Source organism: Lytechinus variegatus, chromosome 12 (genome assembly GCF_018143015.1).
Source record: "Lytechinus variegatus isolate NC3 chromosome 12, Lvar_3.0, whole genome shotgun sequence".
NCBI classification, from domain to species: Eukaryota; Metazoa; Echinodermata; class Echinoidea; order Temnopleuroida; family Toxopneustidae; genus Lytechinus; species Lytechinus variegatus.
The window spans coordinates 30,096,715-30,240,893 of record NC_054751.1 but is presented as its reverse complement, the minus strand read 5'-3'; the positions used below and the strand labels follow the sequence as shown (position 1 = coordinate 30,240,893).

General features: G+C 36.3%; 1 protein-coding gene across 1 annotated transcript; it reads left to right on the top strand.

The window, feature by feature from the left end:
• Positions 1–47,450: 47,450 nt before the first annotated feature.
• Positions 47,451–140,278, top strand: LOC121425489 (high-affinity choline transporter 1-like). The gene is made up of 11 exons (XM_041621558.1): positions 47,451–47,682; positions 71,178–71,249; positions 89,378–89,512; positions 97,202–97,465; positions 124,777–124,890; positions 127,576–127,731; positions 129,045–129,193; positions 130,878–131,003; positions 131,457–131,610; positions 132,107–132,324; positions 133,538–140,278. The coding sequence occupies exons 4-11, from the start codon at positions 97,300–97,302 to the stop codon at positions 134,201–134,203; spliced, it is 1,749 nt and encodes a 582-aa protein (XP_041477492.1). The 5' UTR covers positions 47,451–47,682; positions 71,178–71,249; positions 89,378–89,512; positions 97,202–97,299; the 3' UTR covers positions 134,204–140,278.
• Positions 140,279–144,179: the final 3,901 nt, after the last annotated feature.

Genomic DNA, 144,179 nt, shown 5'->3' with positions numbered 1-144,179 from the left:
TTTGGATAAAATTTATCCCTCAACATACTTAGTTCACTCTGTAAAGCAGAAAAAAGAATTAAAGTAGAATATTGAATGGAAATACAGAGCGATGGAATGAACGACTTACGGCATATATGGGAAGAAATATATAGAGAAGAAGATATTTCTGGAGTGGTACGATTTAATGAGAGGGGCCAAGAACAACGTTAAACACGCTATTTCAATTTTTATGAAAGTGTAATGACGATCTTTATAATCATGATAACTGTATTTATAAGTAAAGAAGATGGGGGCGAATCGTGGTCTAGTGGTCCTGACTCTCGCCTTTCAAACAGAGGGTCGTGGGTTCGAATCCTAACCATGATGTGTTATCCTTTAGCAAGAAAGTGCTGCACTCGGCCCAGGTGAGGTGAATGGGTATCCCCGCAATTAAGATTACACTGTTAAAAAACCCGTGATTTTACAGAGAAATAAAAGAAGATTTTGCAGAAAGCAATTACAGAATCAGTCTGTAAATTCATAAAACATTATTTTTTCCTGCAATTTAACAGAACAGGTCTGTTTAAAAAGGTGAAAAGACTGTTTTATTCAAGGAAATTTGTAAGATGCCATACACCAAATACCAATTTCTTGTAAGATTACGCAATCTGTTAAGATTACAGGTGTTCTCGAGACTCTGCTGCAGGAACTTCTTTTATTTTAAGGATAAATTTTCTAACAGTGTAGTTCCTTAAATACACTGAGCGCTGGTGATGGTAGTTCGAGCGAAATCTGGGAAATAATAGCAGTACTTTGTATCCTCAGTAAAAAGGGCACTATACAAATCCAGCTATTATCAAAACCTAAAACTGAGACCACCCCCCCCCCCCCCTTGCACATGCGCCCCCACTATTTGGCATGCCGCGAGCTACGCCACTGTTCGCATGTCGGTGAGTGCGGCTCACCCCATTCAGTTTGATGGTCGTTGATGTCAGGAACCAGTTGTAACAGAGGCATCAGATGGATAATGACAGCCGCTCCGAGCTCACCAGGCTTGTGTCCATGGCCGCTATCTGAAGACAACTATCAGCTGCACCGTCAAGACATACCCTACCCCCCCCCCCCTTCTTCTCTTTCCTTCTTTCTCTCTACCCCACCCTCTCCTTCTCTCTCACACTCTCCCAACCCTTTCTCTCATATTTCAAGGGTCTTCTCTCCCCCCCCCCCATCTCCCATATCTTCATTCAAACTTTCTCCCTTTGCCTTTCATGAGTTCATTCTATCTGGTTCTCTCTCCCCCTCCAGTCCCCTTTTTCTCAGTCTCTCAGCCCCCCCCCCCCCTCTCCCGCTCTCTCTCTTCTTTCTATGTTTCTCTCTCAATTTTTCATTTTTAAAATCATGATAATAGAGTTCAACACTAGTTCTACAAAGATGATTTTATACCTTCCTTCACACATATTTTATATTTTCATCATTAAATGAATTGGAAGACATTTGACTGATTTTAAGAAGACATGTAATTTCCCCCGCTCTTTCTCACATTTCCCATTAGGAAAAACATAAAACGTCATTATTTCGATTATACGTTACATCAAAGTGATTTTTTTTAATCCATGTTACTCCTAAAGTAAGAAATTGGACCTGTGCATAATCGATAAGTTTTCAAAATGATTAGAAATCTATTTTAGTCAAAAGAAAAGAGCTTCTTTATCCTAATCCCTTGAAAATAATATTTTTATAAACATGTATTTATTGTCGTTTTCAATAGTTATGGGGGTTATTGACATACTGTCCTTTGTTCATCTCCGCCTTTAACACTTAGCACATATACAAAGGTGAGATAATACTTATATCACCATCGCCATTGACATGTCCAAAAGGAAATGAATGAATAGAGAGACAACTTTCTCTCTCTTACCCCAATCTCACCGACCCCACCCCCTTCCCTCCTTCCCCCTCTTCGCTTTCCACGATATCAATTCCCGTTTGAGTCATGTTGCCAAATATAAAACCTGCCAGGAGCAGAGACCATAAACCTCCATCTCTGCGAGTTAATCTCCCCCGAGTTGTCTGGCGTAGCAGCTGGTCAAGTCATCGCTCTGGTGCCGGTGAACGCTGGTAGGTGAGACGCCGTGTCTGGAAGAGAGCAAATTGTGGCTCGTTATTTTCCCGTTTTTCCTATTTTAAGCGTCTCGCTCCTGCCATCATCGTTCGGAGAGGATGGGAGATGATGGGGTGGCGTGTTTGGGACGGGAGGGGGGGGGGTGGTGGAGGGGGCAGGCATTACAATTTTTCTTTTAAATTGAGGGGATGCAGCCCGTCTTTTCTTGTTTTTTAGAAAAATAGTATAACCCACATGAAATCTTTGAGAATGCTTCGTTGAGGTAGAGTTACTTATCACTTCCCGCTTTTTTACAAGTTATTCAAATTCACGTAGGCCTATTTTAAAAATGTCTGCAAAAAGGGGGGGGGGGGCTCGATTCCCAGAACCGGTTTAATTGGAGATGCTCATCAAATTCAGAAAACAGATTTCCCAGACAACGAAAACAATGTAGGCCTATACCAGTCCATATTATTACAATGTGAAGAAAAATACATATTGAAAAAAACATTAGTGTATGTAGGTTTCCCGGTACACTATGTATCTTTCTTGGGCATGTGTTGGTCCTGAAAAGCAAAACATTGCTTGAGTATGATGATCAAAGCAGTGTAAATGATATATGCATAATAGAAAACCTCTTAAATTGTTTATGCATATTTATACTGTCTATATTATTGTCGTAAACCCAAACTGGAGGATACAAGCTTTATGTATATTGGTTGAAAATATACTATTATTGACCGAGGAGAAGACTGGTAGTTTGTATCAACCTACTATCAGTTTATCATCATAAACAGATTCAGTCATAGTAATACATCGACAGTAAAAATACACATTACTACAAAAAGCATCAGTGTGATTTGTACGTCAGTCAAGTATCTAGGTCATCGCCCATATTTCGATCCACGATTCCCCGTAAGTTTAAAAGAATCATAATTTTACCGAGGAAAGCTGGCTTTATCTCTCTCCTCCATCTCATGAAGTAAAAATCAAAATTATAGAATGGATTCTGCCTTTCCGGTGTAATTTGCCTCCCAGTTGTGAGTGTGAGGGTATAGTTCACAAGCCCCAAATCTGGTATAGACGCCCGTCTTATCTGCACGCAAATAATTGGATTATCGCTCCAATAAGACACCCATTGATGGCAGGTGAACATAAATTTAATAATCAATATCACATTTAGGGCAGAAATACCTGATAAGACATCGGAGATTACCAGAAATAATACCAACAATCATTACTCATTTTCATCCCATGCCATATCGCTCACCACATCGGGATATCTTCTCTTTTAGCAGAACAAAGCCGCGATAATTTGCGGGATTCATTTCATGTCTGCGCCCTTCTCTCTATTTTCCCCTATTGTTATTAGCAGAAATCAAAACGACAAACAAAGGTAACCACCATAAAAAGAGCGACATCGACTTTTTGCACAATAGGTGCAACAATGGCGCAAAAACGAGGCCAAAAATTAGTACCATTCAATTACTTTCCGAGTGAATGATCTCCGACTCCGCCGCGGCGCCGAAGCAATGAGTCAATTTATCACAGCGAGGCATCGCACTCATCTGACAAATGACACTAGGCAATATCATGCTCGGTAATTTTACATTGTCATCGCGCACTCGGGCGAAATGTGTTAAATATAGTTTTGATCGTCGGCAACAATAGGCACTAATTTTAAAGCAAATAACTCTACAAGAATATGTCCACACGTTTTTTTTTACCAAAAAAGCCGATGTTTGTTCATTCTCAAAGCCACTTATATCGTAAACACGCATTTCACAGTCAATACTTCTGTGAATATTGATCAGATCGTGTGAAGGTTATGGAAGTATATAAAGCGAATCGACAAACAAATTACTGACTTTGTGATGATAAAGATAATTTCAACACTGGGTACTCAAGGAAAAATCAATAATAATCCCTCAACCTTGCGTCTTTACATATTATTATCCTTTATGAATATTATGTTCGGTATTAAATGAAGAAATCTGCATGACCTGTTTTATACAGTCGTTCCACACGTTTTAAGATCTCGCTAATTGTAATAAATATCTGTATCATTTCAAACAAATATTTCAAGAACGTACATTTCTGAAACGTACATCCCGAGAACGACGTTTTGATAACAGGCTAGAGATTTTCAGTATATTATTATCCTTTATGAATATTATGCTCGGTATGAAATGAAGAAATCTGCATGAACTGTTTTATTCAGTCGTTCCACACGTTTTAAGATCTCGCCATGACATTGTACTCTATGTAATTGTAGTAAATATCTGTATCATTTTCTGAAACGTACCTCCCCGAGAACGCGTTTCGACATCAAGATAGAGATTTTCCAAGGTTAACACCGCTCAATTATTTTCAAATTTACTTAAGACTTATCTTTATTTATAAGATACAATCGCCATGACCCTCTAGGCCCAATCAGCACTCTTTCAAGATTTATAAAAAAAAATGTTTACTACACCATTGATCAAACGCTTCAGATTTTAGTCGTTTGTCACAGCTGAAATATTTTACCATTAACGATCTACTCCATTGCCATCACTTTCTTAATCTCTTAATCTGAACAGTTAATCTGAGTTACACTTCATTATAAATTTTACATAAACTTCACTTAAATACAAATGTCGGGACCCTAATTATTTCAAGAGATAGAAGTTTGACATCTTTTTTTCTGGCTTGTCACAGTAGAAGTGTTTTACAAGAAGCCATGTCCATTACCATCACCCCTCTCCCATCACCCCTCTCTTCCTCCAACCCCCAAAAGATACCTTGTATAAAACCATGACTAGGGCAATATGCTTATGCCTTACGACTGTTCGCGATCCGATTTTGGAACAAATCGCATTTTGCTCATTTTCTGAAGACGTGAATATTATTTTATTTGAGGTTTAAATTAATTGAAAGAATATTATGATAACCATTTTGAAAGACTGCAAACCCTTATTTTGGAGTAAAGGCCAAATTAGTTTCAAAATGTAGCCAAACGTACGACTGCTATAACGTCTTTATGACTAGATATTAAATTAGCTTCTTTTTAAGCAGGATGATAGTACACTGTAAACAAATGAAGTGCTAAGCTCGTAGTGCAGTCACTATACAAGCACCGTAAGTGCTAAATTAGCACATCATTTTTGACAGTGCATAGTCACAGATTTGAACATAGGTATTCATACGATGATTTTGAACATAACACAGTAAGATATTCCAAGTCTCAATATTAGTATCGAATTCGACTACATTTTATTCTGAAATCGGGTCGCAGACCAGTCGTAAGGCGTGCGGACGCCTTTACACACGTCATAATCGTAATGCATAACGGAGTGTTATCTACCTTAGATGATGACATAGTAAACTGAATTATTATTTCTTGAATATTGTCTTGCCTTTCTGCGTGTCTTTCCCTTTCTTAATTTCGCATCTCCATCTCCTATCTGTTGTTGTTTTTTCTGTTTATCTTCTCTTCTCTCCTCCCTTTCACTATTCCCCGCACTCTGTCTGTACCCCCTATCTCTCTCTATTTTTTACAAACGCACTCGCGCACACGCATATACAACCTCATGTATCATAAATGTGAGAAAAAACATCGGCAACCCACTTAATTGAATATGTTGTGAAAGAAATGAATACATAATAATAATAATAGACAGTTCTTGCATAGCGCATAATACATTATGAATAAGGTCTCTATGCGCTTCCAAAGGACTTGGGTATTATTAGCCCTAGCAGCCTTCCAGCGCTCAGTGCATTTCAAGGAATAAATTTCTGCCAGGTACCCATTTACCTCACCTGGGTTGAGTGCATATATATATATATTTTTTTTTTATATAATATGTGTTTCCTCACCCCTAATATATTCCCCTCTACCCCTATTTCTGTTCCTCTCCCTTATAAAGATAATTGGTTTAACAATTTCAATCTATAATTCGAATGCTTTCGAAACTTAAATCTTATCTTTTATATATAAAGATTGGTCCTGGATTATATTTATGTGTGTTTGTTTCCATTTTCTGATAGATATCGTCAGATATCTGCATGAATTATTCTTTTGCGTAAATGGTGCAAATTGTAAAAAAAAACATATTGATCTTATGAGAAATATTTGTATAGCTTTAACAAACCAAAGATTTCATCAAATATTTGGCGAAAATCGAGATAGAATCATTTTACTCTTTTATTTATTTAATTGTAGAATTCCTTTCTTTAATTACCTATTCTTCTACACCCACGCACACTTTTTCAATACCCTTTATCTAAAAATGATAATAATACCAAAATCCGAAGCGGACCGAATGGAGGTGTTCACATGTGTGACTATTTTGGGCAAAAAAGAAGAAACCGAATTGAAAATAGGCATCAGACACAAGATTATTTACTTTTGTTGTGGAATAGAATACTGACTTGTTTTGCTATTTTCACCAATTTCATATTTCACCAATATTTTTAAGTTTCGTTGAAAGCACAATCATACCTGCTTCTTTGCCAGCGTGCCAGTGCGTCTTAGCTAAACTTCTCGATTCGGATCTCGACTTGCATTGATTGATTGATTTTATTCATCAAGAATATCACAGGTAATATGAGATGAAATAGATTTAAAGAATACCTTGATAGGATAACCCATTACCAAATCTGGTGATATCGATAGTATAAAAACATTTATAAATTGTAACAACAAAACGTATAAACTACAACAAGTATGACAACATGGTAAAAAAGACATCCGTCAATCAAATAATTTGCAAAAATCTGAAGCAAACAAATATATACCTTATATTAAACAAGATTATATTTTAACATACCCTACATTATTCACAATACTAGAAAATGTGTTCTTTTACTGGTAGACTCCAGTCTTAGGTGCTTCTTTAATGCACTCTTAAAGTGAGGAAAAAAATTTAACACCTTTAAGTTGACGAGGAATAACATTCCAAAATTGGATGCCATTGAAATAAAAAGTGTTCCCTGTATGACCTTCAAGTTGTTGGTAATACAAAATCAAAATTACTATTTCTAGTATCGTACCTATGGATATTTGGTTCACTGGTGGAATCTGAAATTTGGAGACAAATGTGAACGACCCCTGTGCAAAAATCAATTATTACAGATGGCACTCTAAATCACACACCTTGACATTCAGTGCAAATATATTTTCACGGTTGACTACGTCACTAATCGACTGGTTTGTAAGCCATTAAGATCCTAACCATTGTCTCGAGTCAATGAGCAGGAGATGGAAGCTATAGGCAGGCGAAACGTGAGAAATTTCGCGCTGTATCTGAGGACCTTTTTGGACCATTGCATATATACTAGTAGGGGGAATTTACACAATATCAACCTGATGGGATTTGGTTATTTTTTTGTAATGTTTATAATGATGACAATAATAAAAGTGGAGAATATATATTTCGAAGACATTTTTATGCATTATGTGTACTATGTTGTTACTACAGGAATGGAATTAACATCATTAAGCCTTAGTAATGAGTAATGTAATCATTATGATTTGCAGACATAATTATTGCGAAATCATAATAAAAATCAATAGAGTTCGTGATGAAGCAGTATAGAGTAGCATAAATCTATTTGCAAGCGATATTAAATTTTCATTTAATTACCATTAATCATGCATGCCCCTATGATTTGAATTAGAGCTATTTTATGAATATAAAGATAATTAGATACAAGAAATTAATATCATCTTGGACATGCATCACATGTAAGATGTAAGGCCTTCGTTGCAGGGGAAATAATTGTTTCAATTTGAACATAATTAATGGCATTCATTTGATGGTGGCCCAGCATGCGTGCGTAATACCAACATTCATCATGAATGTTTACCTTTTGTAATGATTGACAATGCATGTGTAATTTGTACTTTGGGGAAATGGGAAAATGACCTTGAGTATTTTAATACTAAAGAGCCGTTTCTTAAATATTTATATCCTTTTGTTTTCACGATTGCAATGATAAATGAAACTGTTCTACAACGAATATACCCATAGTTGATAGAGAAAATTAAGCAACAATTAAAAAATATATATACAGCAAAGGTAAAGTATGCTCCATAATTAAATCTGCGAAAATAAAATGCGCACTAATGTGTGTGTGTGTGTATGTATATATATATATATATATATATATATTTATATATATATGTATGTATATGTATGTATTATATATATGTGTGTACATATATATGTGTGTGTGTGTGTGTGTGCGTGCGCGAGGGTGTGGGTGGATGTGTGAGGGTGTGGGTGGAATGAGGTGCTAATTTGGCTCTTGGGGAGCGTGTATGGTGGCTGCGCTTCGGGGTGCTGATCCTGTCTAGTTCAAATTTGAACGAGACGGATCAGCGCTCCGAGGTGCGGTCGCTGTGCGCGCTCTTTGGGAGCTGGATTGGCACTTCATTTTTTTTTTTTTTGGAGTGTGTGAATGCGAGTGTGCAATGGTATGTTTGCTGCCTGGGAGGGGGGTCTTCTGTGTGTGTGAGGGCGTGTGTGTTTTTTTTTGGGGGTGGTATATTGTGTGGTAGGGAGTGTGGGGTGCGTGGGTGAGTGAAACATATATATGTAATCTTCCTCTTGAAGGCTTGTAGAGTTTCTTATTTGATTTGACATAATTTTGATATTAACATGATATTGAGGTAATTTTTTTTTCTCTCTTAAAAGTTTCATATTGTTATAGAAGAGAAATTTGGCGGTTTGATTTCATTTGTAATCATTTTAAAAATATTTGTAATCTAATTGATATTGATATATTTATTTGTTTGATTGTCAATTGATTGTATACATGCAAATATTCTTTATTTATATGAATTGTGATTGTCAACTTATTGTTTTGAAAGAGGAAGAAAATAAAATATTATTTATAAAAAAAAAAATGTGTGTGTGGGTGTGTGTGTGTGTCACCAACTGATTGCATGGGCAGATGGCTGGCATGTTTAAACTTTGCTGTTTAATTACCCTCTGAGTTAACAGATTTGGATATCAATTTGACTATTGTTCGTAAAATCACTTTAATAACAGATATTCTAGATAAGTTCTATCAGTTGATTGTTACGTCAAACCATAAAATACCTATAAAAAAATAGGGGGTACATCAACTGCGGTATCAAAATGTATCATCTGCTTTGTGGGAGGTGATGGCCTGTGGAATTCGGGTAATTGGGTAACGGATTCCTCATTGGGAAAGATAATAATCACCATAATGACGATGATTGTATTGTCATCTTATCAATGACATCAGAGTGTTGGGCCATGAAATTAAAATTGATTTTTTTTTTCTAAAGTCATGATAAGAATTCAAATGAAATTGACATTAATTATTGTTATTTGTGTTATTCTGTTTTGTAAGCTAAACATTAAACATAAATATTAATTGAAAAGGAGCTTGAGAAACAAGAATATAAACCAAAACTATGACGATGGCAACAATAATAATGCACATCATAAATACATGAATATACTTCGTTCTTTTTTAGACGTTATAGCGAAAGAAATTTAATACGGAATTATTTTTCAATAAAAATTTTAATAAAAAGGTGCGATGGAATCCTGATCGAATCAAACTATTAGACAACTAACTTGTCTGTTATTATCAGCATATTCCTAGTTTCCAGCGCAAATGATTTTCTTACCATCATTGTCATTTAATGGCCAAATTAAGTCCTGTATAAATGATGCCAATTTTCATTGCACTTTTCTTCCATTATTCTGTCCCCTTTCTCATCATTATAATTCATTGTTATGGGTTGCCATGGGCGTTTAAGTAGCGTCTACAAAAAGATGCTATTACTATTGCATTTTGAAGTCGAAATTTACCTATTCAAATTCCTTAATTGACTGCAGTTGCTTCTAACCGGTTTTAACTTGGATTACAATATCCCAAGGGTATATTTATTCATTTCTTAGCATAAAAACAGAACTTTTCTTCACTTAGAAATTATTATAACTATTACAACGACAAAAATACAAATCCATCATTTCACAGAGTGGTATGACTTATTCCTGGATACTAATTTGCTCAAGTACGGTACTTGAGCAAATTTGTACCAAATACGGTAACCTCGTTTGGTACAATTTCCAACAAAAAAAATCTGACAACTTATATAGGCCTAAGTTGTCATGTTGCACCCATTACGCACTGATGTGTGCGTCAGTGTGTGTGGGGGGGGGGTTAAGTGTGTGTGGGTGCGTGTGTTATACCCACCACTCATACAAATGAATAAATAGATGAATAATAATTTCCGTTTCCACATTTTCATTGTGCTATTTCTATACGGCTTTTCTTTAAAATGGCAATCTGGTAATTCGTATCCAATTTATTTTACTTTGTAATATGTTTTAATTGGAAATGAAATAACGAATTCGATTCAAATTTTAATTTAATTCAATAGATAGATAAGTGCAGATAAATAAATACACAAATATGCAATGAATGAATATGTAAACTTTAATTTACCACAGTTGACAGTGAAGTATGACACTAGTCTTCATTACTTTTTAAGGGCAACCATATTCGCACACACCGCACGTTTCGATTCTTGAATGCAGACACCCAAACAGTTTTGTAATTTTACTATTGGGGACTCGCTTATCATTAATCGCAAAAATGTTAATCTACATTTTCGGTCTCATACACTAAAAAAAAAATTAATCCACCTACCGGGCTCATTTTCGGACATAGGTGCGGCAAGTTGGCTAACCGGGGACTCCTCCTATCGCCTATACACACTTAACTTGAGTTAAACTATCTAAACGGGGACTTTTCACAAATTACATGAATTATGAGTTTCCCGTACGAAACGGTTTGCAATGAGAAGATGAATTGATGGGCATGGTTTGCTGGACCCGGAACATCCCCGGTTGACGGGTAAAGTGTAAGAAAATGTCCCCAGAAATAGGTCAAACTCTCCTACAATACACACACGTGCGCGCTAAGCTTCATTCTCATACACACACAATATAAACCCTCAACGTCTATCTTGCACACACGCACAAACACACCCACATTAACCTTCACTCTCTCTCTCTCTCTTCTACACACATATGCGCACCCACTCACTCCCCCCCCACACACACACACACCCTCCTACACAACACACTCACCCACCCACCATCCCCCGATCCATTCCTCCGTGTATATATACGGTCGATATAACCTTGGTGCCGGTAATCAAAGGCTGGTGCCCAATTACGGTATGTGTCTCAATCCAATGAACTCGTGATAATACTCTGGAGTGCTTCAATAGTCTTCCAGGCTGGTTTCTATTCAAGTCAGAGCTCCGGTAAATTAGCACCCTAATAAATCTCTCGTAATAGCTGCCCCTCCTGACATTTTCTTTTGTGTCGACTGATAATCATCTGTTGTTACTCTTATTGAGTTTGTGCATGCTCATCTTCAAGTTCTGTTGTTTCCCGAATCCTAGCCTAATAGATCTGTCGATCGCTCTCTTTCTCTCGTGTCCTTTCCAGGCAGGTTGAGAAACCTAGAAGAGGAAACAGATAAATTATTCGACCAAAATCAACCATCCCGAACGATCCTTTCAAGGGGCAGTTATATGAGGGATTCGGTTAACAAAAGCCGGCACGGCACCACGGCGCCGAATATTGGCATCGCTCCGTTTACCTTGCGGACTGCTCAAACGAATTGAAGCCAGGGACGCACTGAGCAATAGATCAACCAATGTCTCTGCAAATTACCTTTATTGATTTCTTTTTCTTCAAAAAAGCCTGGTAGAAAAAAATCTAACATTTCTTTAATCATGATTGATTCAAGAATTAATTAATATATTCATGTAGTTTGTATCATGTGGTAATCCTGTAGAATTATATTTCTCCCTCGTCAATCACAATATGTCTCAAATAACTGACTGGCAAGAACGGAAGCTTTAACGGTAAGACACTTAACATTAGAGGTTAGAAACCAGAGGACTTATGACTTTAATAGTCATCTTTAAGGTACTTGATACTGAAAAATGAAAGATAAACTCCTGTCGTGGTCAATATCGTCAAAGAAATTCTCACAGAATTCAACAAAAATGAGAATCGAACGTTCATATGTAATCTTATTTTGAAAAATAAAAAGTAAATTGACATTTTGTTGTTAAAGGGCTTCTTTTAAAATAAATAGAAATTTCATATATAATGATACGGATATAAATTTGAATTATTATTAGTTCCAAGCAACCATTAGCCACCTGCTAACATGTGCAAAGTTGTGTTGGCTATGTGCAGCGTACTGTACTAATTTTGTTTTCAGCAAAAACAAAAATCAATTTTTTTCACATTTTTCGTTCAAAAATTACTGACTTGAATATTTTTCTGTGATGACATGTTAACTATTAACTTTCATTAAAATACTTTCTGTCTGAATCATTACTCGCACGACGCATTCAGGAACACACTTAATCTAGTGAAAATGACTGTCAAATGACAAAGAACAGTTAGGAGGTATTTGTAGAAAATTATTATTATTATTATTATTATAAAGTCTTATTTATCCAGGGTAGCCTCATCAGTGACGTGCACTGTTCTCCCAGAGGGCAAACGGGATAACCAGGTGCCCAATTGATGAACCAGAACGACAGATTCGTCCTAAGTTTTGGACTTGACGGAAAGATATGTCGTTTGCCCATCAGAGTCCAGGACGAATCTGTTGTTTTGATTCACCAATTTTCGACAAAGACTTGTTGGTTGTTTCTTGTCATGAAGGGCATTTGTCAATAGATTTTCTGTGTTCTTGAATCCGTTGTGCGTCGTTGAGCGAAAACTCCCTACTCACTGCGACGACAACGGCGACAGCTTAGTGTTCATGCCTTTCAGAGGTAATATCTCTAGTCTAGAAGATGGAGATGGAGCTCCGTGTCCCACTGGTCTAAGCCCAAGTAAGTAAAGTCATGAGAGTCTAGGGTTCGAAATCCGGATAGCACCTCCATGCTCATGATGGTGAGTAATGCTTTTTTATTTCCATCGCTCTCTCAGACCTTTCGGATGGTGCCTTAAAAGGTCGATCCCAGACGCAAATGGCCATAAGAGCTTGACATACATCTCGAAGACACCAAACACGAACAATACAAACATAAAAACGCATTATATTTCAATACGTTACCATGGTTACCACTGAGATTGGAGTTCTGCACTTTGGTCCTGTATATATTTTGAACCCTTGAGAAAAAGAGTTACCAATAAGTTTCTTTGCGCAAAAAAAAATATTTATAAAAACCTAAAGGCTCCAAAGTGGATGTTTAAAGGCAATTTAGAACCACATAGGGACAAGAGTAGAACCCTCTGAGAACCGTCACTACTCTTTATCAGTGTTAAACGCTTATAACTTTCTTGCACCTGATCGGGTGGGGGAAGTGTACGTCAGAGTCATGAAACTGTATAAATTCGTACAAATGTGGTTTATTCCATACATGGACTATCCCCCGATAGCAAAAGTGATAAACGAAAAGGCTTATTATGACTGTAGAGAAAAGCGCCCACATTGTTTTTTTTTCCATTTATAACGGTATATGGATTATAAGAATAACAGGCAATCAGCAAGGAGTAGGCGGATATGCATTTAGGCCTACTGAAAACCGTTCAGGTGGGGCGGGAACTAAGGAAAAGTTAAAACCCTCTCGAAAGAAAATTCCTAGCTAATTGAAAGAATGTCGTGCATTTTGGCTGATGTAGCATCCAGTCCTATATAAGCTTTTGAAAATGTTACTAATGGAAAATGGTCAGAAAAATTGCAGGTAGTTGGCGAAAAGGCAGCTGATGTGATTTGACGTAAAGATGATTTATCCACTGAAGCACATTAAAAGCCAAACCCAGTGAACAATATCTGAAAAAGGGGGAGGCGGCGCCAATCGGGCGAGTCACCGAGCTCTGAAATTGTGAAACTCCTACTTAGTCTCGAAATCTTTCTTCCTTTCTGTCTCAGAAGGTAATCGCACAATGGCACCGATGCTAAAACTAATAAATGCTGTCTTTAGAACATTGTATGAAAGAATCTTTGTGATAGATTACTGTAGTCCAACTAAAGGTACTTAGTTTTTGAAGCAAATGAAGAGGAAAATATACCTCTGACCATCGATATTTGTTCTGCCTAATTAAACACAAAGGATCCGTTCCATAGTGTCACAGTCTCTGCCCTTCCCATTAACGGTAAAAAAAGGGCCATCGTTGACTCTGATTAATTGCTTAAACAAGACATTTTTCAGAAAGTTGGAGGTGCTCGCGTTCTTTGACCAGGTATTAAATACATTTGCCACTCTCCACCGAGGTGTAGTGCATAGGTACCCAGTAGCAAGAAATTCCTGCAATGATCGAGCGCCCGATAAGAGTAGCCGTACTGAAGCCAAGGTAATAACATGCAGCGCTTAGAAACATTGTATTAAGGGCTATACAAATGTTGCATATTATCTAATTATTGTCGTTATTATCATCATCATCAACATCATCATCATCATTGTTCTTCTTCTTCTTTTTCTTCTCCTCCGTTTTCTTATCATTATCACCATCATCATTTTTATTATTACCATTATTATTATTATGACTGCTATAATTATTATTATTATTATTTCCATTGTCCACAACTTGATGTTCTGTTGGTATATTAAACAGCAACTGGACTTCTTCCAGAAATCTAGGGTTATTGTTCTATATTCTATCAAATGGGTCCTCTTCTCATTGTTGACTTCTCTTACTAACTCAAGACCTTCCGTAGGATATGAGCTGTTCCAAGCAAGCTAGTCTTCTGTGTCGTTTCAAAGGACACATCGACTCCTAGAACAACCAGAAAGATTTTGTGTCTTGTTGTTACTGTTCCTAGGGCTCCGATGACTATTGGTACCACCTTCGTCTTCACCTTCCATATCTTTCTCAGGTCCCATGCCAGATCGTTATACTTCTGTATCTTTTCCTCCTCTTTACGCCAAGCTCTGCAGTCTCCAAGAATCGCAATATCTATGATGAGACATTCTTTATTTGATATTATTATTATTATTATTAATTATTATTATTATTATTATAAGTTGTTCATATTCCCATAAGGGCATTTGTAATTACCTAAGTACAATTATTGACTATTAACTAACCATTTTCCCATAATTATTAGCTTCAATGGGTGATTAAGTCACTGCTAATCTATAATCAATAACAGTTTCCTAATATATACATATAAAGTATATTTTATTGGATAGATTGATGACATCATGACGGCAGACTAATCTAAAGTGTTTGAAGGAGAAAAGTGCATGCAACTCTGTCGCATCTGTAAGCAAGATTTAAGGAACTATTTGAAGTAAGTCTCAAAGAATAGGATTAAGATGGTCGAATGAACAATGCATTGATTCATCAGTCATACATACTGACATGCTAATCGAGTTAAATTACTTTTCTTCTTCAAAGGAAAAACAAATCTGGTAGAGTAAAGGTAGCTTGGTCTTGAGTCCCTCAAAGACGAAGTGACACGATAAGTTTCCTCCACACATGATCTAAACTAAGTTTCACTTGCGGTTTTATGACAATGAGTTATCTTGTAGTTTCAGCCGATATGTGAAGTGAAAACAGGCGTTGGTTAAATTTGAATGACTTTGCACTGTCTTAACATATCTTTAAGTAACTTGGGTTTTTTGCATATCAGCTGTCAACCTTAAGGTCTCAAACATATAATTTAGTTCAACTTAAAGTTATTAAACATTTTTAAGTTAAGTTGTTTAACTTTACACTTCTCCAACATAGTTTTATTTGAACTTTTAGTTATTAAAGTTTATTTTTCTTACTGTAGACGGGCATATAGCTTTCAATTAACTCTTAGTTAATCCAGTTAAATTGTTATACGTGTACTTTACTTGTTCTTAAACATAAGTTTTAAGCTAACTTGAGTTATAAAATTAAACTGCAAGCGAATGTTATATTTTTTAGTTTGCGACAATAGTGGGTATGTAAGGTTTAGAGATGGTGCAAATGTATTCCGAGAACAAGTACACCCACACACACACACACACACACACACACACACACATATATATATATATATATATATATATATATATATATATATATATATATATATATATATATATATATATATGTGTGTGTGTGTGTGTATATATATATATATTTATTTATATATATGTATGGGTGTGTGTGTGTGTGTGTATGTGTATATTGTCACAGTGTCACAGGGGCTTGCTTCCCAAAGAAGCATGGCAAGCCCCTCCGTTCTATATAATTTACTTATCAGCTAAATAATAGTAATATAATGATAATAGTAATGATGATGATGACGCTGGTGATGGTAATAACATTCATTCATTCGTTCATTCATTAATGTATTTCCCACAAATCAATCAAAATAAAAAAAAAACATATAACTCATTCCGAAATATATTGATTTAGCCCAATTACAACCTTCAAACAGCCATAGTTCCAACGTATCCATCACATATCGCTATTTTTTCCGGGGTTTTTAAGTAATTATCGTGCTTTCTAACACATTTTTAATCTTAATTCGGATATCTTTTTTTATGCTCTCAATTTTACCCTACGTATTCAAATTTTTAACCCTGTTTACCCGCATAACGCATGAATCCTTCTGTCAAAATAAATGCCTAAAAATATTTGCGTCATGACCATTCGTATTTATAAGTGCAATCATTATTGGTAAACAGATAGCAAACTTCTTTCTTTCTTGCATATCGTAGCAAGTTATCCGTGTGGTTGCAGTTTCTAATTATTCAATCAATTAATCAATATTCATGAAGTTAACTCCGAATTTCTATAAATGGGAACTTTCTAAAACGATTTCGGAGGAGAGTACGAGTGTGTGGATTTAACCTACCATCATTTACAGCATTTAAAAGAAAATTGCATTTTTTTCTTTTAATTTATCACTGCCACCAACATTCCATTTTCAACCATCTTCTTGTCTTCCTTTATTTAAATTTCTTGCTCTTCCTATTATTTTCTAGTTATCTATCCATGCTTTTACTCTCTCTCTCTCTCCCTCAATCTCCCTTCTCCTCTCTCGCTCTCTTTTCCTCCCTCCATGTTTTCTCTTTCTTTCTCTCTACTCCTCTCTCTTTCTTTATTCCTTTATTATTCTCCTCAATTCGATAGGCAATGTTATACTTTTTTTTAATACTGTACCTCCTTCACTTAACTTCGGATACCAAACAATATAGAAGAAGGTGTCCCTTGGGGGCGACAATACGTCCGGCTTAAGAAAAGTTGTTCAGGCCCTCAGACCAATTATCATCAGCGGTTGATGATGGGATTCCTCAGCCGTGTCAGAGGGGATCGAAAGCACCCCTTTGAGGGTCTGACAATGGAAGAAGAGTAATTTGAAATCGATCCCCTTTCATCCAAGGCTGGCGTTTCAAAAGGCGTATTTGTCCGGCTTTTGAGAGGGGCTGGGACAGGCCTATTACCGCTATTAAGGGAAGGGCTTAAAGAATGGTCACAAACGCGAGGCAAGGGTTTAAAACGAACAGGAAAAAATCGTAATAAAAAGGAGAGATTTATAAACATTGTAGGTAAAAGCATCTGAATTCTTGGATCGAGTTAGTATGACCTTCAGATGATAAAAAGTTTGATTCACCTATATTCCCACTTGATTTTTTTACATTAATTTATTGAAGGACTATCCTCCCTGTCCGAAAGAACTTAGATCGAGTTAGTATGACCTTCAGATGTTAAAAGCTTTTTATTCACTCATTTTCCCACTTGACAATTCGATGATATTTTTACATTTATTGAAGGACTATCCGCCCTCTCCGAAAGTGCTTATACATTTACATTCACATCATCTTCGCATAGAATATTAAAAAAGGATTGATAAATGAAGTGTTTTTTTAACTACATCATGGTTTTAAGGTCAAATCCACCCTAAAATATGTGGATTTGAATCAATAGAGTAAACTTAAGCAAGCCTAACGCTAAAACTTTCACTAAAATCGGATGTAAAATAAGAAAGTTATGCCATTTTAAAGTTTTGCTTATTGTTCACAAAAAAAGTTATAAGCGCAACTCATTGATGTGCAAATGGGAGATTCAATGATGTCCCTCACTATTTCTTTTGTTTTTTATTGTTTGACTTCGTTACAAAGTAGACAAAGAGGACTAACTTGACTGAACCAAAAATGTTAAAATCATGGTAATTCCCCATGTTCAGCATGTTCAGGGAGGAATAAAACTATGTTTCACACGACAATGAGGAAAAATGTGAATATTTCATATTTCATTTAATAAATTACAAAAGAAATAGTGAGTGAGTGACGTCATCAGTCCCCTCATTTGCATACGAACCAGGATGTGCATATAACTATTTCATAAAATGAAACAAAACTTTAACATGTCATAACTTCGTGATTTTACATCCGATTTTGATGAAATTTGCAGCGTTATGCTAGTTAAATTTTTCTCTTTTTTATTCCAACAAACTCTTTGTTGGGTGGACCTGTCTTTTAAAGGGTTTATTTTTATTTTCAAAAAATGATACAATTGCTTTCTTATCCAAGGATTTAAACACTCTTTATAATAATCGAGCATATGATGATTACAATATTGAACCACATTGCATTGCATCATAAAAAGATGATGTTGTTTTCATTTATTGTTTTATATCTTCGATTTCTGTTTAATGGTTAAGTTAAAGTGAATAGGTGAAAATTATAATAATTCATATTCTGTTAAACAATAGTACGCGCAACGTGGGTAATAAATAGATAGAGGGGCGATGATGTCACACATATTCTATGTAAATTTATTTATATTTTATAAATATTGATTAGATTTTGGGTTTTTACGGACAATATGGAGGATGTTCTGTTGATTAGATTCTCACAAAAGACAATGGCAATTCCACCTACTTACAGAGGAAAAACAAAATGTTTTGCATAATGATAAGGAAAGAATTTAATTTCAATTCAATTCAATTTATTTTTCATTCTTCAACATGATACAAATAATTACAAGATAAATTAAATCGATTTGAATAAAAGCATTAACAAAAATCAAAATTGAATAAACATATACATATTCATTAAGTGATTCAAATATGAATTATCATGGAAAATTTTATACATTTAAAAAAAATCATTAATTTGATTCATCATTTTTATATCGACTGTATTTTACATGCAACTGTCGTATGCTCTTACGTGAAATTTGCCGAAAATCTAAGATGTCATATTTTTTGTTTACATTCGATTTTAATTGTATTTTCATTGTTATGCTCGTTTGATTCTCTTTATTTATTCAAATCGACATTTTGTTCCGGTCAGTTGATCAAGCAGTCGTCAAATTACGAACCCTTGTACGATTGATATACTGTAGTAATCATTTCTCAATCACTAATGTCATTTTAATCGCAGGATTGATATTACTATGCAATAGTTGATTAACATTATAATAGAATCCAAAGCAAATTTATATAAGTGCAATATACACGAATGTATTCGCGTATAATATTTGGAACTGATTTCCATGAAACATTTAAATAGAGACAGTTAATACTTTGGGGAAAAGAATTATGCCAATTGCATTTTGCCACTGCATATAATTGTACATGAGGTATTTTGTAATGTCATGCTAGCTTCAAGAAAATCTTTTTGAAACCATCACAGACATGGGAATCATTGATCATGTTACCCATTACCGCCCCCCCCCCCCGAAAAAAAAAATAAAACTGTGAGGTCGACAGTACAGTAGAGGAAATTTAGAAAACAGTCGCGCTTTCGATTCGTGGGAAGGGAGCTGGAGTATGTAAGAATGATTAATGATGAGGTAAGAAGTTAAACTACCTTTTGAGAAAAAAACATAACGTTTCAATATTAAAATAGCAAGGAACACTAGATTTAAATCTGACAGCGTCAAGTTTCAAATAATAGAGCGTGGGGATCCGGCAGAAGACGCAAAGAACTCAATCTCAAATCACAATCGTTCCACTTATATCATCAATCACAATTAATGTGTCTATTGAGGTTGTTTTGAAAACATTAGACCTGCATTAATTTGATCTATTCATGCGAGGTAGACGAGTTTTGAGGGCCTATTACGCGGGTCTATTCATTCACATATCCCCCAACAATCCCGCTCTTTTATTGGGACATTGACAAATCATTACCACCGACTAGACGCAAATTAACATTTATCACGTTTAATGTTTTGGAGGCACCATCGTGAACAAGGGCCTTTTCTCTTTCCAAAACAACGGTTGGACAGAAGGACAGAGGGGAAGAAAATGGCCGAGTAATTGGGCTTTTCAAAAGCACCTGTCTTTCGGCCGGTCCGACCACTATAAATTAGTGTGGGATAAAACCGTGGTAAGCGCGCCACGGATAGACATTGGAGGTCAGCGAAATAATACGTCGCGATACCGTGGCGCCTCTTAGCCGTGAGCTTATCACGTGATTAAGTGACTGATCACGTGGGTTGTCGAGGGCGTACTCTTCGAAGTTGGTAATTCTTCACTACTTCAGCTTTTGTTAACTTTCAAATATCATGAAGCTATGTCAAGTGTTAGATAGTTTTTCTTTCGCCTTTTTAAAGCTTTTATTCAGATACTATCACATTTTTCATACATGCAAACATAATAAATCAAATACATGTATACAAATTAAAGTGAAGTACTCGTATTCAGCAATATAACAAATGAAATAATATACATTTTGACATAAATTTTTCGAACAAATATTATTATAACCCGTAATACCAATAACAAAAACCACATAATTTCACATGTATTTACTGTATAAAAATTTCTTTTTGTATGATGAAAAATCAAAAGTAAAGACATTTTGAGTGAAGAAGTTATCCCATAACAATAAACTTTTGTAAGACAATACAAAAAAAGTCAGTTGATTCTTAGAAAGTATATAATATTCTAAATAAAGATTTTATACATAAAACACTCACTCACGCACACACTCATCATTTCATCCACCCATTCCTTCACCCATCACACATGCACTTTCATGCTCAAAAGTCCACTCTTCCAGAATACCTTTATTTAGACACACACCCACTCAAGCTTATACTCTCTCTCACACCCGCTCACTCATTCACTTACATAAATGGCTCATATTCCCCTTCACCCACTAACTCACACAATCGCACACACTCAATCATCCGCACAAGCAGACACTCACGCGCTCCCTCAGGCCTATTAGCCTCCTCTCCATACATGCAAACTCACTCGCTTCTTCGCCCAAGCTATCCCACAATCACACACTCTCCCATTTAGTAACTCATACACGATGACACACACACACACACACACCCACATTATCCACCAACATGTGAACGCACATGCTCCGGCCCCCACCCACTGTCTCGCACAATCACACACTCACTCAAAAAATCGCATACACACACACACTACTCTTCATCGACAACCTATCCATCTATAGGCCAAGACATATGCTCCCACGCCCAACCTCTCCCAAACAGTCATTCACACACACACACACATCCAAACCACACGCTACATCGACAACCTAACCACTATCATGCTAACTCGCATACTCCCTCGCTCACACAATCATCTACTGCCTCATACACTCACCCACAATCACACGCCCACACACCCACTCACTCATCTGCTTCATTATTTTGCTCTTTTCTGTCACTTCTTCCAAACTAAAATGGACTAAATAGCACATAAGTACGTCGATTGAAAAAGGTTCACTGAAGTAGATTAAAATGGATTACTTATTTAACCCCCAAATTGTTGTTCTACGAACTCAAAACATACACAAAATGATCATTAGAAGTAAAATGACATAACTCCTGAAATACACTCTTAATATACATTTTTAACAATAATCAAAGCTAAAGAAGGATGTATCTTTTTAATGTATACCCAACATGACCCCCATTGATAACAACAAACTTTTAACATTTTTATGAGAGAGCTATTTCGAAACCCTCTCTGCCATGTCTTTGTTGTAATTATGCAAGTAAAATATTTCATCTTTTTACTTAAAAAAAGAGAAAAACGTTTGTTTGTATACTTTAGTATTTAGGTGAAAGTCATACATCCTTTCCTTAAATGATAATAATGAAAGGAAAATAATGGTACTGATAATAATAATACAATAATAACAATATAAGAAGAAGCAAATAAATAAATAGATTCAATAATGATATTGAAGGAGGAAATCGATAGAATAGTGATTTATGGTAACCATGATACAGGCTGCAAAATCTAATCTCAATGAATCGGTTCATTTTTGAAGAATTTAATCAAACTTTTTATTTTTCGTTTAATGTTAGTGTCTTGCCTTCGTTGTTTAAATATTTCACAACCATAATGAGACATTCGTGGAATAATCATGACGTAACAATTGGACTTCAAAAAACATAAATCACACCAATAGACTGCTGAGCCATTACATAGTATTTCATTAACTAGCATTAGTTCCATTAGCATTACATAATCCAGTAAAATTCAATTTTCATGGGACTCTTTTCAGTAATTTTGTTTCGAACTTTTGTTGACCTGTTTCTTTGATTTTTCTGTTTTCACACAAGCTATCTTGTTCCAAAGGTTTCATTCTCCTTTAACTTTTTTCATATTGTATATAATGTTTTAATCTTCTCTCAAAACAACAACCTCTAGAAAAACAGTCTGTGTTTCGCCCTTTTTGTCTTAGAAGTAGTAATAGTAGTAGTGGTAGGGGAAGTGGAAAGGGCAGAAGAAGAAGAAGAGAAGAAGAAACAGAGGAGGGGAAGGAGAGAAGAAGAAGAAGAAGAAAAGAAGAAAAGAAAAAAAGAAAGAAAGAAAGAAATAATGAAAGAAAGAAAGAAAGAAGTAGAATAATGATAAGAAGAAGAAAGTAGAAGAGAAAACAAAGAATTGAAAGAAGAAAGGAAGATAGACACAAAGGTGGAAAAGAAAGGGTAGAGAAAAATAAAATAATCACTTTGTAATCGTCATCGCCGTGTTCATTTTATAAAATGTACTTTAACATGTTTAAATTATAATCCAGTTATACCTTTTTTCTGCTCTATCAAGCTTTGCATGCCTAGGTACGTGATAAAATTTCAGCGCTTTTCCAATTAAGTTTGCAGCTTTCTTTTAATTTCCCAAGTGATAACTCTTCCTATTTACTGAAAGGTTTCTAAAATATCAAACCACTTGATGAAAAATCCATCAAAAGACTTAATTCACGGATAAATCTATTACCACATTTGTCGAACTTCAGAGATAACAATTATCGATTTAACGAACAGTTCACAGATTATGTTAGTCCTATGGGAATCGTTGATGTGAGCCATTTGTGTTTACAAAAAAAAAACAAGAAAAAGGGATTGAAATATGGTTTCTTTTAAACCTTCAGGGAATTATACGATTAAAGAGGCGAATTATCAAATTAAATCATGGCTTCTTAATTGTGAACGTTTGTGTAGCAAATCATATATCATTTATATTTTGGAAGTAATGTAATTTGATTTTCCCCCAATTAGCACACCAGAGATGCAGTTCAATATATACCAAAGTAACAAATTGGTATTCATACAAAATTAGTGGTTTGTATTTTTTACAACAGCAGTTTTCGAGTTGATGATTACCTTCGAAAAAAAATCTTGTGTTCTTGTGTTTATAACAATGTCTAATAGTTAAATGAATTCATATAGGATGGGGTAAATGGGGAAAATCCATGAAATTTATAAAAACACTTTTGTTGAATCTCACCTCATCTTCTCTCTCTCTCTCTCTCTCTCTCTCTCTCTCTCTCTCCCTCTCTCTGCCCCCCCCCCCCTCTCTCTTATATATTATATATGTAAATATACATACATTTCTCTCTTCCTATCTCTCTATCTGTGTCTCTCTTTTTATATATCTTTCTGTCTCAATCATAAACCCTTTCAAACATATTCGCAGATATTTTTGAACATTCAAAACATTTCGGGAACCGATCAAAATAATATATATTTGGATATTTTGCCACTTTTATTGAAAAAAAAATCACAACCATGGAAAGCGTTTAAAACTTCAGGATATGATTTTATAGTGTGTAACTGTGTTCTCTAATCACTGAATTTGTAACATAAGTGCTCAACGTCAAAGTGGCATTTGTTAAGATTTAAAAAATCATTAGCAGATATAATTTTCGCTAAGATTAATGAATCTAATGGAAAATGTATTTATGTGATATTGAAATGTTAGCTGATACGCGAGTGATATTCACATTATGGACCCATTAGTGAAACTTAAGGAATGCATTGGATATTCATTTCAGTTCATTTCGTTAAATTTTCCGACGCCAACGAAAACAAAACACTTCGCCCTCTGGTCTATTGAAATTTAACAGAAAATAAATGGAAAAGAACAACTAAAATAAAGCTATAAAAGTTGTAATTTCTTTTAAGAAACTTTCAGAAAATTGTTTGAAAAGGGGGCGATCTGAAAAAGGCGCCCGCTATGACCCAATCTTTGACAATGATGATGAAGTAATAGATCTGTCTTCTTTAAGCCTGTAATAGACCGATGTTTTCGATAAGTTATTCTTTTAAGACATAAATCCATCGACGTAAAGAAAAAGGAGAGTCTCTCTTTTGAAAGTAGTCCCTAGCATATAAGGCTTCCCTAATTCCCATACAATAAGTCTCGGCGTGGTTAAATGAGTCGGAAACGATTAGACTCAAAGAAACCGCTTTCTAAAGAGACAAAAGACACTGTGATCAAACTTTAATACGTTATCGAGTAGGGGACCGGCCAATCCATTTGGGGAATAAAACCAAATAATTGATTTGGGAAGCATTGATAGAATTGTCTTGAGCTCGAGTTTTTATTTAGACATTTAGTGTCTACTTGTTACATCCTTGATTCGGGTTTCTTCCTAGCAATCTTCTTATTCATTGCGCTAGGGATCGTATAAGCTGAAGAAAATAATGGTTCATCTTATAATTTCTCCGGCCTCATTTTTGCGATTAAGATTATTAATGGGACTTTTTAGAAACTGTCGCGAAATGAATTGATGATTGAAAAAAAGTGCATCTTTTATCATTATCATCACACCGAAAAACGACCTAAGTTATACAATTCTTTTTTATGGGGGGGCGGTGTTCCTCTCGTTTAACTAAAATTGAATAAGTACTTGTTCACTTTTTTTGAAAAATGATTTTATATATTTGGAAATTACTCCCTTCTCATGCAGGAATTTATACACTCCCAAAAAAGTTTACCCAATAATGGGTAAAATGGGAACATGCATGCTTGTTGGGTAAAAAGATCCCACATATTTTGTAAATTTTACGCAATGTTGCGTTGTAATTTACCCTTAAAACATGCATTTCGCCGAATATGGGGTTGAAAAAAATAGGCAGCAAACATGCAAGTTCCCCTTCAACCCAGTATTTTTTACACAGTGTTTTTAGAGTTTAGAAGATGATGATAATGACAATGATGATGATGATGACGACGACGACGATGATGACAGGAAAAAGAAGACAACAAGAGGAAAAAGAAGAAATCAAGGGATAACAAGGTATTTGAAAAAGTATGCATCACCATTAAAATTCGACATTTTAAGAAACATCTGATTAAAATAATTCGAACATATATAAAAAAAAAAAATAATAAAAAATGGTGAATCAACCTTGCGGTGATAAAAAGGGGGGGTTAAGGGGTCCCCGGGGCAGATTCAGAAATGACCCCCCCCCCAAAAAAAAAAAAAAAATAAATAAATAATGATTTCGATAAAATAAAATCGAAATATATAGCTTTATCATTTTGCGGTTATGTCTGGCGCCGTGAAAGTATTCAGAATATGCGTAGTGGCTGAATAAATATTAAATCTCCCAGGGTATAATTATGTGAATTTCTAGCAAGACAAAGAATATTAATTATTTTTCATTCCACATGTATAAATCAGCAAAGCCATTCATGATTCTTAGAGGCTTCTCTTGAAACGAGTTCCTTTAAATCACTATTTAATAATTGCCTCTTCCTATCGCATTCATTAAACGTGATTGTTGTATGCGCTTAGGGAATAGGAAATTGCCAATACGTTTCATCTATGTTCATCTAAGTGTAAACCATTTGCCCATTAAGCGTTCTTTTCATTTTTATGTTTTTCCTCTTCTGTAAATTCTGATCCCGAAACCGTACAAGATGACGGAGCCTAATCCCAGATTATCGAGAAATTAATGTTCGTCTCCGAAACCTTCGAAACTCCCTAATCACGCTCATGTAACGAATCAGAACTTAATGCAACTTTGTTGTCTCCTGTCGTGGGATTAAATGACGACCTAAAAAGAAATTGAAGGTTAAAATGTTGATGGATTTAGTTAGATTAGGAGATAGTGCGTGGTATCATATATCAAACCAAACACATTAACTCTCGGAGTTTACAAAAAATTGAAATCAGATTATCACATGACGTTTATAACCATATCAAGCGGCAGACATGGACAGTTTTCGGGCCTTTTTCGTGCCATTTCTTTCATTCTACGGTCCCCTCTCCCCCTTTCTCCCTCACTCCCTCTTCTCTACTCTCTCTCTTTCTTTCATATTTTGTATTTGAATAAGGTGAAAAAAAAATAAAAGGTTTGTGTTGACTAGAATTAGGTTTTTGTTTAATCGCTAAGTTTTTGGGGTGATATAGGCCTATATGCTACATAATGGCAGTTTTCAAACTGGAATGAGATTTCGTGGCGTTTAAAAAGCAATTATTTATCAACCATATACTACATTTACTTAATCAGTAATATATAAAGGAATCGGTCCACTTTGGGATATCATTTTGGGATACTTAAACGCTGGTGTTGTCAAAATGATCAGTATAAACATTTTAAAAAAGAAAAGTACCTATTATTGAACACTGCGGGACTCCATATCGGCTGAAAAGGCGAAGGTTGAAAAGTTGATGGGTTTAGTTAGATTAGGAGAAAGCACATGGTGCCTTTGTAACAAACTAAAAACATTAACTCTTTCAGTCAAAAAAAATATCACAGATAATCAAACAGCAGAATGGACAGTTTTTGGATCCTTTACGACCCATTATTATATCTTTCTGGGGTTCTCCGACCCCCCCCCCCCTCACTCCCCCTCTCTCCCTCCCCCCCCTCTCTCTCTCTCTCTCAAATTATAAATGATGCTCTTCCTTCATTCCAATGTTGAAGATGTTCTCTCTGAAAATGATTTAATGTATCGTTTATGATTGCTCTCTAAATGGTATTTAACATTTTTTGCCCTTGTGCACTCGATTACATACCAATGAATTTATGGACCATTATTTGGATGTACAAGTGTAAGTGTAAGGTTTGTGTTACTTATAATTGAGTTTTGGTTCATCGTCACGTTCTTTGTGATACTACATAATGGTAGTTTTCCAAATGAAGTGACATTCCATAGCAATAAAAAGCAACTTTTATCATCAATTCACTTAATTTACTTCATCAGTATCATTATTCATATTTGGAGATTATTGAGGGGCATTAAAATGCTGGTGTTGTCCGCCCCTTGAAAAGCTCACAAAATGATAATGATTTAACTTTTAAAAAGAAAAGTACCTAGTATTGAACACTGCGGAACTCCGTATCCGATCTCTGATGAAGATGATATCAATCGACCTTCGATATTTGCAATCTTGTTGTATCATCGCCTTTCTAATTTCTTTTTTTTACTAAATGGCATGGGTTTATTCGGACGAGTAAATATTCAGTTATCATTCATATTTTTAAGTACCCCTTTCCCGATTCAATAAAAGCATACATTCTTGAAAACCAGGCGACGTTCAAGAACCATTTTTATCAGGAGGACGGGAAGTGGTATACATTTATACCAACAGTCAGGTGAGACACATATTGTACCTCATGGGACTATGCTTAATTGTACTCTGCTTTCTGATCCAGACCATTCCGATTTATATATCGCCTGATATTACGATCGAGCGTAGCAAGCGAGGGAAAATAAGCGTTCATGGGGCGGTTTCATTAACTGTTCGTAAATCAAGCATGACTTTACGAACGACTGGTGATTCTTTCTTGAAGTAGTAAATGGCATCCCCCCGTATGATCATTGGTGTAAATATAAGGAAGTATAAAGTTCGTAACTTTCGAGCAGCTTTATGACCCCCCCCCCCCCCCGATCATCAGATCACGGTAGACATAGTACACTCTTAAAATGTTGGGTAACATTCTGTCCACATACCAATTGGTTAAAAACAAATCATCCAACTCTGGTAGTTTTAAACTAAAGCACACAATTGATGTGTGCTTGTCAGCTTGTGTCCTCAATCAATACTGTGTAGTTTTCACCCAAAGCACATATTATTGGTTTAAAATTACCCAGCATTTGATAAAGTTTTAACCAATTGTTTGTGGTTAGAATGTTGCCCAACATCTTTAAGAGTGTAGAGAGTTAATCTTATATCATAAAAATACATTATTATGACTAGTGTTATCGGGATGTACCGTAATAGACAGGCTTTGAAAGGGGTGCAGAATGTATAAGATACGGGAGGGCATAAATATGCAAAAAATGGAATAGGAATATAAAACGAAGCTTTATTATTATAGGTGAACAGGACATACATTAGAAGGTAAACTTTCACCATTGGAGTCGAAAATGGACATTGCAGAATTTGGAGGGAAAATCTGTGGTATCAGGGGCCCGTTCCACGAAGACTTTCAGTTATCTTTTTATGGTAAATGATAATTGTCATGGAAACCTTGATTGATTGGTGCTTGTTTTGGCTGCTGTGCCTGGTTACCATGGCTGCTACCATAATTGCAGTGTGAGAACAGTTGTAAGTTTGTGAAACAGGTACCAGATTTTCGTCGGGGTTCTTCGATAGTAAGAGAGAGACCCGAGTCACTCTTCAGGTTTTCAAAGACAATTTAGGTGTAGACATGGGCGGAAATCTGTCCCAAAACGTAGGGGGGCTGGAAACAAGCAAAAAAAGTTATCACCCCAAATATAAGGTCATTTCAACCTAAAATTGACTGGCAAAAAGGGGGGGAGGTTTTCACCTAAAATGTCAGGTTAATTAGTCCAAAATAATGTATTTTTTCGATTGTGAATGATGTATTTTCACCATCATAAAAGACCAAAAGTAGTAGGGGGACATTTGATATTGCTTCCCCCCTATTATTTTTGGTTATCCCTGGGGGACACGCTCCCCTGTCCCCCTGGGATTTCCGCCTATGGGGGTAGATAAAGGTATACCGTAAGATCATGAACAGGTTAAAAAGTTTCCTAACTGCATTTGGGCCTACAATTCACATCAAAACACCGGTATTGATTTAACATTTTTTTCAATTTCAATTTATAAGTAAAGAGGTCGAAATCATTACAATGAACCTATATAGACAATATAAATTGAGGCAGGTACAATATAAGATATTTTTCTATAAGTAAAACAAAACAGAGTATCATATATCAGCAAAATATCATAAACATTATAAAACAAAGTTCTGAGAAAATAGAGGGATCCACTAAAAAGCAGTGATTGTATTGTGTGGACCCCTCTAAGTAACAAATAATCAAACCGATATTGGTTTAGCACTATTTGGTGTTGATGAAATGTCAATCTGGTGTTAGCCCAAACGCCGAACCGGTGTTATTTCAACACCTCTATGGTGTGGACCGATATGGATACCAGGCTGGTGTTAAATTAACACCGGCGTTTTTGCAATTTTCTAGTGTATTATAAATGCACAGCGTGGATAAATCTCATGCTGAGGGAAAATACGCCATTGCTATGTGATTCGAACCCACGACCCTCTGTTTGAAAGGCAATATCAAGTATGTGCTAAAATGAAAGGTCATATTGTTTTGAGACAAATTGTATTTAGAAAACAAAATTTCGAACAAATTGTATGCAGAGGTGTCGCTGGTATAAGGTTTGTAAAATAAAAGTGTCAATGTGATCTATTTTCCATTTACGGTGATTTAAAAAGAAGCGATGCAGCACAAAATCATAATGTCCTTGAGGGGCACCACGTTATTGTAAGAAGGAACATTACATTTTTACTTTAAAAGAAACTAAAGATCGTTAATTGTTTCGATTTTAATCCATTTATTATTTGCAGACGGCATAAGCCGTTTTGTATCGATTGCAGTATCGGTTTGGCCAACCAATCATTAACTATCATGTCAAATTATATCGGATGTGCGAGCGGGAAACAGAAATATCCTCCCCTTTACATCGTAATGTGAAAAAAAAAACGATTCCTTCTTTACCTGAAATCAATAAACATCAATTATTCACGCGTAAACGTCGCCGGTAATTATCAAATCTTTCCATCGTGAAATTGTTTAGGCAGATGATCCTTTCACGAGATTAAGCGATGATAATTAAAGAGCCAATATAAGACACCCCATTCAGATAAATGACGCCCCCGGGATTTGCGGACATTCAAACCGATCGTTGTCATAATCGTGATAATCGCTATGGATATGCATAATGCTTTGTAAGAGAGGGGTGATCATTGTATGGCTTTTAGGAAGTCAAAAGAAGGATTAGAAACATCGCTTGAGTCGTGAAAAAAAATAAATGCTGATATGATAAGAGTATTAAGTGACCATCCTTTGATCATGTGCCGTAAATTGTTTGCCTTCTTTTATTCAAACCATCACTTTCTTGACAATTCAACAACAATAATCAAAACAGACCGGGGTCATCTTTATACAAGGATGGTGCGCCCTCTACGGTATAAAATTTTGATATTCGTTGTCGAAAGTTGAAACCGTGACCCTCTATTGTTTTTAAGGAGGGGGGTTACTGCAGTCAATTTTACTGAAAATTTTGTTAAATAAACACTACTAATACACATATGTCAGGTCGTATCACAAAAGAGAAACTTATGGTGCTATCTAAACTAATTTCGTATCTGACAAAAATCTAGCCTTGAAAAATAAATAGAGGCATAGATTATATTGAAAAGATAAATAAGATTATTTGAAAGGGCGGTCATCGTATGGCCTTATCAAAATATCAATCGTGAAATTCGTCTTTTTTTAAAAGCGGTGCATATCATTTTTTCTCGTAAATTTATCGGTTTACATTATGACGATTCAAAAGATTACCAAATGAAATGTCATCTAAAGTATCGCTTTATTTCGTCGTGCCATATCCATTGATCACCAAGAGTCCCTTTCGCTTTAAAGTACACACTAATTTTTAAAGCGTTGGGCCATGCGGATAATAAAATGGGGGCGCTGGATAAAGGGAGTGAAAATGACAAAGAAATGAAAAATGATAATTCAGCTTTCCACAATCAACAGTCGACAAAGATGTGTGGTTAGGGAACTTCGCTTGGGGCGTTCGAATTCACTCAATCTACGCCTTCGATTTCTTGTTACAATTGTTGCAAATTTCTTATCGGGAATATAATCGGGATCCTAAGGTAAGGATTAGTAATACTCCTAAAGGACTTTTTTCTGGTTTATTAGATGACCTTGAAATATTTATTACAGCTCGAGGTATATCTTTTTTGTTGTCAATTCTTTTCACACAAAGTCATTGGCATCGTGATTTGATTTTACTGCCCCTCGCCTATAGAAAAGAACCCCCATTGGTAATTCATCATTCGAATAATTTCGATTGAAGTCTAGTTATTATTTCGATTGAATTGTCGTATAGGAATCTTTTCATTAGTCAGTTCTTTCTTGTACTCACTTACAAATGATTTGAGGGGAACTGGCAATTTGATTTAAAAGCATTTCTCACAATGGAACAAATCGAGTCAATTTTACAATAAGTCGCTTTGTAGGTTTAATGGGGGGAAAAGAACGTTGACATAGTCGCTCGACATTATACAGAGTTCATTTTGATAGTTAAGAATATTTCAATGAGGACAGTCACAAATTATTGGTCTGTTATTGGTTTGAGATGATACAGTATACCGGTCCAGAAGAAAATTGGACGAATCTTGGTGATTAGGTTTATTACACTATATGAAATGAGGTGAATCTGTAAATATATCATTATAATATAATTTAGCTATTTGGTATTATTGATTATTTGACATTAAGTGGTCGGTAAGAGATAAGATAGGAAATGAACCAAAGTTTGGGGAGGATGGGGGTCTGATAAATCATTCATCAAACAATAGCTAGTGGATCCAAGAGGAGGGGGGGCAAAGCCGGCCCGTCCCCCTCCCCTTGGAGAGGCACAATTATTTTTTTAATGTAAAAATGCCGTTAAAACAGAAGTGTGCCCCCCCCCCCTTCCCCTGCTGAAAGTAAAAACCGTCTTTGGAGGGAGGGTGGGGGGCTTGTCTATTTTTTGTGGACGAAATGTCCTTTTTTGTGTTCAAAACCCTTTTTTTTGCTTGGCAATTTTTTCCTTAGAAAAATGTGCCTCCCTTATAGAAAATCCTGCATCCACCTCTGATTTTTACCAATTTATTGAAATTCATTGATTTATGCATATTGTATATTATATATATATATATACACTCTAAAAAATGAAGTGCTAATTCAGCTCTTAAAGAGCGTGTATAGTAACTGCGCTTCGGAGTGCTGATTTGTCTAGTTCAAATTTGAACGAGAAAAATCAGCACTCCGAAGTGCAGTCACTATACACGCTCTTTAAGAGCTGAAATAGCACTTCATTTTTAGAGTGTATATATATAGGGGAAGGCGGGGTAAGTTGAGCATAGGGGCAAGTTGAGCCACCAGCCCCAGGCCAATAATGAATGAGTCAGACATTGTGGTGGTGTCATGTATTGATGACCCATAGCATAACCCCTAACCCCACCACATTGTTTCCAACTTTGAAACAAAAAGTAGTTTTTTGGAGGGAAAAATATGAATTTCAGCCAAAAAAGTAAAAAAAGAGTGTGAAATAGATAAGTGCTTTATAAACACACACGTCTTTAAATATAATAAAGACATGATAACAACATTATTAGTCCAGGTATGGATCTTCATTCTTGTTATAGTCTTTTATATGATGGATGCATAATAAATGTGTGGATACAAAATTATCGCACTAAGTTCGGACTGGGGTAAGTTGAGCCAAACAGCATGGGGCAAGTTGAGCCATGGTAATTCCTATGGTAATATATCTTAAAAAACAAACAAACCATAAAATTCGATTGAAAAGCAGGCTGAAAGGAGCAAATTTACATGACTGCTCTTTTCCTTTTACAGGATGTTAGTATTTATAGAGAATTAGCCAGTGAAAAGACTTTAAACAAAAAATTGACATGCTGGTTCTCCCCCATACAGTTTGTACATAGTTTTTGTGGCTCAACTTACCCCAGAAGGTGGCTCAAACTTACCCCATATATGGGGCAAGTTGAGCCATTTGACATCGTTTTTTCAGAGGTCACGATGACTTTCAGTGTGGGGATAGAAAGTTATATATAGGTGGAAAATATTTCAGAAGAATTAAATTTCAAGGCAAGGTACTTATTTCGACAAGATTATTAATCATATCAATTCTAACATGCAAAAAGCAAAAACTGTCACAACTTACCCCGCCTTCCCCTATATATATATATATGTATTTATATATATGTATATATATATATATATATATATATATATATATATATATATATATATATATATATATATATATATAGTTATATAATATATATATATATATTTCAATTATACCGCTTGATCTCAATCTTTGCTCAGATATATTTGTGTGAAGAAGTGACGAGTCAAAAAGTATGACTATTTATTTATTGTACAAAAATGGACATTCTTCTTGTTAACATGTCGCGCAAATACATAATAAAGACATCTAATTTTGGAACATGACAATAAATATACTATTACGTACATAATAAAAAAATGACTTTAGTAAATGTACATTCTTTATTACTTTGTCTGGTGTGAATCAAAGAACCGCCCGTTTCGGAGTGAATTTTGGTTCAAATTTACAGTGTAGCCTTAAAAGAATTAAGTGTGAGTAGTTCACTTTATTTAATACTCGCTAACTATTCAGTGATGGTAGGATTATGTCGTGTGTTAATGGATAATTCCGAAATCGGGGGGGTTCTTGCATGGTTTCATGGTTTTAAAATAAACCCCCAAAAAACGCGAGGGTAAAAGCAAGTTACATCAACAAATAATATGAAAAATACAATCAGAGCGTAATTTGACTTCTTCTTTTCTTTTTTTTTTGCTTTTTCTAAGAGAGAAGAAAAAAATGTGAAAAGGCAAACAAAATACACTGTAAAAACGCTGTTTAAAATTTCAAGCAGATTAATTAATCCCATCACTCTAGCATAAATTGTTTAAAGTTTGAAACAAAATATTTTTTTAAACAAGATGTTGAAAAAGTTTAACAAATTAAAAAAAGTCTAAACAACTGTGTTAAAGTTTAGACAACTTGTCAGGGTGCCGGGTTAAACAGCGTGATACTTTTTTTACTGTGTAAAGTGAGGATTTATACCGGATATGTAAATTTGAGGGAAATTTTATGCAGATGGTAGCAATGAAAAATCTGATGTTATGAACTTAAAATGTATAAAATATTCGTAAAAACTTTGACCCCCCCCCCCCACACACACACACACACGAAAAGGGGACTTAAACCAATTGCCATCTTACGAGTAAGCAACCCGGTAAGAAAGCTAAAGTTTGATTGCTTGTTTTCATTACAGATGCGATTTCTCTTCATCAAAATAAAAACATTTTGTTTATATATAATGGCAGCTTTTGTATACTCGATGACAACCAGTTGGTATTGTCATTGTCGGGGATTCAAGCATTTATTTAGCTTTTCCGAACATTTATATTCATGTCAATTTCCCTAGTTACACGCGGGCCTGATCGATCCCGTGCACCGGAGACTAATCATGCTAACATGTCGCAAAAAATAATAATACGGTACGGCGCCGTTATCACAATCTACCAGCAACGCTCATAACTCACATGGCCCGCTCCCCCAGCGGACTGGAGGGAGAGAGTGCTGCGCTGCACGCCGCAAGACATTCATAATCGAGAGCCGGCGACTTGACAAGAAACTGGAAAGAACTATCAACATTTTCTCGTTTGGTGAACTTTGGTTTCACGATATTATCAGAATATATAGCAATATGACATGTTAAATGTGTACAGTTGCCCCCCCCCCGGGCGGATCCAGGATTTTCTAAAGGGGGGGGGCAGATTTTCCCGGTGAAAATTTGACAAGAAAAAAAGTCGTCCCTTTCAAAAGGGGGCACACTTATAATCGGAATTTTAAATTACAAAATTTGTTTTTTGGCTCTCAAAAGGGGGGGGGGCGGGTCGGTTGTGCCCCTCCACCCCCCCCCCCCTCATTCCCCCGAAATTCTCCACTCTAAAAATGGAATGTTAAATCAACATTTGAAAGGTTGGAGGAGTGACAACCTTTTCCAAATGTTACATCCAACTGTGTATAAAGCTAAATCCAACATTTTAAGTGTTGGGTAGAACCATTTAAAGTGGTAAATGCAACATTTAGAAAATGTTGTCACTCCTCCAACCTTTCAAATGTTGATTTAATATTCCATTTTTTAGAATGTCATTTCCCAAACCATAAAAAAACGTTAATCAAAGTAAAAGTTTTGGTTAATATTTATTCGACTAAGAAAAATAATGGTCAATGGTCAGATATAATTATATTCATCATCAAATTTGTAATTTTGAGCAATGTTGGCCAATATTGACTAAATCTCTCAATGTTTGTAGATTTTTTTTCTAATTAAAGCTAAACGAATGATGACCAGATCCTGTCATTTACATTTCTTAATTGCAACGCGCGAACCCAGCAAGACCAGCTTGGTCGCTTCGCCCACTCGCACACTTAGAAATGATAGATCAGATAAAAAATGTGTGGCTGAATCATAATTATATCTGGCCAAAGAGTAGTCTAACCGAACCAAATCCTTGATTTAAGTCTACAAAATTGTGTTTGCTTTGAGCACCGTTTATAATATTTGTGATTTTCTAATATGCTGCTGCTATTTTTTTTTGGTTGATTTTATTGTTGAGCCAAATTTTCAAGTTTCCAGTTTTAAGACTTAGTAACTATTAGTAGTATATCTCGTATTTAATGAAGTAAAAAGACCCGAAATATACCTTATTTTGTATATAAAACTTGCAGTTTTATGATAATATTGTTTTTGTATGAATTTATGTCGAAAATAAACTTTTATGAAATTGGAAAATATTAAATGTTCATAAGAATGACTGACTGAATGAATGGATGGATGGATGGATGGATGAATGAATAAATGAAAACGTAGGTTTAGCTCTATGGGTTTACCCATGGACCTACTACAGCAAGTCCATGCATGGTTTACCGGATATCATAAATATGTAATGACCTCTTTATGGAGGGATCTACCTAGTAATCAATACTTAAATAGTATGGGTCTATCAAATAATATTCCGTCTTGAAAAAATGCATCTATTTGAAAACAAGAACTTTGTTTTCGTTTCTTACCTCTCTAATCTCCCTTAATCTTTCTGAATTTGATTATAGATGTTGGATATTGTGAAGTGCCCCCCCCCCCATCAAAGTTATCACATTTAAAGTAATAAAATCATACCATCAAGTCTATTGTCTTAGCGATTATCTCCTATCACTGTATGTATTTCTTTTAAAAGAAATTTGAAAACATATTTATTTTTGTTGTAGTGTAACTGTAATATTGGAGAGCAATTTGTACTAAGCGCATAGAGCAATTTCCATTGATTATGCGCTATATAAGAACCAATTTATTATTATTATTATTATTATGTATACGTTGATATTATTTAAACTTCATTCTTCTTCTTTTTTTCAATGTACACTGTAAAAACTGCGGTGTTAAAACTGACATCAATTGGTGTTAATAGAGGACCACACCCTGAGGTGTTTAAATTACATCCTAGAGATTAAACATAACACCAAAGAGTGTAAATGTAACAGCAAAATGTGTTGTAATAACACCTATAGGTGTAAAACTAACACCACCAAGTTAACACCGGTGTAAAATAACTGGTGTGTTCCTCTATGTACACCGGTTAACACCACAGTTTTGATGTGTATGATCATTTGCCTTGAACCTGTGTAGGCATACTTGACATTGGCCTCGGTGAGTTTTAATTTACCGACTGATAATGTTGGATGATGCGAATTTGTATAAAATACTTCAATTATAACAAAGAATAATAAAATATTAAAAACATCTTAATGATGCAGTTACTTTGATATTTTGTAAATATTCCCAATTCTCCCCCTTCAGAAGTAGGCCCGATTGCTGCTTTTTTTTATCGATGTTTCTTATTCGAAATCATATAATGATCACATCTGTTATGGTATAAAACTTGCGACAGTTGTTTGTTACTTGCTTCAAGCTTTTAAGCCGATAACATTTAGGAATATTTTATCCATTTGAATTTCTTTCGTTTATTGAGATCTCGGGGCGTTATATGATTTGGAAATTATTTCTTTATAGAAAAAACCCTATCACAAATATCATTACATTAAGTTGAATTAAGAATTAGGGTTAACCGTTTTGAAGCATCGATGATAGTAATTTTATTTCACAACGACTGGAAATGAACTAGATAACCCTCAAACGACACACGGATATATGTCAATTACGCATTTGTAGTTAACAAAACCATTTCCCAAATCGAATTAACGCATTCTTAAAAAGAAGTCAATTTGCTGGTTATCCCCGGGGCCATGCAACAGACTGCAGTGATTAATAGATATCAATTCAAGAATGGGATGGGATACCGAGCTTGCTTTTATCCCCAGTAATCATTTAATTTTGAGGACCAGAAAATCAGTCTTTTGCTCCTTTTCTTCCCCCTTTTCATTTATTGCATATATCCCGCGGGTAACTGGTTTTTCGACAACGGGCGATCATTAGCCGCGGCGATGAATCAGAAATCATGCCTATTCATGTCAGTTGAAAGTCGAGTTCAATTCCCAAACAGACGTGCACCATTCCAAAGGAAAACGATTCCATCCATGATGAACTGTTTTGTTCCCTAACAAAACATAATCTAGTAATATATTGGTCTTCAAGGCAATAATTTACTCATTCACTCCAACTCCGGCTCCACCCCCCCCCCCCCCCCTCCCTTTCATCCTCCATGTCCCCTTAATCGTCAGCATCCATATCTCTCCACCCAAACTCTCCCCTATACTAACTTGCTACTTTACATAAGCAGTGGTAATGATATTGATGATCATCATTTAGTATAGTAGTAGTAGTCGTTGTTGTAGATGTAGTAGATGTAGTAGTAGTAGTAGTAGTAGTAGTAGTAGTAGTAGTAGTAGTAGTAGTAGTAGTAGTAGTAGTAGTAGTAGTAGTAGTAGTAGTAGTAGTAGTAGTAGTAGTAGTAGTAGTAGTAGTAGCAGCAGCAGCAGCAGTAGTGGTAGTTGTCGTTGTCGTAGTAGTAGTAGTAGTAGTAGGAGGAGGAGGAGGAGGGGCAGTAGCAGTAGTGTGTTGTTTTAATATTAACAATAATACTTGTAAATGATAATAGTATTGTATAATCATGGATGGTATAATTATGATGATGATGACGATGATGACGATGATGATGGTGATGATGGTGATGATTATGATGATGATGATGATGATGAGTATGATGATGAGTATGATGATGATGATGGTGGTGGTGGTGGTGATGATGATGACATAATAACGAGGACGATAATAATATGAGTAATAAAGACGTTTTATTTACCCAGGGTAGCCACTTCAATTATGAAACTGCATAACAGCGGGCCATGCAGGCATAACGATGATGATGATGATGATGATGATGATGATGAAGAAGATGATGATGACGATGATGACGATGATGATGATGATGATGATGGTGGCGGTGGTGATGGTGGTTATGACGATGATGATAATAATGATCCTAATCATATAAATATCAATACCAAAAAAGCATTTATCATGCGTAATGAAATTAGTGCCTTATAAAACACGAATAGTTAAAAGTTGCAAAACCGCGGCCGTACTTCTTCATTTAAAGTATTTTACTTTTTTAAAATAATAATTAATAATCCCCTGAACACACAAAGCAAATTTAAACTTCTATACGGTTAAGATACCAATTTGTGGATAAGGTGGCTTTTATTGATACTAAAAACCACTAGTCTTTTCATCTGATAACGAATCTAGCAATAAATTATCGAGTTTGGAATAGATATCCAATTAGTTTCAAGGCGGTCTCCTTTTAGTAATAAAAAGGATTATCTTCAGGCAATATTGATTTGGGGGTATTCTTGTTAGATGGCACTCCCTATTCATGGCGAACTGACAAGAATGATGACCTATCTGGATGACAAAAGGAAATAAAAATTATTATCGGATTCAATCTCAGATAGTATCAAAATCAATATTGCTCTTTTCGGTAATAATGACACTGAAACTTTTGTGCTTGATGTTCTCTCTCTCTCTTTTACCCCGGCTTACAGCTATACGTATTTATGATCGACTTAAATATGAATAAAGCTAGTTATTTTTATGCTAACGTACGGATCTTCTGAACTCCTCGTTCATGTCAATAGGTTTTCGTTTTAAAATAAGTGATTTTTCAATGATTATCTAGTAAAAAAAAAAACCTGTAGTTGTCATAATATGCACTTTCTTATGTACTTTGTAAAGATCTATTTTATATTCCGTATATTCAATTCAATTTATTTCGACACTTTTTGTAAAAAAATAAGACTTTTTAAAACAAAACTAAAGAAAAGAAATGTTTATCTCAACAGACTGCAAATTACCCTCTTTTCGAGTGATTCTTTCCTCTCACAATAAATTCGTTTGTCATGATAACTCCAAGACCTTTTTGTTGTATGATCTAAGTTTATGCTCGTACTATTATCTACTGAAATCTCACTTATGCATGACTCAATCAACCAACTGTTTCTCATTTATATGTGATTTTTATAAGTGTATATACAATCTTCAAAATTAAATAGTATTCAATGTAAACATTGCACAATTAGTCTTCGGACTACAGCATTGTATTCTGTTTTATATCCAATAAATTGAATTGAATTGAATTGAATTTAAAAAAAATAATGTACAGGAGAGAAGATGAAAATTTTATATCTACTTTCACTCGAAATCCAACAACTTCTGAAATTGTTCTTTTGGGCCAAGCAACAGTAATAAAAAAAACACACACCAAGAAAAATTGTCACTATTCAAAATGTATGTGTCACAACAATCATCTAAAACTTTTGTTTTCTCCTCGTAAAACAATCAATCGCTTTTCATTGCTAGACCCATTCAAAATAAATCTGTTTATTTTTATTTGATTTGATTTATTGCTCTATTCTGCATACCTTCATATAATTTGTACAAAACAGTTTTTAAGCATTTTCAGCATTTTGCTCTGTGAATTTTACTCTGTTTATTTAAATATAAATATTTTCAGCCCGGACCATCCCTTTAAGAGGAAACTCACCGGGGGGGGCTTATAAGGAAGGCAGTGTATTATGTATTTGGAGAGGAATTTGTATTAGCATGGATCTATGAAGAAATGGACATTCATCGCTTAGAAAATAAATTCACTAACAGGTGACTGTTATTGTCATCTGAATATTCTCTTCATACTTGTTCACTTTGGTCCTATGATCGTTACCGTGAGAAGGGCCTGAAGCAGTTCATGTTTGGAACTTTTGCGCAGTTGATAACCACTTAAATCCTGGAAATTCGATGTGCAGTTCTTGTTTACCTTTTATTATCTTAGTTCCATGTGTTTTTTATTTGGGAAAATGTCTGAACATTTTAATAAAGAGGCAAATGTGTCATTGATTAGTAACCGTTTAAAATTCCCTTTCCCAAGTTTCTTCATAATATTCCAGATATACGTGGCACATAACGTGTATAGTTCAATGTTATTAAGGTCCTTAAGTGCGTCTGGAAGTGTCCGGATCGAATGATATCGTATTTTATATTATAGAAATCGTCTGCTTCTTACTTTGCTGCTCCAAATATGAAGCATGTTGATTGAAATGCACATGCATGCTGAAACAAGGTGTCAGCCAACAAAACTAAGACCGGGGATCAGATACGTATAATAATAATAATAATAATAATAATAATAATAATAGCGGCATATTTAACCAGGGTAGCCACTTCAGTTCTGAAAACTGTTCTCCCAGCGGGCCCTGCTATTATTACCCCGGCTTTAGCACGGCTACCTTGATCGGGCGCACGAGCATTCGTATTGGTATATGCATTCGTATACGTATTGGTAGTCATGGTAATTGATATTGTCACAACACCTGTATGTTCTTATTAAGATGCACATTATTGGTAACGGTGACTACCATTGGATCAAAGAAATACCCGCGTTAATCATCCTTCTCGTCATCATGTTTTGATCAACTCACATCTTAGCAGGTGGGGGCGCTATCAGACTTTTTTTTCCAAAGCCATTTTCAGTTATGAATCAAACTCAATTTTGAAGGACCCCGTTGGCAATGAAAAATGTATTAACTTAAATCTTTAAAGAAATCCTGGTTTTCGAAATTAGTATGTTAGCACCAATAGGTTCATAATGGGATGAGATGAGGAAGTTATTGTAAAAATAGTTGGTGATCGGACTGAAGATCCGACTGGGTCTGGAAAAGACCAGCTTATTTAATGGGTTTCTTTCCTTCTTCTCTTCTCTTTTCCTAGCCCTTCTTATCTTTGTATTGTATTTTGTGTATTGTATACATTTATATTCCACAGGCGTATCCCGCCACAAGCATGTGCTTCTAGGGACCTACGCCTTCATCTGTACACATAAGTTGTTCATTTATATTCTCTATGGATATTGATTTCATGTGAATTCTTGTCAACAAAAATGAAGAAATTTTGTAAAATGGAGGAAAATGAATGTTCATTTGAAATGAAAAATGAAAAAAAAATGTCAATGACAGATTAAGGAGTGTGTGTGTGAGGGGGGGGGGGGTCGTCGATTTTGACACCCTTCTCAAATAAAAATATGGTGCATTTATTCGGTAAATGTATGAACATAAAAAAAGAGGTGTGTGGAGGACGGCACTGCCCCTATTTGTGAGTTTTGAAAATATCACATTTTTAAGCTTGAAAATGTTAAAAATATCAGAGTTAATACCGGTCTGAAATTTTCATTTGAAATGTTTCTCTTTCACTAATCACAGCTAGGGGAATACAAAACTCATTAGTTGTGATATCCAAAGCAAGTAGGCCTACAAGAATTTATTCTATCCAGAATGATTTGAATGATATTATTATTTATTCTAAAGATTGACCATCTCATATTATTTGAAATGATCCAATAAACTAGTTACAATTATTATTATCAACGTGGGCACAAAAGGCAGATTCTCTTGTTTCATGTCGTAGATGGCGTTTTACCCATAACCGTATCCACCCGCTTGGATTCCTGCGTGGTTTTGAAGCTAAAACGTCAAGTCCACCCCCGAAAAGGGTTGATTAATTTTGGATAAATAGAGAAAATTAAACTAGCATAACGCTGAAACTTTCATCAAAATCGGACGTAAAATAATAAAGTTGTGACATTTTTAAAGATTCACTTATATTGCACAAAACAGTCATTTGCACAACTCAGTGACATACAAATGAGACAGACGATGGTGGCCCTCACTCACTATTTCCTTTGTTTTTTTTATTTTTTGAATTATACAATATTTCATTTAAAAAAAAAGATTTGAAAATAATGACCAACTTGACTGAACCATACAGTATTGAACAATGCTAATCCCACATGTTCAGGAAGGAATTAATCATTGTTTCACTTAAATGAGGAGAAAATTATAATATTTTATGTAATAAAATACAAAAGAAATAATGAGTGGATGACATCATCAGTCTCCTCATTTTCATGCCGACCAGAATGTGCATATAACTGTTCTGTGAAATTAAGCGAAACTTTTAATCTAATCATAACTTTCTTATTTTACATCCGATTTGATGAAATTTTCAGTATTATGCTTGCTAGATTTTTCTCTTTTTATTCAAATCGACTTTTTGTTGGGATGGACTTGTCCTTTAATCATTGTATTTATGGTTGGCGGCGGGGGAGGGGGCGGGGGCACAGGGCCCGGGGGGGGGGCTGTACTCGCGTGTGTATCACATACGGGGATGTGCCGCTCCAGTGGGTCGTTTTTTGCACAAAAAAGTCCTTAGACATGGGTCTTGCTATTGCAAGAAATTCTCAGCCATGGCTCCTATTTTTCAACTGAAGAATCCTTAGACATGGGTCCGTTTCTGAAGAAAAAAATACTTATAAGAATCCCCAGGAAAAGCCCCGGAAATGTCTATGTTAGTCCCGGTCGAGAGTTCGAGTAGCCGGGACCCCTGGACGAGTATAGATTCTACCTGTAGTATTTCCACATCTAAGCACGATAGCAATGGGCACCGGGGTATATCACTCTATGCATACCTGATACACTCGGCCGACCGAAAATACTTAGACATGGGTCTGTATTTTTAGAAAAATCCTTAAACATGGGTAGCTGTTCATGGTCAAATGACCCTTAGAAATGGGCAAGAGTTTCAAGCCCCGAGCCTCACATCCCCGTCCAATCGTAATCCAAGTACCCCCCCCTCCCTCCCCCGGGCACAGGGGCTGTGGGACTACCACTATGAGTTCTGAACTAGTGACAAAGACAGGACAATGAGGATAAGAAAGGAAATAAAGGGGGAAAAATAAGGAATAAACTATTATTTTTAATAGGGGGCGTAGACCGTGTAGCTCTATACACACTAAAATTTAAATGTTAAATCAGCAATTTAACAGGTCTCACTGACGAGTGAAAAACAACCTTCTCCAAAATTGATGTTCAATCCAACCTTCCATAAAGATAAATTCAACAACTTAAGTGTTGGATTGAACTGTTTGAAGTGGTAACTGCAATTTTGGGAAACGTCACTCCTCCAGCCTTTCATTAACTCTAACCTTTCAGTTTTTAGTGTGTATATATATCGCATTTATATAATCCTGTATTGCATTTTCGAGGTAATTATTCTCTTTCCTCACATCAAACCTCTTTAACGTGTTCAATATGAAGGGCAAGTCCACTAGAACAGAAAGATGATTTGAATAAAAGGAGAAAATAATACAATCTTAACAACTATACAAAAATATAATCGAAATCAGATCATTTTGAATAAGAAAGTTATGACCTTACAGTTTCACAAAAACAGGAATACACAAAAGTCATATCGGAGATCTGTAAATGGGAGGACCGTTGACATCACTCACTCACTATTATTTTTCTCCCGGTACAGCAAAATTGTGATAAAGTGAAAAGTTTCTTTATTCCTCAAGTATTAAAAAAAAAGAAAATGAAAGTTTGTGTAAATTCTCACAATATTTTTAAAAAATCGTGAGTGCCTGACATTGCCAACTCTCTCATTTGCAAATCACCGCGTTGTGAGTATATGCCTAATTATTTTGTGAAAAATAAGCGAAATTTTAATGTCATAACTTTCTTATTTCACATCTAAAACATGATGGTAAAATTTTCAGGTAATGCTTTCTCTCTTATTTGTTTTATTCAAGAACAAAATATTGGGAAGGACGTGCCCGTTGTTGTTCATGCATCATCATCATATTGGTTCGCTCACTCACAATATTACAAAATATGGGATCGAATACAAAACTCTGCCCCCCCCCCCCCCCCCCCTCCTCATAACAGAACATTTACCTACCCCCTGTAATTCATTTTCGAGACAATTACATGGGGACGCTTGAAGGACTTGCAATATAAATAACAGGTCTATAGATGGCGCTAGACCGCAATACCTCCAGAGCCATTCACAACCTCAGTAACTCGACAAGTGCCATTATTTGCCATTTGTCATTATTTGCAATTTGCCGGCTTCAATACTTCAAAAAATATTTTTCTTCAAACTAGTTTGTTTGCATTTCTCGATCTTTGATTGTGTATTACCCTCACATTATCATTTGTGAAGTATACCTGTTTATGAATGCAAGCTTTAAAAACCCCGTCTCATTTTAGGCCTGGGGTCCGTTTTGTGTTTGAGTATTGCTAGACGTGTATATTTACGTCTGGACCGACCTTTAACGTCGCCATCTGAAAGACGTGACCAGGGCTCGAACCTCTGCATCAATGTGTAATTTCCCCACAGCTTGGATTATATTCAGGCGCACGCCACAATGCCCAGTTGTGGTCAATGAGAACACGAAGATTAGTGATAAATCGCTAGGAACAGTTCTGAAGTCTACTGAGCGATGTGATGACAAATGTGATAGGTCATTTTATTTAGCGATTAATCGCTAACTTTTGTCATGTTTGTGTTACTGGCCCCAGGACAGAGAAAAAGAAAGAAAGAAAGAAAGAAAAATCATCAGCACACGCTTTTCGGTCGCATTATCATCATACTGACTTGTTCTTAAAGATGCTTTGAAAGTGCTGATGTAAATTTGAAAACAAAAGTTTCCAGTACAAAATGATGGAGATGAAATTGGTCCCGAAAATTGTGAAGAGCAGAAAGAAAAAAAAATGACCTCCATTTTGTAGTGAAAACCTTTTTCACTACGAAATGGAGGTCAAATTTGTTCGAGAAGGGGGCCACTTGCACCCCCAAAACTCCACGTAGGAAAAATGCCCTTTTTCCAAATGGAAAATGCCCTTTATGAAATGTGCCCTTTTCAACAATGATATATATCAATAATTTTTCAAAATGAAATGCCCTTTTTGAAGTAAAACATGATACATTTTAGGTCAGAAAGTCACAAAGTTTTAGGTTCGCGCTTCGTGCTCGCAATAATCAATTCACTTGCTCTTTGTTCTTCTGCTGTAATTCTCTGTGTTCTGTCACCTCTGTGTCCGTTCTCGGTCCTCACACTAAGCATTTGCCTTTTTGGATCTCTTCATTTTCTTATATCTTTATGATGTTTATGATCATTTTGCTTATATAAAATATTTTGTTTTACTGTCTTGAAAAAGAAATAATATAGGCCTATTGTACCAACCTCAATTTATATTCGCAAATGTCAATGTAATTATATTTGACCACTTTACTTTATTTTGTTAAAGGCGAAATAAAACAAATTGAAATTATTGATTAGTAAGGTACTCCTGTTACAAAAATGCTTAGAATGTCCAGTTTTCAGATGGAATATAATATATTTTTGGCTCCCGTTTCGCACTGGCATCAAGTATCGTTACGCTCTCTTGCGGAAAAAAATAAAGCCTTAATATCTGTGAGAAATAAATTCCAAAAGGCTCTGCTCAACTTAAAGGCCAAGTCCACCTCAGAAAATGTTGGTTTGAATAAATCGGATGTAAAATAAAGGTATGAAATTTTAAAGTTTTCGCTTATTTTTCACAAAATAACTAAGTGACATGCAAAATCAGAGAGATGATAATGTCCCTCGCTCACTACTTATTTTGTTTTTTATTGTTTGAATTAATATTTCATCAATACTAAATTGGTTCATTATTGCGGATTGAAATAATCGCTAGAATATTAATCTCTAGTGATTAATATTTCATTGTTACAGACTTGACAATAAGGACCAACTTAATTGAACCATAATATTACACAATGGTAATTCCACATTTTCAGTGAGAAATAAAGCTTTGTTTCATATGATAAAATACGGAAGAAATAGTGAGTGATGCCATCAGTTCCCTCATTAGCATGCCGACCGAGATATGCATCATAACTGTCTTGTGAAATTTAGAAACGTCACAACTTTCTTATTTTACATCCGATTTTTATGATGTTTCTTTCCGTGTTATACTTGTTGGATTTTTCTCTTTTTATTCAAATCAACATTGTTGGGGTGGACTTGTCCTTTAATTACTAATAATACAAAACACACAAGTACTTCACGCAGATGATAATCTCATGATGAAAATATCCGTTTGCACCAAAATACCTTTATGGCTTTGCTCCCGCCCCCCCCCAAAAAAAAAAAACCCCACGAAAATACGTTCCGCCGCCCCTGCGGTTTTCATTGTCATGCATGTCTGTGATTGGAATTATTTATAATGTAACTTCTTAGAAATATTCCAGTGGATTGAATATTTCTATGTATATGTCTATATTCTAGATCATATACTGTGTGAAGAAATATGATTTCTTGGTCTTTGAATTAAAAAAAAAATGTGTCAGTATTAAAGTTTCAGTATTATTTTACTCTTCAGAGAGAGAGAGCGCGTGAGAAAGTTGACATTGTTGGTCCCGCCCATTCCCCGCCCCTTTTTGCCTACTTGCCTTGTTACAAGTCGTAATCTATCTAAAATTTGAAGACATATATTTGCTGGAATGATTCCAATGGATTCTAGATTTAGTTTATACGCAAAACAGTATTCCATGAATGGGACTTATATGTGGCTCCTTTTGTTAGCTTGTGGTGACTCAGTGGTCAATAAAATTTGCAATTCAACACAAATGATTTCTTTGTTTTGTTCTCTTGCGCGGCTGCCAGGCTTGAGCGCACACGTGTTTACAAATCGGGCGATATGGTGAATGCAACGTGTATACTGTTTGAATTCTCCATCGTGTAATGCCGGATGATATTTCGACTTGCAGACTAGACTCTCGACACACAGCTAGCTGAATTGTCCTGCCGTTTCGTGATCTCTAGTACCGCATAAAATTCTTCTGACGCAGACGATCTTATAACGAGAGAGAAAAAGGACTACAATACTTGATTGGATTCAACTCCTGAATCGAATGGTGAGTTGCTTGCCTTGACTCATTTTCAGAAAATTCAGGCCAGGGGAAATTCAGCCAGTGTCCAGGAGGCAGGAATCACTAACCCAGGGAGCCCAGGGCAGGGGCCTAGCCCTAGGCTAGGGCACTTGTTCACTGCTACCACCCTGCCTGTGGGGAATCTACAGGTAGGACTATGGTATGCCAATGTTGTCCAGAGCACACACTTTGAACAGTCATTAAGATATCACTTTTGTGACCAAAATTACTAATTTCCGTACAGTTGCAATTTATTTTTCATTAGTTACTTGGGAATAATTTTTGTATTCACCAGAGCGCTCAAGGGTAGCCTGGGGCGTTTTGGGGAGTGAAAGTTATATACTGTACGTATGGAGTCACTCCCCACTAACGCCTGGGTTTCCTCCCTATACTTCCCCACATACGGGTACAAAACCAGAAACTTTCGCCCCCGAGAATTCTACTTTCCCTCTAAAAGATCTAGCCCTAAAACATGTACATGGGGTCCAACTTCATTTCCAACATTTCAGCGATATTGATTTCATTTTTAAAGAAGAATTCATTAAAAAAACGAGAGATTTGTTTTGAAAAGATGGAAAGAGCTTACTTCCGTGTTTACGTCGCCATCTTGATTTCTTTGTCTTCCGCTTGGCGACAGCACGCAAATCCAGCGATTTGCGTGCTGTAGCCAAGCGGAAGACAAAGAAATCAAGATGGCGACGTAAACACGGAAGTAAGCTCTTTCCATCTTTTCAAAACAAATCTCTCGTTTTTTTAATGAATTCTTCTTTAAAAATGAAATCAATATCGCTGAAATGTTGGAAATGAAGTTGGACCCCATGTACATGTTTTAGGGCTAGATCTTTTAGAGGGAAAGTAGAATTCTCGGGGGCGAAAGTTTCTGGTTTTGTACCCGTATGTGGGGAAGTATAGGGAGGAAACCCAGGCGTTAGTGGGGAGTGACTCCATACGTACAGTATATAACTTTCACTCCCCAAAACGCCCCAGGCTACTCAAGGGCACATGAGAGTAATTCAACCGCACGCAAAGCATGCCGGACAGGCGTAAGTAAAGATCACATGACTTTATTGATTAAATTAATTCATTAAAAATAGATAAAATGTTTGTATATCAAAAGAAAAACGATAGACATAATGCTATGTTCATACTCTTTCATAATCAAGGCGTTTGGGAAGGCTAGACTGCATTTTTGTATTTCATTTTAATCATTATTACCCACAATGCAGTTCTGTTTTTTCTGGCGATGAACTGGCCGAAATTATGGTTAGTCTTATTTCAGGCCATTTAACTTTTGATTGAGCTGATCAAGTACCTGATTAACATATCAAGTCTTAATGTACTGTTAATTGTGACTAATGTCAGTGAATTAAAGCAAAATCTATCGAGGGATTGATTTTTAATGATTTTTTGATGAGCTATGATATAACACGTGAGTGAATGGGGGTCTGTAATACTCATGTGTGCCCTCAAAAACTTGAATTTTTGGCATATTTTTGTGTACTCCCTCTATTGGTGGAAAGTAATATGGCAAGAAAATTTTCATTTTTTTATCTCTATTTTTAATTAAGAAAAAAATGATTTAAAGTACCAAATTTAAATAAGAGCCAAGTTGTATGAATAATAGGTGTAATGGAAGCTGTCAGTGTAAACACATCAAGCATTTGCCCCAAACAAAAAGAGAAAATTAGCCAAACATTGCCACCCTTATTTTGCCACACATGGAGATATAACTGAGAACAAGGTTATATTATAACCTTGTTCATTGAATTAGTGGGCTAGGGGCTTACCGACCGTGTATTTGACCATACTCACGGGACTAGCATGATTTATGGTCTAAATATTTCTCCAAATGAATTGTGAAAATGTGGATGAAGGTCTATTAACGAGTGGCAGTTTCCTGACATCTGGGCACAAACTGGAACCTCAAAAAAAACGAAAAGTTCTCTCCTACCCCAGCATGCCCAGTCAATTCATTACAATTCATAACAAAAATTGCTGATCGAGAAATGAAAAAAAAATTATTTGAAGTGTTTTTCTGAAAAAGTACTTCTTTAAAGTTTTCAAAACTGCTTGTCATGTCACGATTTAAAGACAAAAAGTTAAAATTAACTGTTTAAAGTTATGTCATGTCACTCACAATGTCGTGTCACTCACGCAATGCCGTGTCACTCACGCAATGTCGTGTCACTCACGGTCTCATATTGTGTATAAAAAAGGATGTGGAGTAATTTCTAAAGAATTTTACGCGATAAATTCAGGGATGGAGTCAAAATGTTGTTCCCGACACCATTTAGGCCTAGGCCCACTTGTTCACTTCTCCCACCCTGCCTGTGGTGAATCTACAGGTAGGACTATGGTATGCCAATGTTGTACAGAGCACACACTTCAAAAAATCATTAAAATATCACTTTTGTGACCAAAATTACTAATTTTCATACAGTTGCAATTCATTTTTCATTAGTAACTTGGGAATAATTTTTGTATTCACCAGAGCGCTCAAAAACTTGAATTTTTGGCATATTTTTGTGTACGCCCTCTATTGGTGGAAAGTAATATGGCAAGAAAATTTTCATTTTTTTATCTCTATTTTTAATTAAGAAAAAAATGATTTAAAGAATCAAATTGAAACAAAAGCCAAGTAGTATGAATAATAGGTGTAATGAAAACTGTCAGTGTAAAAAATCAAGCATTTGCCCCAAAGAAAAAGAGAAAATAAGCCAAACATTGCCACCCTTATTTTGCCACACATGGAGATATAACTGAGAACAAGGTTATATTATAACCTTGTTCATTGAATGAGTGCCTAGGCCCTATGTGAGGCTAATATTTTTTTCCATTTTCCCAACTTCACCCCTATCAATGGAAATATTAAATTTGACGTTGAGTTCATCTATTTTCTTTCCTCTCCATGGTTTCCTCAGTTTAAAAAATCCTAACAACTTTCCATTTTTGTGAAGACTCAGATCCTAATTCATATTTTAATGATGTACTGAGATAACAGAATATAATAACATAACACAAAATTATGAATATATCAAGAGAAAAACCACTATTACAGGGCATAAAGATTGGTGATGGTTGAAGTTAGTCAGTATGACTTGAACATTCTCTGTCTCCATTTACAGAAATGAGCAGAATGTTCACCTATCTTTTTCGGAATATTCTTTCTTTGTCTTACTAATTATAAAGGTAGCAAGGTCAGGGATCTTATTTTGAAATTTGCAGAAACATAAAATATTCTAATGGTAGAAAATGTATGAAGAGATCTCCGTGAACACCAAATATTCTTTAAAAATCAGAAAAAATCTTTCCCTTGTGATTAATTAATTTAAAATTAACCTTTTTTGCCATAAAAGCTTGTATTAAAGGACATGAAATAAACAAATTTTTGGCAAGAACATCTCAGATGAGATTTAAGACATTTTGGATATTGCTTGAAGTAGCTACATGCCTGGTTCAAATTCATTCTTTGTTCGGCCACTATTCATACCACTAGTGATGAACTACATGTAGGGTTTGCACAGCAAACTATAGTGAGCGGGTCGATGTGGGTTCAGAGCAGATTTGCATGATTACACACAACAAATTGATAGAGTAAATTTTGTCAAGGCCCAAGTAGGTCCCAACAAGTCCCAACCAAAACCGAATTTGCATTTGAGCAACTTTGGTGAGTTGCCGTGTTTTCATGTAGATCAATTTTTCGGGGGGGGGGGGGTTAACCTGGTTAGAACTGAGCTGGACCTCTTGGTGGAAAAAAGTTGGATATGCATACTCATTCTTGTGAGATTTGCCTAATTAATAAAACTGGTCAATAAAAGCCATTTTCAGAACAATGTTAGATATTAAGACTCTTTGGAATAATCAGATCTTGTCTTTCCGTTAGTGCCTACAATCATATTGATTATTATGGCATATGAACGTCAATATTGACTTTACCTGAATTTTGCCGGGACCAGCAGGTGCAATACATTGGGTGAACACCCTACTCTTTGATGAATAGTGTATCGGTTTTAACGTGTATAGGTTTGTGACTCTCCTATTCACGGGACCAACATTTGCGTCCTTTCCGATGGACGGGTGTTTTCCAACTGCATTCACACCTGCACTGAATACAGTGGTGAGGCACGCTAACACACAACATTATAGTATCAGATTTTTTTGTTAGACGCGTTTCAGCATGAGCAGGACTCGAACCCCTCACGTTGAGATCTACAATCTCATCCGAAACATGTGCTCTAACCGACTGAGCTACGCTGCCTCCTTGAGCACAGTCATTAGATCCATGGATTAAGTCTTACAAATAATGGCCATCTTAATGGAGTGGAGGATGGAAAGCCTCTGTCAAAACTTTTCACCTTTTAATAAAACTGCCCAATTTCAGGAATCAAGCCAGGGAAAGAGTTACATGAGGGTTTGGGCTATTTTGTCTAGTGGTTGTGACTCTTGATCTGAGGGACGTGGGTTCGATTCCCAGCCACAGCATATTTTCCTTCAGCAAGAAATATGTCCACATTGAGCTGCGCTCAACCCAGGTGAGGTGAATGGGTTCCTACATATACCTGGTACGAAGAAATTCCTCGAATGCTTGAGCACCTATATACATGTAGGCACCGCAGCTAAACCCGGGGTAATAATAGCAGCACTTTGTATCCTCAGGCAAAGAGCGCTACATGTATGTAAATCAAGCTACACTGTATTTAGAGATGTAGCCACATATTAACAGAAGTATTAATCATATTTTCTAATTATATCTTGTTTCTGTCTTGAAAAGTGAAGGAGGGGATGATTGTACATGCCACCCCCTCTCTCCATAAAGTGTGTGTGTGTGGGGGGGTATGTACCCCATCCCGCCTGGGGCTTCTGCCTGTGTTAACAGACCCAGTACTCCCTTTTTAGTATTCCAGCCAGTCGCCATTGAGGCACACACAATTATTGGACAAGCAATAATGACCGTAACATCCTACCCATTTAACACCTGGGTGGAGAGTGGCAAAGTGTGGAGTGATGCCTTGCCCAAGGACGCTAGGCCACTGTGAATATTTTCGCACATACGACCCTCTGATTACAAGACGAGAGTCAGAACCACTAAACCACTTCTCTCCCATATCGCATAGATTGAAAAAAAATACATGTAAGCCTGAAACCTTAACAATAAAATGTGCAGTAATTCTCATTTGTATGATGTCTCGGTAATCAGAAAATATGTAGGTTTATGATTTGAAAAGAAAGTGATAGATTGTCATACATGTTGTATGCTTTAACCAAGATATTTTGGAAACGCTTGTGAAAAATTGCATGGACCAAAGCTGGTTCCATGGCACGTGCTCCAGGGACAATTTGCTCCGATGTAAACTCTGCACGGTAAGCCAAACTTGAGACCTGACCTCCAAAAACTAAAAAAAAGCTTAATATTTACATTTTTCTGGACCAAACACTCTATTACAATCTTAGCTCTAACCCTTTGGCAGTATGCCCTTCAGGATATTAAGACAGGAGCAAATGTCACAAGAGAAAATGTCGCAGGAGCATATGTCATGTCATCACCAAAGCTAATAGATGCACACTTTGTTTTAAGGGTGTAAAAGCAAAACTTTGTTGGTGTTATTGTTAAATGCAGAGTTACTTGTACATTTATTTTTAACCGGGTGCGTACATGTATCTCCCTGTCTAGACTATCCTACATGTACTTCATGCATATGCACACTCGGACTGAATCTGTTTAAGAAATTCTGCTAATCAGAGTGAGCTAAACAAATATTCTGTGGAGATTTGTGTCAGGACTTTACAAAAATCCAATATTAGGCGGTTTCAGACCGCCTCGAAGTTCGCCAGTTCCAGGTATTCTCTGATCGGGAAATTTACCCCGATCAGAAAATACCAGGTATTTTGGTAATGTGAAAGCAAACTACGCGTAATTTCCCCGAAAGAAAATACCCGCTAAATAGTAGGTACTTGGCGAAATTACGAGAACTTTCGTGGGGATTTTTCCAAGGTCGCAGGTATTTTGGCGATGTGAAAGCAAATTACGGGAACTTTTATCCAAGCGTGTCGTTGGGCGCGGCGGCGTGGGTGGCTGCTGGGCTAGTGATTTTGAATCTCCCGCCTTGCCTGCTTATCAGACCACACTGCGCATGCTCGTAGCTTCGGGAACTTATCCCGAAGAATGTGTTTCGGGGCGGTGTGAATGCAGGAATAATTAACGGGTATTTTTTAGCTTTAAAAAGTTCTCGTAATTTAACGGGGATTCTTGTGATCGAGGCGGTTTGAAACCACCTATTGTTGACATTTCTTGTGCTTCATCGACCACTATTGAGAAGCACTGAACCAAATTAAAAAACCTTTTCAATGGATGATAATAAATTCTCAGTTTTCTGACCTCTGTTTTTTGTGTATAAATTTCTGTTTGAACTATCATACCTTTCTTTGTATTTCATAAGAAATAAGGTTCATGAATACAGTACTGAGTAGCTCGGCTGGTGCATAATATACTGTAGGTTTGTTGATGGGCGTTGCTTCCTCTTTATGTATTTATGATGTCATGAAATTACAGTCTGAAGTTTGTGCGTAAGTATATCTTTGTATCTGCAGTTCTGTGTACCGTTCCAATGTTTGGGTTGGTGCTTTTAGGTTTTCATTCTCAAACGTTATCAGATTAACTTCATTGTGACAACAACCAAGTTCGGTTGTTTTTGTGGATTAAACTGAACTGGAGGTTGTAAGGATACGTGGTTGTGTTTATACTGAGTTTGGTGAGTACTAAGCGATTCAAACTTGTTGTTTTCAGGTTGTAACAGGGTGTAATTTTACTCTCCTGAATTCGGTTTAGCATTTCTGATACAGTCCTATCAAAAACAAATTGCTGCACAAAAGAAAATTTTGTGGAAAACAGTCATGAAAAAATGTGGAGCAAATTGCAATGTGATACCAGGAAAGGGTAATTTTAATACAAAATGTACAAAAGAAAGAAGTTTAGAAACTTGTGACACTGTTTATGTATTCAATTGAAGAGTCTTTCATAAGGTTCTTCAAAAAATATTTTTTTACAAGGGCAGTTTGAATAATGTAGGGCTAATAGCAGAAACATTGCATTTGATAATGAGTTATTAAAGAGATGAAACTGTTTCTGATACATGTTTGACTAATTTGACTTTTTCTGGTTAGTGGTATTATGTACAGAGCTTGTCAATCCGGATATGAGATGAATAAAGTCCTTTTTCCTTGGCTCAGCTATGCAAATGAAGAATTGATGACATCTCTCACTCAATATTTCTCTGTATTATATTATATGAAATATGGAATAATTTGATTTTCTTGTCATTGTATTATGAAATGAAGTTTTTTTTCCTCCCTGAAGACATGGAATTCCATTATTTTAACATGTTATGCTTAAGGCAAGGAGGTCCTAATCGCCAAATTCGTAAAAATTGAAATATACATGAAAAATTCAAACAATAAAAAACAAGAGAAATAGTGAGTGAGTGACATCATCGACTCTCTCATTTGGATGTAACTGACTCGTTGATATAACTATTTTGTTAATAAGCGAAACTTTGAAATGTCATAACTTATTTTACATCTGATTTTGATGAAATTTTCAGCATTGTGCTTGTCTGATTTTTCTCTATTGATTAAAATCAACATTTTTCTGAGGTGGACTTGACCTTTAAAAACACCTAACAATTTACAGTATATTTTTATTGTTATTAAGTACTTTGAAAGTCATTTTCAGACTGTCGATCAGCTCGATAATTTTCAAGATCAACTTCTTTACAAATCAAATATGTGTATACAGTAGTTGGAAGAAGACTAATAATGATTCAAGGAAGATTAAACAAACATTTCCTGATTATTTAGATATCAAGACGAACATTATATTTGCTTTCCAGTACCTTGGCAGATATCAGATAGGTATTTTGACCTTTGTTGATGTGAAAATATGGAGATAAAACTGTATTTTTATCTAGAGGTCAGAAAAAAAATGATGGAAAGATGAGAGAGAATTGATAGATTGGTAAAAGAGAAGTCTTGGGAGGGCTAGTCGTAAAGGAAGAGGGGCAAATGGGTTGGAAGGAAGGGGCAGATGAGAGAGAGAGATAAAGGGGTAGGAAAAGTGATTTGAATTAATTTAGGCAGAGAACACATTATTGCATAATTTTTATAATTACATGTATCGTATTTGAAGAGCTCACTTGCAAAAGGGGTTAGGTCCATTTTCATCAAATTTAATATTTAGGTCTCAATGTATAGATTTTCAGTATCTCTATAAGATGATACGATAAGAGTTGAAATTCCTATTAAAAAGTGAACTAAAGTGGCAAAGAAAAACCACTTTTATCAAAAGGGGTTAGGTCCACACAACATTTTTTTGGAAAGGAATATCATAAAATAAAATAGAATATCATAAATTATATAGAAAAAAATTAATGACAGATTTCTTTTAGACCCAATTTGATGTTCACATAATAAGGTAGTACATCATGACAGTTTAGTTTCTCATAAGAATATTGCATTTAGTGAGAATAAAAAACATGTTTTTTCTCGGAATGGTCCAAAGTGGACCTAACCCCTTTGGCAACTAAACTCTTTATTTATAATTATTATTATTATTATTATTATTATTATTATTATTATCATTATTGTTGTTGTTGTTGTTGTTGTTGTTGTTGTTATTATTATCATCATAATTATTATTATTATTTATTATTATTATTATTATTTTTATTAGTTATTATTGTTATCATCATCATCATTATTAAGACATGCAAATTACAATTGATTGTAGAACATACAATATTTCATCTATTTGGACCGATTGTTTTTCATACACATAATTGTTGGAAACCTACACTCTATGATATTGACAATCGAAAGATATGTTAATGCTAAATATAACATATGATCACTATCTGGTGACATCCTGTTTCCTCAAACCACTGATATTTCATTTGAATGTGATTTTGAGACAAGGTTACACTTATACATATCTCCATTCAGACCAGAGTATATTAAACTAAACATTTATATTAACACCCAAAAACAAAATAAGAATGATGAGGTTTAGAGATATTAAAATGCCAGTTGTGGTCGCAAAATGGCTTTTTAAAGAATCTAACATAATGACCGCCCAATTTTCTTGTTTGTATGAAAAAAAATATGTGCCAAAGGATTCTGAAAGAAATTGTGTAATTGCTGAGAAATAAGCAAAATAAATGCGGATTCGGTCTTTTCCTTTGAACAGTTCTTTATTCCAGCAATAATAATACACTGTCCCACGTATGCCTATCTGTGTTGGCGATCTTCAGTGTGATAGATTTTCAGCTTGGATTTTATGATTTCACAAAGTTCTGTTTATGTAACTGACATGTACCAGTTTTAGATCCATGATGATTCAGTAATACTTAACTTTGGTTTAACAGACTTTCTCACAAAATCAAGTGTTTTACTGCAACTACTTTCATTTAGCTTTAAACATTAAATGATTAATCAAATTGGAGGTGTGAAGTAACTCAATAATCTGAAGTGGTTTCACTTTGTTTCATTATTTTTTATATTCATACAGTTTGCCCCACCTGTAGAGAAATTCTGAAATTCTGTTTTACAGGGGGAGGGGGGGTATTCTCTATAAAATTAAACAAATATTCATCACAATCCACAAATAAGATGGTATTTTCAGATGTTAAGACTCAGGAAAATTAATTATCATAGCAAACTATCATTAATTTGACAATGCTAATTACTAATCTAGAAAAAAAAATCATATGGGTGCATAATCCTCTATTCAAAGTACAAACCTGATAATAACTATTAAGGATTAATGTTGGGTATGAGTGCAGCAAATTTGTTTAGAATCTGGTTTGGGCTCTTACTGACAGGGACAAACTTGTACCCCTTTCATAAACCCAATTAAAATGAATTAGGCGGCTAATAGCAGCATAATTTGGTCGTAAAATTGGAGGAGGACAAGAGTTATCCGCATTACTCTGATGCTGCTATTATCCGCATAATAGCGGCATCGGGATAAGATTTTGAGTTTATGAACGCATTTCCAAATAATGCGGATAATTGCCATGGTGCGGTCACAAGGTCACCCTTTTCCAACACAACCGCATCGGAGAGGGCGTGTCCAGTTGTCATGGCAATTATCCGCCCTTTTCAGGATGGGCGCTCGTAAAAATAATGTGGCTTATTTTCGGAGTTTATGAATGCAATTTTTATTGAATTATCCGCATTACTCTTAGGCGGCTAATTGGAGGATAAGTTTATGAAAAGGGTATTACGTGGTGGCTTTGGTGAATCAGCCCCTGAAATGCTCAAATGAGCCATGGAAACTAAAAAATGGAGCCCTGGAATCCTAGGGGGGGAGTCAAATATTTTGCTGTACACATGCGTGATCAAAATATGCATTTAAGTTTTTGGGCCACGCGTGCACTCGTTAATAAGGGTATCAAAAACACTGTTTTTTTATAAAAAAGGGGTGGTTTTGAAAGACTGGTCAATGGTCAGTAACAGGGGCAAACGTATATATACATGTAGGGTACCGTATGTTTTTTTCCATTTTTTTTAAGACTAGCCAAACGTGTTTAGGATATTTTTTCCCGCCCAAGCTTCTTCCGCAGAGTCATATTCTGGCGACAACTTGTTATGGGGACCAAATGTGTTATTTTGCACACAGAGAAAAACTCGTTTAGGGGATGTTTGGAAATAATTTGGCCTGGAATATCCCCATTCATTGCAATTTTAAAGCTTTATCCATTGTTGCAGATGAAGGGAGTAAGTTGTGAATAGTAGCCCTCAAAAAAAAAGGATTGCTTGGTCTCATTAAGGCTGTTCTCACTAAATTCCTAAAACTAGTTTACTGGAAACTAGTTTAACGCGTAGTGAGAACGGTCAAAGCGGTCTTGGAAGCGATCTTCCAAACCAGTTTGGAAAACCACCTCGCGATGTAGTTTTCAAGATCGCTTTGCCTCGTTAAACTGGTTTTAGCGTAAGTGAGGACACAACCGTTCTTCGGGAAGCGATCCTCGCACATTTTGAGCGCGCTACTCCACAGGACAGGTGTAGAATGCCTATGGTGCAGTTTCAAATTTCGCGCGAAACGTATCGCCCCACTGAGAGCGTCTCCATAGCAACAAGAGCGCTTTACGTGAAGTGATTTTGAAAACCACTTTCGTGTGATCAAGTGAGAACGCTAGCAAAGCGATCTTCCAAAGTGGTTTCCTGAATGGGTTTCCAGTTAACTAGTTTTAGAAAGCGTAATGAGAACAGCCTCATTGACCACTGCTCTATGTTTATCACCTGAGCAAAGTTGCACTATCAGTCATGGCCGATTAACAATATCGCATGAATTTTGACTATCTTGTCACTCAGCAAAAAAATAACAAGTTCCTCCAGGGATCATCGAAAAATTGTGATTATCATATGTTATGTTATAATGATAACAATAGTGATGTCTTATTGAGAAGACACACACCATCCAGAGATGCGCTAGCGCAGAAACGGTTTCTTTGGATTTACATACATGTAAATGCAAATAAACTACAATACAGCGTGCTACATAACTCTTTAGATGCACTTGCTCGGTTGGGCAATTAAATTTTTAAATAGTTGGAATATACTTGCCCAAAAATCTATTTCACTTGCCCGAAAAAATCCTTGAAAAAAAACTTCTTACCTTTTTTTCTCTCTTTTTACATGAACTGATGTACTTTGTTCTTGCATTTCTTTTTACAAAGTGATTTTATCTTGCCCGCCATGACCTAATTTATGGTCGGTATATCATATCGACCCTTATTTTGGTAATTCTACTGTGAGAATTTTGCTTGCCCAATTCGGGCAAGTAGTTTTGGTCTTTACTTCAAAACACTTGCCTGACTATAACTTTTACTTGCCCTGGGCAAGTGCTTATGTAGCACCCTGACTACATGTACAAATACAGTATATGTAAATGAAGTCAACAAAGAGATATTAATTTATTACGAGTACAGGACACACTACATTACAGTACAATAAACATGTTATCCTTTGGAAAACATTCTTTAATTGCTATCTGCCAACAAATACCTCAATGGAAGCAACCGCATTTTGTGATAAAACTTTAGTCATAAACCTCGTAGTCTATATTTGACAATACTAAATTGTACTAAATACAAAAGAATTATGATTACTGTTAATGTACTGCAGGTATTTCCTCATCAAAGGAGATAACAAAAAGATATTAATTTACTACAAGTACACGAGACACTACATTACAGTACAGTAAACATGTTATCCTATGGAAAACATTCTTTAATTGCTATCTGCCAACAAATACCTCGATGAAAGCAAGGTTCCGCATTTTGTGAAAAAAAAATTAGTCATAGACCTCGTAGTCTGGATTTGACAATACTGCTTTTAGAAATAGTAAAACACAAAAGAATTATGATTACTGTACATGTACATGCAGGTATTTCCTCATCCATCGAGGCATGAGGCATTTTGAATGATCATACAAATGAATTGATAACACAGATAAAAATTGGTAATAGATAATTCTGTAATCTTTCAGGTTTAAAAATATATTTATTCATGTTAGTGCAAAGGCCACTGATACCTGTTTGGGTTGATGAAGGCATTTTTTAGGGGGGGGGGGAGTGGGCAACGTAAACAAGCACTTGACTGAGGATATCAAGAGGACATCAAATTAATCCAAACACTATTATTGGATTCCCTTTTTAATCCACTTACTATCATCTCTTGAGCCGAAGAGGAAAGGTGGAGCGGAAATCATTTCCCCTGTTGCCTCCAATACAGGAAAACACATAAGGCTTCGATTGGTCCGAGGGTTTGATGATTAGAAAAAGATTGACCCACGAACTGGTCCAGAATGTTGACACGTGTGAAGAAGTTTCCTTTGATAAATAGATCTTTTTCCTCTTTTGTGACGAATATAGGTATTGTCAACTAGATTTATGATTTCAAGGTCAAATGTTGAGCTGTATATTGGCAGAGTGTTTACAAAATCTGCCCATTTTTCATAAAATTTATTGACTGTGTATAGTGTACATGTTTACTGACTTCTGACACCAAGACACTTTTTACATGATTTGCAAATATTTGTTTAGTGTTTTACCATATGTGAGGCCATAAATGGAGAATGAACGCATCAGAACGACATCTCTAAGCACTTTACAGATTACCCCGGTCATCTGATCCTTGCATGCCCACATGCAATGTATGCACCTTCTCCACACCCTGGGGAGCATTCCAACAAGAGTTCCAAGACTCAATTGCTAGGCATACTAGATAGGCTTTCTTATCCTTCAGGGTACCCATTTAACACCTGGGTGGAGAGTGGCGAATTGTGGATTGACGCCTTGCCAAAGGATGCTAGGCTGTGGTGGGATTCGAACACACGACCCTCTGGTTGCAAGGCGTGGGTCAGAACTGCCACACCATGGCGCTTCCACCGTTCTTTCGGTAGACGGGCACACACATGTAAAAACTACCATCTTATTGTCTTTTTCTTGTGTAGTCAGCTGCCCCCTTCCATCCTTCCTCACTTTCAAACCATTCTATGGACCCAGAAGGGAACCGTCACCCGTACTGATAGTGTCTATTGCCAAGGATCACCAACTATTACCGTGTTTACACATTGACTCGGCTCGGGTGTTGAATCCGCGAGCCGGGTTGAACACTGCGAAGAAGGGATCAGAGATCGCGTTTATACGTACATATAAAAAGGCGAGTTCAACACGGCTCGCGGATCTCGAACGGAAGAAGAATTATGACGTCGCAAATTAAACGCGGGAAATTCACCGCCGAAATCGAATCTTGTCCGTGCGAACAACAACAATGCCAAAAGTGAAAGCGCGCGCAGTGACCTGGTCAAGAGAGTTTGACACGGCTTTCTGTTTACACACAAAAAAATTGCCGAGTCTGACTCGGCTCGCGGGTTGAAACCTACGATTTTGGCGGATCAAAAAAGCAGTGTTCGACACGGCTCGCGGATCACACTGATCGCGTTTACACAGCATAAAATTGCCGTGTTGAGCACGGCTCGCGTGTCGAACCCCCGAGCCGTGTCACTGTGTAAACACGGTATCAGATTCTTTTAACCCTTTGAATCCTAAATTATTAGGGGCGATGGTGACATTGACCCCGAATTATTTGCACATATTGACCACATTCACAAATTCCCATGATATGAGACCCAACGGCATCTTCCCCCCGCTAGTACCCGGACCGAGCCGACTGGAGTTGTTTACCTTCCCGTAGACCTAGTCTACAAACAGAAATATCAACTTTAGTGTCTGTTTTGGGCTCAAAATCACTGTTTTTACCAAGTCAGATATATCAGTTGCTTCCCCATAGTAAGCATGTGACTCGCCGCGTATTACACAGTGTGTTACCGCACATACGACACGAGCAACTACAAAAAAGTGGCATATTTTGGCCATTTTTTATGCCGAAGCCTTCCGAAACCATTGCCACCCTTGACTGAAATTATCGACTAAATATTCCTATACGTTTTGCTACGTACACGTACTAGAGAGATGACGTCATTGTAAAAGATCACCTGACATTTGAAGTCACATGGCTGTAGGCCATACCGGCCTATCGGGTATTTGCGCGTTCACTGGTAGGCCGTTATTCCGGCCTATCGGGTTCAAAGGGTTAAAGAAAAAAGAAAGTAGTTGCAGCAAACAATTATTTCATGAGAAAGTCTTTTAAATCAAGGTTAATTGTCACCACATTATCATCATGTATATCTAGATCTGATACATTAATTAATGTAAACTTATCTTTGTGAAATCATGAAATTTTAGCTCAAAACCGATAAGTCTGATGATCAATAGCACAGAAAAGCATATATGTGGGACAGTGTATTAATATACAGTGTAGCTTGGAAAAATGGAATTTGATGGAATTCCTTGCTTATTTAGCTCATTTCTCAGCAATTCACTTGTTCTTACAAGCCCCTACCATAATCTTTCACTAGTTTGTCCTGCAAAAAGCATTGCTCGCCCTGCAGTCATGTTCACAGGGAAAATCATTAAAAAAACTAATAATCATTTATCCAGTCATAATTTTTTTTTAAATAGCAGGATTTTTTTTTTTTGTCGTGAAATCTGTTTCTCCAGCATTCAACCTAATAACTTTTGTGACACGTATCATATGTTTGGATTTTTGAAATTATTTATCGTTTACTATTAGTGATTATCAGCTAGACTCGTTCGTCTACCACTAAAAATTTGGGCATGCATCACTGTTCTGTAATCCATCCATGTCCTTTTCTAATTTTATATTCAATTTATAGGTTGAACTTAATCTTCTCAACCACTTTGGAAAAACAAACTTGTTAACATAATTTGTTGAATTGTTGCATTTGATAACAAACATGCATCACACCAGATAGACTCTTTTCACCTTGGACGGCAATCGTGATCTTTCCTGTCGCCTGCAATATCCTCCTTTTTGATTACCAGAACAACGTGACTGGTATCACAGATCTAAGTTAGCTAGTCTCAGACAAATCAGATGTATAGTGTACCTGATTTAATTGTTTGCAATTAAAGAGAACTCAATCTTGGTGACATCACCAAAATCCTATAAGAACATCAATCTGCCTGCACCAATTTGAATGATAATGAGTGAGATTTGTATTAAAGGACTGCCTACCGAAGTGCAAATGTATTTATGTTCTTGCAGACCAATACATAGCATAGACGTACATGCATGCCAAATTGCACTTATACTGCACTTGTACAATAATGCTAAAAAAATGTTAGTGAACCTCACCAAAAATGAACATATTTGAAGTGTTCAAGATCTGCCATTTTGAAGTCAGTTGATGAAATATTACATTCAATAAAGTTTATTTCCCTGGGCTCGCCAAACATTTTAGTGTTATTGTTCAACGCCTACTTAGCTTGTTGTACGCGAGCAAATGGGAGGCTGAATGTCAAACATTCATACCGTACCGTTACACAAAAGACGTACCATCCAAAATGTAACGTTGCACGGCTTTAGGAGATGACGTCACAATACAATTTAATAAATTGCGCTCAGTAAAAATGAAGGTGCAATACGCGTATAAGCCTGCTGGCTAAATGCGCAATGCTGCCCAAGGTTATGTGCGCTTGTGGGATTTTCCTTTTTGCTCCCTTTTCATAGATTACTGCAGGGAAAAACTTTTTTTTTCATATTTTTGCTAAATTTCCGAGGCGTTGTATAACACAAATAGTGAATATTCTTATTCGTGCCATGGTGTGAGATTTCGCATTCAGTGAAAGAAAGAAACGCTCTGTTCAACTCCGCTAAAGCCTCATTGAATAGAGCATCTTTCTTTCACCTCATGCGAAATCTCGCACCATCGCACTCATGCCTTTGTATATTGTCTTCATTCAACACTCAGCATGAAGGAGTGCATTTAGTGGTAGGGTTCAATAAATAGCACCTCTACATGATTATGTTTATAAGTCTCATATTTTTCAAATCATGCAAACATCTACCAAATCAAATGTGAAAATTAAATATTTTACTGTACAATTTATGTCAAAGTCAAATATTTTACAATTGATGATAGTGTTCCAGTGAGGCATGTGCCTTGTTACAAATCCAAAAGTTTAAATTCTTTTTACCTTTTTAATCTTTAATGGATTTTCCTCAAACCTTCACCACTATTTTTCATTATTTTTTTCTGCTTTTTTACATTAAACTTTTCTTCAGGGTGAACTTCCCCTTTAAAGGTCTAGTCCACCCCAGAAATATGTTGAATTTGAATAAAAACAGACAAATCAAACAAGTATAAAGTTGAAAGTTTCATCAAAATCGGATGTAAAAGAAGAAAGTTCTGACAGTTTTATGTTTTGCTTATTTATCACTAAACAATTATATGCACAACCCACTGACATGCAAATTTATGAGAGAGTCGATGATGTCCCTTACTATGTCTTATTTTTTTAATCATATCACTTTTACAGATGAGACAGTAAGGACCAACGAGACTGAACCATGAAATGTTGGAACAATGGTAATTCGACATGTGTAGGGAGAAATAAAACTTTGTTTCATATTACAAAGAAGAAACAATCAGAATGTTTCATAAAATATAAGAAAATACAAAAGAAATAGTGAGTGGTTGACATCATAAGTCCCCTGCTGTTGCATATCAACCAGGATGTGCATATAACTGTTATGTAAACTTAACTCTTCATGCGTTCACTTGTAAACTCCCTGTGTGTTGCATTATTTTAGCGTGATCCCCTCTACGCAGTATAATACACTCTGTTATTTAGAGTGCCGTAACTTTTTATCTGATCATTTTGAAAGAAAATGTTGTGTAGCAAACTTGTAGAGTGTTTCCTGGGCTTTCTTATCGTATATAAATTTATTGGATAAATTATGGAAAAATGTATAGTAATTTACATTTTCTAAATGCTTTCTCCTAATACTTCCAACAAAATTCGTGCCATGAGTCACAGACTCCTAACAATAAACCTGGCCATGGTATTGTTTGTGAGAAGGGTTTTTATTGATTTTCTCCTCTCCTTTTTCAATGAACTTCCTGGCTGTGATCAGGATGTATTGATTTTTGGGGAAAACTCAACGATTCTGTAATTTGTAAACTGCGATAATCCGTCGAACGCTAAACTAATGTCGCACGCGCGATTGATCGATCGCTACACATGTACGGTATACACAAACGCCAGGCTATACATTGTAGCTAGTCACGCTCCGGGGCATGCAATTGTTCCAAAACAATGGGACAGGGGACGTCTATGGGAAATGTGTGGTTGTGCAAAAATGCGAACGAAACACGCTTACGGATGTGCAATAATGCGAACGTAACGCATGAAGAGTTAAGCGAAACTTAAAAACGCCATAACTTTCTTATTTACATCCAATTTTGATGACATTTTCAGTGTTTTGCTTGTTGGATTTTTCTCTTTTTATTCAAATCAAATTTTTGTTGGGGTGGACCTGTCCTTTAAGTAAAGGAGATACACAACCTTTGGGAGCATTATTAAGATGGCAATGAAACCAAAATGACTTCCCTTGGTTGATAAATGAGGGTGTTAATCAAAGTTTAGTTTGTGTCAATGCCCTCCTTTCACCTTAGATATACCCCCTGTTCAGACTGTCCCCCATCACCCAGGACATCCCCCAGAAAATCGACAGTCTGGATGATCGGGAGGATTGCCCCTCTTCTGGTTCTATCCCCATGGTTTTTCTAACAGGCCATTCAGACTACCCGGGGGGAAGGGGGAGAGAAATCTTATCTATTTACGACTGACCGTCCATATATCCCCCGGTGTCCGGGAGATTGGCACCAGGGGATGAGTGGGCTAGGTCATCGGCATGGTTACGTAAGGTGCGCCCGCACATAATAATGCGGGAAATGCAATTACTTGCAGCTAGCCGAGCACTAGCACGGTACTGAGCAGAAGCAGTTCTCTTGACAACACATTTCGCGCATGCGCACTTATGATTAAAACAGGTGCGCTATCTCGGATTACGAGCCAAGGTTGCCCTTCCTTCGAAAAACCCGGGGGATAGAATCGGGAGATGGGGGACAATCCTCCAGACTGACGATTTTCCGGGGGATGTCCCGGGTGACAGGGGACAGTCTGAACAGGGGGTTATAGCTTGGTCACATTTGCTATACGGCGAGTCGAAAACAGCCGTTTTAAATTTTTTGTATACCAGTTACATATAGGTGGTATGAATAAAAATGAATAAAACGGCTGTTATCGACTCTCCGTACGGCCGCCATAGATCAAATGTGACCAAGGTATTATTGTCCCATATTTCATTTTGTGAAATCTGGTCACCCTGTTTCTTTTTTCAAATCATATCACTTTCAAACTGAAGTGCACCATGTACATACCACTTCATTGGCAATCAAAATAAAAAATGAATAAAACGGCTGTTATTGACTCGCCTTACGGCTGCCATAGATCAAATGTGACCAAGGTATTATTGTCCCATATTTCATTTTGTGAAACATGTTGGTATGTACATGTACATGGAGGACTCTAATACAATGCTGTGAAAATAATGAAAACATTAGATTCTGTGTATAGATGTAGTAACTTTGCATATTACCTTCTCTTGCTTACAAACCTCTACATATATTGAATACTGTACGACAATTGCAATTCTGGTAGCCTTGGCATCACTCAATACCAGTTTGCATAATTTGACAGTAGCAATTTTAGTCCTCTTTATTGATCTATTTTATGAAATATTCAGTGAGATCAATACCAGGCCAGTAGTCACCTCTGTTTGCCCATGTTATTAGTATTCATTTATTGAGGGATCAGGCTTAAAGTCTTTGGCATTGACTGTTTTGAGCCCTTATCGAGTCAATTTTATTACTTCAGACTGTTAATTGGATTTCACATGTATGTTAAATTAACTCTTTGTTGGAAAATGTGATTAATCTGTGATGCATTACTAATGTGGAATGATACATTCAAGTCTCTGGTATTGACTACTTTGTTTGAGCCCTCGTTGAGCCAGTTTTACCTCATATTGTTAATTGGGTTTATTCTTTGCTGGAAAATGTGATTATTCTCTGATGCATCTGGGCAATTCCATGAAATATGGACGTCTGACCCCCTATATGTGGGACCTCCATGTAATTTTCTGTCTCTGATTTCTTGTTCTTTGACTTTTGACGGTTTGCAATGTCCTCAAATGGCCATGACTTGATCAGTTTATGAAGTGAAGTAATACCCTTTTCTTTAACCTATCCTCCAATTAGCCGCCTAAGAGTAATGCGGATAATTCAATAAAAATTGCGTTCATAAACTCCGAAAATAAGCCGCATTATTTTTACGAGCGCCCGTCCTGAAAAAGGCGGATAATCGCCATGACAACTGGACACGCCCCCTCCGATGCGGTTGTGTTGGAAAAGGGTGACCTTGTGACCGCACCATGGCAATTATCCGCATTATTTGGATATGCGTTCATAAACTCAAAATCTTATCCCGATGCCGCTATTATGCGGATAATAGCAGCATCAGAGTAATGCGGATAACTCTTGTCCTCCTCCAATTTTACGACCAAATTATGCTGCTATTAGCCGCCTAATTCATAGTATTTGGGTTTATGAAAGGGGTATAAGACTTAAGTAAATGGGGATCAGATGTACAAAAAGGTTGATCATTTTATGGAATTGCTCATTTATCATTTGGATTTGGAATGATACTTTCAGAAGGCAAATTAGCTGTAAGATTCACATATCATGGGGTTGCACCTTTGTATGCTGATTCAAGCTCTTGTAGGCAGTACATGTGTGTCAGTACTTATTGTAATGTTTAAAACGGTGTTTTAAACGTGGAGCATTTCGTGGAGCGTTGTGGCCCAGTGGATTAGTCTCCGGACTTTGAAACAGAGGGTCGTGGGTTCGAATCCCAGCCATGGCGCAATTTCCTTCAGCAAGAAATGTATCCACATTGTGCTGCACTCGACCCAGGTGAGATGAATGGGTACCCGGTAGAATTTTTCCTTGAACGCTTTAGCGCCTATTAATATGGTGGCTCAGCTACAGCCGGGGTAATAATATCAAGTATCAAAGCGCAGTTGAGTATATAATGCACATAGTAACTGCACTATAAATGGACATACAGCGTATTATTATTTATTACCAGTTCATTTCATCAAGAAAATACCATGGTAGGCCTACACATGTATGTCTGACTTATTGGTTAAGATTGGTACATGTAGAATTGTATTTGTACTTTACCATGTACAAGCATCCCTCCAGCCCCCCCCCAAAAAAAAAAAGAGTAAAAAAAAACATTAATTAGTTCAATGGCTAATATTCCAGATTCAGACTTTACAATTTGTCCTTCATCTAATTCTTTTTATCGGTCTGCATTTTTAATTCTCACTTTGTTACAAATAGTTTATTACTTAATTTTGATGAATTTATACCCCCCAAAATAAGGAAAACCTGGTGCCAATTCACTCAATTGCTACATATATATTGCTCCAGATTTTTAGCCTTACAGTTTGTTCTTTATGTTTTTGCATGTTCGCTATCTCAGTGTTAATTATTATTCCCTTGCTACACATTGTTAAAATACATAATTCTCATTAATACAAGTTGCTTGATGGAGTTATCAAGATTAGTGAGAAGAATGTATTCTTTTCATTACCATGTCACTAACAAAGCACCAATAATATTAGCATTTTGGCCTAGCTGGAAGCGATTATCAGGTATTAGAATTAGACCTTGTCATTGGTGATTAGCTTACTCATCAAACATCGTTAATTCATTCAGGGGCATGTTTCACAATCATAACAAATGCACAGTTTCTAAAGCAAGTGAACTATCAGCCAATCAGATCAAAGTATTTCAGTAGCTGTGAACTGTTCTTTCAAAGCTGTTGTTATAACCAGTTTTGTGAAATCAACCCCACAAGATTTCTAGGAATACAAACTGTAGCTCTACAAGCAGTCCCAAATACTATTCAAACTCGTAAAGGAGAGATTAGTTTTGAGGATTGCCAGTATTTGTGTGATCATTGAAGAACAAATGAAAGCCTATATGTACACTTTACTCAGTGATTCAAACTCACAATTCTTTCCTGGAATCTACTGATGAATTACTCATTTAACTCATTGCCTACTGGAACCGGGTGATACATGTACAAAGCCTGTATGGGAATCATAGAATTAAGCCGTATACATTCGTAATTCCGAAGCTTCGTTATTCGGAAGGTTCGGATATTCCGAAGGTTCGTTAATCCAAAATCGAAACGAGGTTCGTTGTTCCGAAGGTTCATTAATCTGAAAACGAAATAAGGTTCGTTGTTCCGAAAGTTCGTTTATCCGAAAACGAAGTGAGGTTCGTTGTTCACTTCGTTTTCGGAAAACGAACCTTCGGAGTTAGGAACCTCTTTTTGTTTTCGGATTAACGAACCTTCGGAATTACGAACCTCATTTTGTTTTCGGACTAATGAACCTTCGGAATTACGATTCTCATTTCCTTTTCGGAACGAACCTTCGGAATTACGCCACAAGTGTTCGGATTATCGAACCCTTTTTTCGTTTTCGGATTAACGAACATCGAGGTATAGGCAATTTACGTGTTTCGGAATTACGAACCCTCGGAATAAAGAACCTTTGGAATTAGGAAGTGTAACCAAATTAAGTAGTCAACAGGTTAATCTTATAGTATATACAATTATACATGTAGTAGTAAATAACAGTTCAATTTCTTTAAGCTTAGCTCTCAGGGTGTCTATGTACGCTAAATTTGGAATATTAATAAACATGTCTGTCAGATTTCAAGTGTAAACAGATTAATCATTGCATTTCATATTTCATGAAATGTTCCAAATTTGATATCATACCTATAGAGATTGTCACACTTTGCAATTGAAATATTAAAGGTTTTTGTTCCATTTTCTGCTTGGTAAATGTATATTTGCATTGAAAAACAATGTGAACTTGATATCTTGTGACCTTTTCTTGTGGAGAGACGGTGGTCGTTCCCGCACCGTTGCCTTCCATAATGAAGGAAGAAAAGTGAAGACAGATGTATCTAGTTACATAGCTGAACAGTCAGCGTACCCTTTAATCAATTTTCATATAGATTGAGCCGGGTGCAGGCATTGCCCATCATGAGCAGCGACGCCCAATAAAGCTTACGTTCCGAAAGAGTGCACTGCCTACATACTCTCACTCTGATGATAGCTCGTTTGGGAACACACAGAATCCTGCTGATGATTTGTGGGGATGCAGAGGGCTCATGTAAGCTCATGAAAGAGGTGTGCTGGCTCGTCCATCGTCGTTGCATCGCGCTTGGGTAGGTGGGTATGAAATTCCTCGGAGGTCGTCTGCCACATCGCGGGGAGTCGTGTGTATTTAGAGCAGCCAGGAGAGGCTACTCTAGCGGTTTTGACGGCCATCCCAGAAAATTAACGGGTTGCATGATCATGCCGGGGAAGAGGTGGTTATTTGCTACATTTGATTCGTTAGGGGGTAGGTGTGAATGAATCCGGCTTGGGAGAAGACGGATCAAGCGGGTAATTCGTTTAAGGAATCGACGGCTTGGTTTAATCCAGCCTCGCCGCCCAATCAGGTATGATGATACGATGCGTTGAGGAGGGGGGGGGGGGGGGAGCTGAAAAGAAAACACCCTCGACAGACATATCATGCACGATGACACTTTAAAGTGAGCTGCAAAACGGGAGCTAGCCAAAGGCAGCAAAATCAATTACTGGGACAAAGCGGAGAGGAAGTGACGTCAAGAAATGAATATTGACGTAGAGCTGCCGGGCTGATAGTGGGATTGTATTCAGGTGGCTGGTTGAGGAGGCCATTCTGAGTCTCGCTGGCGCGCTGATTGGAAGTCGTTTTATTCTCAGGGTGGTGCCAAGTTGTGAAACAATTGGGACTGCTCTTTTTGCTACTTCTGCAGTGTGTGATTTGGTTAATACTAAATATTTTTCTTCCTGCTTTTGTGATTTTTTTTGCCACAACAGGTTTTGGAAAGGAGTTGGAATTTAACGAGAAGTTACAGGACTGCTGCATCGGATAATAGAATCTTAAATTGGGTGAGCATATACAATTAATCAAATTCTTTCGAGATTAGAATCATCAATTGAATTTGCATCTAGAAAAGAAATAATGTACTGAAAATGCTTCAATATCTACTGAAGATGAGCTGTGTAATACATGTGTAAACAGTATTTCAGAGCTGAAAAATTTAAGAAAAAAAAATGAGGGAAATTTGTTTGTAAATGTAATAAATAGTAGTTGTAATATAAATAGAATCTCATTCTATCTGGAGGTGTTGCTCTCTGTTTCTGCATGCATCGCTCTGCCTGTCTGATTGGATCTACAGTTGTAAATTAAACATGTGTGGGTCTGATTAAATATGAACTTGGAATCATCACATCTCGTAATAGTTTTGTCCTTTCTGTCAAATTATGACTCCCAGCGAAGGTTCAGTAGGGTATGAATACTGGCATCGCGCTGGCTGTGGCCAACCCTTTACATGAATGACGTTGTAGTATAAATTCAGTGAAGGATAAAGCAAATCATTCATCCCATTAAAATCTTAATCTATATTCAGCACCCAGAGAAAATAGGTTTTTAATATGAATATCATTTTTGTTATAAATGGTCAGTGGTTACCTTAATATTTAGCCAGGTTGGTTGTCTTTTTCTTGATAAGATAGGTAAAAGGTGTATGAATTCCCATAAACTACTACATGTACAAGTATGTAAGTATGTTAAACATGGCTTACAACTAGATCTATCAAGGACTTTGAAAGAAGCCAACTATATTAATTTAAGGAAAGAGATTTGTTCCAAAATAAACCCCAGTTTCACTGGAAATGAAAATGGCATTTGTTCTGTTGAACCTGACCCCAAAGCAGCACATTTGACTATGTTGGTGTAACTTGCCCATCTGAGTTAGCTGACCACCTCCCTTTTGCCCCCCCCCCCCCCCAAGAAAAAAAGAAGTAGATATTGATGCCCCAGATTCACGGTGAAAGCCGTTGGTAATTAATTGGTCTAATTAGGGAGTATCATGCAAGTACATTGTATATTGATTAAAATTAACACAACAAAAGGTACTTGGAAATTTACTGACGGGCTGTATAAAAAATGGAATTGCAGATTGATCGTTTCATAATGGCAAGTAATATAATGGATTTCATGCCAGGCTTTGGAGGGATTTGACTCTTTATTGGTAAATTTGTCAAATGAATCCCCTAGACTGCTGCCTCGTTCTAAACTAAAGCATTGGATTCATTAGATTGATCCAGATTAATTTGAGTTGTGTGTATAATCTCCTGTCTGTGGCTGTAGCTTTGTTCACACGACATGAATGAAAGTTAGTGTTTGGCCCAGTTGTATCTCAAGGTTTACTTGTGTTGTAGTGCCAAGTCAATGGACTTAAATTTATTAAAATGTTCAAACTTCATTCTGTCTTCATTGGCCGACATTTACTGGTAAACTTGAAATCATGAACCGTGATTGAAACTTCTGCTAAGGTTCTACCAGTCGTGTGAACATTGCTTGTCCAATTTGATGTTCTGTGATGTCACAGGCATACATCATAGAAATCTCTGGGATTAGCTGGATTTCTTGAGAAGATGTTGACTCATTGAAAAGAAATTGAATCATTTGTTTCAACCATCTAAGACATGAAAATGTTTCAATATTCTTATGAGTTGCCTCTTGACTCTGCTTTTCTGTTTAGATCAACCATGGATTTTAATACCTCCATGGATAAACATGTATGAAAAGTTGATTAATATTCCAGTCATTTCATGTAGATTATATTGTGTAATCTCATTTGATGCTCCTCATTAAAAAATACTTAGGCAGTGAGACAGGCCGTTCTTTTCATCCTGAGAAAGCCATTAGTCCCACATCTTATTATTCATGTCTGGTACATACTTTACACACATATACGCTTTGGTTTACAATGTGTCTGCCTTCTACATATCGCAGCCACTATCTTAATTATTGTTGAATATTTTGTTGTCATCTTCATTATTATCTTCATTTTCATTGCCATCATCATCATCATTATTCATCATCCTCCTTCGTCGTCTGCCTCATCATCAGTCATAATCATAATCAGCATCATCATCATCCATACCATCATCATTGTCACTGTAGTCATCATTGTCATCATCATCATCATTACCAATCACCATCACCATTATCATCATCGACATCATCAGCAGCATCTTCATCAGCATCAGTATCATCATCATCACCATCATTCTCCTTCCCCCTCATCATTGATCATCATCTTTATCGTCATCATTGCCATCATCATTTATCATTGTTGATCATCCTCTCTATATGTAAAATAATATGAATAGACCCAATGGACATTGGATATAAGTAAAGAAATAAATTATTAAGAACATTCGTTTGGACTGGAGGTAATGATTTTTAAAGGGATTTTGGGAGAAAAAAACATGCCCCCAAATTATGAACTATTTATACCACTTAAAGTCTGAGTGTAAGCTCTGTGGTAATGTGTTATCGAAGGGGAAAAGACAATGATCAAATTTCAATTTCCTGACAACTGTCAATAGCTTGCAGAGATCTATATTACACTGCTCTGTTTGAAAAAAAAATCATTGTTTTCTACTCCAGTTTCTTTTTTAACACCTGAAGTATTTAAATGTTTGTCAAACAATTGAACTTTGGGATAAAGCAAACACATTTAGCACTTTGTTTCAACTTAACAGTGAAGAATAAATATGTGCAGGTTATTGGTGTGTGCTCTTTTGTAATTAGTGATTTTTCTTATCATGTCTGAAGTGATTAAAGAGTCTTTAAGAGATGATGAAATATGATATTGATGAATTGTTCACAGATCTATTGCATAGTACATCTAGGGGTTTTTAAAAATACTTGAATCAAAAGCAGTTTTAGAAAAGTGCGTCCATTGACCAATCTGTAATACAGGAATGTGGGAAGTATGTTTGACCAGGGAATTCTTGGTGCTCTGGTTTGACCAACAAAAATGTTTCTAATCCCTGTTTTAATGATAGCTGGATTTATATTAGCGCTTTTTGCCTAAGGATATAAAGCGCTGCTACTATTACCCCAGCTTTAGCTCGAGCTACCATCACTGGCGCTCAGTGCATGCAGGGAATTAATCCTGCCGGGTACCCATTTACCTCACCTGGGTCGAGCGCAGCTCAGTGTGGATAAATACATCACACACAAATTTCATCTTACAGGAATCATGTCATTATGTAATATTTTTGGTTCTGTAAATTGGACTGTTGCAAGATATACCACCTATACCTCTCCACTTCAAGAAGTATTATCTGTATGGATATGGTTCTGTTTATAAAGCTTGTCACACAAAATCATAGTAAAATATAAAGGGATTCCTTTTTATCCTCTACATGGGGTCATTGAGGGATGCTCCAGGCTGAAGATATTCATATATCACTAAAATTAACAGAGCAAAATGCTGAAAATTTGATCAAATTGGATAACAAATAACAAAGTTATTGAATTTCAAAGATTTGCATTATTGCGGTGAAACAGTTCTAGGCATGTCTTCATGAATATTCATTAGGTGGGCTGATGATGTCTCTTGTTCTTTTGTATTTTATCATATGAAATTAGGTTTATTCAAAATTTTCTTACCAAGAACTAAAACAAATGAATTCATGACTGATTCAATAGCTTCGTTATTTGTTATCCCGCGATTTTGTTTGAAATTTTTAGCATTTTGCTCTCTGTGAATATTCATTTAGCATTATTATTTTTTGCTGCAACGTATTTCATAATAATGGAGACACATTTAGGAAAAATGAAACAATTATGATTGCATGTAATAACATAAGAAAAAGGAAAGTGTTGATGTGACATCAGCCAACCTAATGGAATATTCATGAAGACATGCCTAGAACTGTTTACCGGAATAATGCAAACCTTTAAAATTCAATTGCTTCATTATTTGTTATCCGATTTTGATGAAATTTTTAGCATTTTACTCTGTGAATATTTATTTAGTTATAAATATTTTCAGCCTGGAGCATCCCTTTAATATAATCAGGGATGCCCAAGTCCTTGATATGAATAATGATGAACCTTTGTATTCTTGTTTTAGCTGCTCTGCTGATGGGAGGAGCTTTGTAAAGTACACCAACATGTACTTGCCAAGGATGGATTGGCAGTTATTTTCCTTGTTTATGCCAAAATTACTGTCAGTTTCATAGAAAATGATGTCATTCTAAAGTTTTACTCATGTCAAAGGGAGTCATTGTACTGATTTCCACCAAAGTCTCCTATTATTTATCTCTTAAAAAATAAGAAAAATAAAAAAGACATGTAATGACTGCTAAGCCTTTTGAGTATGTAGCAACTTAACTGCTTTATATAAAAGTGACATCCCTTTGAATGTAACATGCATCCAGAAACAGTTGAAACTCTTCTGTAAGAAGGAATCGAAAGAGGGTCTCCTGTGAATGATCAGAAATGAAAGGACAAACTGTCTAATATTGAATGTTCTCTCTTCACTTTAATGAAGGAGATTTTGTGTTATCACTTGCATTAAAATGAATGTACGTCAGCACGAGAGTCTGAAGGATATTACGGGACCCGACTAGAGTCCTTCTGACACTTTAAGCAGATGATTCACCCTGTATCGTACAGAATAGCCATACACTCTGTTGTCCTGCCACTTTTCTAATTAATTGATTTCATTAGAACCCTGTCGTATTGATTGAGCCCGACTCATTCTCTGTATTTTTAGCCTGCCACGGCCTGTTAAATCAATTGGACTGTTCTGCATATCGCAAGTTCGTTATCTATTCCACATCCATGCTGCGTAGAAGAAGTGTATCGAGATCAAAGACCCAGTTCTTACTTTTGTTATGCTACACGATCCAGAGCATGCTGCTTCTTGCTTTATAGTGCCTCTGGATCATAGACCCTGTTCTTACTGCTTTTATGGTACGATCTAGAGTGTGCTGCCTCTTGCGAAGGAGGAGTGCATCTGGATCGTAGGCCCTGTTCTTACTGCTTTTATGGTACAATCTAGAGCGCACTGCTTCTTGTGTAGGAGTGTACAGTGTATCTAGATCTTCAGAACTTTTCTTTATACTTATTTTGTATGGTAAGATCCAGAGCATACTGCCTCTTGCATAAAGGAGTTTATCCTGATCATAGACCCTGTTCTTACTGGTTTTCATAGTATGATCCAGAGTGCACTATCTCTTGCTAGGAAGGAGTGTAATTTGCTCATAGACCTTGTCCTTACTGCTTTTATGGTACTATCTAGAGCGTGTTGCCTCTTGACTGAAATACTTCACATGCATATAAAATTACTAGTGGGCTAAATCATACCATATATGACATGTAGTGTTGATAATCAATTTATAAACATTCTGTGAATTGACAATACAATATGTAATACTGTCTTAAACCATCTGGGGCCCGTTGCAGAAAGAGTTGCAATCGATCGCAACTCTAAAAGTCATGCGCAACTTGATTTTCAACCAATCAACAGCGCGCATTTTGGAATTACGATTGATTTTTTGACTTGCGTTTAAACGCAACTCTTTCTGCAACGGGCCCCTGGTCTTGATTCACTTCAGAATAGAACAAAAGGAAATGTAAAGGGTATGAAAAAAATATGATTAATGAACTTTTAAGTAAATTGCCTGGTTTCCATATTTTTTCCACGAATGTAAATGGAATATCTATAGGGCACTTTTTTCATTCCACCTACCACATAAACATCATAATGTAAAACATTTCATAAATTGTATTTGATGGCGTGTGGACCACCCTGCTCCAATAGCTAACAGGTATATATACATGTATATATGTAAGTCACAAAAAGTCAAGTATGCTGAATGCATAATGATTGAACACAGTCTAGCAAACAAAATGTCTGGCAATTTATGCCAGGCCGAGTGACAAAAAAATCCTCATTAGCTATTGGGTAAAGAATGCAAAAGGTTATGTGGGACAATATCATTTGGGCATTATGCGTGATCCATTTACCGCTGGGTTTTCATTCCCGCCGATGCATGAAAGTGATGCGTGGTGGCAGGTATTCTTCTGCTGCATGCCGCTTTGACCTGGTCTGTTGAGCTATCATGGTATAGTGAGTAAAGTGTAAATAATGTCCTATGAATTTGATGGGCAATTTATAGTGGATAGGTATGTATTTGAAGAGTAGTTTACCATCTAACATAGATAGTAAATTCTTAATGTGAAAATTTTCTTTGTCCATTTTTTGTTGAAATTCAAGTTATTATTTAGAATAAGTCTTTTGTAGACCTGTACATAATTCCACAGAAATCGTTAGTAAAAAAATCAATGGCATTGGACTTGACCACTTTTTAAAGGAGATAAAAGAATCAAGCATCTATTCTTGTAATCATCATCATCATCATCACCACCCCCACCACCACCATCATCATCATAATGATCATCATCATTGTTATCATCACCATCACCACCATCATCATCACCATTATCATCATCATTATCATCATTGTTGTCATCACCGCCATCGTCATTATCATCATCGTAATCACCATCACCACCATCATCATCACTATCATCATCATCACCATTACCACCATCATCACCACCATCATCATTCAATGAATCATGATGGTGATGATGGTGATAGTGATTATCATCATCGTCGTCATCGTCATGATAATCCTCACATACTACCACCACCACCAGCACTACCTGCTTCTCATTTGCAACATCATCATCAGATTGCAGATCTATCATATTTTCATGTAAAAATAAAACTAAAACTAGGGAGAATTCACTTCCACACTCTCCAGCAGTAACTGGTTCTTTTTGTGTGTTTCAGCCATTTTTTGTGAATCAGAATTTAAAAAAAAATTGCATTTGAGCTTATCAAATTCACTCGATTACACCCTGAGCATAAAGAGCTTATTATGCTTTATCACGTGCTTCATCCTTTCTTGGACCTACATGTACCCCTTCTCCATACAAATTTATCAAAGCAGGCTTTGCAGGCAAGACTTGTCGATCCGATGTCAAACGCTTACATGACCACTCCAGTGCGATCAATGCCATTATCTTCACAGATGCTTGGCTGATCAATACGACGGCTGTCCGCCAGAAGGATGTAAGAGCTAACGGCTGTCAGTGGCAGTTAAGACCTTCTTGCTGGTGGCAGTTGCAGCATGGCATGGGAGCCTGTCAATATAGATGATAGGAAGATGTAGGGGTTTTGCAATAGGGATGGAAAAGGAGAAGGAAGGAAGGAAGACACACACAGAAAGAAAGAAAGAAAGAAAGAAATGAATGGTTTGGCCATGTAACTAGACACAATAGCCCTACTTAACTTAAAATAAAGTTACATTGATTAAACTATCTTGCATGTCCACTCTAACATTAACAAAATACAGTCCCATACAATTGCATAGGGATTAATGGTGTTAAAGGGATGATAGGAGAAAGAGATGAAAAATGAGGAGAAGAAATACGAGAAAGATAGACAAGGATTGGTTATTACAATGCCCTATTTATTTTAGTATAGTCATAGTTAGGGCACCTTGTATGTATGCTCAATAACAAAATGCATTAATCTTGGCTTGCCGTGGGGAGATGCGCATGTTCATGTAGAATATAAATGCAAATTTACAACAGATATTTTTTTAAAAAGTGATAGCGAAGATTTGATTTACAATGAAATTCTTTTGTGGTCATTTTCGACCATTCAACAATTACAATTATACTAACGAGTATTTTATTATTCATGTTGCGAGAACACAAAGAGTGCACCCAATAAATGCTGGCCAAGATAATGGACCGATCGAGTTGAGTACTTGGCATTCATAAAGGTACAGCAAGTCAGCAAATCTGATTTTAGAGGGAACAGTCAACTATATGACTTATAAATGCACCATGTGATGTACATGTACTAAAATATGAAATATTACAAAAGTATATTTTAATTTAACTTAATATCGCACAGAGGTAGATCCAGAATTATCCAAAGGGGGGGGGGCAAATTTTCCCGCTGAAATTCGACAGGCAATTAAAAAAAGTTTTCACCTAAAATTGAAGGAAATTTTTTCTGCGGAATATTTGACAAGCAAAAAAATTGTTACTTTCAAAGGGGGGGCATACTCGAGTAAAAAAGGTATATTTACATTACAAATTGATAATGGCTCTCAAGGGGGGGGGGGGCACGGGCTGCCTGTGTGCCCCCTCCCCCTGGTATCACTGATATCACACATGGCATAGTTTTTATTTCCCTTAAATTGCCAACAGTCAGATATCTTGCAATATACATGCATAAAATGCCACAGCCCTATTGATTTATCAGCTAAATTTGGGGGGGGGGCAAGTAGACATTTAATTGAAATAGGGACTCTTGTATCTAGGCTTTCATGTAGTCCTTGTGTTAATCAAACTTGAAAGAGCAATATGATTCTATATGTGAAATGTCAGAAGTGATTTATAATTTATCCCTGTATGGACAGTGTCTGCTGCATCTATTCAACCCACAAACTTGATCATTTAAATCATATCAAATTGCCTGGCCCAGGTCTCACCCTATGTTGAACATTTACCAGTAATATACAGCTTTGTGCCAAATTACATCTATGAAGATTCTAACATCAGAAACCTCATTTTAAAACGAAATAAAACACTTTGTTTATAGTGAAGTCTTCCTTTTTCTTTTTTTGTTTTGTTTACTGAAGTCTTCCTTTTTTTCATTTTAAATGCTATATGTTGCAATGGAACATTCAAAGATAGAACACAGATGTTGTAGACATTAGTGGGCTGATAGAAATTAACCCCCCCTCCCCCCGTAAAAAAAAAGCGAGGGGGCGAAAAAAAAGGTTCAAGCTCAAGTTACAGAAGCGATTTGTCTGTCTGACATAACCAAGAACAAATATGTGCTCTGATAGAGGAAAAAGGAGAGAATATTGATTGTAGAAATTAATTTGATGAAATTGAAAAGGAAAAGGGGGAAGAAAATGCAAACGCAGTAACCGTTGCCTGTCGTCGTGTTTGAGCCGAGATATCATTCATATTTAGCACTGAAGTAAAATGAAGTGACATCTGACAATGATTGTGGACATCAGTACAGAAAATATGCTGAGAAAATGCAAATGCCATTTGCCTTCTTGTTCAAACCATGGGGGTAGCCACGTTCAAACCAATGCCATTGAGGCACTGGTATAAATGTGAGCATTTCATGTAATATTCATTGGCACAAATCACTTTGCACCTGGTAAGAGAATAAGAATAATTTGGTGTTCAATAGCTAACCTTTTTCATCGCAGGCCAAGTGTTTGTGTTGGTGGTAAAGATCATGAATTTATTATCAGAAATGCAAGGGTAAAATGGTTCAATCGAGTGGTTATTTGTAGAATGTGAAGTTTAAACATAGAATCATTACAGAAAAGGCTGTTTGAAATAGTAAAGAAAAGGAAAGCAGTGTAGGAAAAATGTTGGATAGACTAGGTATTTCAGTCGGTTGTGTTATTGATAGAACAATAAAATTCATCCAGTACAATCACCAAAACAATAGATTACTTGTCTTTTAAAACCCATATCAATTAATGAATTCGAATGAATCAATTCGTTATTTCCATAAAAATGGAAAATTAAACAAGAATTGATGTCTGTATCAATGTAGCATTTTAAAGAAACAAGTTTTTGAGACCACTTCTTTTAAAAAGACAGTACTTCTTTTCTACTTTATTTTTACTGCCAAATTGAATATGATACTACCCTAATAACTTTTCACCCGTAAGACAGACTATTGGTTTTCGGTAGGTAGTTTCAATAGGTGTGAAAGATAAACATTATGATTACATTTTATTAGCTCAATGTACTTGATTGTTTTCATCAATAACAGGCTATCCAACGTTGGTGTTTCATTACACATTATACCCTTCCTTATTTGATTTTCAGTGGGTTAACGATCGTTCTAAGGAAACAATTCTCACCCTGGCGTAATAATTGCGCTATGTATAGAGTTATGTCTGTAATTATGTTTCTGTGGGGTGTTGGTTGTCTATTTGTGTTACCTGACCGCATGCTCTTGCACCTTGCGAGTATCTTCGGGTGCACCTGTGCTTTTCCCATCCTCCATCAATTATCTTCTTTCATTCACCCTCATCATTATGAGTGTACATATATACTTGCCTCAGACTTCACCCATCTCTCTCTGCCTGTCTTTATCTCTACCTTATTTCTTCTTTCCTCTCCCTATTAGTGTATCTTTCTGTCTGTATGTCTCAGGCAAAAAAAATCCAGAGGTTACTTTTTCTCAACCTGCTGCAATAACGTGCTAAATTGTAGTGAAGAGAGATTTTGTGGGGGTTTTTTTGTAAAAAATTTGTTGGCCCTTTTGAGCATTTCAGGGGCAAAATTTCCCTTGGCCCCCATGTAATTTCCCCCCTAATCTGTCTATCTTTCCTATCTCCATCCCTCCACGCTATCCCACTCTGTCCAAACATCCTTAAAGTTAAAGGCCTAGTCCACCCCAGGAAAATGCTGATTTTAATCAATAGAGAAAAATCAAACTAGCATAGAGCTGAAAATTCATCAAAATCGGATGTAAAATAAGAAAGTTATGACATTTTTAAGTTTCGCTTAATTTTTCACAAAACAGTGATATGCACAACTTGGAGACTCATTCGATGATGTCCATCACTCACTATTTCTTTTGTTTTTATTGTTTGAATTATATAATTCATTTTTTATAGATTTGATAATAAGGACCAACTTGACTGAACCATATAGTATTAGACAAGGCTAATAACACAGGTTCAGGAGGGAATTAATCGTTGTTTCACTTGACAATGAGGAGAAAATTAGAATATTTCATATTTCATATAATAAAATACCAAAGAAATAGTGAATGGATGACGTCATCAGTTTACTCATTTGCATACCGACCAGGATGTGCATATAACTGTTTTGTGAAATTAAGCTAAATCTTAAAGTGTCATAACTTTTATATTTTGCATCCAATTTCGATGAAATTTTCAGTATTATGCTTGTTGGATTATTCTCTGTCTATTCAAATCAACTTTTTATTTTGATGGCTTGTCCTTTAAGAATCCACAAATGCATGGATCATTGCATAGATCAACTCCTACACCCACCGGCAGACTGACAAACGCATACGTCAGCTTTGATCTCGTTAATTAACGATCTCGCCATGGTATGACATCACAGTTTGGATGTTGGCATTCGTTATTAATTATCGTGGGCCCGTATCGGAAGTCCTAAGCATCCTTGACTTTGTTATTGAATAAACCATTGATTTCATATCGATTTCATAACCTTGGAAATGCTTCCCTCTTCCAATGAAATAATGATTTTCAGACTCATCGAAGCATGGGTTTGTTCTATTTTTGAACAAACACAAGCAATTACCTGTATGTTGGATTTTTATTGATCAAGTACATTTCCTGTAATGAGTACACAATATCTTGATTGTTCCAAAAACTAGCAAAATATTATAAATTTTGTGAGATGATGACATAATTACATGTTAAGTATTTATACACTGTGGTAGATGGATGATAAAAATGGAATGTGCCATGAAATAACTTTGTAATAAAACAAATTAATCAAGAAATTGAAAAATATGTAACTTCATATTTTTGATATGGGGGAGGGGAGGGGGGTCATTTTCACATGTAAGTGTATACATGTACTGGTTGCATGAATGCTTTTATAATGTTGATGTAAAATCATAGTTGCTCCATAAAAAGGAAATTTGGGGCTACAGTCGGTTAGTCTGTCAGTCAGTCTGTTACAAAACTTTAAAATGAATATTCTAGTAATTCTTGAATTGAGTATTAGATTCTTTTCTCTTCTTTTCTTCTTATGTCTTTCAGTAACAATGTAACACTCAAATCGCCTTATTGAAAAATAAAAGAGAGATAGATGAAAGATGTATAGTGACCAATACAAATATACTTTTGCTGTCCAATGACCACTTAGAATTCCATTTTCCATGATAATGCTATCAAAGGAATATTCGTGATGACCCACTAGTGTTATTTGTCAGATTCCGGGAATTCTAATCAATCCAGACACAGTCATCCTGAGTTTTCACTTTGATATTAATCAGATGATGGGGGAGAAGGAATTCATTCCCTTTTCAGTGTTCAATTTGGCTGATATGGATAAGATTAGGAGAGACATAGTACTTCATATTGAAAGAGACATTCTTGCACGTCATAGGCTCGTTGATGGTTGTTTTTTGGCAGTTGATGGAAAGATGATGTCATTTGAAGGGTTAAAAAGTGAAAAAGATAATTGAAATTAGAGAAGAAGGACTTTAAAACTTGGATGGGAGAAGGATTTGCTAGTGGGAGAGGGAGTAGAGAGAGGCAGGAAGGTGAAATAGAAATGGACATTATGAAAAGAGTGATAGTGAGGCCGTTGTACTACTAATGAGGTTTGAAAGGGTATACTTATCTGGTTCTCAGTGTTTATGATAATAATACTTGCTTTATGGTTCAACATAAATATCCTCAGAAATTTTAGTTTGTGGGCTTGCCAGCCACTCTGCAGGGCCAGATCAATGTTGCTCCATCCCTTGTATCATTGAATGCCAAACACAGAAGCAGCGACCCCCATCCTTTCAGGTGGATGAAGTGGCCTGGGTTTGAAAGGGCTTGAACTCCGGACCTCCCATTTGTGAGGTGGATGCTCTACCAACTGAGCCAACACACCATAGTCTTTAGCCTATTATTATTGTACAGATAGTCCTGTAAGAAGATTTGATTGTACTAGAAGGGAATGCAAGAACAGAACAGGGACATTTACTTTCAGAACGTGGAATTCGAATGCTTCATTTTTGCCTTTGCGTAATTTTTAGTGGGTCCATATCTTCCTAAGATAGCAATGAATGCACTCACACACCTTTGTACTGTACCTGAATATTTCTACAAGTGGCTGCAGTCATTTTCCAACTTCATGGAGCAGTGGCCGCAGCTGAAGCAATGTTAACCTGCAGAGATAAAAAGATAACGAGGCTCTGCTTTTTATTCTCAATGCATGACACCTTTGTATAGTACAAAATCAGCTTATACAATGGTTCCATGACATTTGCTCTGGCGACAATTGCTACTCTGCAATTTCTACACACAAACGGAACGACAAACTTCATTCCTGGATTCAACACTAAACCCTATCCTAGACCTTTCCCTGGCCTTAACCTAACATTAAACCCTATTATAACCCTAACCCTATCTATATCTTAGATGAAATAAAGCCCTGAGCAATTGTCGCCAGAGCAAATGTCGTGCTACCGACATACCGCACATATATACTGAAGGCGTACATACTGTTTTTATGTACATGTAGCGAATAGGATAGAGGGAAAGATGCCTCGAGAATAACATTACCTTGAAATTAGGGCAAGACTCAAGAGTGCGACCGTCACTTTTCCCTTTCTCTTCCCTTCTCACTTATTGATCAGGTAAAAATAGACCCAATTAGGTAGGAGGATGTACTTTTTTTTCCATTTTATCCCTCCTTTCTATATCTCTCTCTCCCTCCTTCCCCCTCAGACAAATTTATTCAGAAAGAAAACCCTTGGCTGATCATCACGTGTTGAAAGATACACACGTGGCGGTTTGATTCAATTACAGTGAAGCGGGTGCATGTGACGATCCTGTTGCGCTTCCCTGTTCTCCGGTCTAGAGAGTGGAATTGTCAGGCTGCTAGGAGGATTTGGCAGGGGGGGGAGGGGGAGGTGGGGAAATGTCATGGTCGTAGTGATCATGGTTGTGATGGAGTGTTGGGATCAAATTATGAAGCGTTGAAGCCGATGTTTTGATGTTTCGTGCGTTTTGGATGATAATGCTTCATTTGGACTTAGAATGTTTGCTCAGGGATGGCATTGGAGCTGAATTACAGAGATGACAAAGACAGAAAGAGAGAGAGAGAACATATATGAGAAAAAGAGAGGATGAAAATGAGAAAGCTCTAGAGAGATGGGGAGATATTGAGGCTAGGTTGGTTGCCAAGAAAATACATTAATCTTATCGACCGTGAAAATTGAAGAAAAAAGTGTGAACAAGGTAATGTAAGGGGATGGACATCTTGTCAGGCATCTGTTTCAAACTGAAGTCAAACAACGACTGAAAAGAGCTAGAGAAAAATAGAGAGAGGGAGAGTTAAGGACATTGAAAATGATAAGAAGCAAAAGATGGAAAAGAAAGATGAAAGAGATGTGGAGAAGTTATCCTTGTATTTGATGTTGAAAATGTAATTTTTACCTTTGTTGTAAGGAATGAGATGAGGAATAAACAAAATTTTTGTGAAGTGGAGGGAAAGAAGACAAGATTGTTTGTACAGTGTTTGAAGTATTTGAACAAAGTGGGCAATCGCATTTGCTGACGCTTTCCCTTGAAAACTGCTGCTTTTATAACACCATAAAACAGATCCATAGATACGAATATTATTAGATTAGTTGTTCTATGGTATGTAGATCTATATACTACATTGAATTTATGCAGCTTCGTCTACTAATACATGTTTGTGCCAGAGAATTTCTGTGTACATGCATGTAGGAAACGTTCTGTGCTTTTTGATAATTCCATTTATTGAATTGTATTCTTAAGCATGACATTGACTATGTGTCTGATCGTAATCATGAGAAGTGAGGGAGGAAAGAAATGACAATTTGACAGATGAAAGCAGGTGGATTAAAAACACCTGTTCACTGGTAAAACAATACTCTACATTTACCTATAAGCATAGCGTGTTTCTGTCCATGCCCTGTATTTAAAAAGTAAATGAAACCTCTCTGTAGATTTTTTTTTACTGCATATATCGTGGCATTTGCATGAATACAGATACAGAGGATCAGAAAAAAAAATCTGGCTCCATAAAAATTAATATCTCTCTTTTTGTGGGTGATTATCAGGTCATTAAGTTTTATGGGTCATTAGAATATTATGGTTGTAAGTTTCATTGCCGCTAAATGGCAGTGAATAGCAGTTATGGGATTATTTCAGCTTGTGCAGGCTTGTTGTTTTATCGTTTACTATGCCTTTGCTAGAACCAGTGGTCGAACAAGCTTCTTTTTGTTCGAAATCATTTTTAGGAACTATTCAAACTATTGAATTTCAAACTTGGTACATTCTAATGCTTACCATTGCTTACTACTGAATACATCTATCTCATGTTCTTGCTTGTTTTGAACGAATATAGAGATATCCCCCCCCCCATTCGGTTTCGCGGCCCCTGATCTATACTTTTAATAATTGGTGAAATTCCTTTTTTATGTGAAATCAAAATATGCTGATGCCAATGAAATGAACAAATGTACTGTATTCACCGAAAAAGACTGAGGGGTGAATGAACGTGAATGTTGTTTATTACCTTGTCAAGCTGATAAATTATTTCAGGGTTAGTGGATAGTTGACATTTTAAGTGGCCATTTTGAGATAATGAGAAGCATGCTTCAATCACTATCACTCTAATTCCAATCTTGTATTTTCAATTCAGACTGCTGTACTTCAGGACGAGTGTCTATGATGAAGATGTGGGGGTCGATGTGATAGAGAGTGCTTAAATTACTATTTCCATTTTCAACTCTTTGAGTGAACTTTTACCACATGCATTGGGAGAATTCGTCAAAATACTGAGCAGAGTAAAAAATGGAATGGGGATCTGCATAAATAAAGCCAAGTGGCCTTGTGTTTAAGCATTGATAGCATGACATGGTATAAAGAAACAATAAGATAAAGAATTAAACGTGATATATAAACAACAAACAAAAACACAAAAAAAACATAAAAAGGTGTCAATCTACAAGAGAAAAATAACTACATATTTAAGATATAGGAACTGCTTCAGTCTTTTTTTGAATGACTTTTGATACTGACTTGCTTTCAGTTACATCTTTAAGGGTGGAGTTCCAAATCACAGGGAAATTATGTTGTACGCATTTTATTATGAGTTTTAATTGGCCATAAGTTGAACAAATCTCTAAAACGAGAATTGTGATTATGTATGTATACAGTGTTTAAGGGTCCACATTTTATGTATATTAAGAGGTAGTTTATTCTGAAAATAAAAGAAACCAATTAATGCAATAAAAAAATAATACAAATCATAAATACTAAGAGAAACAGTGGGGCAGAATGGCGGCTTGATGATGACATCCCATTCATATGTGAAGGGTTTTTTCTGAAATTTAAATAATTTTTCCCAATTTCGTTTGACTAAAATTGCCCCAAACAACAACACAATAATTAAGATATGACAGCATGAAAGAATTGTATAATAGTAGAAATGCAGAGGTTTTAACATAAAGCACATGAGCAAGGGAATGGATCCATGTGAAACGGATTGATGAGGAATATTGTATCCGTTTACTACCCTAGTGATAATACTGTGAATCTATATATTTTTTTAGCAACGGCAGCTACAATGCAGTCGCAAGTATTGTTGGCTGACATTGATTTTAGCACTGTTGCCTCATGAAACTGAGGAACATCACACATTGTGAGCTGGTACCCAGTGGCAAGCTTTCAAATCAATAAATTCATGTAGCGTTGAGGAGAGACATCCTAGTTTTAATTAATGCTGTTTAGTTTGATTAATGTTCAGTAGTGTTGTATTACTGTAAAGTGCACAGTAGAAAGCAACACTGTTTAAATTTTGTATACATTTCTAGGCAATGCTATAAATAATAATGATAATAAAGTCATATTTTTACCCAGGGTATCCACCTCGGTTCTGAAAACTGTTCTACTAGCGGGCCCTGATTAACATTACAATTATTAATGTTGCTTACTATATGAACCTTACCGTAGTTGGTTAATTAGTTTGAGCAAGTTTTAAAATCTCAAACAACAAAGTTTTTTTTTAATATTCAATTCTCAAAAAATTAAACATGGTTGTTTAGCTGTTAAACAACTACTCTAAGGTTCATTGTAAACAGCATTGTATAAATTTTTTACTGTGATATACTTTGCCGTGAGAGCAAGTTGATTTGAACGAGAATAGTATATTTGAACAAGAAAAATAGTGAGGAATATGGTGAAGTTTGCATTGTTATAACCAGTGAACGAAAATAATTGGGCCGATAATGATAATGCACAATTTCTTGTATATTTTGATTTCATGAAATTATAAATATTCCAACTTTCTGTTAGTAGAACATGATTGGTTTACAGGCCTTTAGCCAAGGTTTTCAATTTGGGGCTTTGATCCCTTTACTCTTCCCCTCTCTTCTCCTTTTCCTCACCTATTATTTCTTTTTTGTATTTTTTTTATTTTAGGGGTCCAATCAAATATACCCCTGAACAAGCCCCCCCCCCCCCGCTATTTACATTGATTAATATTTATATCATTATAATTAAAGATATTCCAACTTTCTGTTAAACAACATGATTTGGTTACCCATGGAATGTGTAAAATAAAACTTGATTCTACAAAAAGGAGATTCTTCTTGTAAATACATTACATTTGCCCATTTAATCTGAAAAATAAGTCAGAAAGAGATCCTTGTGCACATTTATGGTGATTTTATTAGTCGGGTATAAAGTTTAATTCTGTCAAGCTTCAATCAATCTAGCCGGATGTTGAAATTCCACATTGTCTGTAAACATTTTGTTTATTGGCACAGCAATATCCTGTTGAACTTCCTATGACAAGTGAGAACTATTTTATTTATTTTAGAGTTCAACAATTGGTTTATATAGTTTTGTTTTGCAGAAATGTGGGAGTTTTATGTCGATATAGTCATAAGGCTTCCAATGAAATTACCGGTACTTGTAGCAATGAACTTTGTTTGATTGATATTCAGTGTGTAGATCATTTGTTTTGGGCGGCAGATCCTGCCAAAATATTTGAGCTGTGATTGTTTTGGTCAGTATGGCTTGTAAATTGTCATCATTCGGAAATCTGGGGGTTTTAGAAGCGCAGTAATACTTTTTAATTCTTCTGCAATGATAGTTTGTACTACAGTAATCGTGAAATTTTGTCCAAAAAAAGGGTTCTTTAAAGGTAACATTTATTTCTCGACAGGAATTTTTTTTGTCTTGTCCGACGTGTGGCATTCATGGTGCACCTACAAATTATGAATTTATGTAGCAGTCAGTGGAGGATTTTAAACTTCTCCACAGAATTTCAAGAGCTATGTTATAGAAAAATGTAATCGCTCTCTCGTTATCTCTTTTTGTTACAGGATATCAATGAGAAAGACATTGTCAAGCAGAGGATATAGTCGTTGATTACCTCAATAAAGAATAGCCTGAAGCGGAGAGGATTTATTCAGTTACTAACTGCTCATGGGAAGGCAGAGAATTTACATAATTCCATGGTATGTTCAGTTATTATGTTCTCTCCACTCTGTAATAGCCTTGGTGTAAAAACTTACATCTGGGAGGTTTCTCAAAGACCCTGTTCTCATTACAAATTTAGACACTAGTTCTCTGGAAACTGGTTCAGGAAACCAGCTTGGAAGATAGCTCTGCTGGCATTCCCATTTCTAAACTACAAAGCGTTCTCATTGCTGCAGGAACGTTCTCAATGGGGTGGCATGTTTCGTGTGATATTTTAGTGAAACTGCAGCGTAGACATTCTACACACAGTGTGTGAAGATCGCTTCCTCAGAATGGTTGTGTCTTTTCCTTACGCTAGAACCAATTTAACATGGCAAAGCGATTATGTAAACTAAATCGCGAGGTGGTTTTCCGAACTTTTTTGGAAGATTGCTTCCAAGACTGCTCCCAGCGTTCTCTTTTCATGTTAAACTAGTTCAAGGACAGTAGTGAGAACGGGGTCAAAAATTTCATTGTGATGTGGGGTCACACTCTAACTCCCGGCATCACTGTATTGGTCAGATCATGCTCATCGGATGTACACTACAGCATACCCATCAATCACATTACATGTTACTTTTCATTTGTGCATCAGCATAATTTACACATGACTCCTAAGTTACACTTGATTCTTTTTTAAACACCCCCCCTCCTATGGTGTCATTTATTAATCTGCTCTTGGACAGAACCTCTTTGTATCTCTTCATCCTCGTAAAACCCTCATGAATTAATTTGTGTACTTGTGGTATTTGAATAACAACTGCCTTTTAAGTTCTCTTCATGTTTTAATTCCTTCTGATATTCAAATATTCATTTAGAGTCCAGGTCTAATGGCAAAGCTTAGCACACTTAATTGCACTTTATATGTTGATTTATGATGTAAGTCGAGAGTTTGCAGTCACAATGCTAATTACATATACATAGTGCTAGCCTTATTTGCACATTTAAAGTAGCTCTACTTAACCTCAATTGTTTAAGGCTTAATTAACGACTTGGTAAGAAAATCGTAAAAATGTCCTAATTGGATTCTTGGAACACTGTTCATGTTTGCTGTCTGCGAGGATGATACAGTGTATTTCAGATACACTGCTCCTTAGACCTGTAGCAAGTGCACTCTCTCACACTTGCACTTTCACTTTTATCAACATGATTATAACTTTTTCATTTGAATATTTCTTTCCCTATCTACTTTTTTGTAATATTCCTATTTTGTGTTATAAAAGATACATGTATTAAGTCTCTTTTATTGCACCGTTTGTCTGGTTTTCCTTCCCCTTTCCTTTCGAGGCCTTTATCAATTTCAAGCTCTAAGCTTAAGATGGAGGTCTCCCACAGTCCAAAATGTATCATGTTGATATATGTATCTCGTATTGTTTTAATAATTAAAAAAAAAAGAAATTTATCGGGTATATATTTTAAGTAGATTGTTAGAATGTGTGTTTGCATATGTTTAAAAAATAATATATCAGGTATATATTTTAAGTAGATTGTTAGAATGTGTGTATGCATGTGTTATTCATTATGTCATTTGCTTATTATTATGTTATGCTGAGAATAAATGATTACACTTGTATATACTTTTGTTATTGGAGTGTGTAAACAATGAAATGAATCAAATCAAGTGTGTTCTGATTAGTGCAAGAAGGATATAACTATATGAAGCTTAATACATGTCCATATGTATACACAGTATATGAAGCCGATTTAATTTATCTTTTGAACAGTCCATGGGTGGTGCTGTTGACACCAGTTGACTAGGGGTATGTTCAATGTCAATTTTCAAATTCAAACAGCAAAACGAATCATGATTAAAAATGTTATTACAAAACCCAGAACACAAATGCAATCAGTGGGGTACCGTTCAGTGTCCAAAACCTGTTTATACATTGATCTTTGAATTTCAGTTTTTACTCTTGACTGGAATAAAAGGGTTAAAAAATAGATATTTTGTTCTCATACAATTTGTTTTCTCCCCCCCCCCCCATACTTCCAGTATCATATATTCTTGAAGAGAATACTTTCACGATGATCAAATGCTAATTATATTACATGGGGCCCCCATAATAGAATGGCATATTAAGCCTTTGTGGATGTTTTTGTACTTGGCCTGTGTAGACCTACTTCACAACGTCTTTGTATAAAGTGGCCTGTATCCCTGATCAATAGCTCTATGCTCTGATCTTTCTCTACGTGAACTTGATTGATAATTAGCTTGCATGAAGAAGATAATGAGTTTTGCATCACTTGACGAGACTTAGAGAAACACCTTCAGGCAATTAGAATCTGGTATGGTACATTAAAGGCAGATGAGCCTCACTCAACAGTAAGTGAACTCTGCATTCACTTTCTAATGCTACAAATGTTGCGCCATCTCAAAATAATACCGAAATCCAAACTTGCAGAAGTTGTTATCAGTACAAAGATATGGAATGTTTTGTTTTGCTCCGAAAATTGCAAATTTTTAATGGTTATCAATGCATAAAAGAAGGTAGGTTCAACTTCGTGACCCCAACATAGATTGATTCTGTGTAGAGCTACAATGATTTTGAGTTTCTTTATTATTATTATTTACAATATGCTTCCAGGGATATTTTTTTTCAGTGTTGAGTGCAGCATGGTCAAAGATATTATCTACCATTTTGGAACAGTGGTGCATGAAGTACTGCTTGTACCACTGGATCCATGGTAAATTGATATCTTGATTTTCAGAGCGTAATTGATTAAGTCACAATTGCATGAGCAACAGAATTTTGGATTGCTTACATGAACCGAGATATGATAAAGAGAGACAAGATTTGTCATACAAATGGTCAGTTGAATAGGAAAAGAGAACAAGGACATAACACTGGAAAAAGGAAAGATTAACCTCCTGTGACTGTTTTGATGCATTCACATACATGTATGTAATTTTTTTAGAAGTACTGGTATTTTGCAAGATACATGTATGCAGTAAATTCTTTGAATCTCTCCAGTAAATGCTATTTCAAGACGATTGTACTCTATCTTTTCACATTCACAGGATAGTGCATGGCACGATATCGAGTCGTCTGGAGATGCTCACAAAAAAAGCAAAACTAGCGAAGCGCTTACGTTTCCTGGAAATACTTATCATGAAACTTGATACTTGTAGGTGCAATATACAACACACGACACGACAATCGTTGTACACATACAGCATGACTTGACACATTGCTTGCATTCATCTATCTGCGTTTCCGGTTGTGATGAGTGGAGGTCTTTAGAAGCCTTCACACCTCCCTGACCAGGAAAAATACCCAGTGTTTTTGGACCTTGGGAGTGTTGAAAGGAAAGAATTGTTAAACATTTCATTGCAACAAAGTCTGTGATATCCGATGGTTACCATAGTAACAGTTCTTCTCAGCCTGTTAAACTCTAAGTTGTCAAATCTAACAATTTGCAGTGAAACATTCCAGAGGTATTCTAACCTGATCAGTGCCACATATTACAAAGAGTTATGATAGATCCGATCAATCACAACTTTGGACGGCCAGCAACGTGAACATCTAAAAATGCAAATTTATTCAATCTATTTTCTAGATATGATGTACGTGAACATTCATACATTTATTGTTCCCTTGAAGATTCAGTGTGATTCTCTTTGTTTTAAGGAGATTGTGCAAATTCTCTGTAGAAAATAAATTATACCACCGATGGATTTCCATGGAGTTTCGATGATTGGATCAATCGCAACTCTTTGTAAGACGGGGCCAGATGCGCCAGGCATTTTTCGAAATTGAAGCAAAGTAATTGTACTATCCATTGGAGAAAATACACAAAATTATTATGTAATTTTAGATATTACAAGAAGTTTGCAGTGATTTACCCAAGGTTGCATAAAATAAAATGCAATGTGGAAGCAAATCAGAATTTGCAAGGTCATAAATAATTGAATTCTTTTATTTAAACATTGTGACCCTCATAAACTGTCAAAACTTTTATCTCCATGTATTTCATGCTATTGTGAATACAAGAATTTTTTTTGTAAAAGTAAATTTACAGAATATTCCCCTTTTTTCCGATTAGGCAAGTGTGAAAATGCCCCCTTTTTTTTAAGATTGCTCCATACAAGTCATATGCGTGATAACGGGGAGATGGCATGCTCCCCAAAGCTGATCATCTCTCCTCTAAATTGAGTGATCAAATATCAAACTGTTTGGAGAACGGGGAAAGTGTAAATTTCAACTCCAATTGAGCTCCTTTGAGTCTCTGCCTGCCTCTCTCTCTCTCTCCTCTCTGTTTGTAACCCCCTGCCACTGGTACCTTCCACCTACATACTTCGTTACCACGAAGCTCGCGGCTCTGTAACTGCCGCCTTATCGCAACGTGCAAACATCCGGATGTGGAGCGGAATATGAATCCAGTAATTTGTGCCGAAATTGGCTTTTCGGTGCATGTATTTTTAGGGTTTCGTGTTAGGAAATAGGAGGGGGAGGGGATAGCGATCTCTTTATTTGTAGGAAAATGAGGACCTTGTTTGCCTCATAATTTGCATTAGTATATATTGTACGTGATGAAATGGGGACGTTTCACGGAAGTTTGAGTAATCAAATGGATTCAGTAATTTGTTTTCTGAGTTTGTGACTTGAAATACATGTATGTTTTAGATTATGTCAAAAGACATGATTTTCTGACCTTTAGAAAATTTACAGTTTATTAGCATACAGTCTATTATTAGTAGTAATATGAATTACTTACTTTCAATAAATATGACACAGTCTTGATATAAGCCTTCATCAAACTTTCTAATGCAGGGAGTAGAAATCCCATATAGAATTGGATCTCTACATGTACCTGAACTTGTGCATGACAATGCCACTATTCCTTGGTGAAAAAAACGAAACATTCTGGGTTGACAATTTTCACTCAGTCTTTAAAGTTTTGAAGGCCAGCAATATGTTATGTTGGAATGTAATGTATGAAGTCATGTCCTCCAAAACTGTCATGAATTTCTTTTCTTCATACTTCATACTGGAGTTCAATGTATATTTTAAAATGATAATAATGCAGTTCTTGTAATAGCGCATATGACTCCCTATGCACTTCCAAAGGACTTGGATATTATTACCCTGGCTTAAGCCCTGGAGCCTTGTACAGTGCGGTGGCATTTCAAGGAATATATTCCTACCAGGAATGTTGTTGGGTTTGTTAGGTTTTACTCGTAAAGACCTTCATTTTGTTGGATGCAAGCATTATACTCAGGCTTATGGAAGTTTGAAATGTGAAGGAATTGCTCTTGATAAGCCTTGAAGATAAGGAGGTTTGTGGCTGCAGTCAATATTTGACAGCAAACATCACCCTGTCTTCAGCTCCCAGGGTACGTACTTCATCTTCAGAAATCTGCAATAATCGCCAAAAAGACTGGAAGGTGTTGCCCAATATACCTCATAAAATAGCCCTGTACAAGCCCAGTCACAGTTCCTCTACAGTGGCCGTAAAAAAATAGTCAAAAGCAGCAGTTTTAATGATTTAATCACAATTTTTGTACCAGGTGGTTCATATGGAAATACATATTAAAAAAGTTGGTATATGGACTCGCCATATGGGCAGCATAGGGTTATATGTGAACAGCATAAGGCAACGCTAAGACAGATCATTCATTTTTTTTTCTTGTATGGAACAGGCAATAAATCATTGCTGAAGGTGATTACACTCTAAAAACAGAGTAAAAATTTACCCAATATTGGGTAGAAAGGGAACAAGCATGTTTGCTGGTTAATTTTTTCCCCCAATATTGGGCAAAATGCATGTTTGCAGGGTGAATTTCAACGCAACTTTACGTGAAATTTACAAAATATTTGGTGTCTTTTTACCCAACAAGCATGCATGTTCCTGTTTTACCCAATACTGGGTAAACTTGTTTTAGAGTGTAGTCCCCAACAATTAAAAGATTGCCATCATTAATTGCAAGGTAGTCCCCCTATAACTTGAGGTTGAGTTCAAGATTAAACACAATTTTGAATGAATTGACATAAAAAATAGCATCTAAACAGGATATTTTACTACTGTATTGAAAAACCTGTCATTTGTCATTTACCAAGCTTACATTACCAAGTGCTCCTTAAATAGAGAATATAATATATACATGTATGCATAGGAAGAGCTGTAGCATTATAATCTCAAACTCATTTTGTTTCTTTTATAAAACTTTGTCAAAATCACCAGGGAGCATCGAAATTGCTTCCATGACATTGATGCAAATTGATTCAAACAACATCAAAGAAATCTTAAGATTTAAAAAATGTGAATTTAAGTAGTAATTTTGAAGATTTAACATTTTTTCATCTTACAACAATATTCTCCAATGAAATCCCTTAAACAAAAAAATAAATTTGATTTATGTGAAAATGGAAGTACCACCGACATTTCTTTCATAGAGTATATGATCGTTGCGTAAGTTAAGAGCGTTTCGTAAGTTAAGAGCGACTTTAAGAATGACTGGTGATCCTTTCTTACGCGATAAACCATCGCCTATGGTGTATACCATTTACCGAAAGAAAGGATCCCCAGTCGTTCTAAAAGTCGTTCTTATCTTACGAACAGCTTTATGAAACACCCACCTGGATTATAACAAGATTTTCATTAGTGGAAAAAATGAAGATATTGTCCTTTCTCTTTCAGTCCATTTTAAAAGGAGGGTCCCATAGTTCATTATGGAATTAAATCCTTCAAAGTAACAAATACTTGAGAGATGATATAATGTTTGGTGTCATACACAATGTGTTAGTCCATGGCTACGCTGGCGTCTAAAAGATTCGTTCAAGGGTGCTTTATCCCCCACTTCAACAGTCCCTCGGAAAATGCAATTACTTTTTAATTCTTTATGGACGTGTTTACATAATTGGAAGCAATGTGTTGCCAATTTGCACATAGGCGGACTCATCCCGGCAGATCAGGGTGAGAAAGTGATGGTCTGTTTTACAAAGGAGGGAAATGTGCTCTTGTGTTTTTGTACAACTTCATCTTGCTATTTAAACTCCTCTTAAAATGGAGTTTTGTTGCTTAGCATCATGATTTGGAAAGCTGGCTACTTGAATTAGTACATGTACACCAAAGTGAAGCATGATTTGTACCAAACGAACACCTACCTGACACTGCTCTGAAACAGGCAACAAATGGACAGCAAACTGATATGTTTTGCAAACACGAAACCAATGTGAAATTTTCTTTAAAAACCAAAGCCAGCTGACACTAAACTGGCCCTAAATTGACCCCACACCCACTCCCAGTTGACACTTAATCATCGGGATCCAACCTAATCTGTTTTTCATACAAACACAAATCGTACTTTTTCCCCCCATTCCAGGTTTTCTACCATTTTTGTTATCTTTCCCATTGCCATTATAATATATGACAAATAATGGATGTCATAATACCCAGGGTAGTCAGTCAATTAAGTTCCAGAAGCTGTTCTCCCTGTTTAACATGAGAATATCATTATCCTGGCTTTAACTGTCCTACCTTGGAGCTCCAGCATCTGGGGAACTTCTTCCTGCCAACTTACCAAGTACCCACTTTTACTACACCTGTGTGGAAAGTGGCAAATGTAGATAAACTCTTGCTAAAGGAGATGAGTGCTGTGGTGTGAGTCATATGACCTGTCATTTATGTAAAGTGTCATAAGTTATTCTAATTCTCCTCTTCCCCCCCCATTCTTATTCCTATTATAGATATTACATTCCATAACGTTAACCAAGCACTTTGGACAAGCATAGACAAGAGACCTGCCTTCTGAGAAGTCCGTCCGTGCAGCTCGCAGCATTCCAAGATGGCTGTGCATTGGGGAGGAGTCGTTGCCATAGTGATATTCTACCTGTTGATTCTGGGTGTGGGACTATGGGCGGCGAGGAAAGGCAAGGGGAGCAGCGACACAGAAGACGTGATGATTGCCGGTAGAAATATAGGCGTGGCTGTTGGGATATTTACAATGACAGGTATGTCTAGAAAAATATTGTTTAACAACCCCTTGCTTACTAGAACCAGGGTAGCATTTCATCAACATTTTTGTCTGACAAGTTGTCTGATCTGGCATCTTTCCTTGATTTTGGTTGGCCTTGAAGCACTGTTCCTTTATATAGTAACTGTCGGATAAAATAGGACTTGTCGGATAAAATGTCTGTCAAGTCCTTTCATGAAATGCCACAACTGGGCGTTGTGGCATGCGCCTGTAATCCAAGCTGTGGGGAAGTTACGAATTGATGCAGAGGTTCGAGCCCTGGTCACGTCTTTCGGATGGTGACGTTAAAGGTCGGTCCCAGACGTAAATAATCATATCTGATTGATACACCATTTTTGGCAAATTTTAAGCTTATACATTATTGCTTGTTGAAAAAGAGAGAGATTGTGTGGCCAGTGAAGACCACCAAGTTCTGACTATTGCGTTTATTGCATTAGAATTTGGTATGTTCATATCTGCATAAGATAACTGCAGAGAAAAGTAGATTCTTTTACATGTGAACTGTCAGCTCAAAGTAATAAGTTACTTGAATCTGTTTCTTAAAATTAACTTTGTGCTAGTATAGATATCACCTTAAAGGGTTATTGTAATGGTTTTTCTTTTTTTCTGCTGTCAATTGTAAATATGCAATTCCGTCAGTTGATTGAACTGACAAATGAGCCAATACTTCTTGGTGTGCAAGAATCAGATTTTCAGTCAGTCATAAATTTGCAAGCAGTCACAAGAATTATGATTGATTTGGTGATCTTAAATTTACTGTGGATTCATTTGAAGCTCTGATAATTACAGGGGATGATATTCTGCATATCCTCGTCAAGTTTTCACATTAACATGAAGAAAAATGGTTGACACAGAAATGCTTAAATTAGCTCAATTCTTTTTCAATCTAACATTGTTGTACATACATTATAGGGAAATGGATATTGTTATACTAGTGGAGATGCCATATAGATTTCTTTCTTATATGGAATGTTTCTGAACCAGGAATGGAAGTGAGAATATGAATACAATGAGCTTTTATTTCAAAGACTGCTACACAGATTGCCTTAACAAAGATCCTTGATCTTAGAGATTGCAGACACCTGAGGATATTGGAATGATTACTGAAACTTCCTGGCCGATGTGAAACGGGGTTTGTGAGATGATTGAACATGAGGATGGGGGGGGGGGGTGAGGTGGTAGAGAGGCAGGGGGATCTAGTTGGTATGGGATCAGATAATAGAATGGCAGGATGAGGTATGAGATGGTGGAAAGTGATGATTGGGGTGGAGGTGGTAGGGGGGGTGGGGTGGAGGTTAGTTGGTTATGGGATCAGAGAATAGAAAGAAAGGATGAGTTAAGAGATGATGGAAAGTAAAGATTGGGGTAGAGGTGGTAGTGGGGGGGCCTAGGGTGCGTTTATTCGACACTTTTTTACCCTAGAATCATGATTAGAATCATGATTCAAATCACGATTCTGCAGAATCACGATTGCGTTTAGTCGAAAGTGGAAATAAACGTCTTTCAAATCACAAACATGAAACACGGAAAAAGGAGCGTTTTGAAAGACGTTTCTGTAGAATCACGAACGAAAAAGGTCGTATAAACGATATCGTGATTTGAATCATGATTCTATGACGTCATTGTGTCGTGCTTCTTCCGGGTTTGACTCAAAGGCGCGCGCTGTGTTTCGTGCAGGTTAATTTTCGTGTAGCAGTACTGCCAGTGTACTAGTACCAGTATATGCCAATTGTCACGTGCATTTGATAGGAATTATCATTCTGTGTATTGTACCCCCGGGGTTGTACTGTAGCGTCATTTGTATAGTTCATTGTTTTCATCATTCATGTCTTCAAGTTCCATTTGGACTAATGACGAACTCAGGGCTCTGCTTGTGCTTTGGGCTCAGCCTGATAGCACAAGCATCCCTTACCGGGATTCACAGAAATTGAGTAATAGTAAACAAAAACTATACGAGGTAAAATACACAGAATTCTGGAAGTAAAATATTTATTTTTCGGAAGCCGAGTAAACGTTGCACTTGCACAAACGATCGCACGTTAGCTCCGGCGGCAGCAGCAAAAAGTGAGGATAGGGGGTAGAGGTGGTAGTGAGGAGGGGGGGGGGCTAGTTAGTAAGGGATCAGAGAATAGAAAGACAAGATGAGGTAAAGTATAATGGAAAGCGAATATTGGGAGGGAGGTGGTAGTGAGGCAGGAGGAGGGGGACAAGTTGGTATGGGATCGGAGTATAAAACGACAGGATGAGGTATTCTTCCCGCTTGCTGGCAGGCACAAGTAGTGGGGACTTCTCACAGAGGGTTACAAAAGCAAAAAGTGTATTTACCCGTGAGAAATGGCAAATGCTAATTTCATAGTCCTCTCTCTCTCTCTTTCCCCTCATTGTGTGTGTCTGAGTGAATTTATTTCTTTCTTTCCATCTTTGTCTTTCTCTTCTTTACATATTTCTGTATATTTGATTGGATGTGCATCTCTCTCTCCCTCTCCTACATACTAGAACTCCTTTTCTTGTCACCCCTCTCTTCTCTTCTCTGCTCCTCTCTCTCCCTCTTCCTTTCTCTCCCCTTTTCTCCCGTCCTCTTAAGAACTCTCCCTGACAGGTTTTTGTTTACACAAACACAATCCCTTGAGGTATGCCTGGATCATGTCTGGTTAGATATCCCAACATGCACAGGGCAGACATCCTCGTCCTTCGCATCTGGAAAATTGGATCGATGTCTCCTCATTATGTTCGTGCATTTTCGCAATTATTGTAAAACTCACAATTAGTTTTAGTATTTATGTGCCTCGTGGATAACACCATACATGTAAGAAGTGGGATCTCGGTCGTGCTAAAGCATGCATTTCAAGGAAACGTATTATGTTGCTTCAAAAGCATTCATCCTGTGATTTGAGTATTGTATTGAGAATTCGAAACTGATCAATACTGGCTTACAGTCACAAGACACACTCGCGTACCGGTACTAAAATTTCCAATACATTGGAGTGCAGATATTTTCATGGTCCTTTTTTTTTTTACTTTAATTGTTTCACGGTATTCATGAGTTATTTTTTTATGGATTTCAATGTTATTTTTGTACATCAATTGCATTATACCAAAAAGGTATCACATATCTCCTTGATTATACAGAAGCGGAAGTTTTGACCACATTAAATATACACAATTACAGACATGCAAAATTCTACACATTCCATGTGAGACATCCGCATCAAGGACTCTTGCTCTTCCCCTCAAATCTCTTCCTCACGGATGTACATGTATCACAGCGTATCACCATGTAAACGATTCCTGTGATCTTACACCGATCTCACACTTTATTTGATGACTTTCTACTACATGAAGCTCAAATTGTATATCTATATGGACCGTACAAATAATATATTGTTAATATTTTACCAGCGCTGACCAGATATTTTATCTTTATCCTCGGTACATGGTATTACTCACAAGCACAGCAGTGTCAGATTGAAGATCTCTTATAATGAAAACAAAATTTTGAAAGAAAAGTAAGAAATGAGCAGAAAAGTGAAGCCCCCCCAAAATAAATCATGGCTGCCATAAAACTGTAAGATATTCTTCCCTTTAACATGTCTGAGAAAGAGGGCAAGAATTTTGACAAGGATTCAGTTACTTGATTGCATAGTCGTACATGTAGAAACAAAACTGATTTTCGCAGTCATCAGAGATTTGGAGTTGCTTGGTCGTGTAACCTCAACTGGGTAATATTTACATTGCACGTTATAAAGAAAGAAGCTCATTAATGATACCACCGTCAAATTCCTTCAAGAGGATGAGAGTGAATTATATGTACGTCAGTTTTATGGAGATGCATCTTTTCGTGCACATCGTCCTTGTAAACATCCTATCATTACATAACGACATTTACGCCTGTCCCATTGGGCATGCATAAAACCGACACTTGATTTGCGCCATTTGATGCCCATTTCGGCGCACCAATTACGCTTACCGAGAAACGAGCTGCCCCACGTGTAAACAAAGCATCATCCCACAGTAGACCGGTGGCGTGCATTGCGGAGCCTCATGCATACTAAACCGGTGTACGAGTGGACGGATGCGTTTGGGGAGTGCCGAGAGAGGTTTTTTAAATGTTCCTCTACGTAAATAGCTTGCTGTAAGGACCCTGGTGGGTTTATGTTTCATGCCAGAGTCCTTGCGCCTGGCGGAGGGTCCACCACATTGCTTGACACACTTGGATAAGTATTTATTTGCTCTGATGGAGGAGAGCGAGCGAAAGAACCGGAGAGTGGAGGAGAGAGTTTGGGTGTGTTGAGAGAAGGAGGAAAATGAGTGTGAAGAGAGATGATTTGAGAGGGAGAGATGGGGAAAAGAAGAGAAAAAAACATAGGCACAATTTTTCCGGAGGTATGTAAAGGAAAATATGAAATAAGTATAAAGTTACCTTACAAGGATTATAAGGCATATAATATCTTACATATATATTTTTGCAGGTATTTCTCCATTTATTGATAATTCAATACATGAATCACAGTAATCATAATGCATATAAACACATATTAATTCAATACATGAATCACAGTAATCATAATGCATATAAACACATACAAATACATGTAAGCAATAACAAATAAAACAAATTGCAGTTGCCAGCTATCGTAAGCAAAATGCTTGAGAGAATAGCAATGATTTATGTATCTATTTGAGATAAGGCAAATGGAATCTGCACCCCTTCCCCCAGGGTGATTTTAGGAGGAGGAAAATCAGCATTGAGAGAGAGAGGGATGGATGGATAGATAGATATATGGATAGATGGATAGACAGACAGATAGACAGAGAGACAGACAGACAGACAGACAGACAGACTGATAGATAGATAGATAGACAGACAGACAGATACATGTAGATAGATATATAGAAAGATAGAATGAGTGAGAGAGAGAGAGACATGCAGAAAAAAGAGAGAAAAATGGATAGATCGTATACAGCTTTAAAATGTTTATCTAATGTAGATATGAACTAAGTGTAATGTGACAGTTATTCGGATTGTGATTGTACATTGCTTGAATTATCTTTCTGCATATTCATCGAATTTATGATATCATTGTACATGTATTTAAGAGGTAATGGAAATTTATAAATGGGATCAGGACCGCTCCTCAGCCCCCCCCCCCCCCCATCCCCCACGGGTCATAACAACACTTCTGTGTGGTGTTGTGCCAGTTGCATTGCTTCCGCTCTAATTCAGTCAATTTAAAATTTTGCGGCCTTGACCTATAGATATGGGCACCCTTTTTCCGTCTGTTCCTAATTTTCCTCCTGTTCCTAATTTTCCTCTATTTTAATCTTCTCAATGTACACTGAAGTCAGGGGCAGATTTAGGAATTTCCAAGGGGGGGGCACATTGACAAGCCCCCAAAATAAAGGTTTTCACCTAAAATTTAGGGTCATACGGTCCGCGGAATATAGGACAACCAACAAAAAAATTAAATAAGGTTGTCACTTTTTTTTCAAAAGAGGGTGGGGAGTACACCTGAGAAAAAAAAGGTATATTTACATCACAAATTTTGATTGTGGTTTTCGAAAGGGAGCGGGCACGGGCTGGCTGTGCCCCCTTGGATCCGCCACCAACTGTAGTTGGAAATTCTTTTTGTTTGTTTGAATTCTGAAAACAAACATATATTGTTGTATATCAAATGTATTGCATATCTTTATTCAGTTATTATTAACCCTTCTGAACTACTATACATGTATATTGCTACATGTATTGCTACAAATGCATGCAATTGGTCAATTGAAACCAGTCCACCCTTCCACTATTAATCATGCTCTCCGTTCTATCCTGTGTTTATTTGGCCATTCAGCATACACATACATGAATCTTCTAAATGAAACCTCTCTCCTCAGCCCCTCCCCCCTCATCATCTGTCTCCCTCCCACCCACCCTTTCTTTCTTTCTTTCATCCTTCCTTCCCTTCCCTTCCCTTCCCTTCCTTCCTTCCTTTGTTTGTTTCTTTTGTCTTTTTCTCACCTCTTTCTCAATCACTCCCCCTTGCTTCCTCTCTGTTTCTTTCTCCCTTTCTCTCTATTTGTGTCTGTCTCTGTCTCTCTCTCTCTCTCTCTCTCTATATATATATATATATCTCTATCAATCCTCATCACATGTCCCCCTCTCCATCCTCCCAGAGTCCCACCTGATCTAATGAAATTGATTCCCAACAGTAAAAACATTATAGACACCGACAAGAGGCTGGCAAGCTGACGTTGTTAAATGCTAATGACCCTTTTTACACATCCATTTTAATGAAAGCCCTATCACATTTTTCCATGCAAGCTGTCCGGGCAAGTTGCAGGAACGCACCCGCAACAAAGTTTTGAGCATGTTAAAAAATTTTGTGCGTGCAATCAGACTTACGTGCGCTCCAGTCGGCAACTGGGTGCAAGATACGTGCGGGATACTGTCAAAGCGGGCGACAAAAATATCCACCCGCAATTCGCATGCAAGGCTTGCATGGAACGATGTGGCATTGCCTTATAATGCAACAAATGCCTGCAGACAAAAATCACGGTCTATATACTATCAAACACATAGCAATAAATAGTCTGAGGTTTAAATATTTGTCCAGTGGAATGTTTAATGCTACTCCACTGGCAAAATGAAGCAACTCTGTGGTCATGTAAAGCTACTATATTAAAGTACTTGATGCATGTTTATGTGCTCAGATAAAACAAGTAACCCACATTTTCATGCCCTAACATACAATCCCTTATTATTCATTTCTTTTAAAGCATTACTGGTTCCCTTACAAAAACACATTGTTACAGAAACGAATCCTGTCCTTTATCACAAGATGTTCTTGAAGTGATCCTTCTCTTGCGAAACCCACAATGCAACATCTGGGTTTGCCAACTCAGAGGATGTTTCACAAAGATTTGCACGTAGGTGTGGCTTAGAGTTGCACTTTGCTTCCCAGTTGCTGGGCCCCCGTCTTACAAAGAGTTGTGATTGATCCAGTCAATCACAACTATGGATGGCCAGCAATGTCAACATCTAACATGCATGCATGTTTGTTCAAAATATTTCATATTATCATATGCATATTCATACATTCATCGTTCTCTTAAAGATTCAGTGTGATTCTTTCTGTTTATTAAGGTGATTGCTCAAATTTCCTGTAGAAAAAATTATGACACTGATGGATTCCATAGAGTAGTTACGATTGATGTGATCAATCATAACTCTGTTAGGGCCCAGGGCCCTGTTGTACAAAGAGTTAGGATTGATCCAATCAATCGTAACTATGGAAAGCCAGCAAAGTCAACATATGAAATGTATGTTTGTTCAAAAAAAATTCTAGATATGAATCCATATCCATAAATTGATTGATTTCTTGACAATTTGGGGTGTTCTCCTTGGATTACAAAGGACATTTTGCACATTTCCTGTAAAAAAAATTATGACACTGATGGATTTCCATAGAGTTACGATTGATCAGATCAATCTTAACTCTTTGTAAGATGGGGCCCAGGGACCCGTTTCACAAGGATTTACGATTAATCCAGTCAACCTCAATTGTATGGAAATCCATCGTCATAATATTTTCTACACGAAATTTGAAACAATGTCCTTTTGTAAACAAAGAGAAGCACCCTGAATTTTCTAGAAAAAAATGGATGCTTGAATACGCATCATAGCTAGAAAATATTTTGAACAATTATGCATAATAGAGGGTGACGTTACTGACTTTCCATAGTTGTTGTTGATTTGGTCAGTCACAACTCCTGGGGACCGTTTCATTAAGCTGTTCGTAAGTTAAGAGTGACTTTAAGAACGACTGGTGAACATTTCTTGTTACGCGCTTATCAATCACCGATGAACATGTAATGGTTCATTTACCACAAGAAAGGATCACCAGTCGTTCTTAAAGTGACTCTTAACTTACGAACAGCTTTATGAAACACCCACCTGGGGGGGGGCGGGGGGGGGTGACCTCAGGTGACCTCAGTTTGATACGCTACCATGAGGGTAATCACAGGGGCTCACTCTCTACCCATTGAAAGGTGAAGGTTTTAATGGCTTCGTGTCCACCCCCACAGTTAATGAAATTGAGTCGATTTGTTTATACAAACTTGAGAGCCTATCTTGATATACGGTCCTTGCTCTCTCGACTTGATGCGATGGTCTCCCAGATGACGGCCCGGCAGCGGCGCTGTTACCTGCCTTCAAACGCTTGCTCGTCCCGTAAACATGACGTTAGGGGATCACTTAGGCAGATTGTATCAGGGCATATTTCAAGGGTGATTGCGATAAGGGAAACACACTGTCAAACATTTTTAGAGTCGGAAAAACATTTAGATTGATTCCCTGGTTGTATGCGTGAAAAAAGGGAAGTGAATGTTCGTGAGAGGTTTACTGATATGTTGATGCAAAAGAGTTACGCAACATTGGCCCACTTAAGATTTACAAAAAGAATATACTAGTAGTTGGGAGATACATGTCCAATTTAGCCATAATATGGAGTCATGTATATAAGATTTAACACAAGATGTGGCACAGATTTCAGTCTTTGAAATTTGTCTGACATGCAAAAAGGAAATGTTTTTTTTTCCAACAACAGAAAAATTCATGCCATAAAAAAAATCTCCACAAGAATATGACATCAAACATAAAAGGAGGTTCCCTCTGCAACTGAAGCTTGGGGCTTGGACCACAATGGCAAGTGTCCTTTGTACCCCACCCCCTAAGATCTTGCACTCTTTGTTATCCTATGAAAGGCAGTTAATATGGAAGGCATGCACTTAGTGCATCAACTGCATTAGGCAGTGGACTCTCTTAGACTGTCATATACATTTTAATTAACCATCCAGATATTCCACTTCTAAAAGAGTGGCACTTCCATTTTTGAAGTGTCCATCCCATCTCCTCCCCTTTCTTTTGTTGACCCAAATCATCTCTATCGATAATTTGCAAATTGGAAGTTTTGAGAATTCACTCGTGTTTATGTTCGCCACGCTTCATCTGGAAAGCCCAAGTACCCCCTCTGAATATACACTGCAACGCAAATACAGGAAAGCGAAAAATCAATGGGTATTGATCCTAGCCTTAAGTGAGATTGAAGGGGTGGGAGGTCGCGGGATGCGGGATGGAGGAATTTATAGCTGGTAGGATGGGAGAAGAGGAGGTGGAGGAGGATTGTCTCTGTGGCTCAGAAACCCGAGCTGAGCTTCTTCCTGTAATGGTGCCCGCCATTCTTGAAAATCTGTGAATTCATTTGTCAAGCAGTGATGGTTTGGGAGAATGTACGTATTCTGCACATACAAGATGTGATTGTTACTGTTAAAGAGGAACCACTGTTCTGTGTTCTCATGCTGTGAATGTACAGGCACATGTGAGCAGTGAGCAATGGGCAAAGCAAGTGGCTTTATTATGAACAACAACAGCTAGACCAATTCAAGATAAGCAGTGTGACATTTATGGTGCAGTGGTTCTGACTCTTGCATTTTAATGAGAAGGTCATGTGGTTGAATCCTGTCACAGTCTAGTATCCTTTGGAAAGGTATCAATCCACACTTAACCACTTTCTACCCAGGTGTTGAATGAGTACCTGCTTTGGTGCGGAAGGCGGTGTAGTATGGCTAGCATTTTTGTGTGGCAAATATTGTTGGAATAGTCCGAAGAGTGATATCTGTTAATAAAATAATAGTAATAATAATAATATTAACATTTTACCAAGGGAAGCCGCTTCAGTACCAAAAACTGTTCTCCCAGTGGGCCCTGCTACTGTTATTACCCAGGCTTCAGCTTGGCTGCCTAGGTGCTCAAGCATTGGACTAATTTCTTCCTTCCGGTTACCCATTCACCTCACCTGGGTTGAGTGCAGCACAATATGGGTAAATTTCTTGCTGAAGGAAAATGCGCTTTGGCTTGGAATCGAACCCACATCTCTCAGGTTGAAAGACAAGAGTCATAACCACTAGAGCACGAGGCCCCCATCATGTTACATGTATTTACTTGAATAAAAATTTAATTCAAAAGTATGCTAAAAAGTGCATGTACCAAGACTATAATGATTCCCTTTTCCCCAAAAGGAAATGAAAGCAAAAAATGCCTTGAAATATATTACTTTCTAAAAAATTGATCAAGCCTCTTGGGAAATTGTTCACCCAAATAGCACTGGAATGCTAATGAGTGCAATCATGTTATGTTGTCTTTACATGTGTAATCAATAGGAAAATGAATATACTTATTTTATTCCCATTTTTAATCATGTAAAATTAAATGGGTAAAGACAATGATAGATTGATGATGATAAACTTGTAAATAACTTTAAATAGTAACACTTTAAGACATCAGCTCTGTGTAAACAGGTTATCACTCATCTCTTAATGTTGATTGAAAGGAGTCAAAAAGCATTTTCATTCATCAGTTTTAATTGAACATGGGTTTATGTCTTACAACAATCTATCATTGGTACGGAGAGCTGGGCTTGAAATAGATGATTGTTTATGGCTGCTTGCTCGTAGTCGTAGATCATTCACGTTTATTGATGGAGAGAGAGGGGTGGGGGCACAATCAGTCATGATGGTGTGCGTAAATGGCGACGAAGATCCATTTTGAATGTTGACACCATTTCATATTGTCTGCATTTGATGGATTCATTTTGAAAAGAGATGGAAAATTGAAATGATGACAGACAACATACTTTTGATCGTTGTCATTTTTTTGTGGATAGGTGAATTAAGTATGCTGTGATGATGTAATGACAGTCTTTTTTTTTAAATCCATATGAAGAAGGAGAGGTAGAAAGGGAAAGAAGAAAAAAAGAAGAAGAAGAAGAGGAGGAGGAGGAGGAGGGGGGAGAAGAAGAAGAGGAGGAAAAAGAGGAAGAAGAAAGAAAAAGAGGGAAGAAGAAGAAGAAAGAGAAGGAGAAGAAGAAGAAGAAAAAGAAGTAGTAGAAGAAGGAGGAGGAGGAGAAGAAGGAGGAGGAGGAGAGAGAGAGAGAAGGCAGTATTCATAAATTCTCCACATGACCGTTCCACATTGCATGGTGCCATGTACATTCTAAATCATGAGCATGACAACCAATTTGTCTGTTCGATTAAGGGTATGGTGTAGATGACTACATCAATCTCTCAAGACATACAAGTAGGATGAACCACTGGGAACAGTTCCGGAGATGCCCAGACCACTGGGAAATAAAACATGGCAACCTGTTTTGGGGGGAGAGTGAATATCAGAGAGGAATTCAAAAGTGGGTGAAGCAGAAATGGCGTATTGAAATATACCAACATTTGGAGTCAATATGCAGTCAATATTATTTATTCAGAATTGGATGTTATGGGGTAGGGGTATTGAATGGAGAGAATGGGGTCTGGAGAGCCTTTTAGGGAGTACAATGTTGTTCTACTTCATTTGAAGACTATTTTTAGGGGGAGGGGTGCTGATAATTCCCCCTTGACCACCATGCATTGAATGTACATGTAATACAGAGGGAATTGATTCGTTGGATAATTTGGCTAATCATCACCAAGGTCAGATGATAGACGCATTCCATTTGTATGCCTAATTTGTTCCCTCACACATTGGTGTCTGAAGCACATGTAGTCTGATGTGCAAACCCTTCACTCGAGTTGAGTGGTCTCGATTCGCAGCTTACAACGGCGAGATGTAATTGTGCTGGTCTTAGTTCAAGACCCACTTGCTGAGCAAATTTTCAATTCTGAAATTGAAACAGCTAAATTGTGCTAGTCTTGTTTGAAGACCCAATAGCTTATCAAATTTTCAATTCTGAAATTGAAACATCTAGCTGTAAATTGTGCTAGTCTTGTTTGAAGACCCACTTGATGATCAAATTTTCAATACTGAAATTGAAACAGCGTGTGTGTGTGTGTGTATTTGAGTTTTGTCAGACGTGTATCAATCAGATATGATTATTTACGTCTGGGACCGACCTTTAACGTCACCATCCGAAAGACGTGACCAGGGCTCGAACCTCGAACCTCTGCATCAATTTGTAACTTCCCCACAGCTTGGATTACAAGCGCACGCCACAACGCCCAGTTGTAATTGTGCTAGTCTTGTGTAAAGACCCACTTGCTGATCAAATTTTCAATACTGAAATTGAAACAGCAAGTTGTAATTGTGCTAGTCTTGTGTAAAGACCCACTTGCTGATCAAATTTTTAATTCTAAAATTGAAACAAGTGGTAATTGTGCTAGTCTTGTTTGAAGACCCACTTGCTGATCAAATTTTTAGTACTGAAATTGAAACAGCAAGTTGTAATTGTGCTAGTCTTGTGTAAAGACCCACTTGCTGATCAAATTTTTAATTCTAAAATTGAAACAACAAGTTGTAATTGTGCTAGTCTTGTTTGAAGACCCACTTGCTGATCAAATTTTTAATTCTGAAATTGAAACAACAAGTTGTAATTGTGCTAGTCTTTTTGAAGACCCACTTGCTGATCAAATTTTTAATTCTAAAATTGAAACAAGTTGTAATTGTGCTAGTCTTGTTTGAAGACCCACTTGCTGATCAAATTTTTAATTCTGAAATTGAAACAACAAGTTGTAATTGTGCTAGTTTTATGTGAAGGCCCTCTTGTTAATCAAAGTTTCAATCAGGTCTGTGCCTACAGACTATGTCTAAAGCATGCAATGCAGTGTGATAATTAAGTGAAGGCTACATTATCAATTATTTTCACAAAGATAATTCTACTCATCCACTTTTCTGCTGTGATGGAAACAAGTTGAGGTCTAAACTAATGGAGTTTTAGCATGTGGGGATGAGAAAAACAGTTTTCACTTGTGAGTGTCAATGTTTGGATTAGCACTGACCACTGATAAATACCCTTTGAAACTTAATTTCATGCAAATGGTCACAGGAAGCATGCTTGTAATGACGTCCACAGGACGTTAAGGAGTAGACGGATAAGAAATCGAGTGCACATCTTCATAGATTTTCAACAGCAAAATAATCATGGTTGTTGTAAAATCGGCTGTGGATAAGCAAAACGATCTAACACGTATACACTGCCTTGGAAGGTTGTCACCGTACAAGTCAATGTTTGTTGATATAAAAATTAAAAGCTTTTAAAAAAAAAATAGTTATGAAAGTAACACTCAGAGTTGATGGACTATAAAGTCACCCTTTCCCCATTAAAAAGTTCATGATCCCCCCACTGACATATTCTATTGTACAGCAATCATGGAATATGGACATCTTTCCATTCATTCACAAAACTTTCACTTGGTGTTAATCTTAACCAAAGCAGTTTCCACAACATGTAAGCCCAGCACATCTAAGATATTCATTTCTTTTACACACTTATATGACAGCTTTTCATGATGCATAACTCTCTTATCCGACTTAGCTTTTGTACATGAATAAAACATTCAAGTATGTGACTAACATTCGATATGAAGCATACATGCATTTCTAACGTGATATTACGCAAGTATGTATGCCGGATTATCCAGTCTGCAGGAGGTATGGTATCCTTGCACCATAAATGTCATTGAACCACCGATACTGGTGTGGTGTATATATGTGAAGGGTGATAAATATAGTGGCCCTCACCCTTAATACCATTACCTTAATGGAATTATTTTAATCCTGCGCTCTGGATGTGAGGAGTCGTAGGCGTCCTGTTATTTACGTTAGATTTCACCCCTCACCCCCTTCCCCGCTCTCTCACTCTCTCCTTTATCTCTTCTCCCCTCTTTCTCACTCTCGCTTTCTGCTCCACTACCCCTTTCTTCCTACTTCTCTCTCTCTGTTTCTTTTCCTTCCCTCCCTCTCTTTTTCTTCCATCTGTTTTCTTTCTTTTCCTTCCTTCCTTCCTTCCTTCCTTCCTTTTCTTTTCCCTCTTCTGCTGTATCTGCCTCATGGTTTCTATCATCAACTTTTAAGGCATTCTTTGCCTTTCAGTCTCCACCTCCCCCCCCCTTCTACTTGCTCTGTTTTTTCCATCCCACCGCACCCACTCATCCATCTCATAGTTTTTTTATTCCTCCGCTTTTGTATCTCCTTTCTTTTCATCAAACCACGCTTGTTTTCTATATCTTTTTTCTTCTCATTTCTAATGTTGTTGATTTAAACAACCATCCGCTGACTATCATCTTTTTCATTTTTGGATTCATTACTTCATCTTTCTCTCCCCCCCTCCTTTCCCCAACATTCTCATATTAGTCTCCCCTCTCTGCCCTCATCTGAATATCAGCTTACGAAGTATGTTGTGAGAACATGCCCATGCCATTCCCTTCAATCATCTTTCAAACCACTTTCTACTTAGTAGTCCATCCTCGCACTCTCCAGACAAGTCATGACAAAACGTCTGCGAGGTAACATTTCGTCACAGCTCTCAAGCGTGCCCAGCGGGACAGTTATGTCATCCTAATTTCTACCATGTTAATTTCTCTTTTTCTCTTGGGAATCTTGTCATGATTTTCCCTCTTGAATTTCAATCGATTGATATATCCTTGTACAATTTACATGTAGCTGTATTTTTCATGCCTCCCCTTTCTATCACGTGGGTCTTATTTGCTAGTTCTTCAATGGCACCCAAACTACAGTGATGATTATCTTCCCTTCTATGCTTGTTGCACTGTTATTATGAAATATAAAGTTCTAATCTTAAAGGGGAATGAAACTTTTGGAATAAGTAGGCTTGTGTCGAAACAGAAAAATCAAAGAATAAGAACAAAGAAAGTTTGAGAAAAATCAGACAAATAATGAGAAAGTAATGAGCATGTGAATATTGCAATCACTAATGCTGTGGAGATCCTCCCATTGGCAATGCGACAAGGATGTATGATGTCACATGTGAACAACTTTCCCTTTGATGGACTATAAAATACCCTCACAATGTCTCTTTCTGCTTTTTCTTGTGGTGACACAAACATCCATGATGTATTCTTTAAAAATCTGTATTACATGCCCTCCTATAGAAAGAACACATGATCTACTGATAGATGTGATGAAAGAGGCAATTTATGTGAAATATATACTAAAGTAATGGGGAGAGTTGTTCACAGGTGACATCACACATCTTTGTCACATTGCCAATTTGAGGATCTCCATATCATTTGTGATCGCAATATTCAAATGCTCATAACTTTCTCATTATTAGTCCGATTTTTCTCAAAACTTTCATTGATCTGTTTCTTTGATTTTTTTTGTTTTTACACAAGCTATCTTGTACCAAAGGTTTCGAAAGACTGATTTCAAATGAGAGGGTATCATATCTTATACCCCCTCTTAAGAACACCAGAACTTTGCGCAAATCAAACACAAGAGAACAATTAAAATGTAGAACTAATAGATTTCGGAACAGTCCCATCCCGTACTTGATTGACCTCCTAAATTCTCAATCATGACTCATAAATAACCCACATCCATAGTATGGTATTTCTCTGACTGCTGCTCTTGTCAATTGTTTTTTTTAATCATTAGTATGTCACATTATTTATATGATATGTTCTCTATTTCTACTTGCAATTACGAACATTAGTCAGTTATTTTCACCACTTGTACATGTATACAATCATTATGTTTTTAAGTATTGTAGATAACATAAATATACTGTTTGAAATGCTTTAGAATTAGCAAATTTCTACATAATAATCACTTAAAAATGTATGATCTTTGAAAGTCAGGTATTATTGTATTGCACAAGAATTGAAAGTTTTTTTAAAGGTAATTTTTCTTCCGCATATGTACATGTACATGTGCGGATATAAATCCAAAACTCTTAAATTTGACACTTTCATTCCAATATACTATCCAAATGATCTACTCGCATGATCTCTATGTTGTATTCCTTTCCTTTCCTTGCGACTCTTTTCTTCCTGTTGTTTGTCTTTCTCTATCCATATTTCTCCCTCTCTTTTTTATCCATCCCTCTTCCTCTCTTTCTTCGAAATGTTGAATTGTAAATACTACTGCTTTTAATGTACAATTCGGTAAATGATAATGGACCACTATACCAATACGTGTTTAGGATAATATTTTACTTTCGAATTCTTCTAACTTCGTTTATTCTTACGTACAGCCTTATAACTTCATGTCTTTACCTCTTTCATAATGTTTGTACCTTCTTTTCTTCTGACTTTCTACTCTACTCCTTCCCTTCACCCCCTCTCTCTCCCCCCCCCCCCCTTTCTCTCCCTCCCCATCCACCCCCCCCCTCTCTCTCTATCTGCCTCTCCTCCTTCCCAAGTCTCTCTTACCTTTCCATATTCCACAATACCATACTTTATCCTATTATTTATTTTGTAATTATCTGCGTTATTGTTTGAATATTTTTTGTGTCTTTATTACCTTGTAAATACATCGCAATTCGGCCTTAGCCGCGATGATGTCTTGATTTTTATTAATAAACCATTTATCTATTTATCTCTCTATTCTCCTTTAACTCCAAAATAGGAAAATCTTTCTTAAATACATCATTATCATTAGACATACATTTTCACTCTTTCTTCATTCGAGGAACAGTATGTTTTAACTGGTTTAACTGATTGTGTTCTTAATTACATCAACATTATTCTTTAATAGAGTGTACATGATCTTCAAGAAACAATGATCTTAACTGTGGTATAATTCTTTTGTGCCGATCTCCATTAGATATGAAAACAGTGAAGTGTCCACATGTCTCTACTGTTTTACACTTCACTTCACCGCAGGGAGGAGGTAGTCTGCTGTGCAAACCCTTCACTCAAGAAAAGGGTCTGAATTGCAGCCTACTCATGTCTTGTATACTGAAGGCCCTGAAACAGCAAGTTTTGTATGTGCTAGTATTTGTGTGGAGACACACATGTTGATCAAAGTTTCATTTAGGGTCTGTGCCTGCAGACTAGGAGGGGAGGGGAGGGGGCAGGAGGGGTACTGCAATACATATTCATACACCCTTTTCCCGAAATCCCCCTAAAAATAAAGTATATTAGGCTACACCCTATTCAATGTTTTTCGGGGGATGTCACTTTTTTGGTTAATTTACACGTATTTATTAACCTTAATAGCATTTACGAGGTGCTAATTATCTAGTTCCATATTCAATGGCTCGTTGTATTTCTAATATTCAATTTGCATTGGCAAAATGGTCACACCCTTTTACATATTCTTGTACATTTATGTGACTTTTTTTGGGGGGTGCATCTTTTTACCATAAATGCCCAACTTAGTAATTGAACCGTTTTCCAATATTTCATCATTTTCTTAACATGCTACTTGAGTTTGTTGAATGATCTTTATTTACAGGCGGTTGTTACTTAAGGTTTAGGTACAGTCAGTTTTCCTTTATAAGCCCTACAACAAACTGATGTGCTTGTCTGTACTGAAATTGGATCTGGAGATGCCTTCTCACATGTTTTCTTTCTCAGCCATCCAAAAAAAAACTTTAATGAATCTTAGCACACTGAAAGGTCAGAAAGTGCAAGGCATCCCCTCACATAGGACTGTCGCATAATGCACATTGCCTCACGATTTTCATTCCCGTAGCTGCACAGCCACTGCTGCGTCTCTTGGTGACCACGCTAAACCCACAAGCAACAGGCTGCCTGGATCACATTACACACCATGCATAATGCAAGCTATCGCACAGGAAGAAAGATAGATAGATACATTTATACACCGGCATTTTGTTTTTTGCCTTTATGCATACAAAGCTAAATTCAATTTAGTTTCCCCCCCCCTCGGTGGTAGATTCTGTGAATAACAAGTAGTTTGATTATAAGTACAGGTTCGGCTAATGCAGACTGCAGTCTTCTGCAGGTTGTGAAGACCTTACCATAAAAACAAGAAGATGGCATTTGACATGAAATTAACATGGTGGCACTTTTTAAATTCAAGAAAACACAAAAATGCCTGTTCTTTAATATTCTGCTAGAAGGGTAATGTAAAGCTATTTTGGGCAGATGGTCCGATTTTTATCATTTACGGAATGATGTGGTTGTTATGTAAAACGCATTGGGAGTGTAGGTCTCTTCTATATCTACAGATTCTATGAAATCAATATGGATTTTGATGTCTGCTCTGAAATTGAATTTTGCCAAAGATCTGGGTGGCTCTAGGCCTTTGCTCAATAATAAAGTCTGGAATGGACAAGGATAGTATAATGCTCAAGTGCTATTATTGGAATTTCCCTTTTGATCTCTCGTTTTATTGAATCTACCCAATGGAGGATTTAAAGTGATTTTCTTTGAATGGGAAGGCTTGGCGGACATAAGTGAATCAATGAATTGAAAATATCAACATAAGCACTTGAATCATTGATAGAATTTTAGAGTGGGTGGAAATTGGGTTAAGCCATTGGGAATAGAATCGATCATTTTGTTTATTTTACAACTAGAATTATTGTGTTATGTGTACAGGAATATTAATACAGGGCCAGGGTAGTGGCTGTCCGCCTCTTATTTTTCCTGCAGTGGAAAAAAATTGGAAACAAAAAACAAAAAGGTTTCATCAGTTGGGGATGATAAAGTAAAAAATGTTTAAACTTCAATCAATGTTTGGGTAAGTTTTCATCCACTCCTGTGGACTTTCTCAAGCCAATTGATCATTCACACACAAAATGCTGCCTGTAGAGGTCTGCAATTTTTTGATGGTTCATGATGGCTAATTTTTTCTTTCTTTCAGGAGGAGGGGAGGGAGTGAAAAAAAAATTGTCTTTGAAATACCGAAGGTACAATAAAAGCTATTTTCTTTTTTTTTTATAGAAAATGATATTCCACTGATATTCTAATTTCATGATATACAAGGGAGCTCTTTGTATGTTACAAATCCAAAATTAAACATTCTAATAATTGTGTAAATCATTGATGGAAATTCCTCAAACCTTCACCAATATTTTGTTATTATTTTTTCATGCTATTTTGACTTTTAATGTTTTTGTCAGGGTGAACTTTCCCTTGAAGGTCTGCTATCACCATGTTGTAATTCTTCTGTATTCTTTGTAGACAAGTGCGCACATTGGTTCCATAAATGCCTATAGCGTTTATTTTAATGTCAGACAATAGGGCACTGTTGATTGAATTAATCAGGGTGTAGATGCTATTGCCAGGGATTGAATACCACTCAACCATGGCACCACTACATTCTTGGGTATTTTACAATGTGGTATTTAACCATCCCTCACCCTCACCAAATGAAAAATAAGATTAATCTTTAAGAAATGAGATCAAGGGTTGCATGCTGCATCTAGGTGGGTGTTTCATAAAGCTGATCGTAAGTTAAGAGCGACTTCACAAACAACTGGTGAACCTTTTTTGTGCGCTAAACAATCACCAATGAACATTTAATGGTCAATATCATTTGCCACAAGAAAGGATCACCTGTCGTTCTTAAAGTCGCTTATAGATGGCTTGCAAACAGCTTTATGAAATGGCCCCCAGAATGAATAGGCTGAATGAGTCTTGTATGGATGCCGCAAAGGGGCAAAATAAAGAGAAAGAAATACATCCAAGAGAAATGATTCTTCTACATTAGATATCGAACCATGATGTCATTCTCCGGAGCCTTTTAGAAAAGCAAGGATACCGTAAAAAAAACATGGATGCTATGAATATGACAACTTGTAAGGACGGACGTCAAAGGCAACAGCAAGATCTGTTATTCTCGGATCGGGTTGCATAGGGAGGGATGAGTGGCAACGGCAGAGAATTCAATTAACCATTTCTCTTTCACATCTAATGGAACCCAACAATACGTACTTACTCACCACCACACCGGGAGGGCCCTGCAACATGAAGCTCGGCGATTGATCATGGGGGAGATTTCTATGATCGATTGCATTGATTATTGTGTATGAACAATCATAGAAATTAGCTTTACGATCAATCACTTAGTTTTGTGTAACGGGGGCCAGATCTTCAATAATCGTATGAAAGGGACGGAAAGAGACAGTGGTGAATAGTCAGTCTTTCTGTGTTTATTGTGTTTATATATATATATTCTCTGAGTCTATACTGCTTGTAAAATGTCACAGGCAATTTACTTACACTGTAAAAATTGTGGTGTTAAAACTGACACCAATTGGTGTTAATAGAGGATCACACCCTGAAGATTGAACATAACACCAAAGAGTGTAAATGTAACAACCAAAGGTGTTATAATAACACCTATAAGTGTAAAACTAACACCACCAATTTAACACCGGTGTAAAATAACTGGTGTGGTCCCCTATGTACACCGGTTAACACCACAGTTTTTGTTGTGTATATATATTCTCTGAGTGTATGCTGCCTGTAAATTGTCTCTAGCGATTTACTTAAGAGTTCAAAATGAATTCAGTGCGTAGGACAAAAGTTGTAAAGAATATCTCTGTTTATAGCATTGTAGAGGCCTTGTCATTTTCCTTTCACCATTATGGAGCTCTGGTTTTAGCTATTATACAACAGGGCATGATAATATCCGAAATTCTCATTCATAAATTTGTAATTATAATGTCAATCTGAACAAGTTTTGAAAATCTGGATTCTGCTTTTTCATCTTCCTGGCAAACGTGGCATGCATATTTTTTTACACTGTTTGTCACTGCAGAGGAGCGTCAGTGATCCTCAAATTGGCAAATGAGTTGCAATCAGTGAGGAAAGGTCACACCTGTTAAAGCTATGTTTGTCAGTAGAAGGTTGGATGTTGATCCAATAATAACGATGTCATAACGTCATTCTACGTTTAACCATCATAGCGTTCTTCAAGCACATGAAAAACTTCGTGCTAAAAAGAAATCCCCCAAAGTGGTTAAGAATATGAAGTATAACATTGTTGTGTGAAGATGAACTCTCGATAGTCTGAGTTTTAAGAATCATTTTGATAATAGACACTGAGGAAGGGCAGGCATGATTTATAGGTCATTTAGAGTTTTAGGGTTTTCACAATTCTCACCACCCCCCCCCCAACTGAAAAAGAAAAACAGAAAATATGTCACTAAAAACAAGATATTGTTAACGGAACTGATAAATCCAGCTATCTAGATCACCCATCAAAAGCACAAACCAGATTTTTAAAAGTACTGAATGTTAGATTAATATCATATTCCTGGGAAAAACAATATTTAATGACAAGGTTGTATACTTGCATAGAAGCATGGAAAGAAATATTGGGAAAAGAGAAAATCAACATATGAATATGTGGATGTATAATTTGTTAATATATATACATATATATGAGGGGTTTTTGTCCATAAATTATCTTGTACAAATAGAATATTTTGCAATTGAACCCTCCTAAAAAGCAATTTGTTTATCATGGAACTCATCTAAGTATAAATAAGCTGTTTTTTTTTAAATAGAATATATGGTCGATATCCTTTTTAGAAGGATTTCTTCATCTTCTTGTCACACTATTTTACTTGTTTCATTGTTTTCTGATTTGTCATTCATATATTTATATATTAGACTGGGGAGGGGGGATTACTTGATTGAAAGTAATTTTTTTCTTGGAGGGAGGGATGTACCCTCCATGTAAGGGTATCAAGTTCACAATATGCCCTCAGTGACCTAAATCATTTCCACCAGAAACGCAACCGTCATTATCTTTCCCCCATATGTGATGTGGAAGTTTATTTTTGTTTTGCTGATTAAAACTGAGGCCATCGTTTAAAATATATTCAGAGTTTGTGTTTAGATTAAATTAGTTTACAGTGTGTGGATGAAGGTGATTTTGAAGCAGGGTTAGGATTGTTTTGGGTAGGAAGTGGAATCAGAGTCCTGACCTTGATAAGGATTGTTTTAGGGTCATGGCTCTGAAGTTCATCTATACTTTTGTCAATTAGTCAACAGTAAGCGTATTTACACCTACTTGATCAGTAAAAATACCAGCCAAAAATAATAGTAATAGTAGTGATAGTGATAGTAATAATGATAATAAGAATAAAAATAATACAAATAATAATAATAATGATAATACTGGTAATGATGATAATAGTAATGACAACAACAATGATAATGGTAATGGTGATGACGATGATAATTTTAATATTAATAATAATGAAATGATGATAATGATGATAATTATAGTAATAAAAATGATGATGTTAATAGCAGTAGTAGTAGTAGTAGAAGTAGAAGAAGAAGTAATAGTAATAGTCGCCATCGTCGTCATCACTACCATCATCATCATCACCATCATCATCTGTGGACTTATATATTTGTCTATTCAAAAGAATTCGAAATGGGTGTTGAAGGCTTAGTGTGAGATACAATCTATTACTTGCTATTTTGCAGGTAAATTTACTTTCTAAGATTGAACAAGTACTTTGCTTACACCAAAGAAAAATATGTGGTATATTCTGATTGTGGTATTAAAGCTAGAATCAACAGCAAGGTTAACATATATGTGTAAAGTGCTTACAGATGTTGCTCCAATATGAAGCACTCTATAAAAAGTTAATATTGTAATTGTTATTAAATCTCTTGTTTTTTACACATCTATGACATGCTGTGGCGGATCTAGGGGGCACAGCCAGCCCATGCCCCCCCCCCTTTGAGAGCCAAATTTGTAATGTAAATATACCCTTTTTACCAAAGTGTGCCCTTTTTGAAAGTGAGGACCTTTTTTGTTATGCTTGTCAAATTTTCATTGGGAAAATGTGCCCCCCTCCCCTTGGAAAATCCTGGATCAACCCCTGATGACATTGAAGGTATTTCATAAAGGCATTTGTAAAGTAAAGGGTAACTTATTTGGGAATGAAGGAGCAGATGTAGAATGAAGAGAATTTATCTATGGTGAAGAGATATAAAAAGGAAATGTGGTTGACAAAAGTCAATTTTTAGTGGTTTAGGCCTCAAAATTTAGTAATTCATTGTATAACTTCACATCTGGCTGAACCACAAAATATCTTCCTAATTTTAATCCTTTAACAATACTTCCACAATCAAATAGCAGATATCATTCTACTACCCTCATATAAAAAGCTCATTTATTTTGGTTTCACACGTAAAATATCTTCTGAACCAAAAGAACCCCTTGCGAAAGTTGCTTGTAATTATGAGATGTTGACCCACGAGCATCTGCTCACCCACAATATAGAAGATATATAAAAATGGAATATTGTCATTATAAAATCTTGTGACTCTTTGCTGCATTACCTGCAGCATGTGCTCGTAAAGATGAGAAAAAAACTTTAAAAAATAATTAATGGAGTATGGAGTGCTGAATGTGAGCTTTAAGTTGTTTTTTTTTTCATTATGATTGCATTTTATTTCAGACAATATCAATTATCATAAAAACAAGTGCAGAAAAAAATATCTTTTGCTCCAAAATTTATCTTTTTGAAAGTCAAAATTTTAATCAATACGGAAATACCTTCAGATTTTAGCTTTAGGTAATGTGATAAAAGCACATTTTTCGGCTTCCCATTCTATTATTAATGGATAATGAGATGAGTCAGATGACCGGACATTTTCTCCTTCGACAATTGCTAGGGGCTTTATTTTGTCTAAGATGTAGGGTAAAGGGTTGCAATAAGGTTTCATGTTAGATTTAGTGTTCGGTTTAGGATAGGGTTTGAACTAAATCCAGGTGGGTGTTTCATAAAGTTGTTCGTATAAAGTTAAGAGCAACTTTAAGCATGACTGGTGAATCTTTCTTATCACTCTAAATAATGACCAATGAACATTTAATGTTCAATACCATTTGCCACAAGAAAGGATCACCAGTCGTTATGAAAGTCGCTCTTAATTTACGATCAGCTTAACCCTATCTAGGCCAGGGTATTTTGGGAGTTAATATGGCCAGGGGGGGCCTCCCAGGGCCCCCCCCCTTAAGATCTCAGCCATCGACCTCGCGATCGTGCCGAAAATTGGCACGCAGGTTGCCTGGGACATAATCTACAAGACTGTATAGTGATTTATTTCATGTGAATTGCTATTAAGTGATTATGCTAATTTATGCATAATTAGTATGCAAAATCATACTTTTTCCTCTAACTCCCTAAATAAAGCTCCAAATGTACTAATTTTTGGTATAGAAGCTCTCTGTGGTGTTCTTAGCAAGTGTACGTGAAAAAAATTGTGCTGCAAATCATTTTCTTATGTATTGTTTTTTGCAATTTCTTATGTATTTCTTTGTTTTTTGGACCTTTTGTTTTTCATTGTTTTTTCAATGAAATTCGTTGGGGACTCTTCTGTGATCATAAAAAGCATAAAATAAATACATTTAGACCAGCAAAACTAAAAATAATCATGCATTTATGAATTTTGGTTGAAAACACAATTTGCATTGACTTTGTACACAAAATCACGTTTTTGAGCAATTTTTGGTCTGACATGCACTTACATAATGTTACGTAATTTCGGAACCACGTACCCGGGTGACACAAAATTGGTCTCAAAAGTTGCGCAAGACTTCAAAGTAAAAAGTCAGTGAGCGATGCGGTCAAAAAAAATTTTGCACGGCGAAAATATTGCGCGATTCATTGAGGGGGGCCTCCGAGGCCCCCCCTGGCCTAGATAGGGTTAAAGGTCAAGTCCACCACAGAAAAATGTTGATTTGAATAAACAGAGAAAAATCAACTAGCATAACGCAGAAAATTTCATCAAAATCGGACGTAAAATAAGAAAGTTATGAAATTTTAAAGTTTTGCTTATTTTTCACAAAACAGTGATATGCACAACTCATTGACATGCAAAGGAGACAGTTGATGATGTCTCTCACTCACTATTTCTTTTGTTTTGTATTGTTTGAATTATGCAATATTTCATTTTTTACAAATTTGACAATAGTGACCAACTGGACTGAAATATATAGTATTAAACAATGCTAATTTCGTATGTTCAGGGAGGAATTAATTGTTCTTCACTTGACAATGAGGAGAAAATTTGAATATTTCATATAATAAAATACAAAAGAAATAGTAAGTGGATGACGTCATCAGTTTCCTCATTTGCATACCGACCAGGATGTGCATCTGTTTTGTGAAATTAAGCAAAATTTGATTATGTCATAACTTTCTTATTTTACATCCAATTTTGATGAAATTTTCAGTGTTATGCTTGTTGGATTTTTCTCCTTTTATTCAAATTAACTTTTGTCAGGATGGACTTGTCCTTAAATGAAATGGCCTCCAGGGTTGAAGTTAGTCATTTGATTAGTATGTGGAATTCATAGCAGATCAATTGTCACTTGAGCAAATGTCATAGAACCTTTTATTACAATGTCCACATTAGGAGCAACACACCCAATACAGCATCATGCTATCTGCAAAAGTGACTTTATTTTGGATGGCATTTAGATTTCATTACCTGAGCAAACAGTCCCTGTTGCATTATGAAGCAGTGACTGATCGTCACCTTGCCAAGAGAAGAGAATCATGAATTACCAAAGACTTGTCATTCGGGCATCCATGATGGATTGCCACTAATTAATACCTAGCTCAGTTGAAAAGAACATGTGCACATTCTATCCTCGAGGGTGCTTGCTCAATTCAGTTCTGTTTCCCAGCTTGTCTTGTCTTTAATAGAACATGGAAACAAACTGCGGTCAAGAGCAATAATGAAGATAATTATCTTGTCATTTACAAGGTGCTTAAGACATATGTTGTAAAGATCTGTTGTTAGCACAAATAACAGGGGTCCTGTTACAACCGGTAATGTGGCAGCAATGCCGAACGTTACAACAATGCATTACTTACACATTGAATTTCACAATCCAAAAAGTGTGACTGAGCTGGCTTACAACATTTCTGTCCGGCAGGCACTGAGCACCACAGCCAATACTCGCAAAAATATGTCATGAATATTCTCTTTATCAATTTGATGGCAAAAATCTTGAGATTCCTCTTCTACTTATATTATCTTAAGTCCTGAGGAAATGGGGCCATGAAGATCACTTTTCCTACAAAGACAGAAAGTCCTACTCCTTTTCATAAAAAATTAGAGCATCAGTGCACATTAGAGAGAAATTGATCTGAAAAAAGCATTCCTAACTTTGTGACTCTCTATCTTTTTTCTTACTCGCTCTTTCTCCCTCTCCCCCCCTCTCCTTTCCATGATTATTTCACCCATTCTTCAAAATGGAATACGATGCCTCACATTTTCTCTTATTGAAAAGCAGACTATTTTATTTAGGCTCTCCTCACCTCAGTATTTAATTTGAGGGAGAAAAGAATACCAATTCTCGAACATGGGAATGAAAAAAAAGCAGCTGTAAGAAAATTTAGAATGCCCGCTGACATGTATTACTTTCTTTCATACCGTGCAAAGTATATGAGCAACAGGTTGCTACGGAGAGAATCCATGTGAAGAAGAATGATTTTTTTTGAGAATTTGATGTATTCCTGTTGGAGCACATGGGACACTTTGTCCATATTCAGGTTTAACTTAGACCATGGTCAACTCTGTGCTAAGATTATGGGAAGTCAAAAGTGTCAAAATTTATATTAAGTTTTACGTTTCTTATGTTTGGTGTGCTCTTTCCTGATTCACTGATGGTGAAGACAATCATTCCGACACAATTATGAATGATTTGAGAGCCAAATGAGCTTAAATGTTATATCTCTACTGTTAGTAATTTATATAACAATTGGCTGTCCATACTTGAACCACAACTTTAATCCTAAGTGTAATTTAAAACCGACTTCAGCATAGGGCCTTGAAGTTTATGTTTTGACTCTAACTGTGTCATTTAATAGCATCTATTGATTTCGAATGCATGTTTATATAATAAAAGCTTGCATGAGTGACAATGAATATGTTTTGTTCAGATATTTCCAATAGATATATTGTACCCGAGGTGGGTGTTTCATAAAGCTGTTTGTAAGTTACAAGCGACTTTACAAACAACAGGGGAGCTTTTCACCAGCATTTTTGTCCGACAAGTTGTCAGATCTGACATCTTTCCTTGATTTTGATTGGCCGAGAAGCAGTGTTACCATGGTAACTGTCAGATAAAATGGGACCTGTCGGATAAAACATCGGACAAGTCCTTTCATGAAATGCTACCCCAGAGAGGCGCAGACCCTATCATAAGAATTAAATCAACGCCAATGGAAATATGGGGTGTATCATTTTCCAAAAGAAAGGATCACCAGTTGTTATTATGTAACAAAGTACAGATTGGTATTTTGAAATCTAGATCATGTTTCAAACTTTTATTGATCACTTTGATCTTGAAGTCTTTGATTTGAAGTCTGCTATCAATGGTCGTAATTGATAAAATGAAGGATTTTAGTGAAATAATATGGTGAAGTAGGTTTCACTGTTTGACAAAATTTTTCAATCATCTAACAGATCTGAGGAAGGGAATGATCTTTGCATTACATTTAAGCCTTCGATCAGGTTATCTTCATATGATTTTATTCCCATCTCTTGTCTTTACAGCTACATGGGTAGGAGGAGGGTACATAAATGGTACAGCAGAGTATGTTTATACACAAGGCTACGGGTTGCTATGGACACAGGCTCCATGGGGCTATGCTGCCAGTTTAGTTCTTGGTAAGTATCACTTTCGTCACCATAATTCTCACCATTGTCATCATCGGCAGCAACATCAGTATCATTACCACCATAATCATCTTCATTTTCAGCAGCAGCGTCATCATCATCATTTTCATCATCATCAATATCTTCACATCACCATTATCATCGATCATCTCTATCATCATCATCATCATCTTTATCACCATCATCATCATCCTCATCACCATCATCATATTCATCATCCTCATTATCATCATCACCACCACCATCATCACCATCATCTTCATTATTATCATCATCATCTTCGTCATCATCTTCATCATCATCATCACCACCACCATCATCATCACCACCATCATTATCACCATCATAATCATTATTATCATCTTCATCATCATCATCATCACCACCACCATCATCATCACTACCATCATAATCATCATCATCTTCATCATCATCACCACCACCATCATAATCATCTTCATCATCATCACCATCATCATCATCACCACCACGATCATCACCACCATCATCTTCATCATCATCATCTTAGTCACCATCATCACCATCATTATCATCATCATCATCTTCATCATCATCACCACCATCATCATCACCATCATTACCACCATCCTCACCATCGTCATCATCATCACCATCTCCATCATCCTCATTATTATCATCTTCACTCATCAGCACCATCGCCATCTTTATCGTCATTATTGTATTCATCATAATTTACCTTCATTTTTCTAATATCTGCCGTGTTTTTCTGATCATAATCATTATCACCGTCAACATGATTAGCATTCTCACTGTCCTCATCACCATCATCATCATAATCATCACCTTCGTCATCGTGAACACCACCATCACCCATGTTAATCATCTTCTTCATAAACATCATATTCATCATCAATCATGTTAATCAGCATTATCATTAACATTTATCAAGTATGTTTTTAATTAATTGTCACTCCTTAAAATTATAAGTTTGTATATATTTGTAAATTTGCTTTTTATTCACCATCATTTATCAATATTTCAACCAGCCTTTATTCCCTAGCAAGCTTCCCTGTTATAATCTTTCATCCAATAAACCTAAAAGTCTCTCTCAAAAGAAGAATAAAAAAATACATATATCTCTTGTTTGCATTCAAATGAAATGTGAATCACCATATCCACAAAAAAACTGTTACAATCCACAAAAACCCAAATATGCATTTTACAACCTACCTATAAATTTTCATAAGAGTGGTGCTGGCTAAGCCTAAGTGCAGCCAAACAATGTAACCACCATATTTTTTTCTAATCAGTTATGTTGGTTATAAAATATTCATTTTCAAAATTGTTTTTTTCCACATTTGGTGATGTGGAATTTCATTGACTTGTGCTTTTTTGTCTTTCTTTCTCAAAACAGTTCTAGAAAGGATTAAAATATTCACGATAAAGGTGCACTTCCCAATTGCTTTTCTTATTAAAGACATATTTTAGGCAAACTTGGGCAATCTTTTTATCTTCTGTTGCAGTAGTGGATGGAAGCTTTCCTTTCGAAAGAACATAAGAGCACTCATTTCTTCTTTATTTTTAATTTTTATTTATTTTGTTTTATTTTAGTTTTTTTTATTCATTTAGTTAGTTAGTTAGGTTTTTTTTTTGGGGGGGAGGGAGGATCCCATGTATGTCACTAATATTATTGAGTGATGGTATACCTGTTAAATGTACATTATATCTCCTCTACATTGCGTCACAATCGCTGTTGAATATGATTCAGTGCACTATGTGAGGTCCCCCAGTCGTGATAATTTATTTATTGCCTGCGATAGTCTTGAGTTGATATGTGGTGATAGAGGTAATTTTCCCCATCATGAACATTGCTTGGTTGAGGGTATTAGATGGGCGATACCTTGGGAATTAGTCGGGAATTGAATGATGTGAGCAGAATTGAGCCAAGTGCTTCAAGAGATCAAGGGCCTTTTACACGAAGCTAATAGCATTGGTCATAAAACATATTTTTAGGAATGATTGCATTGATACCAATGTAAAATCAATCGTAAAAGTAAGTTATTTAATCAATTGCTAAGTTTGTGCTGCCTGACCCATAGAGTGAAATAAGAATAGTGTATGATGATGATAATGCTTATAATTTATATCGCCAATAATCGGTTAGGACTACGTGCGCTATACAAATATCAATCACTCAGTTTTACACATATTTTAGACCTAAAATATGTCATACAAATGAGAGCAAATTACATCAGTACATAAAAATTACAAAATGAATGAAAACAAATTTCTAATAACTACATGTACATACTGTATCCAACATTATAAATATCACTTTGAAAATAGATGGGTCTTAAGAATGGATTTAAATGAGGAAAACAAGTTTTTATGTAAATAAACTTTTCACTGATTATTTAGATGTGGCTCATGTAGAGGCTTTCCATAATGGAACTTTATTTGAAGAAGTAATAACATTTTATGAATGTTGATGTTACTGTTAATTTACTAGACTGTTTGAGTCTTTCCATAGTTGCAAGTAATTTGAATCAATAACATTTCATTAATGTTGATGCTAATTTGTAACAAGTGTGAATAATGCAATAATTATTTTTTACCATAGTAGCATTATATTTGAATTAAGAGTAACACTTTTAATGTTTCATATATAATAATGTAATAATAATCATTTTACAGGTGGTCTTTTGTTTGCAAAGCAGATGAGATCTCAAGGCTACGTAACCATGCTGGATCCGTTCCAGCTGAAATATGGCTCCCGTATGGGAGGACTTCTCTTCTTACCAGCCCTCATGGGTGAGCTATGCTGGTCCGCTGCCATCCTTTCTGCTCTAGGTAAGCGTTTTCCCCATGAGCTTTAATTTTCATTACGAGGTATAAACTCTTTAATATCCCATTCAGGCCGAAGTGACCATGTTTCATGGTTTGGCCAATGAATATTGATGAGTATAAAAATCATGCAAAATACACACAAGAAATAGAGTGAAAAGATCTTATTAAAAATGTTCGATGTTTGTTTTTATACATTAGCATCTTTTCTGTTGGATATTGTGGAAAAGCCTTCCTAAGGACATAAAAAATGTACCTCTGTTGAGACTTTCAAAAACCTTGTAAAATCTTTTTTATTTTAATAATTCTTAGCTCTTTATGCACCTTGAGCACTCTACAGAGTGGATTTGGTGCTTTGTAAGTCTCATTATTATTATATTTAGGAAATATTCTAAGACCTTGTTCTCATTTGCTTTTGTGAACTGGTTTTCCCTTATTCCAGTTTACGAAAATGGAGAGCGTTTCATCAATATTTTTATCCAACAAGTTGTCAGGTCTGACAACTTTGTTTTATTATGATTGGCTGAGAGGCACTGTTCCTATGGGAACTGACAGATAAAATGTCCGACAAATCCTTTTATAAAACTTTTTAAAGGACAAGTCCACCCCAACAGAAAGTTGATTTGAATAAAAAGAGAAAACACCAACAAGCATAACACTGAAAATTTAATCAAAATCGGATGTAAAATAAGAATGTTATTACATTTTGAGGTTTCGCTTAATTTCACCAAACAATTATATGCACATCCTGGTCAGTATGCAAGTGAGGAGACTGATGACATCATCCACTTACTATTTCTTTTGTTTTTTATTATATGAAAGATGAAATATTCTAATTTTCTCCTCATTGCCAAGTGAAACTGCGATTAATTCCACCCTCAACATGTGGAATTAGCATTGTTTAATACTTCATGGATCGGTCAAGATGGTCCTTTGTCAGATCTGTAAAAAATAAAATATTGTATAATTCAAACAATAAAAAGAAATAGTAAGTGAGTGAGGGACATCATTGACTCTCTCATTTGAATGCCACTGAGTTGGGCATATAACTTTTTTGTGAAAAATAAGCAAAACTTCAAATTGCCGTAGCTTTCTTCTCTTACATCCGATTTTGATGAAATTTTCAGCGCTATGCTTGTTTGATTTTTCTCTGTTGATTGAAATAAACATTTTTCTGGGGTGGACTTGAACTTTTTAAGAAAGATGTTGGCATGTCTGCAATCATGTTTTCTTTACTTTGAAAAAATGGTTGCCTTGTTTTTTTCTAAACCAAGATTCAAGAAACAATATTATTTTTCCTTCTCTTGCTTTCTTTCTAGGTGCCACAATTAGCGTCATCTTGGAGCTAAACATTGAGGTATCGGTGACCATCTCGGCGTGTATCGCAGCGTTCTACACATTCTTTGGTGGACTTTATTCAGTAGCTTATACAGATGTTATACAGCTCATCTGCATCTTCTTTGGTTTGGTGAGCATGACCTTTGACCTCTTGACCTCTTGGCAAGCAAATTCCCCAATTCCATTTGTCCCCTGTTCCCATGAAGTTCAGATCCCTGTTGCACAAACAACTCTCATTGATATTTACGATAGATTGTATTTTTGTGATACAGGGATTTTGTGATACAGGGACATTTTAGCCATAGATGTATGAAGCACTTGTTACGATAATGCAGCAAATAACTAAATATTTTTTAATTTGATGTCCTATTTTTTATTACAGGAAATATAAAACTAAAAAAAAGTAACAAAACATAAATAAATATATATTGGTCTTACTTGTACATCTCTTGAAGTGTCAGTTCTACTGTTATAATCCAATGTTATGATTCAGATAAAATCCCAGTAGGGTGGCGAAAATTCCTTAAATTAAAGTTCACAATAATGGCGATGATGAAACTGATGTTGAAGCACGAATAACAAGAGTCACTGTAATGAGTTGAAATGTCCGTGAAGACGATATTGATGATGATTAACAGTCAAATTCAGCAATCCATGCGTTGAAGAGTGTTCATTAAACAGGTTGATGATCTCGATGAGAACTGAGAATTCCTCTCTCAAAATACCTGCAAACCATTCATTGATGGCGTGTAAATAATTCCACAGAAGATAAATATTCCAGGTGGAAATAAAGTCTGCTCTGACATAAAGTCTGGCGTGAAACTCTTAGCTCTGATCTGATGTGATGTGATGATGTCCTTGAAGAAACTGCAGCTTATATATACAAATTTCAACTATTCTAGAAACTTCTAGTATTCACTATTATGGAATTTTCTAGTATTGTCTACAAAAAGAACATTCTGCCCATTTCTAGAGCAGTCTACATTTAGAAGACTCTTGAATGACCTCAGTGAAATTAACATTTCAACAACATAGCTAAGCCTATTGTTCTTTTTACTACTACTGGGAGCTCTATTGTCTGCCTTACCCTATTCAAAAATAAAACTCCTTGGCCTTTAAATAGACAAGAGCCCTGCAGAACAAAAACTTTTACAAACACGTTCTGGAATGTTCTTTATCATTCTAGGCTATGGATATCCTTAAAGAGAAAATAAATGAATGTAATTGCTCTTACAATTCTTACATATAACACACTATATTAAAGCAGATCATCACATTTATTGTTGAAATTTTGCTACAAGTGAACCCTGGCTCATTCTTTCAGGACATTTTTTGCAGTGGTGTCTGAAACAATCGTTAATTTTTAGGCGATTGTAAAAGGCCCCTCAATTAATTTTGGGCTTTCACAAAGTGACAGTTATACATGCAGATGCTATTTGTCACTTTGTGAAAAAAAATCAAAGCTCGTCCCATAAGTTTTATTTTTCATGAAGTGATGGTTTTGCTTGCAGCTCATTCCCTTATAAGATATGAAAGGAAAATGCAAATGATTGAAAATTAACATTGTCTAGAATATGCCCTATAGTTGTATGAGGATGTGAAATTTATTTACCCTCTACATTTGAAGAGGTTGAGATTGTGGTCCGAACCTTTGGAAGCGATTTGCTCAAAACTAACTTTTTTTTTTAATTTGCACACTCATTCATCCGTCCCTGTGTGAAAATAGGATGAAGTCTTCAAATATTTCAATGTTTTTATTAAATGGGTCTAATAGTAAAAGCTGATACGAAACTCCTTTTTTTTCTTCTTCACAGTGGCTATGTATCCCATTCGCCATGACCAATGATGCCGTCCAGCCAATCACCAACACTTCCAGCGAGTGGCTCGGTCAGTGGGACAACAAGTATGCTGGCGTCTGGTTTGACTATGCACTTTTACTGGTGAGTTTACACTTGATATCCGATCTTATTTTGGCTAGAGTTACGCATTTGACTTATTGTCTTTACACACGACTAGAACATGTTCTCAAAGGGGAAGTGCACCCTGAGAATGGTTTGTTTTGATAAAAGCAGACAAAGTAGAGAAACATTATTGATGAAGATTTGATGAAAATCTGTCACAGAATAACAGATTTTTCCCTTGAGTTTACTCAATCTTACTTTGGCTATTAAAAGCCATGCATATGACTTTACGCATGACTTGAGCATGTTCTTTAAGCTGAAGTACACCTTGATAATAAGTTGGTCTTGATACAGACTTACAGAAGAAGTAGAGAAAAATATTGGTGAAGATGCAATGAAAATCTGTATAAGAATAACAGAGTTATGTTTTTGTAAGTTTTAATTTTGTGATGTCACAAATGAGCAGCTCCTCCAATTTATTTTCTCTTGTAGATGTTCGGAGGTATCCCTTGGCAGGTGTATTTCCAGCGTGTCCTATCATCCAAGAGTGCGGAGAGGGCCCAAGCACTCTCCTACATTGCTGCTTTCGGCTGCATCATCATGGCAGTCCCACCTATTCTCATTGGCGCGATCGGTTACAGTGCAGGTACGGAAATGATCAGCAGCTTTGAAAGTGTTTGGAGTGTGGGGTTGTGCTCCTAAATCTTCTGTGATATAAGTTGGGGTCCCCCCCCTGTTTTTAGGTTGGGAATGGGGGAGTAGGCCCAGTTTACTAAGTGATTCAAATTTATTCCCGTTTGTTTCCTTGGGACTTAGCCACAAGTTATTCACGTAATCTTTAAGTAATAAATTGGCAATGATATTTGGAATCCAGTTTGCATTCATTACTAATTGCTATGTTTGGCAAGTCTCTGGCAAGCTTTCACGTGTCCAAGGACAAATTGAAAAATCTATCACATGGGTCAATTGCATGTAGAACTGCTTCATTTAGCTGTGAGCCAACACTCTGACCTATTGACAAGTTTACTACTCTGTATATTATAGATGAATCTTTCCAGAGAAAAAAACCCTATTGAATGATAAACCCGACTATCTTTCATTAATACACTTCATTCATTTTTTTTAATCAATGTTTTTTTTAGATTGGTCACAAACTAGGATAAACCTCAACAAAACGAAACCTGAGGAGAACCAAGCGTTGATTCTACCTCTTGTCATCCAGTACCTGACACCTCCTTGGGTCTCCTTCGTCGGTCTTGGTGCCGTGTCCGCTGCAGTCATGTCCTCCGCAGACTCCTCCATTTTGTCCGCCAGCTCCATGTTCGTCAGAAATGTGTACAAACTGGTGTTTAGGCAAGGGGTAAGGTTCACAGATTTATTTATTGATCGTATAATGTTTGTTGTGATGGTGGTGGTGATGGTAACGGTTATAGTGCGGGGCTTAGGGCCATGGCCCCCCCCCCAAAAAAAAAAAAATGACCAATGAAAAAAAAGGGAGAAAAAAAAAGGAAAATATAAATGGTCGATGTGTGATATTATTCTTTTCAATATGTCAAAATCTAGAATCTCCAAATTAAATTTTTGTAGTGATAAGGTACAAAGAATTTTGCTTGCTTGCTTTGCTCGCTCACAGCTTTTTATCAATTTTGCTCCATATGCCATGTCTGGCTCCCTCAACTTTTTTGGCTCATTACAGTACAAAGTGATAGTGATGGTCTTTGTGATGACTGTAATGCTATGAGACTTCAAAAGTTCAAAGTTCGTCTTTATTCATCTAAATTGAAAATTTGTTTCGTTCACAACTTCAAGTAAATAAGACAACCTCTAAATATAAATATTACATAAAAGTTATGTACAGTGAATGTGAGCACACAGTTACATGATGGCAACGAACAAATAATGTACATAAAGCTTCCAGTTAATTATGTTATATTTTAAAGTTACATAAATAATCCATGCTGACCGATCGGTATAAATCAGCCGAGGGAATGTTTGGGTAAATGGAAAAAAATAATATATCAAAAATCAAAATCAAATCAGTGAAGAATTTTTGATTGCATGTGTGTTGAATAAAACGTTTGATGACTTTTGATGCAAGTTGGGAAATAATTTCTTTTAAAGGTGTAATGTGTGGGTATCAGAGAGGGGTTCTTGTTCTTTGATGGTGAAACTTTCAGTGAAAACTTGATGATTTCAGTGATGGTGTCAAAGGTGTTTATGATCCAAATATAGCATCTATGTACTAAATATTAAACCAAAGTACTCTGAGACACTTTTAACAGCAGTCCATGGATGGAATCCTGTCCTGCACAGGGTCTTCTTGCATTCTTATCTTCCATTTTCTGCTTAGAAAATACATTTGGAGATCATGAATACTGCAGTGAAATCTCACGTGCTATTTAGCTGATGAACCCGACTTTTGTTTACCGGTAATTACCTCATGTTTATGGCATCAATGCCTTGCATGTATAATTTGTCACATGAAGAGTAAATGCTTCCATAACCTGGGCTGTTAAGATGGCATATTTTGAGCGAGCATTCATTAATTCTTTTCAATTGTTTTCATTCCCCAGGCAACAGAACGTGAACTTCTCTGGGTTCTGAGGATATCTATCATCGTAGTAACTGCTCTTGCTCTTGTCATGGGGTTGACCATCAAGTCAGTATATGCCCTCTGGTTCCTGTGCTCAGACTTTGTCTATGTGATTCTGTTCCCTCAACTCTTTTGTGTGGTCTACTTCAGCAAAGTCAACACCTATGGTTCTCTGGCTGCGTACGCGGTAGCCCTGTTGCTACGGTTAGGGGGTGGTGACACCACCCTCAAAATACCTCCTTTCATCAAATATCCTCTATACAACAGCGACGACGGGCAGTTGTTCCCATTCCGCACGTTCGCAATGTCCATGTCCTTTTTTACGTTACTTATCGTGTCCTACGTAACACACTATCTGTTCATCACGGGCAAACTTAGGAAGCACCTCGATGTCTTTCAGTGCGTCGTCAACATTCCGGAGCTCCACCGCGAGAAGTACGACGCGGTGGACGGCGAGAACCTGCAGCTGAAGACGATAAAAACGGACGGCCCCGTGGACGGGGTGCAGCCCGGTTCCGTCGACATCCTCCAACGAGACAAACTCCTTGATCTTGGCCGCAGTATCATTCCAGAATCAATATCCAAAGAGCCTCTTAAGGATGCCCTTGATGACTCACCAGTGACGACGCCGGATTCACCGGAATAGCACCAGCAGTCCTAGGTTTTAGTCTATTGAATTGCAGATGAATTGTACTATGTGCGTTTATGTGAGAATGAGAGATAACTGAAGAGGTGACATGGGAGAGTGTGTTTGCGCGTGTGTGTGTGAGAGAGAGAGAGAGAGCATGAGAGTTCTTATTGATATATCTAAAAGTCACAAAGATGAATCAGTAACATTTTGTAAGGTTAAGCATTGGTACTTTCAATAAGGCTTTTTCGTATTACAAACTTGAAGCCATGCAAATAATATTGATCCTGTTGTTTAGGGTACATTGTCTTCCCTTTACATGTATATAAAAAGAGCCATCTTTATAAAGTGATTTCAACAAAAGTCATCAAAAACTAATCTACCTTAATCTGGCTTCAGTTATTAAGGAATTCAGTCCAAGTCACAATTAGAGTCCCCTTGAGCAGAATGTTTTTTTTTTCTCTATCTCACTTTGTATGAATTAGCTTTTTTTATTAAACATTCGTGTTTAGGAATCAATTCAAAATGTGCTTGGCGGTCATCGATAATCGTTGCACCACTTACTAGCATAGGAAATGCATGTATTCAATTGGCCATTATTCTGAAGTCGGGTTCAATTCAAAATCAGGTCTGAAGTTGTGGTTTAACTATGGAGGGCCTATTGTGACATAAATCTCTAACAGTAGAGGTTCATAATATCAGCTCTTTTGACTGTTATATCATTCTTAACTGTCTGGGAAGGACAAATAAGATATTTTTTTCACTATGAAAGAATTAGGAAAGAGCACAGTAAACATAAGGAACATACCATGTGAACAAATGTTGACATGTTTGGCTTCCAATAATTTTAGCACAGAGTTAGACCATGGTCTAAGTTAAGCTCGAGTTCAGAATACGGACCATTTATTTTTTTGATTACTGCAGTAATCCAGCATGCAGAATACAAGCTAAAGCGCTTTACAAGTCTGACATGGACCACTACATAATGATTCACTAACAACTGAAATCTATTTTAAGAAGCTCATGGCCAGTAAAATTGACCCTATCTCAATTATCATAGATTGTAGCACTATTCACTAACAACTAAAATCATTTCTTACAAACAAATGCGATTGGTGTAGAGTGTTATCTCACTTTCATAGTGTAGAACTTTGAGAATTTTTTTAAATCCAATCCTTGAATCTTATATATTTGATTATGAATCCCCTATAGATTTTATTTTAGCAGTTAGTGAACTTCCCATCCTCAATCGATAATGTTTTTTTTATACTGATACCTTAATCTGCCAACATTCCTATGACTCAGTAACTAATAGCATTTCCATACTGTTAGTGTATAACTTACAAGCAGTCATACATCATTTGAGCACCCTCTCTGTCATTATTTATTAATATGTTTTTAAGGTTTATGACTGCTCCAGTTGATGCTGATGTGGTTCAAACAATACATTCCCAAGAAAGCATTCCTTTCTTTCAGAAAAAATATAAAGAGTGAACCGTTTTATTTGGTTCATTTGCATTTTGGGCGCTCATTGTACTAGGGTTTTGTCTAAAGAAAACTTTAACAAGACATTTTTTTTTGCAAAGTTTGAATTTTTATATTCAGATTGGTTAAAACATCAAGTTGCGTTTAATTGCAATTATTTCTGCAGGGGGTTTGTTTTTGTTTATTACTCTCCTTCTTTCATGTAGAGTGGCGTAAAACAAGATTACATAATTTATGAAGTAATGGGATTTCTTAGGTATCTTTGTTATCATTTTAATCAATTTGCCTTCCCTAAATTGGCAACGGTTAATCAAGAATTACTAGATAAACTATTCAAAGCATAAGAATTGTATTGTCTAGAGAAATAGATTTCTGTCATTCACATGGCCTACAATGTTGCTTCAAGTAATTCACTAGACCTGCAATGTTTCTTTAAGAATGTGGGGGCAGATAATGGTAATATTGGATATCATTAGGAACCAAAGACTTAATAATCATGTTTGTTGGACATTGGAGATATATGCAAGTAGCCTAAATTTGGGGGCGCTTCCGTGGTGTCCCCTATTTGAATGATCTTCGCCAGTGTCATTTATGCATGTTCATTTTTGTTCAATGTGAGATGAATTATGCACAGTAAATGATTCCGTCGAGAATCCTATACGGGGGTGTTTCAAGAAACTTATTTTCAATCGATTACAGATTTCTATAGTAAATGTGCCATTAATGGATGAATTTTTAACTGTAGAAATCAGTTTATACTCAGTTGCATGAGGCAGACTAGTAATCCATTGTAAATTCGCATTTTGCGATTGAGTACAAGAAATGAATAATTAAGGACCTATGATTGACTTGCAATCAATCGCAAGTTTCGTGGAAACCACCCCTAAAATGATATGTACTAAATGTATTTTTGTGTGTGTGTATAAATATTTATACATATATCAATGAGAGTTTGCAATCTAATGTACAGAGAAATTATAGATAGAGGTCCGAAGCAAGTGTTCCTATAAACGTTATATTTTGGTTGTGCTTTCATTGTTGCTTTGTCATTTAGACATTTCATTTGAACGGAACATCTCAGAAAAGATAATGTGGGCTTTTTTTTATTTGTACTCCATGAATGCCATATTTTTTTATTATCTCAGCTTTGTTAAACAATCCAAGTATGTATTAATGTGGAATAATTCCTGTTTTGATATTGTATTTCATCCTTTGTGAGTCGTGTCTATGACTATTGCCATATGCACATGTATACCGTACATGTACATGATAAACTAAAACCTGCTACGGTTTCTTTTCTTTTATTATCTATTTATCTGCAGTTTTGCCCCTCAAATGTTGAATTGTATTGATTCCTCTTAATTCTGGGACCAAGCTTTCTTTAAAAGCTAAGGAGCAGACCAATGTGATTCGTTTTATGTACCAAATATCTAGATTATGATTATGATGATGATGCATTTGTATCTATGCGCCATGAAAAAATAAAACATTCAGAGGTACCAGCTCCCCAATAGTTACGTCACACGTTATTCACAAAGTTAGAGGTTTATGACAAAAGTCAAGGGACTCAGGTCCATTGAAACATACACATTCTGATATAGTTAAATCTAAGAAAATTGTCATTTCGCCTCTTTATTTTCAAAATCCAGGATCCAACACTAGTCCCATACATTCATAAACCTGTTGGAGACTGGAGTCCATGGAGAACATGTGTTATAGCGGAATCGTTTAGCTTTTAATGAGCTAGGTACCTTGAACTGGACCAATTCGTAAGAAATATCTGTTCTGAAATGGAGATGTCCAAGATCTAACATTTAGGATGGTTTTAGCCCCTGATAGGTATATACATAGCAACATCAGTTTGCATTTTAATTTTGTAATTGTTAATTATTATTCGTAAAACTGTTTCATTTGTTTTTTTTATGAATTGAAAATGGAATAACAAATATATGAAATGTTTTGTCACAAATTAATTCATATGAAAGCCTGAACACTCCTATTCTGACAATCAGATTTTGTGACAGATCCATGATAATTGAATTTTGTGAAAATTAGTGATAGGAAACCAAGGAACGCCACGTATTTCATAAAGAAATATCCATTCTGAAGAATTATTTAATTCATTTATTTTTATTTCTTTTTAGTAATTTATCAAATACCAGTGACATACTTATAAATTGTTTTTTATAGATTAGAATAGATAAGACAGTGGGTTCCAATTCTAGTGTAGAATGATCTTGTTAACAGTTCATTTTTGTTATTTGAATAATTGAAAATGGAATAACAAATATATGAAATGTTTTGTCACAAATTAATTCATATGAAAACCTGATTTCTCCTTTTCTGACAATCAGATTTTGTGCCAGATCCATGATAATTGAATTTTGTGAAAATTAGTGATAGAAAACCAAGGAACGCCACACATCTCATAAAGGAATATCCATTCTGAAGAATTATTTAATTCATTTATTTTTATTTCTTTTTTTGTAATTTATCAAATACCTGTGACATACTTATAAATTGTTTTTCATAGATTAGAATAGATAAGATAATGGGTTCCAATTCTAGTGTAGAATGATCTTGTTAACAGTTCATTTTTGTTATTTGAATAAGTGCAAATGAATATACCATAGAAATCAATTCCATTTTAAACTCATTTTTATCATAGAGATCATAGTAATTTGTAAATTATGTTATAGGTAATCGACATATCTATATTTTGTCAAATTGGTGAAAGTATTGTTTCTTCATAGAATGTATATTTTGAATTTTAGATTTCAAAAGATATGTGATGTGTAAAAACATATTGATATATTTAATCTGTACAGAATGGTATAATGGTTATATTTTCCTGGAACTGTTTGATGGTGTAGACTTTGCAATGTTTTATATGCAAAAAAAAGATGTCTGTGTTTTAGGTGTAAATGCATTGGTTTGAAATGAACATTTGTGACAAAGTCAAACCGCTTTCCTACTCCTTGTGACGGGCAATAATCGTGTGATTTTAGCATGTGCTTTATATGCAATCTTTCCCTATTCTTTGCAATCATGTATATCATCACATTAATATTTTCCGTTTTTAGTACTGTGGAGAATCTATTTTAATAAAAATCTTTGTCTGCATCAGACGCTATTTTGCGTGACATTTTAAAGTTACTCCGGGAAACGTGGCAGGTATAATCATGAACCATTTATGATATCATTCCTATCCTTTTTTTAAAAACAAATATTGTTTCTGCTTGTTTTTATTTCCAGTACCGTGTAAATGGAATTTAAGAATTTACCAATAAATGCTGTATTCCCTCCTATGTGTCAACTTTTCTCTCTAATAATTTAATATGTATATAGAGCTTTTGTTCGGCAATTTCCATGAGTTAACTATTGTGAAAGATGATTTATTGCCAATTTGAGGATTATAATTGCAATTTATGGTATCGATCATGCAAAACAAAGTTGTAATGGTATTTGTCAGGGGTTTCTTTTTTTTATTATTTTACTCACTTATATTTCATTAGTTTTATTAGCACTCCATATTTTGATAGAAGACTTTTTAGGGCTTTAAATTGTAATTTTTTAGCCAATCACTCGAAAAATACTTTTTTGAAATTGACCTTGTAAAAAGGATTAGGCATTAAGTAAGTCAAAGCAATTTTTAAAAGATTTCTGTAACTTGGCTTATTGTCAACAAAGTGAAAATTGAATATTCGAAGACATCTGTAAGCTAGGTATTATGGAAGCACATTCTATCATTACTTATGCAGGGATGCCCTTTTCGAACAGAAAAGGTTGAGTTGTTTCAAACATATTTTCAGACTTTTGGATCAATTATAAGTGGGATCCCTGCTGATGTAGATTTCAATGATGAGGAACATCATATTTCTCAAATATTGATATCATTAAAAATGAGGTTTCTTTTGACAAACTGATATGCAATGATGTTTGCCAACATATTGAAATATTTTTAAATCAACATTGAAGTAAAGTGCAATGATAAAGATACAGGGTAATGAAATATCTATTGCATATTGATCTAAATTGGAAGAATCTATTCTTAGTACTTATCTATTGACTGGCACATTAACAATTCATTCAGCCCGAACACTTCCGTGGCAACGTCCCCCTGGCTGCAATCAACTATACTTAATTGTTTTGTACATTCCATCTGTAGTAGCCTGTGTATACGACCATGAAAGTTCATCTCTGTTAGTTGAAGAGAATAAAGTTAAACTTTTGATCTCAACAAGAAAAAATCTTCTCTCAGCAAGGATGGAGGGCGATACAATTGGCTTCCAAATATCTATGACCCAATCATCAATCATTACATCACTAAGGTCTAATTGGGTCACATCGCTGAGGAAGGCTGCGTTCAAGAAAATTTGAGGTAATTCTCTGAGATTGTTCTTGTGTTGAGATCAAAAGTTTTAATTGATATTAGTCATTAATGATGACTATTATACATCCATTTTCCAATGTTTCCTCTTCTTCCTCTCTCACTTCCTTTCTTCATCCCTTTCCTATTCCTGCCATCCCCCCCACCCTCTCTTCCTACCTATGGGCAAGTCAAGACTTCCCATTTGGCTAAATACCCCTTCCCCACCCCCACCCCCCCCCCCCCAAAAAAAAATGTCTACACACACTTTTAATATAATATAGGCCTTTTTTCAACTCTCATGTGATCACAAATGAGTGAACAAAAATAGACAATTCTCCTTTATATGAGCAATCCTTTAATATGAATTGTGACTTTTATATACTTTATTTAATTATAGTTATATTTGTAAATACTTGTTTCATTTCTTTCAACAAAAAATCTTGACAGAGGCCATGAGTGAAGTACTTGTTTTAGACTGAATTAGGTGCTTTGTTGGGTGTATTTTAGGTTTTATTTGGTATGTCATGAAGCTTCTCCCCAGTCGTGTGAATAAGGTGATTTTTATGTGATACTTTGCACAATAACAATAACACAAGTCTATATGTCACTGTTGACAAAAATGAATAAATGTTCTCCATTCCCATAATAAACGAGTATGTTTCATTTTTTTTTCATTTTATTGTTTTAGGGGTGCACTGACTGGTATATTTCCAATTCGTCCAAATGCCAACTTGTCTTCTATTATTTGGTCTACCATCAGTTCTTCCACTATCCACATGGTCTAATTGCCATTTCGTCCATCACCATTTCGTCTAATAATCAGTTGGTCCAATAGCCATTTAGTCCATATACCATTTTGGTCCAAGTGTGGATTGTGCAAAATGAATGAAAATGAAATGGATATTAGACCAACTGGTTGTGAGACAAAATAGTCATAAATGAAATGGTCTTTAGACGAAGTGATGATCGGACCAAATGGTTATTGGTCCAAATGGGTGTTAGACGAAATGTTGATGGACGGAATGGCATTAGACCAATAGGCGAGTAAGCAATAGACAAATTGGCAATTTACCCACTGACCAGGGATATGGATCCTGGGACACCCCAGCAAAAAGTGTTATAATGGTATAAGGCAGTAGTTGAAACAAACACTTATTTCATGTGTCTTTGTAAAATCATGAAAGCCTAGCTCAGAATCGATAATTTTGATGATCACTAATACAGAAAAGCATATCTGTGGCAGTGTATTAATATTGCTTCGAAAAATACCCAACAATTTGATGGAATTCTGTGCTTCTTTTGCTGATTTCTCAGCAACTATGCAATTTCTTCCTGAGTTATTTTGTACATATTTTTATTCATACATGCAAACACTTTGGTGGTCATTTTATTGGATTCTGTTTGAATGGTCATTTTGAGATCGTTACCACAACTGGTATCTATCTTTAAATAAGTTCAGAAAAATCAACTCATGGTAACTCATTAAAAATGAATAGAAATTTGTATTAATCTTCTTGTTTTTAACCTTTTACAGTAAATAAATCACATTTAGGCCTGCAATTGTTCATATATTCTAAAAACAATCTATTCAGATTTAAATAGATACCTTATCATTTGAAATGATTTCTATTTAAAATAAAAGATAGATTTTTGTCAAAATGAATAGATTTGTTTTCATTTGAATTACAAGAACTTGTTGATTTAACAAGAAACATTCCATTCTCAATAGAAATTCTATTGACAAGAAATCTATTTAAATTTCAGTAATTCAGTCTTTGCGATTTTTGAGTGCACTGTAAAACGCTTTTTAAAATGTCAAGCATATTGTTTGAGACCGTCACTCTTACAACTATTGTTCAAACTTTTTAAAAAAAAACTTTGAAATTTTTAAACGAGTTGTTTAAAAAGTTTGAACAATTAGAAACAAGTTTAAACAACTTGTTAGAATGACAGGTTTAAACAAAATTCTTTTTCTTTCCTTTTTATTTTGCTGTGTAACTTTTTGATTGATTGCTTGTCAGACTCTTCTTGTATCAGAAAGCATCACTTAAATGAGGATTTACAGAGTATTTACTGAGTTATTTAGCGAGTTTTCACTCTGCGATGCAGATGAAAATGCCCGTCAATTAACAGGTTTTTGTCAAATGTTGGTGACTAGAACAGCAGTTTCTAGTTTCAGCACTGAGGAAAAGTTGCAAATATGTCGTTTGTCCAGAGTCCAGGACTTCTTGGTTGATCTGTGTCATGCAGGGCAATTGATGATACATTTTCTATGTTCTATAAAGCGTCCAGGTTCAAAAATCTTCAGAATAATAATTTCAGAATGGTTTTCACCCCCTTCTCTCTCCCCTCTGACCCCCCCAAAGTAGCGAACCGAGATACCCCTCCCCACCTCTCCCCTCCCCCTCTCTATCTCCTCATCTCCCCCCCCCCCTCCCTCTCTCTCAGTGATCCTCCCATAAGTCAGGCTCTTCCTCTCCTCCAATATTTCACCACTTCCCTTTATCACTCTGCATGTCCTCACTAGTATCAACCCATTATCAATAGCATTTGATGTAGGGCGCCATCTCAGCTTAAATGATAACGATACTACCACTGAGACTTGCGTTCAGCGACTGTACTCGTCGATCTCAGCAAATCGAGAAAAAAATACATCAAATCAAAATAAGAATTCGATAATTTTCACAGTGCAGTTATGCACATCGTGCATGGTCAGTATCTTTATTATATTTATTGAAAAAAAAACTTTATGCCCGAAAGCGAATTTTGTGTATTCTTATACATGACAATAAATTATCTTGAATCTTGAATGAATCAATTTCACTCGAACCATTATTGCTCATATTTTATTATAGGCCTATAGATTTCTTTGTGAAGATGCATTTAAACCTTAAAGATGTACTTTTCCAAAAAGCATACACGTTGTTCTGGAGAAGTATCACGTGAGCAGCTGTTTAAAAAAAATAAACAGTTCTGCGGCCACGATAAAGTTACAATGAACAACTTTAGGCTAATTCCATAGTTTCCATTTTATATAAATGCACAAAAAGGTACACTTATCTCTAAACAAGTTCCGCGTTCTTTATCAATATTTTTCTTTCTATTTCAAAATTATCTGTTTTCATTGGCACACTCCAAATCCATCTTGAAGTTTCACTTTCTTTTAATACATTACAACCATAATGCTAGGATTCCACTCGGCCGGCGCAGTTGGTGCCGTTTCGCGCCATAGTGCAAACTAGCCCATGATAGTGTCGCCAAAAATGGCTTCACCAAACTCCGATTTTCTTTAGGTTGTACTCTTTTTTTTTCTTCTATTTTTTTTTTTTGGGGGGGTCTTTCTTTCTTATTCCATATACTGCAACCGGGACTACCGCTAGCTGACTAATAAAAATGAATAAATAAACAGAAGAAAAAAAACTTGACACCTCACAAACCATGTCATGAACTCATGATTATGCCCTAAAAGAGTATTTTCTCCTAAATAATCTGATGCCATATTATGAGTTAACACTTGGATAACCAGGAGGTTTTTGGACTGCACCAAAGTAGGGCCTATTATATAATGAAGGCATGACCTCAATGAATAAATCCAGATGCCAACGATCCTGCATGAGTTAGTGAACATATTCACAAACCCATTTTCAACGAAATTAACTTGACAATTTATACTTAGAAGTGTCTATTAAACAATTCTAATGTTAATTATTGAAATTGTTATGAATTTTAATGCAGCCTATATGACATCATTGTTATCTGGGTTCATTAAGGAAGTCCCTTATACTTTGGCGCGAGTCAAAATTTATATAACTGCAAAGAATACCCATAATTATCCAAGTGTGAAGACCACAATTATATAATTATTGTTTCAAATTATTTGGGAGAAAATACTCTTTGAGGTAGTATAAATGTTCATTAAATATTTTCCCTTAAATTGGGGATTTGTGAGGCACTAGCGTACATAAGGGGGGGGGGCAGGAGGGGCAGACTTCCTCCCCTGACGAGTCACAACTCATGCAAGGGACGTTTCCCTGACCCCCCCCCTGACGAGCCACAAGTGCCCCCCTTATTTGAACTTGACCTTTTTTTTGCTTATCAATTGTGCAAAGTGTCCTTTACTTGAGGTTGAAGACCTTA

Bases quoted from the DNA above. Each gene is read 5' to 3' on its own strand.
- LOC121425489 (XM_041621558.1), top strand. From the start codon at position 97,300: ATGGCTGTGCATTGGGGAGGAGTCGTTGCCATAGTGATATTCTACCTG. The intron at 97,466-124,776 runs GTATGTCTAGAA...TTGTCTTTACAG, and splicing joins TGGGATATTTACAATGACAG to CTACATGGGTAGGAGGAGGG. The intron at 131,611-132,106 runs GTACGGAAATGA...TGTTTTTTTTAG, and splicing joins CGCGATCGGTTACAGTGCAG to ATTGGTCACAAACTAGGATA.